General features: G+C 40.7%; 1 protein-coding gene across 1 annotated transcript; it reads right to left on the reverse strand.

The window, feature by feature from the left end:
* Positions 1 to 24,341: 24,341 nt before the first annotated feature.
* LOC125889206 (protocadherin-16-like) lies at positions 24,342 to 116,897 on the reverse strand. The gene is made up of 21 exons (XM_049576991.1): positions 116,516 to 116,897; positions 108,881 to 110,701; positions 48,486 to 48,674; positions 47,534 to 47,765; positions 47,103 to 47,339; positions 45,657 to 46,685; positions 44,579 to 44,766; positions 44,399 to 44,495; positions 43,684 to 43,841; positions 41,461 to 42,307; positions 33,504 to 33,743; positions 32,479 to 32,604; positions 32,118 to 32,327; positions 31,136 to 32,002; positions 30,929 to 31,042; positions 30,634 to 30,845; positions 30,158 to 30,309; positions 29,333 to 29,463; positions 28,766 to 29,052; positions 28,508 to 28,649; positions 24,342 to 28,002 (listed from the first exon to the last, which is right to left on the reverse strand). The coding sequence occupies exons 2-21, from the start codon at positions 110,678 to 110,680 to the stop codon at positions 25,412 to 25,414; spliced, it is 9,849 nt and encodes a 3,282-aa protein (XP_049432948.1). The 5' UTR covers positions 110,681 to 110,701; positions 116,516 to 116,897; the 3' UTR covers positions 24,342 to 25,411.
* Between the last annotated feature and the right edge of the window lie 892 nt (positions 116,898 to 117,789).

Consider the following 117,789-nt stretch of genomic DNA (forward strand, 5'->3'; position numbering starts at 1 on the left):
AGGTTTGACAATTGGCTAGAGTCTCACTTCCAGCACCTCAGCAGAGGCTTTCCAGGGAAGGTGTGACTCCTGGTAAAAGCTTAATCACATCCACCTATCCACATTTATTGAAGCACTGCCATTGCTGTCTGCCAATTCAAGTGTGTTTTCAAAAGCTGTGTCACACTTTTGAGAGATTTACACCATTCAACAACATCAAAAGCATTAACATTTCAGGCCAGCTCTCCTCTAATGTAGGGCTTTTTAACTACATCAGGACATCTGCCAAGGATAAGTGTTCAGACCCTCCTGAATTTTTCTGCCCTGCTTCCTGAACAGAAAGCATGCATACTACATGTGACTATAGAGGATAAGAATAAGCATATTGTCTTATCACCTGAAACATCAGCTATGTGGGTTTGAAATGCTTTTTTAATCTCTATTGTTCAAATAGGCATTGCACAATATGTAAATGCAGTAAGATTTTTTATTTATATTTTTTATAATCTGTTTAATTCCACTGAGGGGAAAAAGGTAAAATATGCTTAATGCATCTTTGTCTTCCATGACTAATTGCCATGCTTATTTTATGCACTTCTGCACACCAATGCTAAATAAAGCCATCAACTAAAGTCTTACTGCATTTACTCAGAAAAAATACCAACATCACAGCAAATATCAACACAAGTTGCAGAGACAGTCCCTCACAGTGGTATATCTGACCTCTTTTATTCTTCTCTTAATCACATGGGACATGATTCCTCTGGCATGCAGTAAGTGGAACAGCACCTGTAGGCGTCTTGTCCTCTAAATCACAGCAACAGGCGAGATGTGATAAAGCAGATGTGGAGCTGAGCAACGTGTGTTGATTGAGATCTGTTTTCACTCTCTGTCATCATCAGCTCAGACCTCTGAGTCCCTTCAACCTGGTACCCTTTCCAAAGCCCTACACACCAAACACTAACTCTGCCACTTTTTAAGGTACAAGCTGCCTTACAGATGTGCTGGGTTAGTTAATGGCTCAACTACAGACCCTATCTGCTCTGCATGAATAGCTAAAGTCCAACTTTTGCCAGGCTTCTACACTTTTTATGAGGTACAGTACATACTGACTGGTGTCTCACAGTGTTCAAAGTGATATGTAAATCTGTTTTAAATTAGGATTCTGAAGCCTGATGCATTTAGAAAGAATCTACTGCAGGGGAGATATTTGAAATTGTCGCTGGTACAATAACTGTAGTAAGCTTCTATATTGAATATTTTATACAGTAGCCTAACAACTTTGTATTTTATTCCCCATGAATACATCATCTTTGTCTGTGTACTCATGTTCCCTAAAAGCAGCAGCATGACTGGCAAAACAAATATGTACAAGTTCTTGTAGCAGTGCTTTGTAGCCTACTCTTAAATCCTGAATTGCATGTGTAATAAATGGTAAATGGACTTGCACTTTAGCACCTATCTAGTCTTCCGACCACTCAGTGTGCTTTTAAACAAAACATTCACCCATTCACACACACCACCGCACACTGGTGGCCAAGGCTACCATACAAGGTGTATCCTGCTGCTCAGTCTACCATCAGACAACCTGCTCCACCCTGGGCCACAGTGTGCAGGACAGTCATTTGAATAAGCCATTTTGTTTGTTTATTCTTCCTACACTGCACTTTTGGCATTGACAAAAACCAAGGCATAAATGAAAGAAATTAATTGGGTTTCTTTTTCTCTAGCTTCCCACACCATCCCATAATCTAAATTATTTTTCCTGGGGCAGCTGCAGTGCAACAGGTCATCCATTAGACAAATGATTCATGGTTTCATTCCTGGTTTCTCTGCATACCCTTGAGTAATGCACTGAACACCAAACTGCTCCTACTGAGCAAGCCTGCACCTTGTATTGCAGCATTATAACACCACTTGTGTGGGTGAAGAGGCATTGGGTTCATATGCTGCTGCCATGACATAAAAACGTGTAAGCACATATGTAGTGATGCTTAAACAGATTAAAAACATTCCAATGAAAAAAAATATAAATTTTGACTGTAAAATTACGTGTCATGAGTTAAACTTGGACAGAAAGAGCACTGTCAGCTCCTCTCTTCTTGTGGTATCATTGAGTGATGCACCATTCAACAGTATGTCCCCATTTCTGAAAATGTTTTTCCAAACAACTGTTAAATGTGACCAACAATGTGGGTTAGACAACTGTGGTCAGTTTAAACTGAAAATGTCTCTAGGGCGTGTTTTGATGCTCTTTGGAAGCATTAGGAGCTACGCAGTTTATTCAGTTTCAATTAAAAGTTTCTGAAAAGGTAGTAGGTGGAATTGGTGTCAAAAAGAGGTTTCTAACCCCTGGAAACGGTCAAAACCTTGCTAAAGGAAGAGCCTATGAAGTTTTTTTTTCCATGGACTTTAAGGGAAGAATCATGATTCACCTCCCACTCTGTGAATACTAAAGGATACTCTTTGAAGTTTTAAACCAGACTTGCAAATCAGAGCACCACTTTCTCATTAATACAATCCAAAGGAGGACCAATGAGGCCCTTAACAACTGTAGGAAGTTCAACCCTAACTCTGCACACCTCAAATCCCCAATCAGTTTATACTACACTCACGTTGCGCCTAGACTGACTTACCTTTTCACATTATACTGTTACACTGGGTCTACTTTCAAAGCAACAGGGATCACAATCAAGTTTTAAAAAAGGATTTTCAATTTGATCGCCCTCACACTTAACATGAATGGTATGATTAAGAGCTAAATAAAAAAAGGTGAGGACAGACCAAGAATTGAAGAGGAGCAGAAAGGGGTGAAGACTGCATTGCAGAGTCCAGCAATACAGTGTTCATGGGGTGTTGATATTCATTTGAACTCCTGTGCCAACAGAGAAAGACAGTTTGTCTTGCAAATAATGGGAAAACAGCCCAACCAGCACACAGAGAAGGTAATTACAAAAAAGAAATCAAATAAGGAATTAGCTATTAAATATGAAAAAAAGTATTCTCTTTTAAAGCTACAGCATTATGACCAATCTTGAAATTGATCCCATGATGGTCAGATATAGCTGACTATGCAGACTACAATATTTTGCATGGTCAAAGTTCATGCAGACCCCTCTACCATCAGCCTGTTTCCAGCTCAGCCAATATCCTTAATATCAAGATATTTTCAAGTCAGCCATCATGAAATCTTTATTCCTGTTTAATGTTTAATTAACAGAACATTATGTTACATTATTTATAATTTTATTACATTGTTTGCCCACATATGCCTTTAATCTGTATCTTGCAGCATCTGGGTCTTGGGTGGAACAGTACCAATACACTGGACTCCTTTATAGTCTTGCCAAAGAAACATCATGATAATCAGACCTGACCCACCCTTTAATATGTATAGTAGGTAGGAGCCATCTCACATGTAGTGTACAACATGAAATCCTACCAGTCTCCTGTAAAACTGAAGTTGGCTGTTGGGAGTTTGAAAATATATTGTAAGGATGGGAAATGTGTCGTGTTCAGTCACAAACTAATTTTGTGTAAGATAATAGTTGAAGATAGCCACATTTCTTTCTTAATGTTAATGTTTCAGGTGCAGAATCATATTCCACTTTCCCTAAAGTACACAGTAGCTTTTGGCAATATTTTCTTGAAGTAATTACATTTGATATGGATAGCCCAATGTCGATAAACCCACTACAGTGTGTCAGGAAAGAATTTAGTTAGTACAAAAGTGTAAAAAGCAGTCTGAAGATATTTAGCTTGGGTTAATCTTAGGGTTTGTTATAAAATGGGATCAGGGTTAGGGTAACAGTTACAGGTTTGGGTCAGCCTAAGGTGTAGAAATGCTCTAAATTGTAAAGTGTTTGGCCACACCACAAGTGGCACAGATGTTGGAAGCTGTGTGACACATATACTTGCTGGTGCAGTTGCTACCATTGGTCATGGCTAGTTTCGATCATGACAAAATGAATAGAATAAAAGCTCTGTTGGAATCGATTCTCTTGTGACAGAGTAAGGTTATGTACAATTGGATGTTGCTACACAACTGAACGCAGAAAAATGTTCTACTGTCATACTGTCATTCTTTTTTTCCTTCATTTTGAACCTGCCTGCCAAGAGCAGTTCAGGTCTGTACAACACATAAAAAGGTCCATAGAAATGGAATGAATAGAAAGGACATTGTACTGTGTTGCTGAGGTCACTTTACTAGTACAAAAGAAAATGGCAACTGGCGTTAGTTGTTATGGTGGCAACACACGTCAATGGGGCTGTAAAATGTGTCACAGTCACTAGTTTAAGATCTCAGTTTTGGCTTATTCTTACACCTATTTTGCTTATTAAAAAGAGCAATACAACCAAACACCAATACAAGTTTCTCTCTTTTATAGAACCAAGACTAACCTTAGCTTTACTGCCTTGTTGTCTCATCGTAAAACTCACTTTTTTCAAACTCAACAGAAACATACTAAAACTTACCAAAACTGTCTGTTAGTCTTGTTAGCCATTTAGTTATTCAGTCCACTATTCCAATAATTACCACCTCTGGTTTGGTTGCAATAAACTCTTAATTCATCAAGTTAGATGTAAAAATATGTTGATCTGCATGCTGTTAATGCGCTGTCTCTGCCTGTCAGCTGTCCACTGACCAGCGAAGGTTAAAATAGTTAGAGTAATATTTTTGAATCAACAGATGTTTATTTGAAAATGTACTACTCCACTGCTTGTTGTGTCATTACTGCAAAACCTAGTCTCTGCGCGTTTGCAATTTGCAGAAAGTCAGTTTGTTTATACCAAAGTTTACATGGACGTTAGCTACATTGTTACAGTGGTTGCAGTGGCAATGGTAATGGTCAGAGTTGGGTAAGGGTTACTTTAAAAGTAATCAAAGTACTTTACTGCATTACTTTTTTAAAAAGTAACCAGTTACTTTACTGCATTACTGCATTATCAGTAAAGTAACTCAATTACTTTTAAAGTACTTCCAACGTTACTCCCTGAGAAAAGTAACTCAAGCACTTTTAAAGTACTTTTGAGTATTCTACATTTCCTATTGGGCAATGGACCACAGGGCGCTAAGCCTACATTTTTTGTCTCCAAAATTAAAGTTATGGACCACTTGCCCTTCACTGAGATCCAATTCTCCCTTCACAGCCATCACTTTGACCAGTAGAAACACACAACAATCTGCTGCCGTAGACAACTGTATGACAACAACACCCCAGCGTTTTTAATGTTTCCTCTAGGGATGTTACCACACAGAGTAAAAGGGGGAAATGATGGTGTGAAACAGCAGAGGCACCTTGTCAACCCGCTGAGTTAACGTTATTGTCATTAGCATCAAGCTAGCAAACAATGGCACATCCTCACAGTCGGACATAAAATAATAACAAAAACAAATAGTGGTGGGGCTTTTACTCACCACAACTGCAGAGGCTCCCAGCTTCATTTGAAACAAACTACATTATAGACGGTCCGTTATGTATTAATCCCTCTGTGTGTTTATATATTTACTTTTTATCCGCACCCGTTGTCTTTATAAAGTTAATATATCGTGCCGTCAGTTCAAACTCAACACTTCCTGAATTTCTTTCAGATTAAAAGCCCCTTATAACCTTGCCTGAGAGAATCCCTCCATTTGCTAAATAGGCTTTTGTTCTGAAACATTTGTAGGAACTTGGTTGTGGAGGATACAGTAGCATGAATGTTTACTTATGGTGCTTCAAATGTAGCTCCTGCCATCTGCTGACGTTTTTTGGTGACAACAACAACATTTCGGCTGGCATGTGAACAGATTCAAATAATAGTAAAAGTAATAAAAATAGGACAATAATAACCCGATGACATCACGCATGTCGTGAAAGACGACCAGGGATAATTGGTGAGTACCATTGTGTAAGTGTGTCATGTCTGTCGGCCAAGTCACGGCATGATATTATGACTCCACAATCATGTAATGTGACATAGTGACCTTCAGAACGGGCAGAAAAGTTGTGTAGTGTGTACCGGACATAATGCAAGTCCTGAGTCTGAACTGTCTGTCAGCGAGTCCTCCTCCACCGTAGACAATGGCAGCATCTCTTCTACCACGTAGCGAGCCACAAGCTTCATGGCTTCTTTCGGACCGATAGGTTTAATGTTATCTCCATTATTAGAACCAAAAGACAGCCATTGCTGTTTCGGAGCTGAAGGACCAGCGTTCTACAAGTAACGGAAGTAACTGATGGCTTGTTTGAAAATGTACTCAAGTATTTGATTACTCAAACAGCAAACTAACGCGTTAGGTTACTCGTTACTGCAAAAAGTAATCAAAGTACTGTAACGCGTTACAAAGTAACGCGTTAGAGTGCTTTGAGTGTTTTGATTACTTTTTGATTACTTTTTGTAACACGTTATACCCAACTCTGGTAATGGTACACACAAAAATGTTTGCAGCTCTGACCATTCTGCTACGCTGATTTGAGAGGGAATGTCTGTTGTACTCTCACTATGTTTCTAGGGTGTGAGCAATGGCTCAACTACTTTCTCTCTGTAGGTTAACAGTCATGTTGGTCCTTGCTGTTATTTTCATCAGTTTTGTTGTATTGATGCATTGATGCTGTCACTCTGTCATCCTCTCTTTGGCTGCTTGCATATGATGACAAGGCTTTATTGATCTATTAACACTGGATCTGATGTAGTGTTAGAATACTTCCTTTGCAGTTAGCTCTAGCCAACATTTTCCACTAACTATTTCTTTTGTTTCAGTTAATAAGCAAAAATAGGCAAGCAGAAAGGTTTCTGTGTCTCAATTTAAGGATACTATGATAGCAAGAATTGTTTATAATGAGTGCACATTAGGGGTTGAAGAGATGGACACTATGAGCTTTAATGATACCAGCTGTCATATCACACTATAATAGACAAACACTCACATAAATTAAAATGTTAAACATTATCCATATGCATAGGCATTATGTGTGAGATTAAACTTCAGTCCTCCCTTGGGTTTTTTTTCTTACAACACCAAAGTCTATTTTAATGTAGGGGACTCTAAGGACCAAGCAGGCAATTTCGGAGGATATCAATGACATTCTTGCCTGAGTTTAAAGTTTCAAACTTAATAGTTTCCTATGAGCAGTAAAAAGTTTTGCAATTATGAGCCATAACTTTTATGAGATGCTGAGCGTGTTACTTCAAGATCCAAGCAGACCCTGCACAGTGAACAGCTTATGATGACGAGAGAAAATCTCCATAACATCAATATTTTTGAAGTGAATTGCAGTGTAAAACACATAATCGTCCACACGCTGTAGACACTATCTATTTAGATGGGGAATCAAAGTGAAAGCAGATGGGACTGTAGGCTTAAATACTTTCCACTTGAAGTAGACCGCTCTTGTTCAGAGCTCTCTCAGTAGCTGGGCTTGTTCCAGACACCCGGCTGGAGAAGTGAAGTTCAAACTTCTTGGCTCCCACCACTCTCACCACACTGTCACTGAGTAGAGCATTAATTTACGACAGAAGTCCTACTGGACTGAAGGAACCAAGGGCAGAGATGAAGAGTGGCACCCAAGATTTCAGACACAACAGTGTATTGTTATGGGTATTGAACTATTGCTGCCATGATGTATACATATGTACAGGTATAAAGCTGCACCAACTGAAAATAAAATAAAAACACTTTCCATAAACACCTTAAGAGGTATATGTTTTTTTTCACATGCCTCCATGGAAAACAGACATTGATTTTTTGATTGATCGGGGTCCACGTTTAACAACAGCAAAACTATATCAAAAAATCTGTTTACCAAGTCACATAGCTTGTATAGTATAATCTAAGTCTCATTCATCCAATCATATGCTCATTACTTCATAAACACATGCATTTTCACAACAAATCAAACCAAATCTGGCTCTGAAGAGACTTTCAGTTCAATTTTAAATAGTTATGTTCTAGCGAACATGTATGTGTTTGGAAAGTACTTGGATTGTAATGCACATGTTTGTGAGAGTTTGGAAATTGATGTTTTGGTATAATTTTGCTGTTGTTAAACTTGGTCCCGAATCAGTCAGTTTCTTCACCATTTTCTGTGGAGGCATTTGAGAAAAATAAAGTAACACAGCATGACAAACTGATTTAAAAATGGTCATTTTGTGGATGAAGTATTCCTTTAATACCCACAGAGCTAAAGAGTGTAAACTGAGACATATTAAGGCCTATACATTCTATGGTGTATGTTGCTGTATACATGTATGCAAGATTTGATTTCCTGGGGCATCAGTAGCTTAGTGGTAGAGCAGGCGCCCCATGTACAAGGCTGTTGCCGCAGCGGCCCAGGTTCGACTCCAGCCTGTGGCCCTTTGCTACATGTCACTCCCTCTCTCTCTCCCCCCTTCACACTTGTCTATCCTATCAAATAAAGGCTAAGAATGCCCCAAAAATATCTTTAAAAAAAAAGATTTGATTTTCTGACTTTATGCAAATAATAATTTAAAATTAAGTTATATCATATACTGTAGAGCTTTTGTTTATCGTAGATAAGGCTCTTTATGTCCACACAGGTGTTTCACTTATTCTAGCTAATTCGACATCTGCTCAGTTTAAAGAAAAGTTGAGCTATGCATGGAATTATAATTTATAAGAAATGTATTTTAAATAAAAAAAAAAAATAAAGTTACACTTATTTAGCTTATGTTTAGAATGAAGTTATTTAAATGACAAAAGGAGTTGTCCTGCCTCCTAAGGGAGATGTCAGTACAGCACAGTCAGCAAACACATAGCTACTTACAAATGAGGTGTTATCAGCCAAAATAAGTCAAAACACCCATTGAGGGGTCCCAAGGGTATGTAGGGTCTTTGATACTGTAATCTCTGTCACTTCCTCCAGAACATGCATTGAGCTAGAAGGGGCAGTTTTGCACTCACTTGTCCTACTGAATTTCACACTTCCAGGTGATGGAAGTGCTATTACTAGAAACCCCCCCAAATTAGAATGAAAACAGGTAGCATGTTGCCTCAGCTGTGCCTTTTATTTTTTTCCTCAGTATTCACTGACTCACATACACACTCACATTCGCTGTCTTTTAAGTTGGACTCTTTTTTAACTGATTTTTCACATTAAGGCAAGAGGTTATGTTTTCGGTGTTTCTCCATTAAATGCGCAACACTCAAGTATCGTATACTTTGACCTTTAACAAGCCACTTGCAGATAATTGAGGTGCACAAAGCATGTGGTACGTGACTGTATAATGGAAACTGGAGAGGCTCTTTCACGCTTGTCTGTGATACCCACATGTAAACAGCTATCAGAAAAAAGAACATAGTTCCTGACCCAACCACCTAGTGAGAGTGCAGAGTGAAGTGCAGTCTGTGTCGGGTAAAATGAGACAAAAATTGTTTATAGCAGAAAATGAAGGCTAATTTAGCCAGAAAAGCTCCCAAAATGGCTTGTGATTTGCTTTGCCTCTCTCTTAGGTGGCTAACTTTATTTTTCGTCTGCTAGATCACCATGTTAATGATGATAATGATGATTTAAAATATGTATAAAAATAATACATATTCCCTATATATGTTGTACAGCATACACTGTATCATAACCAATCTCTTACATTTACTGTCTGATTTATATTGTTTCAATGATGTTTAATTATTCAGCTACTTGTTTTATAAGAGTTGTGGCTTCCAGTGCCTTTTGTGAGACCACTGACAAATAACCAGCAGCATGGTGGTCATAAAAACTTCCCATGTTCCCATATGGTGACAAAATGCTGCAGAAGGCTCAGACCAGTTTCCATTTTAAACATTAAAAACCCATCCTCATTTTCCAGTGTCATTAGCAGTCACCAAGCAGCCATATTGCCTTCTTTCAGCGGTCTATTAACTGAATCTAAGTTTTTAATATTTTCTGATGCTGTATTTTTCACAGCAGATGTTTTAACTTGTCATGGCAGGCAAAGCACAGGTGGAAGGAATTTAGTTAACAATGCCTCAGATCCATCAGTAAACCAAGCCAGTGAGCCAGCATGCACCATACCAGGACCTAAATGGAGTGCAGCCATTTTTAATGCAATCAATTATAGCTGTGTCGTTCCTGCTATGACATGCCTAAAAATCTGCCCTGAAAATAGTCTATTAAGGTTTGTTAATCACTGAAACAAGGAAGTAAATGGAAGTCAAAGAGGAAATGTGAAAAACCCAATTTATCATGTGATATAGTTGCAAGTGAAGAAGACATAAAAGCAATGTGTAATTCTCAGTAAGCACTCTGCGTTCAAAGCTTGTGCAAAATTGGCCAAATACAAAAGTACTTTGCTATACATCAACAGGAGGGATTCTAAAAGTGCAATATCAATATGCGATTGACCATACAGTGACAGCTGTGTTAGACTTTTTATTTGTATTGGTGTTAACATATGGGTTTGAGTGGAATAAAATTGGATGAGGGAGCTCATAGAGCAGTGGTTTTCAGTGCTGTCCTCAGGGTGTAGAGCACTGCTTGTTTTATATAACAAAAGGTTGTCAACTGCAGTTACTTGCATTCACCTGGCATCCAAGCTGTAGCTCAGTTCTTGTTTAGAATGAAAACCAAAAAAGCTTTGTTTCCCGGGACCAGAAGGATAGAGAAACCACTACTTAAAAATTTCCTCTGTTTCTCAGCTGAGAAAGATTCCAGGAGTCTTTGTGCAGTTGTATATTAAAAGTGAAATGTGGAAAGTTAAATGGACTTTTTTTCAACTGAAATATTTTTAGCTGCACTTTTGGTGTGTACTGAATAAAAATGATAATGACAATATGGGACATTTAAGAGCTTTAGCTGAGAAAGGCACACTAATCACTAAGTCCTTCCTGACTGTGCACCTTTGTGCTAACATCCCCATTCAAAGTTAGCAATTTCACCACCCTTCATTGAGCTGTGAGGATAGTGAGCCTTACAAAAAAAAAAAAAAAAAAAAAAAAAAAAAAAAACTTGGCAGCTAAGCACTGCCATATGTTCTCCATTCACCGTGTGCACCATAATAAATCCTCAAAGCGGTGGAGAGTGTGTGTATTTGATATAAACATCATCGGGGATCATCATAAATTATTGTTGCCCGTTTGGCTGCAACTTCATTATTGTACCCCACATTTTTCCCACAGCCAAGTATCATATGCAAATGAGAGAAAGTGTGCATCGACTGATGAGGTTAAGTATGTCAGTCCACTGTTCAAACCTCAAGGCTGGCAGCTTGTTTGGTGGAACTGTGCTGGAATCATTCCGGCTCAAAGGAAACACAAACACAGCCGTGCTTTACTGTGCTCGATGCCATCAACACAGAGCAGAAAGACAATTATTAAAAGCCAGACCTAAAAGGCAATGGGTTAAAACAAAGATACAGAAATCTGTTTATCAGTCTGCTAGTCTGGTTTAAATCCAAATTGCCTGGAAGTCCCTTTAAGGCCTGGGTGTATTTTGATGTCAGGGGGTTAATTAGCTTCAGGGATTAGATATTTCTTTATGTTCTTAATCAGGTGGCCGAGTGGAAAATGTTTGGCCTGAAATAACTGTTTGCCAGTGGAGCCAGGCATGGGAACTTTTTTTTTTTTTTATAAACTTATAAAAGTTACTAAGCCTTTTGCCTGCAACAAGCCCATTAATATTTGTTTTATTATTAGGCTATATATAGGCCTATTTCCCAGTCTGTTTTAAGGGTTATCAGTCATAGATGGATGAATCTGTCAACAGCAAAAGTTCATCATTTATTGGGATCAGAACACATAATACTACAAGAGGCCAGAGGCTGACTGAGTGATTTTCATGAGTGTGGAACGTTTGCACTGGCCCGTGAAATAGCAGTCGGAGCTGTCATGATCATATCAAAGAGGCAAAACTAAACATGGTAAAGTTTTAGCTGGTTATCAGTGGAAGTCTGAGGGCAGCATGCTTGTCTACAACGTAATCTGAAGTCTGTTGTTAATGTAAGACACAGTTATAGTTAGTAAGGATTTTAAAAGTCTACTAGTTTGTTACTAGCCATAACTATCTATCTGAGTTTAAGGTGTTTTCATATTCATTGCCCTGAAATGTACAAAATTTGATATACATATTTGTTTTGTTTTTTTTGTTTAGTTTTGTTTTTTTTGCTGTCAGTACTTGATAAACATGAATACAAGGTACTGGGACATTAATTCAATTATTTTCTGAAGTAAAACTTGTACAGTCTGATAGTTAAATAACAAGAGTGATGAAAATGACTCATGGCTTCTTCTGGTCTTCTTACTTGGCCTGTCAGTGCATGTTTTCATAGTCCTAGATTTATGTCCCTTAGATGCATAGTTCTGGAAGGTAGAGATGTCTGTTAAAGCAGGTGTTGAGTGCTGAGTTCCTCAGTTACAACAGTTGGACTTCAGTGATGGTTTATCAGACCACATATGTCTGGAAAGTATGTTTATATGCCACGATGAGTCCACTTTTCCCCTGGATACTTTCTAATCCTCCTCCGTCAACACCTGTACTCTACAGGAGATGCACATTGGCTGATCATTACATTGGAAAACTATTGAGCTTTCAGTATATTCAGTGTTTTTTTTTCTCTGAAACTGCCTGCGGCTATTTTATAGCAGAGGTATACTAACCAGTGTTTCTCCCCATGCTTCTATGATTCGCTAAGAGCAAGGGAGTTGGAATCTGTTTGCATTCAGTCAATCAATCTGAGTCTCCAATGGATTTGCCCAACACAGAGCCAGATCCCCATAGAAATAATGAACTAAGAAAATAATCCTAACTCTCTCTAACAAAGTAACGTCAACATGGTATGTTCTCAAGCTATAAAAATAGGATAATAAAACAATTTTTCAAAAATCTTATGCAATGTTGCGAGGCTAAAGATTTGATGAAAAAATGTGGTTTATTATTTGGTCTGACTTTTTTCTACTTGGGTCTGGATAGAAATGCACATAGAGAGGAGACAGTGATACTACTGCTTCTTCTTTTACCAAACCTTAACCAAGGCCAGTTCGATCTTTCAGAAATCTTACCAAAACATAACTGTCATTCTGGCCTTCAGCAGAAGTTTGGCTCTTTCCAATAATAAACCTAATGCTTAAAAATGTCTTAAAGATTATTTTGAATTGGGTATCTATATAGTTCTTTCCCTAATCATAATTCAGTTTTGTCAGAGCCGAGCACGCTTCATCTTTCTAATCAAATTTGATGTCTCCAATAATGGAGAATTGATTTCGATCACTTGATCCTCTCAATAACTTCTTCTTCATGTTTGAAGCATGATCATACATAACAAGTGCTACGTGTTTACAAGTTAAGGGTCAGGAGGTACAGTAGTTTGATGCTAGTGCATATGGAATAATAGCAGCGTCTCCACTCATCACTAAGTTTCTTTGGCTTGGGGAGTATGTAGGTGCACTATGAGTTTCTCCTAGACATGTTCATGCACCAACAATTACACTTTTGCATCTGTAACTGTTCTAAAGTGGATAACAAGGAGTCATGGTACTTTGCTTGGATACTCTGAACCAATACTGTACATAAATACTTTTAGCCATGTACTCTGCTGCTGTACAGTATAGTGAAATAGGAAAAGGGGCTTTTGTTTTGACAGAATCAGTTAAGGGCACAGTGGGTCTCCTAAGTCTCTACAAGAAATTTCCCAACACAGAATCAGTGGTGGGAAACACTTCGTCATCAGTGCAGCAGCACACTGCTGTAAGTCATTATACTGTACAACCACAAAGCTCTCCATTTTCATTCATGCCATAATATTTTGGCCCATCAGACTGACAGACTGCTGCATCTTTTGCCCAAATTGCTGTAATTACAACTGTTGTCATTACAAACTCAGATTAGTTGTCAGCCTTAATAGCTCTTCATAAAAGTCTTTAAAACAGTGACATCATCATCATTTTTATTTATTACAGTATTTTTCAGACAAGATCCCATGTCATTTGTAGCCTCCTCTTAACAGAACAAAGGGAATACTAACCTGGCATAAAGAAACATCCTCATCAACAATCAAAGAGGGAAACATATGTTAGTTGTAAAATTATGCTAAAATTATGTTAATTGTGTTGCTGTCAAATAAATTAAGGGGAATGTGTTTGTTTGTTTTTTGTTTTGATTTTTTTTCAGGGAATGCACTTTGCAACTTATAATTTTTTTGCTATCTAACGTTATTATTGTTTTCCAGTTGCAACAATGGCTTTAAAGATATGGGTCAGAAATTTCATTGTTACATTAAAGCACCAACTCCAGTTACATGCACAAAATTCAGAGCTGTTGTAACCTCTACAAACAAGCTAAAAGAGTGAAGAATATATCCACATTTGTCAAACAATAAATGCCTCATACATAATTTATTGAATTCCTATCTCATTGTCTGTCTCCTCCACAAACCACGATACACAATAACTGCAACAAATCATGGAGGCAGAATGGAATTAAGCCATAGACTGCATTGCAGTATACTGTATGCTTCTGCAGCAGGCCTACAAAACAATGCCTGATGAAAATGAATTAACAATGAAGGACAAATTCAAATGCAGTAATTTAATCACGGCGAGTTTAAGACAAAAGTTAAAAAGGGGCGAAACAAATCAAAACAAAGTAAAGCCTGAAACACAAGCAGATGGCCTAGTAATGGGAAGCAGGTTGGGCTGGTTGCTAAGTGACAAGGGCTAAGATGAGGGTCCATAGTTTTGGCCGCGGTTTTGCAGGAAAAACACTTCTCCTCCCTAGTCTGAGCCACCCTCTTTCCCCATAGTGCTGTGGTTCTGACGCTGGCGGGGCAGGACAGGAGGCAGGCCTGGCCAAATGAGAAACAGACCCCCTTCACCCCAGTATTGCCTATTTCTCCCTGTGGCTTTTTTGTTTTCAAAGAAAAAAAGAACGCTCTCCAAAAATAGATTTGGGGCTCGCGTGCCAATGGGTTTTGAAACCGTTTTTTTCCATTCCCTCTAGTCACGCAAGTAGCCTGGCAAGACCTTGAAGAGAGAGCAGGGGAAAAAACAGAACTCGTAAGAGACAAGAGGATCGGAGGGGGGGAAAAAAGTCTCTCTGGAGTGTTTGGAGAAAGGATTGTGGTAAGCTGAGGATGGAGCATCCCTGGAGCCTGGCCCTCTGCTGAGGGGAACAAGGAGCAGAGACTTCCGTGCAAGCTGCAGGTATGAGGGGTTTATGGGTAATCCAAGCATGAGCAGAGAGACCTCTCTCTGGTCTGGCCTCATTTTAACTGGACGGTAGCCTGGGTTTCTCCAGAGAAGAGTTTGATCCTTACCAAAGGGCCTGCAGACAAAGCAGCTCACACCCGAATGCGAAGATTCCCATTCCTTATGTCCATAAGCCCGTATCCTTTACTGTGATTCACTTCACAAGTGACTGATCTCTGCAGCCGGTATTCATCTTTTTATCTGTCACATCATATACTATGTCATCAAAATGAGATCACTGGGTAGATTATAAAAAAGAGAGACATTATCTTGCCCTGGTTAACTACCTTTGAAGGTCTGCCTATTTTGGTAGCTTCATTATAGAATGTGCTTTTGAACGTAAGACAGTGAGAAGGACCAATGGCACAAGCTCTTCTGCAGAAGCCATGTTAAAACCATTATATCCTCCAGTCGTTATAGTCATTATGCCTTCAGGGCTACATGAGCCCTCTACTGCTAGAGAGCATGGAAGTTCTCTGGAACATCTGAGTAAGGGTTAATTTTTTGGCTACCTTTAATGTCAGGTAGGCATGCTGCCTGAAACCCTCAGTCCTCTGACAAGATGTAAAAATATGGTCCCCACCCTGTGCCCCAGGGCCTTTTTAAATGAGGAGCTTCACAGAGAGGTTTCTCTAGAATTCCTGTCAACACTTCACACATACAGGTTTGAGTGTAGATTCCCTTTCACATTATATATACTTTTCTTTATTGAAAATGATGTAAGTTGAAAAATTTAAGTCCAGTAATTATGCTGATGGTTTGACCTTCAGTGTAGCTGTTCTACTTACAGTACAGAATGTGAAGAAAATGTAACTGGACAAGCAAATGTGTTGTTATCTCTCCTTCAAGGTTTTTATATAACTTAAGCACAAAATGATTCTGATAGATACATGTGCAATGCATTGATGGGTTTATTGGATATATTTTTTTTGTTTTCCCTCCTTTACTATATAAACAAACTCTTACATTTCAAACGTCTTCAAATGCTTTCCCCAACATTTTTATTTATTTCTCTTCATATTTTCAACTAAGAACACAGGGCAATGCTGCAAGACTGAAAAGGCCAAAAACCACTTCTGTACATACATTATATCACACATTACTGGCCATTTGTAATGAAAGGTACACATTAGATTCTGTTCATTAGCTGTCCACTGAAAATCAACCAAACCTAATGTGACTGCAGGTCTTTTTTAATGCAGACAGCCAATTCCTCAAAATAGACAATTAACATTGTAGTGTTGATCAAAAGATTGCCATCTTTCAGGTTGATATAAAAGTCTAATCTGTTGCACTCTTGGTAACCAGTTGAGTAGTAGTTCAGTAAGATTAAAAAAAAAAAAAACGTACTTGTCAAGAGTAATTTTTCACTGTTAAAAGAATCTACCATAATTTTGGTAGAACTACATCACTGAACCCATTTTCAGGTGTAATTTTCAGATTAAAATCAGGCTCTTGTGTCTTGATATTAAAATTACTTACTTGGTCATTTAATGGACTGAGTTTCTAATTCATCATGCATGTAATAGCCAGACCATCATGTCAAGGTCACAGATTTCTGGAGAAATTCAAGCTCCAATTCCAGACTACGCCAAAACTTATCATGTTCTGATTAGCCATAAATTTATATAAGCATGTATATATACTACATGGTGAAGTGCATTACAAAGACCCAAACACATCAAAACAACACTAAGTAACTAGTGGCGATGAAGGTCAATCCCATTTGCCTGTGTTTTGTTGAAGTTGAACTTGAATATACCACAAAAACTACAGCCAACAGCCAACTAGCACGTACGCTCCGTGCCTGAATGATCGTAAAAACTCTCCATACCAGCAGGCAGCTGCAGTCTGTATTCATCATTCAAAAAGGAAAACCAGAAGACCAAAAGGACAAATTCAAGATGTTAGTTAGCCAGTTAGCACATTAACAAAAAAAAAAAAAAAAACAATGTTGAAAGAACAAATTCTATTAACTGTGTGCTTGCAAACAATAACAGGAATAATTACCAATTGTTTTTAAAGAGCTCAATGGATAAAAAGTAATCATACATAATATAATAAGTTTGGTTTGATCTCACACCTCTTGATTTGATTTGTTGTTTGCTTTCCTGACTTGCGTTCCTCTTCTCCTGCACTGAGCTGAACTGCCAATTAGAGTGATTACATTCACCGATGGGCTCCGCCATCTTTGATGCCAATCGAAAGTGCAGATTTGCTGAAAAAAAAACACAGACAGGGCTGTCACAACACAAAAACTAGGGTGACAGGTGCCTACCAATGGCCTCAAATCAACCAAAAGCCAATTGTTGGCTTGGTGTGTCGGTCCTCTACAACTTGCACCCATTATGACACACACTGTTAACAATCTATCAAACTGTGAGTTAGAATACAACTGTAGAATAAAATTTAAAATGAAAAAACAAATAAATTTCCAAATATTAAATACATTTTACAGAGGTTCTGTTACTAATTAATGTTATGCAAAAGGTCATTAGTTACAAACACTGCAATCCTCTTCAGACATTCACTCCTTTTTTTAAAGACATATTTTTGAAACTTGCCTATGGAAAATAAAACACTATCAGATGTTTTGTTACCATCAGAAAAGGTAACTGTGTAATTATGCTACTTATGCAGCTTTTTGCCTAAACATAATTCGACTGAAACAAGCAGTGCCCAAATCACGAAGCAACAAAATGCTTCACAGATACAGCTGTCTGTAAAAAGCATGATGCTATTGAAGCGGTAATAACTCATTCTGTTATTGTGTTACGAGAAAAAGAGAGCATTGCATCTATTCAGAAGGGTGCTATTCTGCTAACAAAGGCAAATCACTCAACAAAGCATGAAATTAGTTGATTAGCAAATTCTTTGATCAAAGTGTGGAACTGATCAATTTTAATAACAACACTTTTGTTCTCCAGCAGGTTTAAGGATTTCAAAGGCGGGATGCTTCCTCTGTGAAAAAAGCAGCTTTAAGCATGAACAGCATGAACACATAGCTAATGATCGCACTGCAACAGAATACAAATGAGTGTGCTTTCCAAGTTCGAAAGGGAAGTCATGGCATTTGTCAGCCTTAGTGTTATTCTCATATTGTTGTCCATCATGGCTATTAGTATAGATATGGTAAATGTGAACAGCAAGGACAAAACAATTAGAACAAGGGGCACTAGCATCTTACAGCTTTCCAAATAAAAAAATGGAGCAGAAGTAGAAGTTCAAAACTATTTTCTTTTGACAGAAAGTTAACACAAAATGTAGTCCCCTGGAAATCCATGTACAGAAGCTTTTATAGAAAACTACATACAGACTTATTCATGTACACATGCTGATTTATTTACATCAGTGTGAGGCTATGGTTCACTTTTGATATAGCTTGTGTGCATGCTACAGAAGTATTAGCTAGTTTCCAAACTGAAAACCAAAATGACACCGTAGACACCCTTCAGTTTTCCTAGACTTCACATTCAATAAAGAGAGGATCCAGTTGTGTTAGTCTCTCCAGTTTTCTGCAATTTAGGATATGACTTAATTAACATTAAAGGGACAGTGCACTTTAAAATAAAAAAAATAAAAAACATTTTTCCTCTTACCTGTGGTGCTATTTATCAATCTACATTGTTTTGGTGTGATCTGAGTGTTGGAGATATCAGTGGTAAAGATGTCTGCTTTCTCTTGAATATAATGCAACTAGATGGGACTCAGCTTGTTGTGCATTTTAAAAGCAATGACTCTTTACGATATCATGACCTGGTTACTTATGAGAAGTTTCATAAAAGAACTATTTATTTTCTATCAAACTTAACCAGCCAATTGAATCACAGCACTGAATGAAGTGTGCATCTACTGCTAGCTCACCTAGCACCACAGCGCTAGCTAATGTTAGCTCAGAGGACCATTGATGTTCACATCTCCAGCTGTCACAGACACGAGCCTCCTGCCTATGAGCGCATGTCTGATTCCCTCTGCATATATACTAGCCTGAGTGTCAGACTGAAGCTCCCAGAACCTTCAGTCTGACATGACTTCCATTGAAGGTGATTTACAAGGGGGAGGGAATTTGATTTTTTCCCTAACCAATCAGTAGAGATCAACGACTCACCCAGAATCTGACGTCATTAGTATCCATGCCTCAGGGGTGCCGAAAACAAGCGAGCATTGCCCGTTTCAAATGTCTCTGTTGTCGTGCACGCCCAGCTGCATCACCGTTAAATCCAGTTTAGCAGCTTCCTTAATTTGGTCCTCCATTAACGCGAGTAGTGGTGAAATACCTCGCTAGCATCGTTAATGTGGTCTGTAGGATCTGTAGCGGTTGCCATTGTTGCTATCCTCACCAGTTACCCACCGGCGTACAGCTTGACATCGGTGTGGCGCTGATTGGCTAATCGCTAGACCCCCGGCGTTCATTGGTCCGTCCATTGTTTGGACGAGATAAATCACGAATTCATTGAAGTATGCCAGACCAGTAATGCAAGCCTACTCAGTTGAGTGGCCGGGGTCTATGGTCTGGAACCAGGCTATGGGTATACAGTTGTCGGGTGTAGTTTGTTAGAGAGAAAATAGTTCCTACAGGAAACTGCTCACAACAAGGTCTGCAGATTATCTTGAGTATCCTGGTCATAATTTCTATAAAAGAGACATTGCTGTTGAGTTTTTCAAATGTATTCATTTGGTGCTCTGAGCACCACAAGTCGAGTGACATCTAGTTCTAGTACATTCAAGAGAAGGCAGACGTCTCTACGGACAATATCTCTAACACTCAGCAACTCAGACCAGAACAATCTGGATTGATAAATAGCACTACAGGTAAGAGGAAAAATAATGTAGTTTTGATTTGGGGATAAACTGTCCCTTGAAACTTGTTAGAGTCCACGTTTCTCAAACTTCAACAATGGGCATGATGAGTAGGCTTACAATATTATCATGACCAACAGTCATAATGAAAAAAAAAATATGTGAATGACATCCAGCTAAACAAATACATATAGTTAAGTGGTTATCAGGAAACAGCATGCTAAGAGAAAAAAAACTGAAAGATCAAGGATTTTCAGTATCATAAAAATATGACAGCATTGACAGCTCTATAGGAGACACAGATTTTAAAGCAGTATGTCAGTGAAAGGAAAAGGGCACCCTGGCACTGAAGATTGCATGTTAACAGAGCAGCCTCCTGCGTATTCACTTTGCGTTGACGGGAAAATGATAGATTTCATTTGGTTTACGCAGAGCCTTTAATTTAAGCTTTGAGTAATGACTTGGCTTTTGCCCTCTTACTCATATCATCTGAGTTCTGTTGTGTATATACTGGCCCCTGATCCAAGGTGCTCGGTTTGGGTCACAGCATTCATCTCATAACCTGAGTCTGCTATGACACTCAAGTTGAGTGTATCATCAACAGGCTGTCCAACTCAGCCAGCTCCGCCCATATTTCCAGTCCACGGACAAAAAATACACACACGAATTCACCCCTGTGTGCGTGTGTGTGTGTAATTGCTCAGAATACCGCAGGGTTTAGGTTTCAGCTCCATAACCAGTCAGAGGCGGGCCTTGGAGCCGACAAACAGCACTCGTCCAGTTTCAGCTCTGTTTCATCAGGCAGCGGGAGTGTTGTCTTGCCTCGGGCAATATAAGAGTGATGCAATGAGTTCTCATGACAGGTTGGGTGGGGATTTTAAAAAATAACACTGTTTAGAAACATTGTTGACATGCATTAATTCTAACGTGAAAAAGTTCAAAAGAGCTCTGACAAATACATTTCTTGATATAAAAGTTGAGTATGTTACAACGCTTGAACCTTCTGGCGTTCGATGAAAAGTACATTGGGGTGATCATAGTTTAGTGTTTTTTATGTATTTGTTACATCACCGTATCATTTGAGAGCCATCAAATTTTAAACATAGAGATTTTATGTACAATATAAAACATTCTAGTAATACTAAACTCTGATTGTAGACAAATTTCTCAACTTTGCTTTACTTCACCTTGTTCTTACGTGTTATATGATCTGGGGAAAAGACATTTAGGGCAGTTAGCAGAAACAGCAACATAGACCAGCATTTCTAAAGCAGCAAAACAAGGATAACTGCAGAGACGATAAAAAAGAAGTAATAACAGTTTAAGATTTATTGGGAGAACATTAGCGGCATACGCCTAAAGATCAAAATGTGAGATTTGACCTGGGATTTGGTGTGGTCAGTTTAATATGATGAATGACTTCTAAGCTGCAAAACATATTGTGAACGAGATCTTTTGGCAAAATGGATGAATGGGCGTTAGAACACTAAAGCAGGATGGAAATAACTCTGGCTCCATTTGAATGTGGTGCTAATTTGAATAAACAAGGAATGGAATAAGGTTCATGTGAGAATTTCATCAGAGGCAACTTAAGGTTTCTTTATGTTATCCAGTGTGTTTTATTTCAAAGTCTTGTGTTTTGCCTTCATGTGTGTTGGAAAAGCTTCACTAAGAGCATTAACAGGACAGAAGGGAATGTGTCAAGGTTTTTGTTCATTGTTGTTCATGCCTGCTTTTTGTAGAAATGAGGGCATCTGTAAAGCCATTACTTCAAATAACTTCTGGTATTGTGATTTTGTTACATCAAATATGCCTATCAAGTTCTAAATAACACTTAATGGCTATCATTAAATCAAATATTGTTAATTTGAAATACATTTGCTTAGGACTGAGACAATACTGGGACTCAACTGGGCTGTTTGCCCACATCTGTCCACTTATCCTATTGCCCCTGGGACAAAAGGGAGTTTGAGTTGCAGAGTTTATACAAAGTCTTAGCTTGAGGTTACAGGGTAGTGACTTTAGATGTATTTAGATTTTGGAGGTCCGGGATGCCAGAAAATACAATTGAGCCTTCTGCAGGTGCCTAAATCAACAAAATATCTGATCTGGCCACCTAACTTCCAAACTCTCACGGTATGTCATGTGCTTTGCAAAATGTCACGTCACCACCTGCTTGTTAGACATATTGAATTTAAAACAGTGGTTGTCAATTCAACATCATACAGCTCTAAATACATCTATGGATTAACCGCACATAATGACTATCATCATATGTTTCATTTTCATACCATTTTTCTGAGCTGGTAAAGATGTGACAAAGGCGACAATTTGTTCACATAAGTACTTTAATCAGGCACTTTTTGCTCAAAAAGACTTCTCCGGATGAGCCTGGAATATGTGTGAGCATTTGGAGGAATTTCTCTTCTATGGCACCATCATATGCCCAGTTTGGACAAACATGAAATGTAAGTGGCAGGTAACACTGTTCAGTACAAAACAAAACAAACAACAAGGTACCTTCTATCAAATAGGTAGTGTTCATGTATATTTGGCCAAGGTCAGAATAGCATCCTTGTAAATAATTTACCAAGCTTCTCTGTTTCTTAAGTCTACCTATATAATAAATAAAAATACTGCAGAACGTTAGAATTAATTAAGATAATGTTAACAAGGGTCTAAAACTGGGGATTAAGCAAACAAAATACTTATATAACAATTTGAAGGAGAGAGGAATCTACATTTAGGCCATAGCAGGACTCTACTGCTCTAGTTATTAATGCAAATGTATACATTATTTCATTTTGTAAAGGCTGGCAACAAACACAATTATGATCATGAACGTATTTATGGCATAGGCATCTGTGTTAAAGTATTTTGTGAAATATGGCTGAACATGTACCTGACATGAATTTGCTCTCATTAACTAGGAAACATTCTCTGGTGGTGTTTGAACATTCATAAAAATACATTTTTACTTCCATCACACTGTATGTAACATTTGTTAGTATCACTTTTAATCCATATACTATTCTTTATAGTGCTAGGGTACAAATGTGGTCCAAAAGAACATTCATTACAGCTTCTCCGTAAATCTATACAAAAAATCAGGACAAAAATGAGAAAAACCTACTGCAAATTTCAGTGTCAGGATGGCACTGATTTAGAGCTTAAAGGCTATCTTTGGTATTTTTCAATCTGAGCCCTATTTCCCCATGTGTATGTGTGTGTATGATTCATAGGTACAACTTGTTTTAAAATTGTTTCAGTATTGAGGGAGGCGGATGCAGCCGGCAGCCACGAAACAAGCTAAAACAGTAGATATGGGGGCAAATGCGTCTCGTATAAGTTTGCGCATTAAAAGTGCTTTTTTTCACCACTGAGCGGTTCAGATCGCCAGTGCTATCTCTGTAAATAGCATACTAAGCATTTCCCTTACCCTTCACTTCCTCTGGGCTGTGTGTGAGATGTCATCTCGCGAGAGCTTTGCTTGTTGCCTGAAGAAAACAGAGGAACCATGCTGAGCGCCGCTCAGAGTGGCGCTGGTTGTCCCAGAGTACAGTTGAGAGTTTTACTGCATCGGTATCATGGCTGCATATTTACCTGATTTCAAGAATGAAGATGAACCCTTTTATTACAATGGCCGCCCGTACTTATTTGAGCCTGAGTATACGGACGAGGAGCTCCTACAAATTGAAGAGCAGACGAGGACAGCGAGAGAGGGACAATGAGCAGACGAGGGTGAAGCAGCGGCTGCATGAACGCGAATCTCTGAGGACTGGTGGTGCTCCTGTGGTTGCTGTGACTCCATGCCCACAGTGGAAGAATGTCTGTGTTGCAACGAGTGGGACCTGTTGCCCAGTATTCATGATCTCGATGTGTCCTGGGATGATACAGAAACTACCAAACGCTGTGAAACTACGTTAGAGGATTTCCCCCCTCTGATCAACAGGACAGTGCTGGATGCCTTTTTTTTTTTTTTTTTTTTTTTTTTTTACCTTTTTTCCTCAATAAATTGGAGGCGGCCAAAACCACAGGGACCAAATGGTCAACTATCCATCAAGTAAGTATAACTAATATGTCTTTATGCATGTAATTCTGATACCTAGAATTGTCTCCGAGACGCACATTTACTGCAAGCAAAGCTCTCGTGAGATGATGTCACACACAGCCCAGAGGAAGTGAAGGGTAAGGGAAATGCTTAGTATTTTACAGAGATAGCCCTGGTGATCTGAACTGGTCAGTGGCGAAAAAAGCACTTTTAATGCACAAACTTATACGGGACACATTTGCCCCCATATCTACCGTTTTAGCTCATTTCGCGACTGCAGGTTGCATCCACCTCCCTCAATACTGAACCAATTTTAAAACGAGTTGTACCTATGAATCATACGCAAACATACACATGGGGAAATAGGGCCCAGGTTGAAAAATACTGAAGTTATCCTTTAAGTAATGTTTTTCTGATATTTTACTGAGGAACAATAGATGAGTAGAAAAATGACCAGAACCTGCTTGCATTCTCTGACATGATTAGGTTGCTGATGGAGCAAACAGTTTTACATTTACCACGTAGCTGCTCAACGTTCTCCCTCACATGAAGTATTTTCACAATGCAAAATGAAAGCAGTAAGGCTCATTGTGAGAAATTAAAGCCAGGGCACCTGAAGGACAGGATCATTGGATGTCAGGTTTCATTTTCTTTTACAGAAAATGAAGGGACGTATGTTGAGGACTAAGACAACTTTTCAGCATTTCACATTCATGGTAACCTTTTGATGTGAGATCAAACACTGGAACCGTAGAAAATCCGATCACACAATAGTCTATTCTGACTGATGTTTCATTTGTTCAAGCAAGGACATCTCTTCCTCTATAAATATTTACAATAGCCAGTTACAAAAAACCCAATTCATAAAGCATTGATGAAGAGCTTCATTTAAAACCACAAGGTTAAGAATCATGAGAGATAAAACCAACTTACAGTACAAACAAGTATACAGTACAAACTACAAATATACAAATATAGAAATATATTCTGAGGTTTTAGCAACCTTTTGACACATTAATGCCATTTCTTGTCAGAAACCACATGTAAATATAAAAATATAGACAATGCTTTTGTACAAAATATTGACATCATGTATGAATCTCCATTCAAATGTGCAAATTAACACTGATCAACAGAAGAATGAGGAGTTTCTTTCACACAAGCATAAACAAAAAAAAAAAGTTTTAGTCCATTTTGGCCTGTTAGTCATGTAGTTTAATTTTTCTTCAGTAAGCACCACAACTTCAGTTATTTGGACTTCTTAGTGTGACCATGTGTACTCTTGAGAAAGAGAACAGCATTTACTCATTTCAGGTTGCAGCCCCTGTGGTCATACAGTAGAACAAGTCTGGGACAGCAATGACTCAGTCTTTATTCACCCTTAAAAAATGTGTCTTTAAAATTTAAATCCTCAGCTCTGCCTCCTCACTGTGCTCTAAATTGTGTTCAGTTGTGCTGATCATCGATGCGGAGGGGCCCTGTGAGACACTGAAGGGTGTGATTGCAGGAGAACGTGCTGCCAGTGGTGAGAGAGATGGGGAGAAACTTGGAGACATGGCAACGGAGGAGATGGATCCCTCTGCGCTGAGAGGGGATCTTCGCAAAGAAGCCAAGTGGGGGAAAGTCCTCCCCACGGCAGGCTTTGGAGGTACAGTTTTGGCCCCAGGGTGGGCCACAGAGGTTATGAGAGGTGGGGGGTCAATTCTTGACTCTGCCTTTGCTTTGTGATGAAACGACCTGCGAGGATGTGGAGGAGCTGTTTCATCTTTTAAACGTGCTATTTCAGTAAAGACATTAGCTAAAGGTTGGAACTGGGGACACCAGTTTAGCAGGTAGTCCCAGTTATAGCTGCCCCTCAGCTCCTCATCACTGGCCACGATGGCTGTCAAGGAGCCATCGACTGCAGGCTTTCCATCCTCTGGGAAAGTATAATCTTTAGGGTGGGAGATACTAAGTCCCCTTCCCACACCCACATACCCACCCCCTTCATCCCTGTAGACTGGCACCTGGCCAGCTAATAAAGTACTATTCAGACTGCCCAGTTTCTTCCCTTTGAACCAATCTATTGAAGGCTCACAGGACACATCTGATAGCTGATCTGCATCCTGCTGGATTCCAGAATCCGGACCTCGGGCAGAGATGCGCTCCTGCATGGAGGATGAGATACTTGACACTCTGGGGTATTCATTGATCATTCTGATCTCATCATCCTCTGCTGCTTCTGCCTCCGCAGAGCCACGTCCACTGGAGTGGGAAGGATCCAAGGATCCTCCACGAGTGTATGGACCCCCACTGCTGCCACTCTGATCAGCTGTGTATCCAGGAAGAGCCTGATGGTAAATCATTTCACTTGCTGCTATCTTTGATTCGTCAAACTTGTGCAGCATGGTACCTGATGCCGGTGTCCGTCCATGTGCATTTCGGTCCCTCTTCTGCCGTCTTAATTTAACAAGAAAGAGTGCCACAGCAATTATTATTAGTATGACTATAGTCCCAAGTGAAACTGCAATGACGCTGATAAGAAGCATATTCATGTCATTAGTGAGACCAAAAGATGTACGGGTCACGTCTACAGTAACTTTGGCCACTGCTACACGCGACATCTCCAGAGGGCTGTGAGCAGTCACGTCCAGTGTCATTAGACGCAACTCTCTTTTAGAGCGACTCACATGTCTACTGTTGCTGTCCATCTTTAAGAAAATCGCTCCTGTTGATTTATTGACTTCAAAATAAGGCGAACTGTCTGCTAGGGAGTAGAGGACAATGCCATCCACGCCTCCGTCCTCATCTCTGGCTTGGACTTTGCCAATGATCTGACCTTTCTTTGCTCCCTCAGGCACTTCAAATGAGAACTCTGAGGAGGTGAAAACAGGATCATATTCATCCTCCCCTGTAACATAAACCTGCACTGTTACAGTAGCAGAATAGTTGCCAGCATCCATGGCAACAGCCACAAAATGGAAGGAGTTAACCCTCTCAAAGTCAAAAGTAGAGCGAGTCCGTACTTCTCCTGAAGTTTGGTTCATGAAGAAGGCCTCTCTTACCTCTTTAGAGTTGTCTAACATGAAGTACCTCAATTGTCCAAAAACCCCTCTGTCATGGTCAATTGCATGCAGCATGGTGACTAAGGCATTCTGGGGTTGGTTTTCCCTGATGCTCGCAGTTATGAGTTTGAGGGGAAAGAAGGGCCGGTTATCGTTGATGTCCTTCACCTCAATACTAACTGGGGCCAAAGCGTAGTGCCCTAGACCATCAGTAGCCTGGACAACAATCATATGGGACCACTGTCTCTCACTGTGTAGAGATCTCTGCAGCCTCAAGGCTCCAGTCCACCGGTCCACTTGGAAAAGGTCTGTCTCGTCCCCTGAGCTTATGGAGTATTGCACTTCTCCATTGGGAGCAGAGTCTGGATCTGTGGCAGATAGATGCAAGATTTCTGTCCCTGCTGCTGCACCCTCACTCAGTACTACACTGTACTCTGCTCTGCTGAAAGCTGGAGGGTTGTCATTGGCATCTGTAACACTGATGAGGATGGGCACACTAGAGCTACGCTGAGGGATTCCACGATCCGATACCACAACAGTCAGGTTATAACTTGGCACTGATTCAAAGTCCAGCTCCTCCACCAGGATCAGGCTGCCAACTGTCTGGAAACCCTGTCCCTCCAAGAATCGCACGCTGCTCTCAATCTGGAAGGCATTACCTGAGTTGCCACTGGCAATGGCAAAATCAAAACCACAGTTGTCCCGAGACAGGTCTCCATCCACAGCTTCTAAGGTCAGAACAGTTGATCCAGGAAGCCCATCTTCACTGACAGTGGCTCTGTACTCTGACTGGTGGAAGATGGGGGCGTTGTCATTGACATCAGACACTTGTACCTGCACAGTGGCAACTGATGAAAGGGATGGAGTGCCCTGATCCCGCACCTCAATTATCACCAGGATGGAGGGGTTCTTAAAGTCAAACTCTGTTTTTTGGTTGACAAACAGAGTACCTGTAAGATTAAAAAGAATGTGGTCAAAAAATCAGCAGCTTTATTTAAATTGTCTCTTCAGAGCTCATCATATTAATTATCAAAACTGTTCATTACACAGGGTAGTTTGCTATAAAAATAACAATGAATGACTCAAATAAATAATTGAGCTATAATTACATTTTGTAAAGACAGTCGCAGGTTTAAAGGGAACATTATTTGAGGCAAAGGAATTGCATTTTACAATAGGAGACAGAATAGCTTGGGGCAAAAAGAGGTCTCTTTTATAATACGCTTATTTTTAGATGCTATCTCAAGCAAAACATCGGAGGCAAATAACATTAAATCTGGCTTTCAATGATTTTAATGAACAAAATGATTAAATATTTTGCAATGTCTGTGGCAAATATGTCCAAACCTCAAATGTGTATCCAAGGAGAGCCATAGGGGATCATGTTTTTATGAAGGTTAATTAAGTGGAACTCTGGTTAGAAAACAACCATAAATGTGCACACATTAACCTTACCATTGCTTGGGTCAATGTAGAAGACGCCTCTAGTTGATGACATTACTCTGTAGGTAATCTTCCCGTTGTCCCCGGAGTCACGGTCAGTGGCTGTTACTGTGATGACTGCACTGCCTGCTGGGAGGTGCTCTGATACAGTCACCTGATGAGAAACACAGTACAAATATAGGTATATCCATATAAATACTTAATATGCTAAAACTCAAAAAGGTGTTGGTAGACGTAGGTGTTAAGACAGGTGTGTGAAGGTAGCTGCACCTGATACAAGTCTTGTGTAAAGGTGGGGGCATTATCGTTCACATCATCCACCAGCACAGTAATGTTGGCTTCGCTTTGATGCTTGGAGTCGGATGAGCGGACGGTCAGAGTGTACCACGTCCTTTCCTCATAGTCCAGAGGGCCAGTCAGAGACACCCCTCCTCCATAACGATGAATCCCGAACATGCCTTGGCTGTTTGTATCCAGGTATAGTGTGTAGGAGAGGGCTGGCCCTGAGTCTACGTCATTTCCTGTTACTTGGGTGATGACTGTGCCGATCAAAGTATCTATATAATAATAAGGTGGAGAGGCAGAAGAAAAAAATAGGTTGCAGCTGAAAGGAAGCACAAAGGCTTTCAGTAAAAAAAAATCTTTATTAAGAAATATCCTGTTCTGGAAAGCCTTGATCTAACAGACAGGAAATGAACAGAGGAACTTGGCAATAGTTTGTTTCGTAATAGGGTCAGACTTTTCTTACTGAGCCCTGCTGAGCGAGCTGCCAGGGAGTGTGATGGGAGGCTTTATGATAAGATCACTGCACTGACTTCCACTGTGAAGCTGACTTACCCTCAGGCACTCGGATCTCCTGATGCACAGGAATCATGGGACTGTTGTCATTGAGGTCGATGATGATCACAGTGAGGGTGGCAGAGCCAGCCAGTCGTGGGGTTCCTCGGTCTGTTGCTGTAACAACAAGCCTGGTGCCACATAATGAATGTCAGTGTCTGAACTTTAAACTTTTATGAACTTGGTTGTGTAATGTTTCACCCCCCACCAAGATCAACCTCTTTTTGCTTCAGACTGAGCATTGCTGCAAAAGATTTTTTTATATGTTTTATATATTTTTTACAGTAAATAGAGCCCACTTGTTTTGTTGTTGTACAAATCTGGAATTCATGAGTTCTTATTTTCAACTTTAAACGTGACTGCAAATCAAATTAAAAAATCAATAAAACAAAACTTCTTCACAATGTGATTTTAAAATAACATCTGCCAGGCAAACATGATTTCTTTATAGCTTTGATAACTTTTTATAACTTTGCTGCATGACCATCAGCTTATTTGCATTTTCTCCCAAATCCTCTCTTCTCTCTCCATAACTGAAAACATTTTCTGAGCAGCCCTTGTTAAAAGATGACCAAATGCAGTAATGTAAACTGATCTACGCCTTTAAAAAAAAAAAAAAAAGACTTGGCTATTTTTAATGGAAATGTGCACAAAAATAGCTTTATCATTAAAACAATAACGTTATAACAAAGTTATTTGAGAAGGGATGGACATTATCATAGTAACAAACATTAAACAAGTGTGCGTCAAGGGCAGAGATGAGCTGAGGGGAATTACATGGCAGGATGTGAAAACACACAAAGAGAAAAAAAGGGCAAAACTCACTTTGTCTGTGTCCAGATCTCTCTGTCCATTATGGCTGCAGTGGTGATGCTGCCAGTCAGCGGGTCTATCTTAAACAAACCACTCATGGATGATGACCTGATAGAGTAGGTCACTTGACCATTTTGACCCTGGTCCAGATCATCTGCAGCCACCTGAGGAAATGACCAACCCATTTTGGAAAGGAAAATACAGAAATATTTGCAACAGCTGTTTTAGTGTAACATGAACTAGTGAGCAATATTGGACTTGGAAGTCAAGAGTTAATAAAAATGGGCTATATGGACCTGGCTTCATGGCACAAATGTTTCTATAGTATATTCAGTTGGGACAATGAGAACACATGCAACTGAACAGAGTAATTTCTCTACACTGCTGAAACTATCCAGATTTCTAAAGCACGAGTTCTTTTTTTTCTACAACTTCACACTTTAAAAACAGCCAACCATAATAAATATGTGAGGGACAGGCTACTGCACCTGAATAATGGGAAAATCGTAGCCTTGTGCCTCCCTAATGTAGGCTACATAGTTCTGGAGTTGGAAGCGTGGCAAGTTGTCATTGACGTCCTGCAGGATTAAGTTGACAGCCATGTAGGAGCTGGAGGATGCAGTCTCAGCTTTCACCACAAGGCGGAGTTTCGGGGTCTCCTCAAAGTCTAGTTCTTCAGATTTCTGGACCCATATTTCACCTAGATCACAAAAACAACATTGAGTCACACTGTGGATTTGGAAAACATTGTTTTAGAGAGTATGCTGCCATTTCTGCACTTACCCGTAATGGGGTTTATTCCAAAGGATTGCATTCTGTTTCCACTGAAAATACTGTAGCTGATACCAGTTTGAGAGCCATCGGGGTACTGGGCCTGAGTCTGTGTTACTACAGTGCCTATAGGATGAAAAACATATTTGGTTGAAACCTTTTACTTCTATTTACTATAGATACACAAATATCCAAATAAAAGATTTAATATTAATAAACCTTTAGCAGCATTCTCCTGAAGACTGACATCTCGAGCTGTGCGAGAGAAGCGAATCCCCCTGTAGCTCTGTTCCCTAATATAAATGATAACAACCCCAAGGGAAGACTGAGCTGGGTTGCCCTGGTCCATGGCCTGAACTATCAAAGTCCTCTGGCTTTGGGTCAGAGTCTGCAGCTTCTCTGTGGCCTGGATATCTCCTGTCAGCGAGTTGATGGTGAAGCCCCTCACGGGGTTGGCGAAACGATAAAACACAGAGCCATTAGCCCCAAAGTCTTTGTCCTCTGCCCTCATGGTAGCCAGCACTCGGCGGCTGGACACGCTGCTGGCAGAGATGTTCACAATAAGTGGGTCCTGAACGAAGAAGGGTGCATTGTCGTTCACATCCTGAATGTAGACAGTCACCTGAGCAGTGGAGTTACGTGGGTTTGCAGGGGAGGAGTCAGTGGCACAGACCTCAAAGGTGTAAGAGGCAGTTCTCTCTCTGTCTAGGGGTGCTGCTGTGATGATGCGGCCTGTGTTCTGGTCTATGATGAACATGCTCTGGGTGCCACGGCTCAGAAAGTACAGCACCTGACTGTTAGGGCCCTGGTCCAGATCAATGGCTTTCACCTCCAGGACCAGTGAGCCAATGGGAACATCTTCCGAAACATCCGCAGTGTAGCTGCTACTCTGAAACTGGGGGCTGTGATCGTTGATGTCCAGAATGGTCACCTCCACCGTAGCGGTGCCGCTGAGGGGAGGATGGCCCTGGTCCTGAGCTGTGACCGTTATTGTGTACCCAGCCCTCTTCTCCCGATCCAGAGGCCTTGAGGTGGACAACACACCTGACTTTTTGTCCAGGCGGAAGTCTCCCGATGGATCTCCAGCTGCAAGAAAAGCAAGGGCAAATTGTTATAAACAGTCATCAAAGTTATTAAAATGAACAAAATGCAAAATCATGGGAGCTGAATAGAACTGAAACACAACAAATTGCCAAATCACCTGTAATTTTGTAGTTTAATTCCCCACTATCTCCTGCATCCTGGTCAGTGGCTCTCAGGGTAAACAGAGGCAATGCCTCCAGGTTTTCAGGCACCTCTATGCTGTAGTACAGACGGCCAAAGAAAGGAGCATTGTCATTCTCATCAAGCAGTCTGATCCTCACTGTGGCTTTGGCATAGTTGGGGGGAAGGCCTTCATCTTTTGCATAAACTGTCAAAACATAAAAAAAACCCACAAGACGAAATTAATTGTGATCTTAAAGAGATGGTTCACAAAGTAATGCTTAATATTATGTATGTAAGAGCAGTGGTCTTAGGGCAGGTTTCATCTACGATGGTGTAGGACAGTCAGAGGGCAGTACCTGTCACTGTGTAGTACTCCTGGAGCTCCCTGTCCAGCGATTTAGTGGTTGTTATTACACCTGTCACTGGGTTGATGCTGAAACCCTTCTCTGAGATACCACCATATGTCACCTGCCCATTGGTTCCTACACAGAAACACACAGTGACTATCCTTTAATTTAAAAATGGATTGCAAAAAATATAAACCAATAACAAATGTCACCAAAGCTCACAAAGTTAATTCCTATGACCTGGAAATATTTGACAAAAAACAACAGTATTTAGAGGGTATTTGGATTTCACTTGTTAACAGTTTGTGTATGTATTTGTTTGTTTGTCATTAGTTTTGCTGTCTAAGCGTTTGGCAGTGATGACCCTCCCTCAGGTGTCTGGATGCCAGATTGCGTGCTAACAGAAAGAAGTCTGGCAACCTCACCTGTTTACTTCACTAATTGCTTTTGGAGAGAAAGTTTATAATCCTTCTGTTTTATGTGCTTCTGACTAAGTCTGAGGGAATGCGCCCTCTCTGTAGCCCAACCCCCGCCCTACTGAGTCCACAATTAAAAACAACTGTTAATGTCTGTAATGTGGACACATACTCAGCACATGAAGGCTGAGAGGAATTACAGGCCTTTTTTATTGTTTTAAGTGCTGAAGCAGCACAATTTGTATCTATTTTTAAAAAATCCACACACAAGTACATACAGCATGATTTAAGTAATTTGGAGTTAAAAAGCTGTCTACGTGTCTTGGTTAAAATGCGGCTCAATTTGGTTGAAAAGACGTTTAGGTTACATGTAACTACATATAATCAGCATTTCCATGATTATATTTCAACATGTAGTTAGGACCTTTTTCACATCAAAATATAGTTACTCAAATAATGTTGAAACTATGGTTATGTGTAACTTAGATGTCTGAAACATTAATTTTCCCACCAGCCAGTTTTAGCCTAGTAGTCCCTGTGAACACATGGTTGCTTAAAAATTAGAATTGCCTGCACCAAAGCTGTAGTAACTAAGTCAGTGCACACTGTATGTCTCACCTTGGTCCAGATCAGAGGCAGACACTGTCAACACAGTAGTTCCTGGAGGCTGGTTCTCAGAGATCTGGGCTTCGTACAGGCTCTCCTCAAACCAGGGCACCTCATCATTAACATCAATCACGTGAACACACAGCAGCTGGCTGGACGAGTGCTGGGGTATCCCATGATCCTCAGCGGTTATTGTGAGGTTAAAGACGTCCTGCTCCTCACGGTCCAGAGGTTTGAAAATAGACAGAGAGCCTGCAGAGAGATGAATCAGAGGTGAAATTTGAGGAGAGATTTCCTGTATGTGTGTGCATGTGTGTCTGTGTGTGGGTGTACTTTATTACAGCCTGTTTTGCAGAGGCACTTACACACGACAACTACTTTATAAAAGCGTGCTATCAAAGGCAGTAAAACATGCCACTGTCCATGGTTGTGTGTAGTCAATGGATTTAAAGCAAGTGTGAAAAGTTGCCGTGTGAGGGCCAAATCATAGTTAATCTCCTCCACACACACAGCCTTGCCTACCTGAGTGCTACCACCACCACTGCTGTAACAGCCCAACAGTCTGGCCACAGTTTACGAGATTTTCCATTGGAGAATGCCGCAGCCATCGAGAGAGAAGCAGTAAACACACGCTCTAGACACGCAACAGCCAGGCCTGCCGTGCTCCGTAGAAATTAGGGGCACCCTTGCCTTTTCATTATCCTGCCCTAAGAGGGTAGAGCTTGCATTGATTCAATTTCAATTTCATGCTTTAAAATGAGCTGCAACTGTTAAAGAAAGAGGGCCAGGGCTGTTTGGTTTTAACTTTTTTGTGCATGTTTTTGCTTTGTATCTTGCTAGGACTGAGATAAGTTGCCCCTAAGCCTTTAATCTGGTAGGAGTTACAGGCTGGAATATTTTCACCAAATTTGACTCCTCTGTGATCCTGCCATATCCCTGGTCACTGATAACACATGGGCAGAAAAGAAGACGGTGGGAACCAGGGGAAAGTTTTTTTTTGTTTTGGATGTTTTCAATTCCAACATCTTAAGCCTATGTGAGGTTTGTGGCGCCAACACTTTGGACTGCAGTGTGAGGGTTAGTTAAGGTTGCTCAGACAACAAACACATTTTTCTTTTCTTATATGTACAGGTCATTTATCAAAATTGGATGTGTTAATCCCTGAATGGTGCTGTCTTCTGTAAAGAAGCAAATCACTATATCACAAGGGTACTCTCCCTCTGCTCCAAAAGTGAAATTAATGACCTCCCTTCTGACAATGACTGATGAGAATGTGTCTTACTCTGTGACTTTATATATTCCTAATAATAGCTTGATAGTCCTCTCTATTGTGGAAGACTGTGAGTAAAAGTAATGAAAACAGAGTGTGCAGAGATGGTACCAGGTCTCCAGTCACTGACCCCAAAACGGGAGCAAACCAGGTGCTCTGAGGATTAACTCTGTCAGTATTCTAACAAATATCCAGTGTGCATGAAAACACTTCAAGATGAGCCCACATACTGGGCTGAAGCAGAAGTGGCATGCATGACAGACGCTGAATGTTTCCATCCCCAGGCTGCTTTAGGGGGCATCCCGGTTGGCGACTTGAAGGGAAAGGCGGAGCCAATGTTGACACGTGTCTCAAACACCACAACAAAGGCCACAGGACCAAATAGCCCAAGGTCAACTTTGACTAAGTGACAGAGTCTCACGCAAGCACACAAACACATATGTGCAGGCCTACACACACACACACACACACACACACACACACACACGCACACACACACACGTGCATACACATAAACACGCGTAACTGATCCTTTCTCTAATGGTTCCCAGAAGCCCAGGCAGGAGGTTCTTTGGTCTTTCATGGGAATAGATCCACAATAACAGATGATGGTTTGTGTGTGTGTGTGTGTGTGTGTGTGTGTGTGTGTGTGTTCAATATCTGGCAGGCTGCTCTGTCTGTCTGGCCTCCAACTGAGAGAAATAAGTCATGAAAGGTGAAGCAAGAGTTGTGCGGCGCTAAGATGCAAGCAGAGTATTACGAGAGTTTGTGTGTGTTTATGTAGGGAGAGATTTCGTAATTGGGGTGGGGTGGTGGTGTGGAAGCACATGGAAAGGTGAGCACACATGCAATGCCAAGTGAAATTTAAAGGTGGCACAAATGCGAAAAAAATACCATAAAAAGATCCAAACAGATGAAGATCTGCTTGTCTGCTTAAACTGAAAATATTTTAAAATGAGCAAGGGGTTTGCAAGACACAGTAATTCTAAAGAACTGGAGTTCCCTACAGGGGCTGGAAATACAAAGATAGAAGACTAAAGAGTTGCAAATGAATAGTTGCAGTTCCATTAAAGGGCCAGTGTGTAAAATGGGTGAAAACAGTGACATCAGTGGTCAAATTCTAGATTGCAGGGCTCACTCGCTGACCCCTCCCGTCGGGTAAATGACGGTGGCCTCGTAGGGACAAAAAGCCTTGCGCACAAGTTTTTCAGGAGTAGGTCTATCTAGCGACGAGGTGAATGTTTATTTAGAAATGTAAGCCATGTTACCATATTGTAATGAATCACTCACGAGCAGGAGACCAGAGGAGCATTCGGGAAAAAGGCCCGTTTATTTGAGCACTCCAGAAACTCCGGTAACACTCCAGGGGGTAAAAGACTCCGTCCCAAACTCTGACTCTTCTAGCGTAACAGACACACTTCATAACTTTACACATACAGTACAGGCCAAAAGTTTGGACACACCTTCTCATTCAATGTGTTTTCTTTATTTTCATGACTATTTACATTGTAGATTCTCACTGAAGGCATCAAAACTATGAATGAACACATGTGGAGTTATGTACTTAACAAAAAAGGTGAAATAACTGAAAACATGTTTTATATTCTAGTTTCTTCAAAATAGCCACCCTTTGCTCTGATTACTGCTTTGCACACTCTTGGCATTCTCTCCATGAGCTTCAAGAGGTAGTCACCTGAAATGGTTTTCCAACAGTCTTGAAGGAGTTCCCAGAGGTGTTTAGCACTTGTTGGCCCCTTTGCCTTCACTCTGCGGTCCAGCTCACCCCAAACCATCTCCATTGGGTTCAGGTCCGGTGACTGTGGAGGCCAGGTCATCTGCCGCAGCACTCCATCACTCTCCTTCTTGGTCAAATAGCCCTTTCACAGCCTGGAGGTGTGTTTGGGGTCATTGTCCTGTTGAAAAATAAATGATCGTCCAACTAAACGCAAACCGGATGGGATGGCATGTCGCTGCAGGATGCTGTGGTAGCCATGCTGGTTCAGTGTGCCTTCAATTTTGAATAAATCCCCAACAGTGTCACCAGCAAAACACCCCCACACCATCACACCTCCTCCTCCATGCTTCACAGTGGGAACCAGGCATGTGGAATCCATCCGTTCACCTTTTCTGCGTCTCACAAATACATGGCGGTTGGAACCAAAGATCTCAAATTTGGACTCATCAGACCAAAGCACAGATTTCCACTGGTCTAATGTCCATTCCTTGTGTTTCTTGGCCCAAACAAATCTCTTCTGCTTGTTGCCTCTCCTTAGCAGTGGTTTCCTAGCAGCTATTTGACCATGAAGGCCTGATTCGCGCAGTCTCCTCTTAACAGTTGTTCTAGAGATGGGTCTGCTGCTAGAACTCTGTGTGGCATTCATCTGGTCTCTGATCTGAGCTGCTGTTAACTTGCCATTTCTGAGGCTGGTGACTCGGATGAACTTATCCTCAGAAGCAGAGGTGACTCTTGGTCTTCCTTTCCTGGGTCGGTCCTCATGTGTGCCAGTTTCGTTGTAGCGCTTGATGGTTTTTGCGACTCCACTTGGGGACACATTTAAAGTTTTTGCAATTTTCCGGACTGACTGACCTTCATTTCTTAAAGTAATGATGGCCACTCGTTTTTCTTTAGTTAGCTGATTGGTTCTTGTCACAATATGAATTTTAACAGTTGTCCAATAGGGCTGTCGGCTGTGTATTAACCTGACTTCTGCACAACGCAACTGATGGTCCCAACCCCATTGATAAAGCAAGAAATTCCACTAATTACCCTGATAAGGCACACCTGTGAAGTGGAAACCATTTCAGGTGACTACCTCTTGAAGCTCATGGAGAGAATGCCAAGAGTGTGCAAAGCAGTAATCAGAGCAAAGGGTGGCTATTTTGAAGAAACTAGAATATGAAACATGTTTTCAGTTATTTCACCTTTTTTTGTTAAGTACATAACTCCACATGTGTTCATTCATAGTTTTGATGCCTTCAGTGAGAATCTACAATGTAAATAGTCATGAAAATAAAGAAAACGCATTGAATGAGAAGGTGTGTCCAAACTTTTGGCCTGTACTGTATACTCGTTTACCATACCCAGTGGGGACCCCCTCCCCTCTCTGCTCCACCAACCTCCAGCCCGCACACTGACTGACAGCGTAGCCAGTAAACAGAGCTCAGCTGTTTATTTAGCCTAACAATATCTCCGGACTATAGTAGCTGCAATGGACGACTTTGAATGCAATTTTGAAGAGTTTCTTGTAGGGGACACAGACCCAGAGCCATACCTGTTTGAGCCGGAGCATACAGATGAGGAACTCCATGTGTTTGATGCTGAGCGGGCGAGAAGAGAGGCTGAATGCACAGAATGGGATTCGGTGCTACTGCTACCATTGCTGGGGAGATATATCATCAGGAGGAAAAGTGCCGCAGAGAGTGCATCACAAGGAGTGAAGTTGCGTCTTCTTTTCCTCGCAGACGACAGTTCGGGTTCATTCTCTCCTGTTGCGTGGTAAGTGTGGTCCATTCGCAAACTTTATAACTAAAAAAACTTTTCACTACTCTCTATCGACGAACTACTAACACTCTGCTGTTTCCTCCTCCTTCTTCCTTCCTTCCGCTGTCTTCGTTGGTTCATTTATACACGCGAAACGTGTTCTCTGGCTGACTGGATTGTCCGCTCGGGTTGCCTTACATAGATGGCGGCGCAAGATGGCGACCTCTCTAAAGCAAGGCCCTTGCTATATATATATACAGTACAGGCCAAAAGTTTGGACACACCTTCTCATTCAATGCGTTTTCTTTATTTTCATGACTATTTACATTGTAGATTCTCACTGAAGGCATCAAAACTATGAATGAACACATGTGAAGTTATGTACTTAACAAAAAAAGGTGAAATAACTGAAAACATGTTTTATATTCTAGTTTCTTCAGAATAACCACTCTTTGCTCTGATTACTGCTTTGCACACTCTTGGCATTCTCTCCATGAGCTTCAAGAGGTAGTCACCTGAAATGGTTTCCACTTCACAGGTGTGCCTTATCAGGGTTAATTAGTGGAATTTCTTGCTTTATCAATGGGGTTGGGACCATCAGTTGTGTTGTGCAGAAGTCAGGTTAATACACAGCCGACAGCCCTATTGGACAACTGTTAAAATTCATATTATGGCAAGAACCAATCAGCTAACTAAAGAAAAACGAGTGGCCATCATTACTTTAAGAAATGAAGGTCAGTCAGTCCGGAAAATTGCAAAAACTTTAAATGTGTCCCCAAGTGGAGTCGCAAAAACCATCAAGCGCTACAACGAAACTGGCACACATGAGGACCGACCCAGGAAAGGAAGACCAAGAGTCACCTCTGCTTCTGAGGATAAGTTCATCTGAGTCACCAGCCTCAGAAATCGCAAGTTAACAGCAGCTCAGATCAGAGACCAGATGAATGCCACACAGAGTTCTAGCAGCAGACCCATCTCTAGAACAACTGTTAAGAGGAGACTGCGCGAATCAGGCCTTCATGGTCAAATAGCTGCTAGGAAACCACTGCTAAGGAGAGGCAACAAGCAGAAGAGATTTGTTTGGGCCAAGAAACACAAGGAATGGACATTAGACCAGTGGAAATCTGTGCTTTGGTCTGATGAGTCCAAATTTGAGATCTTTGGTTCCAACCGCGTGTCTTTGTGAGGCAGAAAAGGTGAACGGATGGATTCTACATGCCTGGTTCCCACTGTGAAGCATGGAGGAGGAGGTGTGATGGTGTGGGGGTGTTTTGCTGGTGACACTGTTGGGGATTTATTCAAAATTGAAGGCACACTGAACCAGCATGGCTACCACAGCATCCTGCAGCGACATGCCATCCCATCCGGTTTGCGTTTAGTTGGACGATCATTTATTTTTCAACAGGACAATGACCCCAAACACACCTCCAGGCTGTGTAAGGGCTATTTGATCAAGAAGGAGAGTGATGGAGTGCTGCGGCAGATGACCTGGCCTCCACAGTCACCGGACCTGAACCCAATCGAGATGGTTTGGGGTGAGCTGGACCGCAGAGTGAAGGCAAAGGGGCCAACAAGTGCTAAACACCTCTGGGAACTCCTTCAAGACTGTTGGAAAACCATTTCAGGTGACTACCTCTTGAAGCTCATGGAGAGAATGCCAAGAGTGTGCAAAGCAGTAATCAGAGCAAAGGGTGGCTATTTTGAAGAAACTAGAATATAAAACATGTTTTCAGTTATTTCACCTTTTTTGTTAAGTACATAACTCCACATGTGTTCATTCATAGTTTTGATGCCTTCAGTGAGAATCTACAATGTAAATAGTCATGAAAATAAAGAAAACGCATTGAATGAGAAGGTGTGTCCAAACTTTTGGCCTGTACTGTATATATATATATATATATATATATATATATATATATATATATATATAAAAGCATAGTTATAAGGCTACGAAAACCAAACGAATTTTATTTTATAGCGATTATACACTTGTACATATTAATGGGTAGAATATTCAGATTCAGATTCAAATTGACAATAAACCATGCCAAATATTACACACTGGCCCTTTAAAATTTAAAAGAAAAACAGGGGACAAGGAAAAACATTCTGGAGGTTGAAATTAAACATAACGTTGTGTTGTATCTAAATACTATGAAGGCGTTTTAGGGTGGAGGGGGAGGGGGGTAATGTATGAGGGGAAAAAAATTTGAATTTTTGAAATTAAAGAAGTAAATTTACATGCAAAAAAATCATCACACCATAGACGCCAATGGTAAACAGGGAATACCAGCAAACGTTGAGACATTGGATGACTGTTGTTTCAATGACCAATCAAGACATCCCATTATGGTTAAAAAAATAGTTTCAAAATGAAGGTTGTGTCAACGTCAAGGACGGGGAACATCGAAATATGACGTTATCTTTATTGGGTCTATTCAGTTAATCTGCTAAACTTTATCTACACAGTGTGCATTCAGCAGCTTTATACAATTATTTGTCGACTAAGTCTGAAAATAACAGGCCAAGGCTGACTCACACGGGACACAAACCCCGGTCTCCTAGGTCAAAGTCCTGTGCTTGTCCCATTGATCTACAACAACTTCCTCCCCACATGGATTCTGCCACTCTTTATACTATGTCACCTGACTTTCTTCCAGAATGCCCTGAAGGCAATCCTCTCTCACATACGCGCAAAGACAGGTTGGATAAACCCCTTTGGCTCTAGAATATGCAAGTTTTTTCTCCCATTAGTGAGGGTTTTTTTCTCATAAATTAACCACTTTAATCTCAGAAATTTGTCTCAGAATATTATTCACTCCCATGGCTCCATTTCTTTTAACCCATAATGGCCCTTATACAGCGTTGTATAATGCATCTTGGAGAGGGAAATTTGCCTATCCAGAATATCATTTTCTTCTAAACACTTCTGTCAGATGTATGACTTATACAACACTATCATCAGACAAATCATGGTTGATTCTGCAGTACCCAAAATTAAGTTTTATAAAATGTATAAATGTATTGCAATGCTACTGCAATATTTGTGTATAAAAAAAGCAAACATTACTTGTTGTTTTTCAATAACATGCAAACTGGTATCAGGCATGTCACCTGTGCAACTAACCCATCTACAACCCAGACCTCCACGCCCTCCATTTGTGCCTTGCAACATGAAGCAAACATCACCTTCTGTATTGGCACTGGGCTGGACTTACCCGTGTTGGGGTTGAGGCTGAATGTTCCTCCAGTGTTGCCTGACTGAATGTTGTAGGTCACTCTGCCATTCTCCCCTTGGTCTGCATCTCTGGCCATGACATACAGCACCACAAAGCCCACCGGCTGGTCCTCCATCACACTGACAGCTGTTGGCGAGCTGAACACCGGTGGATTGTCGTTCTCATCGGTTACATACACCCTTGCTGTGACTGAACCCCAGCGACTCTGGGTGGCATCAAGGGCAGAGTCTGTTGCCTTGACAACCAGTATCAGGTTGGAGGTGACTTCATGGTCCAACTCCTGAGCCAAGGAGAGAACCCCAGTGGAAGGGTTGAGGGTTAGTAGGCCAGGAGTGTTTGGCCACTGATGGAGAATGGAGTACTTCAGCTCGCTGTTGGGCCCACTGCCATCCTTATCTGTTGCCTGGAAAGTATAGACAGAGGAGCCAGCCTCCATGCTCTCAGAGATGACAATGGTGATGGGGTCCTCAGGGAACTGAGGGGCGTGGTCATTGCTGTCCTCTATGTCAATGTCCAGATGGACCAGGGTGCTGCTAGGAGGGGCCTGAGAGAGGTCATCTACTTCAATCTGCAGAGTGTAGCGTGCGTCTCGTTCATAGTCAAGAGGACGAGCCAGGTACACGTCTCCAGTCAGACGGTCCACCACAAAGGTCCCATCCCGGGCTGTGCCCCCGACCACTGTGTAGGTTACCTCCCCTTCCTCTTGACTTTCTCTGTCACGAAGGCGGACTGAGCCAACAACAGAGCCAGGCTTGGCCTCCTCCACAGAGTTGAAGGATATGGAGAATGAATTGGTCTTAGAAGTAGGTCTGTTGGTGCTGAGAACCTGTAATAAAGAACACTGTATGAGTATTTGTAGACAGAGCAATGCAAACTTACATGCCCAGTGGCAACTCAAGTTAACAATGTCAAATAATAAAGAATGGAAATATTTCATAGATTTTGGGCAAAGCAAAAACAGATTTGGTCCGCTGTATGTGTTCACTGGGAACAAATGAAATCGGTTACAAGAGGTTTTTATAGACTTGAATAACACGCCTCCTAACCTTAATCACACTTAATCTGGTACTCATGTCGCTGCCAGGAAAAATAATAGATGATAAAAGTAACTCAATCAGAGGGGGAAATGCTAAGATGGTTTGAATTTAGCACTGGGACACACTCCTTTACTGTGTATAGCTTTACACTTGCTTTGATGAGAAATGTCTTCAAAGACTACAGCATTATTACATCTCTCCTTTGTATGAAAAGAGCACCATAAGTAACACACATGACACACTGTTTTAATAAAACACACAGCTGTAAACGGGGGAGGGAGAGGGAGAGGCTGTGCTGATCAAATTTTCAGCAGCATCACTGACGTTCACTGCGTTTTGCAGGCTGAAGGGGTGATCTAGATACTCAGCATCCTACAGCACAGTTCCCACAGTAAGTAGGCACTCCAAAAAATATGCCGTGTTTGTTGTGAAATCATACATGACAAGCTGTAAATTGGTTCCACATTAGATGGAAAAGGAGTGTTCCAGAAATAAATTGGTATAGTCCCATCCTATCATCGATGGATTTAGAAAATCAGTCTGAAAAGATGATTAAAGGAAATTATAGAAATGCGTCAGCGGGCAAGAACAACACTGCACTGTTTAATCCAATTAACTAATAATTATGACTTTCTTTTTTTGTTGTTGGAAAGGAGGAAAAACTGAACTGGCACTTAATGGAGCTGTTTATATGGCAACTCTATTTTCCTGGAACCTATAAATCTACGTTCCCTTCCAGGGTTCTTCCATTGTGTCCATTCTCTGTTCTATATTAAATATTAACTGAATTACCTTCAATGCTGTATTTTACGTGAGTGTATAGCCCTGCCGCTTATTGCGGGCTACTGTATTAAAAAAGTGTTGAAGTCATTGAGTATGACCTCGATCAGAGCAGTCTACAGCTGGCCCTCATCACAAGCCAGCTGGGAGTATTTGATTCAGACCCACTTTTCCATTTCAGATAGAAATTTCCCTTTTGAAAAGTCACAGGGGAAGAAAAGGGAGGGGATGGGAGGGAAGCTTGTCAGAAGTGCGGCTGATATGTCTGCAGCTAGTCTGAGGGGCCCAGAGACATGGATCCTCTCAGCCCCAAGTCTATTCTTTGATATGAAAAAGGTGAGTAGTGAGGGTGTTTGTGCTGGCTGAGCTCCAATGAAAGTCTGACCTGAATGGTGAGGGAGCAGGAGGTGCTGCGAGGGGGCAGTCCTCTGTCAGTAGCTGTCACCGTCAGAGTGTACTCAGCCCGCTCCGAGTGGCTGAGAGGAGATGATGAGCGCAGCTCCCCAGTGTTTGGGTTCAAAGAGAAACGCTCAGCCCTGGGACCTTGGAGAGAAAGAGAGTCCAGACTTTAACTGGATGTGATATACATGGAGGAACAAAATACACAAACCTAGCAAGGCAGTTGTGGCATTTTGTCAGCATAAAAACATTTTCAGACATAAGTGATAGATGTTGCCTATTGACTCAACCATGGTGTCATATGTTTACAGTATTTACACGCATGAATACGAATAATAATCTATGTGATCTATGTAGTACTTTTTCTAAACACAGTTACAAAGTGCTTTGCACTAAAACAACACTAATATAGTGATAACACAAGACTGGAAAATGGATAAATAAACAAAAAAGCTCAACATAAATCCACAAACAACAACAAAAAAATCTTACAATAATAAACTTATACTGTGGCCCTGGGTGGCAAATGGCCCTTCAAGGTGTTCTATATGTATGGCTCTCTTCATCCATTATCACACATCACTGAGTACCAATACTTTTTAAAAAACAGAAAATGAACTGCACCTACATACATTAAATAAATCCTTCAATAATTATTTTGCACAGATGAGTACTTTCTTAACTTCCTGCAAGTACTATACCTGACAAAGAGTAGAATATGGTTCCGTTTTCCCCTTCATCTGGGTCTTTGGCTTGCAGTGTGGCCAAGAAAACCCCAGATGACTGACCTTCTGTCACCTATGAGTTAAAAAAAAAGATGTCACAGACGTAATAGAACTTTAATTTTCTGCCTGCCTGTGTTTGTGGTCTTATGGCATCACCTGTATGATGAGACTTTTGCCCGACTGGCTATGGGTGAAAGAGGGGTGATTATCATTGTCATCCAGGACAGTGATGAAGGCTGTGCCTGAGGCACTACGAGGGGGTGAACCTCCATCTTGGACCACCACCACCAGCTGGTAACTAGACTGCTGCTCTCTGTCCAGAGTGGTCCTTGTACTGATCTCACCTGGGGAGAGAAGGGGGTGGATAAGATAGATTTTATGCAGAGGCAGTAGTCCAGGGCACTGGAATAACGATGAGAGACTCAAGAGCCAGCAGGCTTTGATCAATGACACACAAGTAATGGACATGCACAGTGTGCAGATGTACGTGTACATGTGCATGCACACAAATAGAGGAATTTTGGAAGGTTGGCAGATGCTGTACAGGCTCATAACTCAGCCAGATACTAATCACAAATCAGACTCTTGAGTCTCCACCCACAGACTAACAGGCTCAGCAGGCCAATTAGAGGCCTGCAAGATGCTTAGTGCTACTGTCACCATCATCTGACTAATTTATGACAGTGGGGAAGAGGCAACTCTAGTCTCTCATCTTTTAAAGATGACTGGGTGAGTTAACTAAACACTGATAAAGTTTTTTTTTTCCTGAAATAAAAAAATGATTTTTGTTTACACAAAATTTTTCTGATGGAATCACAACAGCTTGTTTTTCACACTGATGTGTATTCAATATTCAATTTAGCTTTTGTTCAATTTACAGAAAAAAAATAATAAATGCACAACTGTAAACAAAAACTGAGCCTTTTTTTTATTTTTGGGTCAGGAATGCTCTTCTAAAGACCACATAATCTAGATGACATCCAAAATTCATCAAATAATAGCATTGCAGCCTTTCTTCTCTTCTTCTCTTGTTAGCTCTCCTGTCAACAGCAGTTTTATTAAGCATAACAGTTTTTTTTCCCTCATACCTGCTCTGTTCTTTAGACATCTTTGCATAAATGTACAGATTGCTTTGGTTTCCTGATCAACAAAGCCTAGGCGATCACAATTTTAACACTCCGATCCAATAGACGGCTTCTGGTATTTATGTTCGTACATGACATTTTCTATTCACCTGTGTGGGAGTTTATCTGGAAGTGGCGATCAGTGTGCAGAAAGCGGTAGCTGAGGCGTCCGTTGGGGCCACTGTCTCGGTCTGAGGCTGACACGTGACCAAAGCCTGTTCCTGCAGGCAGGTTTTCTCTCACAGCCATAAAGACCCTCTCTTGTGTGAGCCGGGGAGAGTTGTCATTCTCATCAGTCACAGATATCCGCACTGTGGCACTGCCCGTTTTCTTCAACTGTCCATGACCTTGGCTGGCCAGCACTGTTAAAAGATACATGTCCTTAACTTCTCTATCCATGGCACTTTTCACAAACAGCCAGCCACTGTCTGCTGCAATGCCAAACCCTGCAGCATCTCCATCTGGACGCAAGTGATACGCCAGGGGGCTGAAATGACCTGAGCCAGGGGTTTCTCTGTTCAAAGCCCTGACCTGCAGGAAGCGTGTGTTTATTGGAGTCCCTTCTTTTAACTCCACACGGTAGGTGAGAGTATCAAACACAGGTCCCTGGTCATTCTCTGCTTGGACATGAACCACAAGCACAAAAGTGGCGCTAAGCTGGGGTACTCCACTATCCTTGGCAATCACCTGAAGGTCATAACGAGGGGCATTCTCATAGTTGAGGCTCCCTACCAATCGAATCTCACCACTGCTGCGTTCTATGCTGAAAGTCCTCTGAATTACACTTGGTGAGAAAAGATCAAAGGTAAGTTGTCCATTGACTCCAGAGTCTCTGTCCTCAGCTTGGACCCGATAAACCACTGTGCCCATTTCTGTATGCTCTGGCACCAGCAAGGACTCAGAAGACGAGGGTAGAAAAACAGGTGGGTTATCATTGATGTCTGCAATGGTAATGTGGACACGGGTCTGGCCAAAGGCAGGGGGGTTGCCACTGCGGGCCTGCACCTCCAAATCAATAGCTGACTGCGCTTCATGATCCAGGGGCAGACTGGTCCTTAAGGCCCCAGTGTCAGGATCCACTGTAAAGTATCCTGCAGGGTCCCCAGAGCTGATGGTGTAGGAGATATCTCTAGAGGTGCCTAGAAAGGGAGAAAGATGACAAAAACCAGAGACACGTCACTGTGGCTCAAGAGGCTGCGCTAAAAGCACTGAAGTAACCGTATACTCCAAAGATGTAATTTTTCAACTTTCATGACTGTAATAGAGTTCTAAAAACTCAGAAAATGGATATATAAACAAAGTTGTGAAATGGAATTTCTGATTGATGTTATTTCAGAGTTAGGTGTATATAGTGGCCCAACGCCTATTTGTACAAGTGGTGCAGGGAGCAGAAATGAAACTCCTTTTAGTATGATCGAGTGTGACTGATAAATGGATATTGACCAGTTCAATATGGACTGTGGGACTCAAAATTGTGTGATTGAGTGTTTGAGAGTGAGTGGGTGAGCGAGCAAGCGAGTGACAAAGAAGAGAGGGCATGTGTTTGTACACCCCACCTGTCTTACTGCTTGCCTGGACGATGCCTACGACTGTCCCCCGCATGGCATCCTCTGATACCGTAAAATAGTACTGTGTCTGTTCAAACATGGGCGGCGCCACCAGCCCCGCCACCACACTAATGTTGACTCTGGCGTTGACGAGAGCAACCAGACCACCGCCATCCTGAGCAGAGATTTGAATGGGAATGACAGAGTTTGCCTTCCCATAGACAGACCGAGAGAGGGAGATCACACCTAAAAAAAATAGTTGTAGACAAGGTTCAAACAGGCTATTTTTACATCACACAACATTGTAAACCATGCAACATAATAATGCAATGAAAGTGCAGGAAGAAATTGCAGGATAAAAGTCTTCAGCTTACTAAGTAATTGAAATTATATAAATAAAGTTAAATGTATATAGGAACTAGCAAAGTACTTGTGCCAACCTGTGTCTTTGTTGAGCGTAAAGTAAGGGGAGGCCCCTCCAGGTACTGTTTTGTATGTAATTCTTCCATTCTCGCCTGAGTCTGGGTCATAGGCCGTCACTCTGACAACAGATGTCCCAGGGGCACTCTGCGTGCTCAAACTGACAGCATAGTTGACTGGGTAGAAGGCGGGTCTGTTATCATTAATGTCGACCAGATCTACCTTCACATAGGCGACTGAGCTCAGTCCACCCTGCAGAGGAAACAAAAAGCTCCTTTGTTATACCTTCACTTACATTAAATCATGAACAGAAGAAAACACACCTGAAAGCGGGATTTAGGCCACATTAATGGCGCAAGTAGACCACATTAATGGTCAAAGTAAGTAAAAGTAAAAACCAGCAGTAAACCCTGTTAAAATTTCAATGTATAGCCGTAGCCTCTAAAATATAGTCCCAGCAGGTTTGTGCAGGGATACAGATTGATAGTTTCCCTTGGGAAAGAGCAATATGTCATGACCCGTAGAGGGTGAGAGGGCCCGCCGCAACTGAACAATCTGTTTCATAGGCTTTTCATTTGCAGAAAACACAGTGCAGGCTTTTCATTTGGACCAGGTGGCAAAAACGAGGGAGGCGGCAGTCCAACTTGTTAAAATATTACTGCCTGACAGTTGAGGCATTTCTCCGTCTGATTGCTTTAACATGGCTGCAGTAATTTTCTTTCATTTTAAACCTTTTATTTGTTAAGTATTATGTGGCATAAAGTGAACAGGATATACTCTTTTGCGTAAGCCTGCCATGGAGAGCCATTCAAGATTTTGTTTTTTACTTGGCTGCTCATATCAAAGTTTTTCTGCACAGTTGGCCATGTCTTTGGTCTCCTGTCTATGAGAAGCACGGCTGCTGTGTTTATGGGATTACTCTGTGGCTCGATGGATTCATATTAAGCATGATTTCAAAACGCTGTGGCTCACCCCATCCACTGCAGTAACAGTAAAGTCAAAGCTCGCCACCCCTTGATCTCTGTCTAGTGCAGCACTAGTGCAGATCTGGCCAGTCTCCTTGCCAATGGTGAACTGCGAGGGAACAGTGCTGGTAATGCCAGAGCCAAGGGAGTAGGTAACAGAGCCAAAAGAACCGCCGTCTGCATCCATCGCAGTCACCTACAAAGAAGAAAACATGCTATTGGTTAAACATTCCAACATTGTGCATTAAAATTAAAATTTATTAAGTTGGACGGAAAATATCCTACTGGATAAACTCAGCAGTTTCCATACTCATTAATAATACTACTCTAAAGCCACAGCAGATCAAATCTAAATTCTATTAGAGGGATGTAAGAGTGATGGCAATCCACAAACTGAAACAAGAGCACCATACCAGGTGGCTTTTGAAAGCATCTTTGGACCTGGTCTTTGTTGTTTATCTGAGTCTGAGCATGAGCCAAACAGGTCCTTTGGCAGAAAGGGGCTCTGAGGGAATGAAGTAGGGTGGCGGGAAGGAAGATGACTTCTACAGGCTCTGGGAGGGCTGCCAGCAGGGAAAACTGCCTGCTTCAGGAGTGGCGTCTGTCGGCAAAGGACAGTGACAGGGACGGCTGGGGAACAGTGGGATACCACACAGTATGCTTCAGTGCAGCGCATTATACCCTAATGTAATGTCCCACTTGCGGTCTGGTTTTAATAATGCCGCACATTTACAGAGGGCTGGAACCGCTGGAGCTATAAAAGCTGCTCACAAGCTATCAGCCGGGGAGCCGACTCAATTACTACAGAATCTCCCAAGACAGCAAAAGGCAAATAGACCAATCAGATTGGGCCCCTAGGTACCAGCAGTATAATTGTTTGCAAGTGTTGGCTCTAGATCGCAGTTTGCAAGAGATTATAGTAGGGTTAAACCTCACAAGTTGATTAGAATTCTTCTTCCGTCCATCTTATATAAATGGATCTTTTTAGGAAAACACTAATTGGATGAGAGAGAGCGAAAAAAAGTTTGGTTTATGCTCTGGTGCTCCAACACTCAGCAGCAGGGAGCCTCCTCTGTGTAAGATGGAGTAGTCATCAGGAACATAGCCAAGAAAAATAAGGCAAGCCATGCTTATCATCAAAAGCTGACTTTTTTTTAAAGATGGCATTGGTATGAGTGTGAGTAGATGGAAATCATTCATTCAAGGCGATGAAGGTTTGGCTGCGGTAATTCAGGCTCCATCTCTTTCCTGAGCAGATGGCAGACGGGGGACTCAGCAGAGAGCATGCCCCACACTCTTGACTGTAACTCCTAACAGAGGGTGAGTAGTGTGTAGGAGTGAGGGAGTTGTAAAGCTGGCAGAGACGCAAGCCAAAGAGAAGAATAATAAACCACATGAGGAAAGGGGAAACCAAGAGCAATACAAGAAAGCTACTCCATCTTTTAACGCACAGAGGCTGCAGCTTACTGTAATATTTTAGCATTTTGCAGCGGGACAAGTTATTTATAACAACCCCACAGCTTTATATGCTTGTTTTCTTCACAGTTGTGTGATGTGTCAGCTGGAGGGAAAGTTGAAGGAGTATTTTAACAATACCTGCATCTTAAAAAAAAACTTTAAAAAGCTAGCAGATAAGCTCCAAACATCTCCAAACAGATCTGTAGGAAAATATTTTCCCCCTTGTGAATGACCCATTCGTGGCAGGCATTGAATATGCGTGCTATTTGAGGAGACTCTATGTTGCTTTCTGTTTTAGCCACAACCATCCATAAAAACTTTTTTTTTTTATAAAGTAATCCCACATACAGTTCATAAAAAAATCCAATGTAAAAAGTCTGCATTTTCATTATGATACAAAAACTTGACAAATGAAAGAAAAAAGATGAAGAAAGAAGGGAAGAGAAGGAAGAAAATTAAAGTTATTTTTGGTGGGGTGAGAGTTGGATCTCTTTCCACTCTATGAATCTATAATGATACACAGTAAAACTTATTGGTGTGTTCAAACTTAACACACAATTCACATTGAATTGAGGGTTCCCTGTGCGTTCGAAAACTTACAACTGGAGCAAGTACATTGGCACAATGTGTGCTACAGAGATATTAAGCTTTTCTGTTAAGAACAAATTCAGAAGAGAGAGTGATGTGTACGCCATGAAATTAATTTACATGAGAAGGATCCAGTGCTTTAATAGTTTCACTTCTCCCAGTGCTCCAATACTACACAAAAGGGTGAGGACATTTGGAGCCATATGTGGTTTGAAAACCTGAGAACAATATGTTCCACGAGTTACGTGTACGGCTGTATTGCAGGGAATGTACTGTAAGATAATAAACCACACAATCACATTTGCATAAATCCTAACCACTGTAAGTAGAGTGCCTGCAGCAATCAGTCTGTTTTGGAATCTGCAGAGACTGCAATTTCAATTCCACTCTCATTTCTAAGTTAATAGCAGCATATCAGTGTCATCTTGCTGGAACGCAGAGAGTTGACTGTCCAGGAGATTATAATTTTTCAGCCACATATATGAAATAACATGAGGCCAGATGCAAATGAAAAACGAGCAGGACAATTAGGCAAACCCCAAACCATGAACCCTGAGAGACAAGGATAACCTAACAAAGTGTGGCTGAAAGTATAAATCAATAAAAAGCAAGTATTAATCTCAACAGATTCTAAACTAAACAAGATTCCCACAAAACCTTAAATAAAATAAAGACTGAAACTTGTTCTGAATGTAATGCAATTCAGCATTAAAACAATCCATTATTTATCTCAATATACTGAAGAGAAACTTGTTCATTTCCCTGTCAAATGTTCTTCATTTTATTTTAAAGAAATAGTGTATAAGATTTAAGGGAATTTAATGACATCTAGTGGTGAGAACTGCAGATTGCAACCAACTGAAACTTCATTCATTCATTCATCTTCTAACCGCTTCATCCTCTTGAGGGTCGCGGGGGGGCTGGAGCCTATCCCAGCTGACATCGGGCGAGAGGCAGGGTACACCCTGGACAGGTTGCCAGACTATCGCAGGGCTGACACATAGAGACAGACAACCATTCACGCTCACATTCACACCTACGGACAATTTAGAGTTACCAATTAACCTAGTCCCCAATCTGCATGTCTTTGGACTGTGGGAGAGGGGCACAGAAGGGCTCCCACGCCCGGGATCGAACCGGCAACCCTCTTGCTGTGAGGCGAGAGTGCTAACCACCACACCACCGTGCCGCCCCCAACTGAAACTTCCCACAGTTAAATTCTGTAAGTGTTTATTGTTCAGCAGGATTTAACCAGGAGCTGAATTATCCGCAGAGGTCCCTTCTTTTCCAAAACAAATAGACCAGGTGATTAAGACCTGTAAATGCAGGAGAGAAAGCAATTTCACCGTACAAATAAGTATTCCTCCAATGCTATTTGGTATGTCAGAGACGGGCCACTAGCCCAGCCCGTGCTAATCTGTGCTAACCTTTTTTCTTGGATAACTCAAAATCCAGCTGTTCAAGAAGTTTATACTGGGACTCCAATTGTCTACAGAGGTCTTTTCCTCTCCAAAACAAACAGACCCGGTGATTTTAACTGTTAAAAAACATAATGCCTAATGCAGTTTAATGTTAAATAAATTAGTGATTTTCCGATGCTCTTGTCACAGAGGAGCTGCTAACTACAGCGGCTGATGCAAAAATGCAAAAATGCGAACAGTCCTATCTAGAGCCAGTATTTGATTTGATTTGTCTGTTCTGGGCTACTGTAACATAGTGGCACAACATGACGATCTCCATGGACATGGGCCCGCTTCCTAAACATCTCATTTTAAGGTAATGAAAACATAATGATTCTTATTTTCAGGTGATTATACACCAAGGAAAGCATACATATTACATTATATTCCATTCCTCTCAATATATCCCCAAAATCCTACACATTGGACCTTTAAAATTTTTTACTACCAGTCTCAATATGCACTCAAACTATCTCCTCTACATGGGTATACTGTAGATTTTGTGGAAAAGGAAATATTTATAGCCAAGATAGTCATTTAAAGATGCGCCAGTCAGAAGTAGGAATTCTCTGCCCTGCAGGGGGGGAAAAAAATACCACTCACTACTTTGTCGAATCTATCTTGACATGGATACAAGGGGCCTCTCTTTCTGTTTCCCACTGACTTTTTACTTTCTCTATTGCAATGTATAGGTATTACGCAAAGTCTCTATTTCTATTGGATTAAAAGTTCAAAAGCAGGAGTAATCTTAGATCATCAGCGGCAGCCAGCACTATTCTCCTTACACTCCATGTGTGTGAGTGAGGCATGATGGGAGCTGTCTTATCAGCAGGGGAAAGGCAACGTTTGGCCGAGTCCTTAGTAAAACAAGCTGGGGGAATCCAAAGATAACTGGGGCACTTGTGGTTCTCCCATCAGATTCCAGAAGCCTTCCAGAGGAGACTTTCTGACTGACTGACTGTCCAATCAAGAGAACAGGATTCACAGGAGAGAACATGCCTTTGTATGTTTATGTATAATATGTTCAAATGGAATAATAATCCTGAGGCTTTTGGATGCTCCAAAGTGTTTTGGCCCATGTCCTCACTCTGTGGTCTGAGAGAGTGCCAGGCCTGGAAAAGAACAAGCCCTGGATTTAGGTGCTTTCTATTTTTAGAGTTGAATTTCCCAAAAGGCCAATTACAATTCTCATACATGATTGTCCACTGTGGCTTTCTAGTCCTTGTTCTTATGTTTTTGTGGATAACAAAAGCGCACGTACGTCAGCGGGACCTTACTTGCCCAAGCTACTGTCCCTCTATCTGTCTTCATTGTGCAGCCATGCAAAAAATCTCCACTGTGGAAAGACCTAGTGCAAAAACCTGTGAGTAAATGAATGATGTAGAGCCGAAACCATTGAGGCCAACACGGGGTGAAATGAAGGCGATGTAGTTTTTAATCATGCTCCCCGTATTTTTGAGTGCCCAGTCAAACAAATCTGTCTCACGTAGTCCTTAGTGAAACCAGCCAATCAGGACTGCACCTCTGCCAATCCAAATAGGCCACAAATGACGGAGTGCACATGTAAATGTTTGCCAACTGGGAAATTATCACACACATCAATCAAACTCTGCATACACACGTCCTTTGAGTGTACCTTAGATGGGTAAGCAAAGACACCGACGTACAAACACTGGGGATAAAGTCATCGCTCATTACAGTGTTGTGATGCGTGTAGAGCAGAAGAGCGAGACCATTTTCATTTTGCACTCTGATTACACCAAAATCTTCCTTGTATCCACCAGGAAGTCTCTGCAAACAAACTAAGCTCAGATAAGTATGAAGCAGTGGCTACTGTGACTTTGGCCCAAATTTAACTCGGCAACTTTGTGGCAGAAACAAATGTTCAGAAAATACTGGAAGACATTTCTAAATGTGTTAAAACTCAAATTTATGATTGCGTCTACTTTAATCTCAGTTGGGGAGTGCTGTTACTTTAAGCACCATATGTGACAAATTGGCCATGCAACTGAGATGGGTTTAAAGCAATGCTTAAATTACAGAGATCGATGTCAATGTTAAATAAGAACAAGTTTCCATCCTTAGGGATCTAGAACAAAGAGGACTTTATTTAATAAGCTGTGGAGACTTATTAAAGGCAAAGGAACTGTGCACTCCATCTACTATTGATTTTATCTGCCATCTTTAGAGTTTAAACTATTTTCAACTCCAGTAATGCCCCAATTTAAATCAATCTAATCCCAGTCTGACTCAGTCTAATTTTTACAGCAACATCAGCAGTCACAAAAGTGAGAACTTTACAGAATTTATTTAATAATACCAAATTATCAATATGATACATAATTTTAATGGTAGTTTCACAGACATAACCAATTAAGCCTGTTAAAGCAGGACTCCCACAAGAGCAATTACATGCAGCCTGTGATAGATTGATGGAGTGACATAGAGATCATTAAGACGGTAAAGGCAAAGAGGAAAGCGTAGGCTCAAAGAAATCAAAAGAGTGGGCGAGTTGCAGAAATCTGGACTGAGAGTTGCTTTGAGCTTTCACAGCTGGTGTGAAGCCGTGCACACTCCTCTCCCTCTATTGTCCTGGCATCACTTCTGAGGATAGCAGAGATGAGGAGAGCGAGGTCGAGGCTTCCTAAAGGCCTCTTTCACTATTCGCTCAAGTAGCAGATAGGCAGGTTGGAGACTTTGTGACATGTCCACCACCACACCAAAGAACCAGACAGAGACCACATCGACGCGGTGGAAGGAAGAAGCCCACACACTGTTGACGAATATATCAAAACTCTAAACATTTGCTGCACAGTATTGTCTGGATTCCGACCAACCATATGTGAAAGATTTTGGTGGTAACTCAGGAGACAAAAAGCTGAAATCTTTGCCGCATAGTTTGAGACATGTGTAAGGTCTACAAAATGGTGACATTAAATACTACCAAACTGTGGCCTGTGATTTCTGGCTTCTTTGTATAAATGTGATAAAAGTAATGCAATTTCAAAAGACATCCAGCTGCAAAACACTGAGAAATGTTCAAGAATCTTCCCAGCTACCCTGTTGTGTTCCTCAGATCATCTACATACTGTGTGTACAGAGCAGGTTTACATAGTATGAGAAAGCTAGAACAGATACAGTGGTTGTCCTAACACAATACCTGGCTGGGAGACTGTGCTATGCCAAAATCTACTAAAGGCATATTAATGGCTGTGAGGTGATGTATAAAAAGATCTTGCGGTTATTATTTTTGGAAAGGGTTGTACTTTCCCATGTATTCCTCCAATTTCTGTTAATTTCCATATTTATTTTTTTTAAAAGTTAAAAACAGAGCTTTGCCTGTATAAAGAAGGGGCTGCTTGCATTGCAAATTAACATTTTCATTAGTTACATGCTAGGTTAATTTTGGAAATGAAAGTCTGCCATGAAGGTGGGGCTCTGTATGTTAAAACTGTGGTTTAAATAAAAGTTTTGTGACACTAGAGGAAGCACATGAGTTGATTTGTCTATTTCATGGCAATCTGTTTGATAGATTTTGATATTCTTGTCTACAAATAGAATCTTTGGCTTGAATGTAATGCAGCAGGAAAGGTCAGGGGGTCATCAAAAATAAGGATTCCCCCTGTAGGGACCAGAGTGAATTTAATGGAATTCCAGTCACTTTATCATGTGCCAGCGTTGGAGAAAGCAAATGGGGACCTAAAGGAAGCGCAAAATAGGCCATAGGGGTCATGTGACCACCAAATTTTGAGGGAATGGATGGACTGGAATGCCAGCATGCTTCAATCTCATTGCTTTTGGGGGGAAAAGATCATTTTGGTCAGGAGCAAATTTTTTGTGTGGCCAGCCAAATAAATGCTTTTCACAGGAAACGCTCAAATACAGCAATTGAAGCGTGACTCCTTTGAATGGAAATTTTACAACAGCTCTCAATTAGCCTTTGCATAATTTCTGTTATAAAAGCCTCAGCAACGTTACACTGGCATTGGCACAGCAAAATACTCTTCATAATTACAGACCAAACAGTCATGTAGAGTTTTATTCATTATTAGCAATTCAAATTTACAAAACCTCCTTCGGTATCCCTGCATGACTTCACATGAACAATCCATTCCAGATTTGTCAAGTACTTTCTCCATCCAGATGTCCATTAAAATACATCTGCTGTATTGGGGTATCCCTGTGAAACATCATATAACTGTCAAGGTCAGTAACCATCTTAATCACACTGATTTCTCGAAAAATATACAGTTATGTGCTAGTTGCCAAATCATATCATCCAGAACTGTCCTTTCACTATGGAAATGAGTTCCAACTGTCCTTGCCGGGCTAATGATTCAACCAGACTAGAACTGTAAATGAACACTAACAAAATCCATTACACATTACACATGCTAAAGGATAAACATGACAACAGATAATATTTTACAGTAAATTTTCCGGAATTATGTGTTCTTGACATAATTCAGTTGCCCAGTCTAAGCAACTTTTGGCTGCCTCTGTAAAAACTCAACAACTTTTTTTTGACTGGTCTGCAGCAGGAGAGCAGCATTTTGCCAAGCTTATGGCCCCAGCAGGTCCTACTGTCCTAGTTTTTTCGAACGGGATTGTCTCAGCTCAGGACATAAAAGAAACTACTTTCAGACTGAGGAGACAAAAAAGTATTGATTTCTAAATCAACAATGGTTCCATGAACTGCAGCTTTTCATCTTCCTCTATGCAGTGCACTGACATAAATGTGAATGACTTGGGTGAAGGGCGGCAGGTTAGTATGGTGTAAGGTCCACATATCTGGCAGAGGAACAGAGAGGAGGTAATATAGCAGGCAGGAATATAATCACACTTGGTGCTGGAGTGCAGACATGGGACAGGATAAGGTTTCTGTCTCTTTCCTTTCCTCTCACACATCACTCACCATAACTACTACACTGCTGGAAAAAAGTGAGTCAAAACATGGTGACAGAGTTTCTGTGCGTGAAGCGGGTATAAGGTCAGTGTGTTGATGAATTAAATGTGATAGAAAATGCAATTTAAGAACATCAAGCCAGAATGCTACCAATTGTTTATCTCACCAAAGACAGTTTTGGAAGGTCCACCTCTTAAAATTAAGGCTTGTTCAATAAACTGGCTATTTTTAGTTCTCTCTAGCCAAATTTGATTAAATTGTTAATTAAACTGTTTACTTCTGAGAATTACTGTTCTCTTTTATAGACCATATCACAATGTTTGTTTACAATATCATCCGAGTAGAAATGTAAAATGCTGAGCAAACGCTGGCTCAATTGGTTAGTTTTCAGCCACCTGATAAAAGGCCTACCATACATATATATACATATATATATGTATATATATATATATATATATATATATATATATATATATATATGTATATATATATATATATATATATATATATATATGTATATATATATATACATATATATATATATACATACACACATATATATATATATATATATATATACACAATATATATATATGTGTGTGTGTATGTGTGTGTGTGTGTGTGTATATATATATATATATCTATATATATATACACATATATACATATATATATATACAGTACAGGCCAAAAGTTTGGACACACCTTCTCATTCAATGCGTTTTCTTTATTTTCATGACTATTTACATTGTAGATTCTCACTGAAGGCATCAAAACTATGAATGAACACATGTGGAGTTATGTACTTAAAAAAAGGTGAAATAACTGAAAACATGTTTTATATTCTAGTTTCTTCAAAATAGCCACCCTTTGCTCTGATTACTGCTTTGCACACTCTTGGCATTCTCTCCATGAGCTTCAAGAGGTAGTCACCTGAAATGGTTTCCACTTCACAGGTGTGCCTTATCAGGGTTAATTAGTGGAATTTCTTGCTTTATCAATGGGGTTGGGACCATCAGTTGTGTTGTGCAGAAGTCAGGTTAATACACAGCCGACAGCCCTATTGGACAGCTGTTAAAATTCATATTATGGCAAGAACCAATCAGCTAACTAAAGAAAAACGAGTGGCCATCATTACTTTAAGAAATGAAGGTCAGTCAGTCCGGAAAATTGCAAAAACTTTAAATGTGTCCCCAAGTGGAGTCGCAAAAACCATCAAGCGCTACAACAAAACTGGCACACGTGAGGACCGACCCAGGAAAGGAAGACCAAGAGTCACCTCTGCTTCTGAGGATAAGTTCATCCGAGTCACCAGCCTCAGAAATCACAAGTTAACAGCAGCTCAGATCAGAGACCAGATGAATGCCACACAGAGTTCTAGCAGACCCATCTCTAGAACAACTGTTAAGAGGAGACTGCGAATCAGGCCTTCATGGTCAAATAGCTGCTAGGAAACCACTGCTAAGGAGAGGCAACAAGCAGAAGAGATTTGTTTGGGCCAAGAAACACAAGGAATGGACATTAGACCAGTGGAAATCTGTGCTTTGGTCTGATGAGTCCAAATTTGAGATCTTTGGTTCCAACCGCCATGTCTTTGTGAGACGCAGAAAGGTGAACGGATGGATTCCACATGCCTGGTTCCCACTGTGAAGCATGGAGGAGGAGGTGTGATGGTGTGGGGGTGTTTTGCTGGTGACACTGTTGGGGATTTATTCAAAATTGAAGGCACACTGAACCAGCATGGCTACCACAGCATCCTGCAGCGACATGCCATCCCATCCGGTTTGCGTTTCGTTGGACGATCATTTATTTTTCAACAGGACAATGACCCCAAACACACCTCCAGGCTGTGTAAGGGCTATTTGACCAAGAAGGAGAGTGATGGAGTGCTGCGGCAGATGACCTGGCCTCCACAGTCACCGGACCTGAACCCAATGGAGATGGTTTGGGGTGAGCTGGACCGCAGAGTGAAGGCAAAGGGGCCAACAAGTGCTAAACACCTCTGGGAACTCCTTCAAGACTGTTGGAAAACCATTTCAGGTGACTACCTCTTGAAGCTCATGGAGAGAATGCCAAGAGTGTGCAAAGCAGTAATCAGAGCAAAGGGTGGCTATTTTGAAGAAACTAGAATATAAAACATGTTTTCAGTTATTTCACCTTTTTTTGTTAAGTACATAACTCCACATGTGTTCATTCATAGTTTTGATGCCTTCAGTGAGAATCTACAATGTAAATAGTCATGAAAATAAAGAAAACGCATTGAATGAGAAGGTGTGTCCAAACTTTTGGCCTGTACTGTATATTACCGTACAGCTCTTTCTGTCTGGGAACTGAAGCAGATATCTCAAACCACCAGACTCTACTGACAACAGTCATTTAAAAACATGGGAGTTGCTGGTCTTCTGCTGCCTCGATCACTTAGTATGTAAGGTACAGTAGTGAAAATATTCCAAATATAGTGTACAATTGAACTGATATTGTTTTTTTGGGGGGTGGCTAAAATACATTTTGCCGCAGTCCCTGTCCACAACAGTACATTGCTTAGCTTCTTTGCTGGTAGATTTGGTTTTGGCAGAGCATCATAGTACATACAATAAGCTCAGCTGGAACGTCAGGTAGATTGGACCATTGTGTTAAACTACATATCCGTAAATGTCAGTTACAGCTGAAAATGACAACAGAAATAAACAAGTTTGCGGATTTCACATCTCTACGTAACTCAAAACAATTGACAGCTGTCTACCTGGAAGTGTAAGTGTGACGTCACAGTGATACGGTCCATTAAGATAATACATGCCATGACATTGTGGCAGGATTAAGAACTTGAAATTTTCCCATTATAGTGCTTAATTCTGTTGATAAGAATAGGACACTGTCTAAGAGAGCTGTGTGGTGGTTAAGTGCTGTGTCTCCATGATTCCTGGTACATCCCTATTTTTATTGCCTGTAATCCACTCTGAAGGCAAATGTCTGTAAAAATAGCTTGTTGTATGACAAACAAGGGAAATACATGAAATGAACACCGACTGCTGTTGCTCTCAAACAGTTACACCTCTCTTGACTAATAATGTCAAGAACTCTACATATTAAGTGGCATCACAGTTTCCAACACAATTCTGGTGGTGGTGTTTCAAAGCTCAATCCCTAATCAAGTCATGGTTCGGCATTCATTATCATAAATTTGCCCAAATGATCCTCCAGTAAACAAGCACCATGTCAGTGGGTCTACAGTATATGTAGTGTAAATAAAGACAGAATCTAACAGCATAAGAAATGTTGAGTCTTCAGAACAAAAAAATACCTTCATTTTTAAGTAGAGTTCAGACTTGCCTCAAGATGTTTCTGAACCTGTCGGGGTTCACTACACATTTTTGAACTCTCATAATATGTAAAATATAATGCAGACACTCTTTGTAGTTTGCAATTTAAGAGTTGTGACAAACTTCAGTTGTTGGAAGTTAGGTGGCCTGCATTTTTTCTTACTTTCATTAGACTTTCCTCTAATGCTGAAGCATCTGTATTTCATCTAGACCTTGCATCTGGAAGTGATTAAGCATCAAACCATTTAAGGAGAAAAGCCTTCCAGAAAAGGCAAAATGAACAGAGAGGAGAGATATTGTGCAGCTGAAGAAAAAAGGTAGCACTACTAGAACCAAATGGAGTGGAAGCTGCATTCAAGACCAGACGTGCAATACTACTTTTTAAAGTTTTCAAATTATTTAGGTTAATCAGGTACAATTTACTGCAATAATGGTGACAAATCCCCATTGAGGGCAGTAGTGAAGTAGAGCAGAAATACGTTTGCATCTGCTCTATGAAAATATAAAGGTGCTACTGTTTGTCTACAGTCAGGTCCTGGGTCACCAAGAAGGAATGTGAACACCTTGAAAACAACTTTAAGGTATTCATAATTGCCCTCTGTTGTGTACTACCACAGTCATATTTGATATAATCCATGATCCCAACAGGTAAACCAGGAGAATTTGATTTGTAGCTCTTATTGAAAATATCCTGAAGAAAAAAAAAAGAAAAACATTTGTAATCAAATTTTGAAAAGCACATGGGTGGAAAGGTTAGCAGGGGGTCCCAGGAAAGGCCCGCATGCCAGACGTGTTGCTGACCTTGGTGTAGGTTCACAGCTGGGGAGGACTGTGCCATAACGTGCGGAATTTGCCACCGCTGACAAACCCTTTCGCACATGATATCTGGAATAATTCTCAACGATGGTTTTACTTTGAATAGAAAAATAAATATGACAAAAACTCCACTGGATGTGTACGCATACTGGTGTGTGTGGCGTTAACCCTAGGCCACCTGGAAAGACAAAGGCAGCTCAGTAACCCATCTGAGAGGCTCCTGCTGAAAACATTAGCCTGTTTATTTTCAAAAGGGCAAATGGGAGAAACAAACCTGCCACTATTTTCTTACGCATGCTGACCACTTATTATCCAATGGAAAGAAAATAAAGAGAAAATTGCTCATTTAAGCTATGTGCACTGAAGAAAATCGTTTTGAATGGCAATGTCATAACAAGATGTGGAGGTTGGAGGATTTAAAAAAAACAAGTGATTTGGAGGAGCCTGCCTTTAATTTCAGTTGAATATTTCAAATGGATATTACATTGTGCCATTAGTTTCCTTGCATGTAGAATTCTAGCTCAATTGGAAAATTACACACCTCACTTAATTTCAAAGGACACAGTGCTGATAAGTTGCTCATTTATGCTAAAATAATGCATGCAAATGCACAAAGATGCAGTAAAAATGCAGCATTTTCCAATCTGGCATGACAACACATAATGATCTATTCTCATTTGATTCCACTTCAGTGCACACTACTGAGGGCCACAGCACACCTCTAAAGTAACCTCCAATAAACACAAACCGCCACAAAAGCCACTGGTAAAGCCAGTTAACAGCCTCAAAGCCTCTGAGACCTGCCCAATCCAGTGTGGGAGGTGAACTGATGCTAGAAGCTTGCTAAGTAGATCAACTCTCACGAGACATCTACCAGGGGACGTGACCCCGCGTCAGATACCCATGGAGCCGGGCCTGTTGGGTTCTAGCTTGGCTCCGTTTCAGCAAGTCATCCCTTTCACAGCCATCCAATAGCTGTGCTGAGCTCTAGTCTGCTGAGGCAGGCCAGGCGGTGGATCCCAGGGTCTGGGTAGGTGGGAGGGGAGCTAATATGAACCATACACAGCATGTGGGGGTGCAGGAGCACTGATGTGGGCTAGGCTAATGCTACAGCTGCCTGCAGTGGGTGGGAGAATGCCCACTGAGCATGGCATGCACAAACACAGTGCAGATGCAGTATCAGAGCAAGATTGGACCCTGGTTCCCAAAGATCCATGAGCCTGTTTGTTGAGATGGATGGAGAGATTCAACGCTGGAGTTTGTCCCCTCTTCTCTGTGAGCCACATTGACGGGATGGGCTGCTAAATTCCTGTGATCAGGCTGTCTTTCAGTAAATTCATGATCACACACTGCATTCATCAATATAGAATCAGTGGATTCATAGCTGCCTAAACCCTCTAGGAGACAGTTAACTCTTCATCTTTGACATGGATTCAGACTCTCCAATAGAGACATTCAAAGCAAGTACCATGCAACCACACGCTAATTTTATCTTTCGGTGGTCAACTCAAAGCAGCGCATAAAATCTCTCATAATGAATAACACACTGGAGACATCAGATTTGAAATGCCTTGTCTGCATTGATAGCTTGGCTGATCATAAAGCAGATCTTTCTTTTCTGCTTTAATATTCCTTCAATGAGGATTTAAATTTGAATGAGAAACTCTCCTCTTCACACAGAATCACATACAGATGCTGACTATGCAACATATATGAATACTGATACAGACACACATACAGATGTAGACACAAATACACAAGCTGTGTTCACTTTGTGTGCATTTACAGTATTGTCCCTGAGGCACAGCTGAGGTCAGCAGTCAGAAGAAAAATGGGGTGGATTGGTTAAGTTTCCCAGCGCAGCAGAGGGAGCCAGATCTGTGGTGTGGCAGGGGACTCGAGTCTGCAGCTTTTCCTATACAGGATCAGTAGGGCCCTAGTGCAATACCAAAATTTCATCTCTCAACTTCATCTTTCAGAGGAAAGTACATGGAAAAAGCACTGCATGAGAGTCAGGTCCAGAAAACACTGACATTTTAGGTAGATGATTTTATAGCAGACATTTAGAAGTCATCCAGCATGAAGGACATGTTTATTGACGGTCGTACTGCCATTGTAATTTAATTCTAGCTTGCTGAAAAACAGTAATTAAAACAGACAGTTTGGAAAGCATAGGCAGAGTATTGTGTCACTGTGTGCAGTTGCTTATGCTGAGTGTCTAGACCTGTCCAGTCTCATAGGAGGATCACACAAATAAACTCCAATGGAAAGATGTTCTGTATTTGCAGCAAGCCAAGCATGAGGAATTTTTAACACACAATAAAGGTTTCTAAATTGCATTTTTTGTGTTTATAACACGTCACACTTTACTGCGTCACATCCTTTCAGTGATAGTATAACACAGAAAAGGTTCGTACTTGAAATATCCTGACAGAGCCACTAACTTCAATGTGCAAAAAGTAAATAAATCAATAGATCATCAGCACTGTGCTCACATGTTCTCTTAATGCATTGGGTAGCGGCTCCACTATGTGACAGTTCACATCATTACTCAGTTTTCTCACCCCAGGCAGTGGCTGTTTCCCATAATGATGAAGTTGACAGACTTTCCTGCAGTAATGTTGCTTGGAGACAATTAAATTGGACCATAATTTTGCTGCCATGTGGGACCAGCATTTCATTTAATACCAACCTTTCAGCCATTTTCCTGTGAGACTCAAAGCTTCACTGTAACCCTGTCAGTGGTTTGATCCTGTTTTCAGTGAAATAAAGGCAATTTATTTACACAGTTAAAGAGTTAATAGCCTAATGTTCAGTTGCTTTATTAAAATAGATGACATCCCAACCCAGCTTATTTATTAATTTCAGTTGACTGACGTAGTTTAAATCAATTAAAAAAATAAGGACTACGTAACTAGTGTATTTTTAGGTTTCAAGGTATCTCTAACATGTCCTAAAGTTTTCTGACAACATGACAGACTCTCTGAATTTCATCTGAAGTTTAAGCATAATACTGTAAGCCTACTGATCAGATAAAAAAGTGTATTTACTGAATGTGCTTATATATTTGATGGATGGTACAACTCAGTTTGCAACTTAAGAACTTGAATGTGAGTACCATTCACTGTTGCTACACTGAACACCACTTGTTTTACTGCATGTGAAATAACTGAACTTAATCAAAAATTCAAATTGTGAACTATGAACGTGACCTAGTTTATTCTCATCAGTGTGAACTGAACTTTGAGCTAGCTCTTGTAAAGTGTGAATGTGCAAACCACTGGAAGGGAGTTATTCAAGCCCACCTGCAGCAGCCACAGCTTTACTGCGCTACTCTTGTAGTAATGTAATCCGTCATGAGAGAGAAGAACTGAATCACTCTCTGATGTCGCCTTCGTGTCGAGGAAACAGAGAGGGGGGTTGGGGGTGAGTCAGGGCATTAGGGTCATGAAGGCCTACTGGAATCATACACATAAACACACCCTGTCACTGACTGATAAACACTGCAAACAAATGAAGACTGCCCAGGCAGGGTTCTGGCTTGCACACGGTTTCTCCAGTAAAGTCTATTTAACTGTCAGCCCAGTCCTGAAAGAAGTCATCCTTGGTTCAGACGTGGGTTGGACACGTAACATATTCTGGCATTGGAGGCGGTCTGGAGAGCAGAGTGTCTGTTTGGATCTCTTTCTTTTGTTTCACCGAGTCACATAATTGCAAGTCAACACAGATTCATCCTGAGCAGACAGAGAATCATGTACAGATAGACAAATGAATGCACACACACACGATATGTACTGTAACTTTCCAAACAGTTCTCTGCCAACAACAAACAACAGCTGCTCTTCACATAAAACTCTGGCTCTGTCACATGGAGATGGATAGAGATACTGGCGCTCTGTCATTGTTACACCTTTCATCTTGTTTTCAAACTTGCTGGAAAATGTGATAATGAGATTTTCCATACTTCCACATGTAAAACTACGTCACCTCCTACACTGGAACCCTTTCTGTTATGATAGAGCCCTTTTCCTATTTAACATGCTCAATATCGTTACTATGTGATATTTGTATGTTTACCATCTGAGATGTTCACGCTGATTCATGAGCAGCTTTTTTTTCCCAGACAAATTCTTTTGAAAGCAAAGCAATAGGCGGGTTTCATTTCCTCACAGGGATATTTATTTAGTTTTCAGCAAAATATTTAGGTGATAGAGTAATTATATTTTATCTTGTATACATGTCCAGTCCCCTCCTTCATGTGATTCATTTCAAACAATCCCTTCTGAGTATACATAAGGTAGTCAGTGAGCACTTCAGTTGTTTCTCAGAGCAAAAGGGACTTCCACAGTAAACATGTCCTCTAAAAGATTACACTCACGCAAGTTCCTAAAAGGAACACACACAAGTCTGAATCAAACACATTTCATCTATTTGAAAGATAAAAACCTATTTGGGTTACACAAAAAGTGAGCTTTGGCCAGGACTTCCCCATGATGATCCCCATGGTGTACTCATACACACCTCAAATTTACCTCACACACTACCCAAGAGCACTTAACCACAAGCCTGAGTCTGACCAGTGATTACATTTCCTGCTTTTTGCTGAGCAATGAGACTTACATAGGATGGGTTTGTTATCATCAAGTGTCTGGACATATGCTTCAGTATTAATTGCTTGTCCAGCTGTGCAAGAGAATGCCTTCTGTGTGCATTTGGTGTAGAGACACCCAGTGATGAAATTCAAAAAGTTTTCCACTCTGTCAGTAAAAGCAAATCATAGGTTTAAATGTATATTGGAATTGTTGTTGGTTTTTAGGATTGCTAGAGAACAATATTAAAGGGTTGATTCATCCAAATCCAATAAACATAGACTATTTTACCATTTAACATTAGTGGTGTCAACATTTTTTGCTGAAAACATCCTTTTACCCAATGTAAAGACAATCTGAAAAACTAACTGAATACCTTGGATATTGTTTCTTGAAAGACGTGTGGCTATTGTGTTTGTCGAATGTCATTTCTTTTCATTTAATTTTGTGTAAATTGGCGCTTTATTGTGTTCACTGCTGCTTGATCTTGATGGAAAAGCTCTTCCAATGTTATTAGATTATGCACTCCTTTTTTAGTTATGGCTTGAATCTATAAAATACATTTCCATAACCTACATTTAATCTTTTTCGTTATATTTTACTCTGACTAGATCCCTCCATCAATTGCTGTTTTGTTGTGGTAATAGCTTCTGCTAGGGTCTCCCAAAGCAAATTAGTCCCAGGTTAGGGGCCATATTGAGAACGACTTAAAGACCATGTGGCTGAAACGGCTTAATCGAGTCACCCCAATCCTTGACGGACCCCTGGCTACAAAAACTGACTGTGTTCCATTAAAATTCTCCAAATAAATGTGGATATTATTAATAAACCTGCAATGCAGACATTGTATGGAGGGAGCAGTAGATTGCGCATGTGAAGGCATGCAGAGGCCACACCTGACAGATTTGTTATGCCTTTACTATGCCTTACTATTCCAATGTGTATATTCTGATAAAGGCTTTATTTAGTTTTCACTAAAAATAAGGGAAGGGTTCCTTTCCAAATGTAACAATGTAGGCTACTATAACAGACTTTCTTTGTTGACAAAAAATGAAACACACTAAGAGTGGATCCCCTCTTTCTTTTTCTTTTAGGCATTGAATGAAATGGATTCTCTGTTTGTTAGAGCCAAGGCTTTAATCAGCTCAGTGTGACATGAGTGTGAAATGAATAGGAAACCTGTTCTGGATGTTTTCTTGCCCTCTATACAATGCATGCTGGAATAGACTACAGGCTCTATGACACTGAAGTGGAGAGTATAGATAATGAATGAATGAATGAATGAATGAATGAATGAATGAAAATGATAAAACACATTGTATAAACCACCTATAGTGAAACTCCTACTAATTTCTCCGAAAGTCTTGTATGAATTTCACATTTCCTTTTTGTGTCCTGATATCATGACAGTGGTTAAAGCTAACACCACATCTTTTCTGTGTGTTCAGACATCTCAGAAATTTGCTAGAGTTGTAGGCAAGCTGTTAGCTCTATGTTGTGCTGTGCACTGCTGGTGTTGTTTGTTTGTCATGTACAACAGCATTTGAAGAAAAGACAAAATTCAAGAGACTGAAACAGACTGAATTTCCAGTCTTGAGAGGTCTCAAGAATCAACCCCACCCCACCTATACACACAATACTTGATCATGTTTGTCAAGCAGTTTCAAGCAGTTCAGGCATCTGTGTGTGTGTGTGATTTACACAGAAAGGGGTACGAAGCACACCTAATCTAATCCAATCAAGCAGAAAGTTCTGGCAAACATGTGACATCTTAGGTCACAGGTCAGCCAAATGTCCAGCTGCCCTCTGTGACCTTCGGCCCGGCAACCATCTATTCCGCCTTTCATCTAGTAGACAGCCACCCGCCTCTTGTGTCAGGGAGGCACATGAGGTTCTGTCTTCATCAATAACCATGACATTGTGGCAGACAAGTGAATTATGACACAGGAAAAAGGAAAGGTAATGTAAATCACATATAAATTGGCACCTAACATCCCTCTTGAGTCTTTTGTGTTTTTCCATGATCCAAGTAAATGTTGTTCTGACTTTGTAATTAAAGGCTGCTCTGATGTTCTGAGGTATGATATTACAGGGCATCTCAGACCAGCAAATGATCTTCAAATAAGCCACAAGCTGTAACCCACTTATTAAACAAGCAAGTGTAGCCAAAAGACAACATTTTGCCTAATGCTTTAATATGTTACGCTACAATTCTGCAGCATTCACGACCTGTCATTTAGATGTTGGAGTCAATGCTTCATTGGCTTTGCTGAAACCTCATTCCCAGCTGTCCTCTGTGTTTCATTTTGTCTTAATTTTATGGCTACTTGCTCTATGAGTGATGAAAACGCTAGAACAAGCCGAAAACACTGAACTCAGCTAAACTAACTCCAGGAACACAGCAGTGAAGCATCATCATTATAATTGGATGCACACATCATAGGCATAGAAGAGGTGAATGGGTCATCATCCATCATCTCCTTATCTGTAGACACATTCAACAAGTTCAATGTAAACTTTTGCTGTTAGTTTGGTTATGGTAGGACAATGTTCCAGCAAAACATATGTAATGGTGCTATGGTTAATCTCAAATCTTCTCGTGTGAGAGCAGATAACAGGTTGCCAGCACAGCTTCATCATCGTCAGTTTCGTGTGAATACCATACTCTGAGGAATCCCTCATCATCAGCTGTATCGCTGGAAGCCAGAAGATGTGTCTGCTGATGTCAGTGTCTCTTTTACTCCTCACTCATTTGATCCACAGGAGCATACCGGATGCTTCTATCTCCAATAATGCTGATACAACTCAGATTCTTGAGTCAAAGCTCTTTTTTTTTCTTTGAACACGTATGTAAAACTGCTACTTTTATACGACTGAATGGATAGCATTTTTCATGCAAATGATGAGACAAACCAGTGCTCTCAAAATCATTGCAATCCATACACCGCAGAGCTATCAAACTAAACTGACAGCTCAATTAAGCTTTAAATGAAAAACATTCACACTTATGAGGCAATAACTCCATAAATATGATAAATTCATTCATTTTTAATTAGTCCTTGACCTAAGCTTATTGATCAAAAATCAGTTTATAAGGTGTATTTTAATTTGATTTGAAGTCTTAATGCCAACAGCTATAAATAAATTAGATTTCAGTAGAGCTTTGCATATTCCCTGCCACACAACGCTGCGCTTTACCTCCAATTAACTCACAAATACAGCATATGAATTTTTCTTCTAAATTTTTAAATCAAGGACTTGCTGTCATGCATTAGTAATGCATGAAATGTGCAGTTGTGAGATGCAAAGTAATATGCCCTCCTTATCCTGATACATATCTTCTTTAATACCACAGATAAGCAGGAGAACATTCAATCTTTCTTTTGAAAAAATATTCTGTTTATAAAGAATTTGCAAACTCAAATTCAGAAAGTTAATTCATGCTTCACTGACATGCACCTTTTGTGGAATAACCCAATTACATGAGTAATAATGTGACTATACAATAAAATGACTGTTACATCCAACTGGTAGTGGTCCTATGTGTGGTTGAGAAACCCATTAGTCTACATTAGTTCTTGTGTCTTGCAAATGCTTTTGTTCAGTTGAAAAAATATTCATAGTCATGCATATTAGTCTTTCAACCATGCCCATAATAGTAACAAATTAGCCCATTAAAGCAGTGTTAGAGGACATTACACAGGAACTGAATGGGTTAATGTATCATATTCTGCTGGTAGACCCTGGGCACTAACCTCTGTGACTCTCTGTTGGGCGCTTTGACTCAAGACCCCTGTGACAATGGCGGAAATAAATCAAAGTTTGATTCCTGAGGAAAGATTTATCGGAAGGAGTGGAATGTGTCACAGGGGTGTAAGGCGTGCCTGACCTAACAGACACAACAACAGTCAAAGGTCACCGTTTCTCTTCCTTGTCTGTAAGACTGGGGAAGGAAGAAGATGGCAGGGTTGTTATGGTGCTGTCAATGAAGCTCCACAAAGTAGGACGAAAGACTTTAAATCAGTCGTGAACTACAGGAGGCCGTTTTAAAGAGCAGCAAAAGCCAACTGTGAACTGCAAGATATAAATGTTTACTTTGATAGCCAGAAATCATATAAACTTTTTTAATCCTTTAAACTAAGATGCAAACTATTCCAGCTTTCTTTGGATGGGGCACTAGGTTGCTGTTATCTAATGAGGCAGTTTGGTATTTTGCTCGCATTTAATCTGTCACGTCTCATAGGTGGCAGACTGTCCATACGCAAACCAGACTTTGATTTGTGAAAATGTGGGCTTTTGAGTAAAGGGGATGTGACTTGTCTCTAGCAGCCTCTTTGATAAGTTGTATTTTTACAGCTTGAAAACATTTTCCGTAGCCCTTTCAGTTCTTCATGGGTCTACTGAAACACACCAAGGGGCGAACTATGTTCAAATGTGTTTCTCCTTATAGGTATGTGCTCTTGCTTTCTAAACTGACTGCAGATTAATCCTCATATGGTCTTTGTATTAGAGGCAGAAATCTGAACAGATTCTCTCTGCACCTGTTACATGAAAAATGGCCAAAGCATGTAAAAGGCTGCTTTGTACTTCTGAAGAGCCTATTCCTGATATAAAACTGTCAGTATATTTTAAGCCTGATGTTAGTGCAGAAGCTGAGGCGTATCCTCATTTGGAGATAACAGCAGTTGCAGTGATATTTCAGTATAGGCATGAAGGAGAGGTCATGAAAGCAGTAGAGCAGATAGACAGGAAGGACATAGACCTTGACCAGATCAAAGAGAGTAGGTTGTATAATGACTAATAATGGGGGCTACTAGGCGATTCAAGTCCTGTAGGGAGGATAAGCTGTCCAAATGACACATGCACCCGTGTCTTACGTTTCTGGTGCCTTTCTGTAATGGGAGAAGAGCCAAGACGAACACAGTGAGGCTGCCCAGGGGTCACTGGTTTCATGGATAGTGGATGAGCTGCTGTGAGTGGCAGAGCAACTCTAAGCTACCCAGACAAAGAGAGAAGTGCTGAAAGATTAACTAAATAAACAACCCAATGAAAATAAACAGCAGAGGGAGATTTTGCTTGAGATGAAAAGAAAATAAGAGAGATGTTTTTCTATATGTGACACGACAGAAGAGGGTCATTCAAGTCATTCTTTCGCCAGCCAGTTTAAAAAGGAGCATTATTTTTCATTTGGTATGTCTCTGTTTGCAGCGCTGAGTGATGCATTTAAAACTGAAACTAAGCATGTCCAACTGCTCTAGAGGGGCAGATGTCGTTTTAAGGAGAAGATAAACGTGACCCAGTTAAGAATAACAATAGGAGAGCTACTGCCAGGGTTCCTTCACATTTAGCCATGAATTTTCAAAACTTTTCTATAACTTGAAACTCATGATATTTTATCCCATTTTCATGGCTTTATTTAAGTAGTTTAAGGCCTATATAACATACATATATATACATTATTAAACATGCACATCCCAGGCATTTGCAGATAAGCAAAGCACTTGCTAACTTTACTGGCTCATTGGACATTCCGCTGCCAACTAGCTGCATATGCCAATATACCTGACTGCCAAATATGGGTACCTTGCAAAAATGATCATGACAAGGTATTCTTAGGTTTGTCTGTAAATAACCAACCTGTCAATAGCAGACCCTTTGATCTAGGCTGAGACTTAGTTGGAGACAATGGTCTGATGCTACTACTCTATGATTGTACTGCACCAGCCTCCCACTCAAGCTAACTAAAGCTATCCATCAGTAGTAACTGTCACTAACATCATTTTACCATTTAACACACTGACAGTGAATATTCAGTTTCTTATGTGCCCCGGATCTCACTGTGAAAGCCTTGGATAACCCGTAACACAACCGCTTTTTGGCCTTTTCCTGCTCCTCTTAAGATATCAGTGCCTTTCTTTCCCCAAAAGGAGATGGTGTCTTGGCAATGACACAGTGCTGTTCTGGTCTGTGTTTATCATGTGACACTAGTGATCCTTCAACAGTCACGCAGCTCAGCACTAGCTTTTAAATAAGTAACACAAAGAATGCGTTTTGCATAACTTTAGACATTTTGTGATTTTTATGAACATATTTTAAACAATAGCCATATATTCAGAACTTTTCCAAAACATTATGTTAATTCTAAACCATTTGCAAGCCTGGAAAACAGTTTTTCTAATTTCATTACTTTTCCAGGAATTTCATGACTGTGGAAACCCTGAACTATGCAGGAGAAACAGACGGAGCACACAGCACCCCTGTGGTGCTGATTAAGCCTGTCCTTCATTAAAACATCACAGCTAATTCCTGAGATAGATCACAGAGTAGTCTGGGATATTAAAGCTTCAGTGTTGGTGCCATCCATTATTGTACTTCCTGATTTGGTGTTCAGTAGGAAATCATCAAATTTGGGATGTGGCATGGAAAACCTCTACAGTTCTCTCAAACAGTAGACCCTAAGACTGATATAAGCATCTTGCTCACATGGCAGGGTAGCAAATTTATGGTTTAAACTCTATTATGGTTTTAAAACTGCTGATGTCTACTCTTTATTGGAAGCACTGGGATTGGAAAATGAGACCACATTAAAGAACACCAACAACACTCAAGATAATACATATCCATTACGTGACCGCATGCTTATAGTTTCAGTCTGAGGTTCTCTTCTGAAAATTAAAGTGAATCTTTGTGTTGATGTATCTGTTCTGTTGTATTGGTTTGGGTCTAAACACACAGCCTGCAAACTGATCTGAGATCTCCCATTGTAAAGTACCTCCATTCAATCTTAAGAAAACAGAAATGTTAACTTACATCTGCCAGTCATACTTGTCTGAAAGTGTAAAAGGGTGCATTGTACAATGAGGCCAGGAGCAAATTTAGTTCCCTTTTACAAAGAAAGGAAACGGGGAAAAAAACTGTGAGGAAAAGTGGGGAAAAGTAAAGCCAAAGTCTGAGAAAAAAAACACTCTTAATCCTCCAACCCCCTGTTCCCAGTTTCCTCTGAGGTTGGGGCCTTCCAGGGCTCATTCAGCAACAACTATACAATGTTTTCCTTCCCTTTAACAGATTACATCAGCACACTAGAGTCTATTCCCCTCAACTACAAACAGTTGCTGTATCTAACAAAAGTGTCTTTAACTGCGGCTGCTGTGAGGGGCCCTGGTTTTCACAGATCAGCATGATGGCAGAGACATAGGGGAGAACACACAGGTCATTGCAAAGAGCTACTAAAATAGGCATTATCTACATGCATGTATTGCAGATGCATCGGAAATTCTCAACTGTGAAACCCTGAATCCACTAATCCAGCAGGACCACATACAAGGCTTGCAAACATTTCAATAAATGCCTGAATGTGGGGTAATGAGGGATTAGTTGTGGATTTCATAAAGAAACCCAAGGCTATGTGGGCTGTTTTAGTGTTAATAGCAGAAAAGAAAAATGGTACAAAGAAAACATATTGTAATCCAAAAAGCCAATGGGAAACTGGGACTGTGGATTATTGGCAAGTCATGGGATCTCTCGAACTTTGCTTCACCAGTATAATTTAAGCTCATTTGATGGGTTAAAGATTCAGGTGTCACATGATAGATTCTTTGGAGGGGAAACTGGCTCTGTGTGTAGCGAAACGATAAGCAGATCAACCACTCCTCAAAGGGATTACATCTAATTTCAGAGGGCAAAGGCTCAGAGAGGGGAACTAGTAAAACGGAGAATACCAGCTGCACAGCCAAAGTTGGACCGTATGTATGAAGTTATGTATGAAAAAGATCTGTTGCTACTCTCCCCTAGAGCTGCAACAATTAGTCGATTATCGCTTAGTCCATCACCAGACAATTAATCACCAAATATTTTGATAATCGATTAATAGTTTCAGTCATTTTTCAAGCAAAACTGTCGAACAATTACTGGCTCCGGCTTCCTTAATGTTAGACTTGCTGCTTTTCTTTGTTAATTTTGATAGTGAATGAAGAATCTTTGGGTTTTGGACTGTTGGTTGGACAAAAGAAAGAGTTTGATGATGGCTCTGGCAAACTGTAATGAGCATTTTTTTTAATTGACATTCTAGACAATTAATCAATTAATTGTTAAAATAAGCATCAGATTATTTAATAATGAAAATAACTGTTAGTTGCGACCCTACTCTCCTCTGAGACATATCAGTGCCATAATGTACAAAGTCAGAGGACATTAGCCTTTTGATACAAAAGGTCTGAATAAAAGTCCAATGTGGTCACCACCTGTGGTGCAGTACCAAGTTTCTGCCCAGCATGATAAAATAGGCAGATTTTACTCGTTTAGTGTAAGATAAAATATGCAATAAAGAAATGTTCTGAAAAATTCAAATTGGGCCTCAATCTCCAATCTGTCTATTCATGGGTGAAAACCCTCATACCAGCAGCTTTTCATTCCTATGACTTTCATTTCCAATGCTGATTCTGAAATGAGAAAGTGCAAATGATGACCCAAAAATATCAACTCTGAGCAAAAGCTTCAATCAACGATCAATAATTAATGAGAAATGATATCAGCATCAGTTTGCACCATGTGCACATAATAATTCACTGTGCCAACAAGCTGTTAAAGTGCTAGTGGATGATGATTACTGCCTTTTCTTTTAGCCCCATTAAGCGGTTTTGTGGGGAAACATTTATGCCTTTGCCAAACACTCGCTTTGGAGATCAAAGTCTCAGTTTTAGAGATATTTCACTTTTTGTTCTACACGCTGTGTGGCCTTTTGGTTAAAAGGTTTAAAGGACAATACTGTTAGAAAACAATCTTCACACATTTGAAGTCTTCGGCCTTATTATTATGAACTGACTTAAGACCTTTTGGCTGACCAGAGACTTACTTTTCTTTTGTAAGCTTTTCTTTGTTTGATATTTTACCGCCTTTTGAGGTAGATTTTTTTCCTTTTTTTTTTTTTTTTTTTTTTTTTTTTAAATAAAGACAGGATTATTTGTACATTCCAGAAAATCTTTACTGGCAGAATGAAGTTCTCCACATAGTGCAGCCTGGTACCCAGTAAGAACACCTAAGACCTCATTAGTAATTAATGCTGAAGTTAACAAAGGACAGATACCGGAGAGCTGTTTAAATCTAGTTCTAAACAATATTTTATAATCTCAATTTTATACTTTTTCGGCTGCTTTCATCATTCATGGTCTCTTAGATCACTGTCACTCCAGAGACAATGACAAGGCGGGTGGAGGGGTGGCTTTAAGCTTTCCCAGACCCAATCTCAGCCGAGCACTATGTGTTTATGAGGTGCTTTTGAAACGTGATGTGTCACACACCGGCTGTGAAAACATGTTAGGCGGCCATTCCATTGGCCCTAATGAGAATATTAGCAATGAACACGGAGCAGTGAGGAAATGTGCTGAAGGAGCATGCAGAGTGTGTGGCCTGTTATCACTCTTGCCTCTCTAGATATAACAGCCTATCAGAGAGGGTGATACCAGACATGTCTTAAAGAGGACACTGTTTGCTTTTGTAATTATGCTGTTAAGCATATCTCCTATATCTGTGAATGCATTACTGAGCTCAGTGATGTGGCAACAAACTCAGCATAGACAAGAAAAAAAAGTAGGCCATCCTCACTTGTAAGCATGGCGTGATAATTCATTAGGTCAGAGCCGACCTTGAACTCCATTAAGAGCACAGAAGTGCAGTGATGGTGCCTTTCATGAATTTGTGGGTAAATTCCATGACAGAAGGACCCTTCAGGATTCAGCAAGGGCAAAGTAAGTTACATTTTGCCTGGTCATTCCTCAGGAGTGGGTTGATGGTACCATTTAAAACTGATTTGAAGTCAGGTTTGCAAAGTAGGCACATGCCTCTCCGTCAGCTCCACTAAATTTTTGCTAAATTTATACTTGTGTCTATTTTGCAAGTGTTGGTGGTGGTTTTTATGGTTGGTGTTGGACGGTGGTGGCATGCGATTGCACGTCACTTATCAAGGAAATCAACTCAATAGTCTGTAAACTCTCCTCTCCTGCTACTCTGCTGGCTGGCCAGGTTAAGATTTTCAAATGTGAATATGAGTTAACATCAAAGACAGGATGGAGAAGATGGGCAACAGCTACAATCCCGACCACATGGACAAGCAAGACCACCTCTGCGCCCATCTCTGCATCCATATCTAAATCAGAGGCACCGTGGGCAGCATTGAATAATCACTGGTTGCGATCCTGATCGCGTGGATCTTTCTGCCGAACCAGCATTCTGCTAGCCATTGTGCAAGCATTGGATAAACCAGACGGCCTTCATGCCTGCATCAGTTTACATGGGGATATCAGAAACTTTAATATCCTTTGTTACACTGAAACTTGACTAAATCCTGAAATGCTGGACAGCACCATTCAACCAGGTGACTTTTCTTCTTGAATGCCAGTGTGACAGGGCAAAGAACTATGGCGAGAGAAGGGGAGGAGGCATGTGCTTTACAGCGAATAAGAAGTGGTGTGACGGTGGGAGTGTGAGGAGCTGTGCTGTTCTTGCTTGCCCTGCGCCACAAAGGAAATTCGTACTCTGGATCACTGCTGTGTGCAATTCAGCGCAGTCACTGCAAGTGTTTGGGAAGAGCGACTATGTAGCCATCTTGTTGAGGTCAAAAAATATAAATGAAAAAAGAAAATAAAATAAATGACTGACTGATTGAAGAGATGTAATATGATGAATCATCTTTAAATAGGGAAACTGGTATTGTATATTTTATATTATCTAAGTTCATAGTTGATGTTTAAACAGCAGGTGGGGAAGCTGACCCTAAGTCAGCCTTGAAAAGTGACTTCAACACGAAGCATAACTATCTTTCACATCTTATAAACAGTACAATATGGTCTATCCTGGATACATATCAGACACACAGTAGGTACATGGATTTATTTAAGGGTCTTGTAAATCAGACAGTCTCAAGAGGATTATGTCAGTAATAACAGATAGATAGAGTTTACATTTAACAGCAATATTTAGGTTTGCTCTATTTAGAATTCAGTGACTAAGGCACATTAGCTGTGACTATCGTTTATCTTTTAGTGACTCTTACACATCAATGAGAAGAAACTGTTTTATATCCACTTTGATCTTGTAAATTCATATCATGTTGTCTTAAGCTCTGCTCAGATGTGATTATTTTCATAAAGGGAAGCAGGAGGATAACATAATCATTGCAGAACATATCCATGATTTAATCCTGTCAAAGTCTTCAGTTAGGCCTACTTTTATGAATATGGCTCAAGCAAGAGGAAATCTGGACATTGGCTTTGTTATTTTACCTACTTAGTTAACTTCATCTAAATCTGAAATTAACATTCACGCTTATTCAGGTGGAGATCTATCTTCTTCTGTTTGCTGTCTGAGTCGGAGCTCACTTAGTGAGAGACCATATTCCACTTTTTTTTAACGTATATCATACTTGAGATGGGAAAGCCTATCCCAGATTAACATATAAACCATATCACGTTGGAACATAAGGGCTGTGGGATAGACCTAAGGGTGCCTCTAAGAACACTACACCTGCAACCTGTTGTTGTCTCTTACCATTCACCCCTCTTACAACCCACTTTGTGTTTTCCTGGAGTGTATTTAATGGTTAAAATGTCTTCAGATCATTAAAACATTTTCATTTTGTGGAGTCACACTCATCAATGTCACACCTGGGTCAGAGCTGTTTTAAAGCAAACATGTATGTATCAATACATCTCTGTGCAATGACCCACCTACCACAGCAGGGACACTAGCTTACTGGGAAGCTAAGGGTAGCTACAAGTTGGGATAATATCTATAGGTGTCAAGTATATAACCTCAAGCTATGATGCTAAATCCCTCCAGATTCTGGACCCATTTGTTGCTAATATGTTTTCCGGTGGGAATATGTGATGATAAATGCTTTTCCTCTAACTGACATTTTTATGATGAACATTTGAAACAGCAGGTCATTGCTGGGCTGTACGTGCTGTTCCCACCCCAAGTGTGGTGTGAGTTAAAAATGACCACCGGGGGAATAAAGCATATTCACTACTCCCATCTTGATAGTGTTGGACACAGAATGTAGAGTTCCTGTAGTAAAAAAACTATTTTCACACCTTGTGCGGAAACAAAATCTACAAAAAAGGGTTTAAGCTGAGCTACGATCTGTCATTGTCTGGTCTCACAGAAACCAGTGAGCTGTTGAGCTCTTCAAAGCAGTGCAGTATATGGTTAAATAGCCACCACATATTATTTCAATGAACTTCAACTCATACTTCGAACAAAAACATGTCTCTTGAGAATCATACACATATAACATTACAGGATAGTTTCCGAATTAGTTAAATAGCATTTGCACAATATATTAAAATTAATGCAAATGATGATAAATATAAGAAAAGACTGCTGTGCTCTGGTGATCTTGTTAAAAACCACCAGGCATGACCCCGGAACCACACATTTTCTGACCATATGTTCTTGTAAGAGTTTCCCCCACAACAGACCCCTTTACTCTGAGGGATTAGGACCTTTCCTATGACACAGGCCTGCTGGAGGGAGACCAAAGAAGGAATAAAGACCCACCAATCTAATCAAAGGGGAAAGTAAAAATTATTCCTGTTTTTATGATGAATTATTTTAAAGTCAAATAAAGAGGACAAAACAATGGATGCAAGATGTTGATTTTCCTACATATTGTTAGAATTTTTCACTCTCTGAGTATCCACTTATATAAGGTAAGAGGTTTGTATGTGTTTTTCTTCACCAGCACTGGATACATGCTCAACACTTTTCCTCCATCACATTTCAAATACCTCACACACACACACACACACACACACACACACACACACACACACATCTTATGAGATGCTCTTGCACTCAAAAAACTAGAAATTCGCTTGTATGGGCAAGCTGCCCAGGAACTCTGGTTGTAGTACTATGAGGCGAGAAGATCATTTGTCTTTCGGCTGTTGTTCACCTCCCTTGAGAGGGAGGCCCAACTATAAGTAGCTTGGGACTCAACACCAGTCCAAAATGAAGATTGTCAAAACTTCACAAAATAGCCCAAATGAATTCAAGAGGGAGCTCTAACTCATTTATTTATCAGTGACTACAAAGCAGTAAAGGCTTTGCTCCATCGCTTGCTGTTACTTGAGTCTCTCCTTTTCTTCTTAAAGAATCAATAATGAAATAAAACATTCAATACAGTATTATGAAAATGGAAATTTAAGCTGTGAAGAGATGTCCACTGAACTGACCAAGCCAAAATCTCTTTCTCAGAGCTTGTGAAGTCACTGTTCCAGATGCAGTCAAAAGCTCAGAGATTTCCAGATCTTTGTAAGCCAAGGTGAAATCTGAAACCATGACCGCTTGTGGGGGGAGAACAATAACAAAAGGCCTCCGCAGAAAAGCATTGAGAAGAAAGAGGCAGTTTTCATGCTTTACCAAATTTCAGATGAGATTTGAAAACATCAAAGAAGAACTTAAAACATAATATGCATATGTATTAGGAGGCCTGTTAAGACTCTCGGACACAGTAGTAAGAAAGTATTCTTTAGAGTGTCACTTATCTAAGCTTTGTATTTGTGAACCCAAGTGGCAAGGGAAGTTTAATTTAAGTCAAGATTTCTATGATTTTGTATTGGCTGCTCTGTATTGTTTTCTCTGTATTTTTAGTTTTGCCAGTTGTTTGTGTTTGGTTTGTTTTCCCTTACAATGTCAATGAAAGATGATCACAAAAGTGCAGTGTAAAAGAAAACTGTCATCCAAGTCAATTCTATCAACGATGCAATGGAGGGTGTGACAATCCTGCATTACTACTACAACAACAACAACAACAACAACAACAACAACAACTACTACTACTACTACTACTACTACTACTAACAATGATAATAATAATAATAATAATAATAATATCAACCTGTATAGAAGATAGTTCTCCAGACATGACACTACTCAGATTTGTAACCATTGCTTGATCTGATGCCTGAGGACTTAACTGTACCACTGCTCTATAATAAGGTTTCCTTTGATATAGTAGTTGTCCTGTTAGATGGTCTATTTGGTGCACAAGAGTCAGTCTGTCTTCTACTGGCTGCAGACTCAAAGCACACAACTGTCTCTGACACATCTTCATCAACATGATGAGTGGGTGAGCTATTGGGAATATTTAGCCACTGTCAGTAAGTGTTAGCAGTGACTGAAACATGAGGCTGTGGAGACAGACTGACAGGTGTGGGCCTTAGCAGTCAGCATATGTGTGTGGGGGCTAGTTGAAAAAGTTATATTGGTATGACTGTTTGAGACACACACTGAACTATATAATTTATATAAGATTAATTATATAAGATTAATTACTTTAATCTATTTTTTTAAACAAATTTACTTTATTTGACAATTTATTGCAGCGATTGCTCAAGCTTTCAGGATGTGTAATGTTTTCATTTTTTTGGTTGACTAATTCAACAAAAACACAGATTGGTTGTCAAGGGAACAGGTATGCAGTATTGTTATTCTAACATCTTAGTTGGCAGTCACATCTTGGTCTGCTTTGACTGATCCTGCTGAGATAATAGGAAGAAGTCTTTGATTTGAGGTAATTCCAGGTAATAGTTTCCAGAGAGTCATTCAGCACTGAGGAATGCAAACTAATCTGGTCACATTGGTTCTGCTGAACCTCTCAGAAGACCCCGCAGGGTCGTCACCCTCATAATACCAGCCCACATTTACATCCCTCTTCAATAGAAAGTTAAAGGAGCAGGAATGAAAGGAGGATGGAAAGAAGGAGGGGCTCACACATCATCAAGTGAACCATAGCTACTCTTCACATGTGCAATGAATGCATTGAACTGTGCCATAATCTGCAGGTGTGAGCTGCTGGCTGGCAAAATGGAAATGAAGGTTAAATCAACGGACAGCATTTTTGCTATAGAGTGAAAAGATGATTGTGGAAGTGAAAAGATTCTGCTACCAGTGCGTCACAACTGGCTACTTTTGCACAAATACCATGTTAAATTCTACCTCCTTTTTATGATCCTGAAGTGAACTGCTATTGTTTGAAATTGTGCCACTGCAAAGAGAAGGGAAGACAACATCTCAGCTGCCAGGGGCCTTCTGTAGTGGTCTAAGCCAACAAATTAAGAACGCCTGGCATACTTTGTGAAATCCTGTTAAGGATACTGTTGATGGGCAGGGACTTTGTCACTCCACAGACAATGGCTTCACTCTCTGCTCCCGGGTCATTTTCATTAATTAAGCAACGTGGCGCTCAAAAGCTAATCCAATCACACAGCAATCTTTTCTCACGGTTCCAGGCCTGGCTTCTGGATGACTTTGGTGGACCTGCTGCTTGACACCACAAGCGACACAACAATGTGCATTGCAAAACAGAGGAGGGACAGAGGATGGGGATCTGGAAAGAGGAGAGGCAGCAACAGAAATAACAAACCACCCATACATAAACCAACAAAGCAGAGGCTCAACAGCCACCTAAATTCACTGCACTATGTCAAGATTTTATTTAATGCCCTACGGCAGTGACTCTGGACAAAGGATGAAAGAACAAATACCTCCTTTCATGTTTTTCTCTGAAATAACCACTATATGTTGAGAGCAGGTGTTATGAGTCACTGGATTCACAGATACTGTGTGTTATGTTGAAAAGAACATCTTTTAAAGGTAAAATCAGTTTTATTGTAGCATCTTGACCTCTCTTCCCCTCTGTTTCTGGTAGAGTCATTTGGACATCAAGGCATCCCTTTGGGTCTGTCAATTTGTTTGCCATCTTCTCTTTCAGCACAGTTACTTCCTCTGCACAGAACAAATGCTCTGTGTATGGCCTTGCTTAAGCCACTGTGATCTTTGAAAGGGTTCCCAAATGGTCATCTAATTAAAAATCCACAACCAATTATAACACATCAATACAATTTATCACTTTTTTGACTCTATTTAAGCACAAAGTTATATGATCACTGATTAGTGAAATTTGAGAAGTAAAGTGGGTGGGTTGGTCTAGACGCCACATCTGATTTCGGCCACTGAAAAATTCGCCTCCTTGATCCTCATTTTCCCTATAGCAGTTCAGATCTAAATGCCAATGCTTCAGTACTTTTTCAAGTGTTTGTTCTAAACACTTAAGATAAAAACACAAAAAAACAAAGATTGTGCCTGGCATTAAACTGCAAGTTATAAATTAATATCTTTTGTCAGTTTTTTTTTTTTTTTTTTTTGCATGTCAAAGCTGAGGCAAAATCTAGTCTCCATGGTTATTGGCTTACGGACTCTTGTCTGTCAGCCTTTTAGCGGTTTCTCTTTTTGAAGCCCATGCTTCAATCCTCTGCTTGATGTTATGTGCCAATAGACCATACACTGCTAACAGTTTGACATATCCCTTCAGACAAAGAGCCGCAGGCCTCCTCGGACTAATGGATATAACAGATCACACCAGACCCAGATGAAAATACAAAAGTTGAACTGGAGAGAGCAACAGAGGTGGAAGACTTGGGGAGAGACCCCTCTCGTGTTGTATTTCTTCTTGTTCCCGTTTGGAGCAACCTAATTTGATTGAGGATTCTGGAGCACAGTTTTGAGTAGTGAGTATGTATTTGATTTATTTGTGTTTCAGGTCCTGTAGAGTTGCTGAGCCTACTGTTGGCCATCCACTGACTCCTGACCTTACCCATCCTTATGATTTGAAAACAGATAAGTGTATCTATATCTTGCTACTCAAAAGATAGCTTTGGCAGTGAATCCTATGAGGTGTTCCATGAAAAAAATAGTTCATCTCATACTGAGGTTTGTGAATGATTCAATGAAAAATAAGAGACTCCCCAGCTCACTCTATGAAACAAACCTTTGCTAATACTGTGTCTAAAAAAGGGAAAAGAAGAAACCTACCCTGCAAGTTACAGACCCAATGCTCTTCTAAATTGTGATCAAAAGGTAACAGATGAAGTCCTGGCCACAAAATTGGGTATTTCATATCTCAAAAAGTGTACATCCTGATTAGACCAGATTTATCCCGGGTAGATTTTTTTATTTAGTAACGTCAGTTTGCTTTTAAGTACACTATATTCAGTTCATGAAAAGGACACGCGCTGCCATCTTATCTCTGAACGCCCAAAAGGCATTTGATCAGATCGCATGGTCTTTCATGTTTGAGACACGATATGTGTTTGGGATAAACTTTATACAGTGGATCAAAAATAATTTACTCCAACCAAGTATCTCATGTTCTCACTAATACAGACAAATCCCAACCTTTTGACTTGCATCATGGTGCAAGGCAAAGCTTTCCCTTTCCTCCCCTTCTTTTTGATATTGTTTTAGAACCTCTTGCAAAATGAATCTGGTGTCAACCAGGTATCCATGCTGTAAAATTTGGTAGTAATGAAAGCCTTGTGATTTTTTTATTTGTCAGGATATAGCAATTAATTAGGAAAAAAGTGAATTTATGCCTATTATGAACAACTTGATCCTTGAATTTTTTTTTTTTTTTAAATCTGTCATTTAAATTAGTTACCACCCACTTTACTTACCTCGGATCTAAGATTTTCAGAAACCCCAAACATTTACTGAAATTGAATTTCTTGGACATAATAGACAAATTAATGGGTTACATCAGGAACTGGAGGTTGCTTGCCCTCTCAACAAATGGTAGTATCAGTGCTATAAAAAATGGTTGCACTTCCAAGGTTCTTGTACCTGTTTCAAAACTTTTCTATCTGTTTATCATTGTTTTTCTTTAAATGGCTGGATTCAGCTATCCAATCGTTTGTGTGGGCAAATAAATCCCCTCACATTTTTAAACCCACTTACAGAAGAATGTGAACAAATGGCCTCAACCCTCCTGTATTTGGGCATTATTATTGGGCAGCAAAGGGGAGGGCTTTCGCTTTCTGGCAATGGGGTTCCCCTGGCCCCTGGTGATAACTGGTCAGCTGTCTTCCCACTTTGGTTTAAGACTGAATCCATGTCAGTCTCTGGGACCTCTCTTCCAGTGCTACTCATTTCCAGTGCACAGCCTCCCTACAAATTACTGGGTCACAACTACATCCTCAGAAACCCTTCCTCATCCTCTTAAAATTTTTAAACAAAATAAAAAATGTTTTTGACTGCCAAATGTCTCAGTACACACCCCTGCAGCATACAATCACTTGTTCAAACCAGCGCTGGTGGATGGAGAGTTTATAGACTGGTGGGAGAGGGGACCTTGCTGCATTGGAGAACCTTCCATGGCTTACACATTTGCCTCATTTCTTCAGATCAAAGCTAAATATAATCTCCCTCAACCACATTTTTATCGCTACCTTCAAATCGGGCATTTCCTACACATGTGTATCCCTGAATTCACAATTTAATCAATGAGTCACATTTTTATGATTTACTTCTCTCACAGCTTAACATTCGATCTCCTGCTTTGTCACTGTTTTTATGGTGCCAGTGTATGCCAGTCATCTCAGGAAGGCTTGGGCTGAGGAACTGGGTGTTCCAGTATCAGATGAATTGTGGGAAGAGGGTTTATCCAGTATAAAGAGCTGCTCTATTAATTCCAAATACAGAGTAATTTAATATAAAGTCTTACATAGACTGCATTACTCTAAAACTAATCTCTCAAGACAGATTCTGCAATTTACATTGTAGAATCTGTCGGCAGCCCTGTGTGAAAGATAACTACAGAGGAAGAAAAGGGCATTAGCGGCAACGTTTTTACTGCCATTAAGTTCAAGTTGCAGGTAGGAGTGTAACACTGGGGCCACCACCGAAAGTGAAGGGGATGAGCAATCCCCGAGGCCCCTGCACTTCCGTTAGTTGAAAGTGCCCCCAGAGGTAAAGGAAGAAAAAATTTATTTATTTATTTATTTATTTTACCCATGGATTTCCAGATTGCTCTAAAACTAAACTAGGTATGAGATTTGTATCAGTCTCTACTATGTGTGACAAATGTGGTACTGCCAAAGGATACACTCATGCTGGTACTGTCTGGTATTAGGTCATTTCTGGTGTGACATATTAAATCGGTTTTCCAAGCAATTTAAATGAACATTTAGCCACTATGTGGTTGCTCTGAAAGGACAACTTTCTGAGGGTGTGGAAGCCGTTTCTGGCACTGCTTGATGAGGTTTTACTATGTAACTCATGAGCTTTGCTGCCATCTTTCATTTTTATTCTGTGCAAATTCTGCTTTATACTGTACACTGATATTCCGGCAGTCCCCCACCCGTATGTGTTTTCCTTTGCTCCTTTTTGTTGTTGTTTGTTTGCTTGTTTTATTTTTCTTGTTTTGTTTTTCTTCATTCATTTTTTTTTTTTAACAGACAGCTTTGGACTGGAGATCTAGACAATGACCCCTGTTGTTTTTTCTGTTATTTTCTGTAAATGGTGCCAGGTCTATTCTGTCTATTGTGTCTGTTTTGTTTTAATTGTATTACTGTGAAAAAAAAAAGTAAAAAAAATAAATAACATACTAAAAAAAACACATTTTCATGCCTTTGAATTATATCTGAATTATGCCTAAATGTATATTTTGCCACTGATAGAAAAACCTGTCTTTCCTACTGTGTCCTTTTCCCACATTCTAGACATCATCCTAAGCATTTCAAAAAATCAATTGAAAACAGCTGCCAGTAACACGCTGCTGCACTGACTTCACTTCAAACTGTAGTGGTAAGTAACAATGTTCAAAATAACAAATTTTAAACCGTGTCCAATAAACTTTACAGGAAATGTTATGAAGAAATCGATCAATTATAAGAAATTTTGGTTCTGATGACAGCAGTGATGACAGATGCATTTGTTTATAATCAGGGGAACAACTGCAGGATTAAGCCGAGGGACCCCGGCAGACCAAATCAATGAGGGGAGATCTACCATCCAACGCCCCTATTTTTACAACTGTCGGCTTCAGATTAGTGTAGCTGACAGATGACATACGGGTGTTAATGGAATTCATGCTAAAGCTGGCGACGTGTGCCACTCTCTCCTTGGCCCGGTCATGGATACTCCCACCTGGGCATTGTGTAATCCTGGGCTGAGACAGCTGCCTGGAGAAACCACCTAGCCAACCCAAACCAGTCGGCCACTGGAGGTGTGCATGATTGCCCACAACACTTTCTCATTTGCTGCTTGAAGAGGAGGGGGAAAAAACAAAACATGGGAACTATTGAATTTCATAGCATGGGTAGTGTGGGATTGGGTGGACCTTCACTTCAGAACCAAACAAATCCTCATTCATGCCAACAACTAAAATCACATTCTCTGGTTTCACATGGTATAGATTCAATGCCTTGGCAAGGAATGTGGGACGTCCCTGATCTTTTGTTGAGAACAAATTGCACAGCCTAATTCTCTCTAGTGAAGCTTTGCCTGTTGTCTCATCCAAGAAAATGTTAAGTTTATTGTTATAAATGGATTCTTAATTTTTCCCACAAAAGAAAATCTGCTTCTACATCTGATGAGCTCAAACAAGCCTGAAGGGTAATTGAGCTTCGGGACAGGGAGGGAAACTCCAGTGGGGTGAAATATGAGAAACTTCACAAAGCACAACTGAAATCAATTACAAATGATACCACAGAAATTGTGTGCTGGAGATATATTATATCTTACCCACAGTAAATGCACCACCCATCAGTCAGACTGTATTCTTCCAGTCTGCCTGGTGCATCCTGCAGATAAGGATAACACTATGCAAACCTTACTGCAGCTCAGTGTGTTAAAAAGGTAAAGGGAGACTGATAGGCTGGCACAGACAATGCATAATTATAGGCTGGAAACTAGGCATATTTTAACTTGTTGCAAGGATACAGCAAAACGATGGAGCAAAAAAGTATCATGCAGAGTAACAGGAGGAATGTGCAAAAGTTTAGACGGCAGCATCCCCTCATTTGGCTACTGGCACTCCAGGGCAATCTTGGAAAAATATTGTTCTCTAGTCTAGCCAAATCTCAGCAGACTACTGGACTAACTCAATGTGACATCTACTTCTAATGCAAAAAAGCAGGGCCCACCCTCAATACACAAAACTAAAGACCTCTTTCTCAGACAAACACACACATACACATAATGTCTAAAGACAAGGAGAGCAAGCCCACTGTTCACTGAGCCACTAGAGACTCTGCAGGAACACAGAGGTGAGGGGGCTACAGACCTTCCCTTCTCTGTTACGTCCCAGAGGAGTCCGGCGCTACTTCCATTTCACAAACAACCTAAGGACCGTCATGCAGGATGCGGGAAGTGGAGGAGCCATGTCGAGGGCCAGCTTACAAAACAGAGAAACAGATACAAGCCTGAGTCTGGCAAGAGACCAGGTTTATATTCGAGTGTGTGACCCCTAACAAGAGGAAAAGGGAGAAAAGCTCTTAGTAGGATGGTAACCCTGAAAATGGAGATGTCATGTTGAATGGCAGTTGCTGTCCATTAATGGTGAGCCTACACAACAGAACTCACAAGGTTGTGCTTCCTTTGGGCTTTAGTGAACTCTTGAATTAAATCTGAATTTCATTAACAATCTTTCTCACATGCAATATTGGAAAAAGCACCTGCCCAGTACAATTTTATTGCATTATTACTGCCAATTCCCAAATTCAGAATAAAAAAATACAGTATTTATGATTACTTGTACCTTGTATTTATCCACTCCCAATTACATTTAACCCCCCACTCCCACCAATTATTTTTAGTTATGTAGTGTCAGTTAACAAAACAATAAATGACAAAGACAGATATGCATTTAAAATGTATTCTGCCATGAGCTATTCTTTAAAGTGCAGAGACCCCTGCAATAATCAAGCAGCCAGTGCCTATAGCTCAGTCTCAAAGGGCTCAGGAGATACAAGGGAGTTATGTGATACCCAATCAGAATGGAGCCATAACACATATGCTTGTAGAGAAAGATGAGAAGCAGCTGCTTACTGCTGGCAACTTGCAGGGCCTCACTTCACCCTGGTAAAACCACTCACAGTTATGTAAATGAGAAAACAAAGAGGACCAGAAAGGTCAATCAATTTCTGCAGCATAAAGTGCTGGTCAGGTTCCTAACCTTTTCAAAGTTTTCAGTGCAAACATAGCCATTTCCGGTGAAAGGTATACAAGAAATGGAAACAATTCCCCTAGTATGACGATCAGCATTTTTAACTGTAACCTAAGCATTTGCCTTCAGATAAACAGTAAAAGGCTGATATATGGCTATAACCTTTTTAGAAATGAAGAAGTCAATTTTCTGTCCCCTCCAGTTCTCTCTGTGTTTAATTTTGTACAATGCAGGTGTTGCCTTAACACATCTTTATGTTATTACTGTGACATGTCATTTGAAAGCATAAATTACATTTGATGCAGCAGCTCAATGAGGCTTCCCAGGGATTACTGTTAGCCTTGTTAGAAAGGATGAGGAGATTTAGTTGTGATTACTTTGTGTCTGTTTTGCTTTCCAGTGTGAACAATTATATAAAAAACTACTGATTAAACAGGATCCCAGCATTTTCAGATTCATCTGCCCTTAAATATGTATAACTTTAAGTCAGCTTGAATCTCGCCTTCAGTTTGCTGACATGCTCTGAATGCATCAATCCAATAAAGTTATCTGAAATACAATATTACAAGGCAGTACACTAAATGAAAATAACAAAAACTCAGCATATAAATATCTCCAGAATTAGTCTGTTTTGCTTCAGTGTAGTCTCACATTGTGGCTCTGTAAGGGGGTACTCTTTAACCCTGCAGCCCTCATTTCTCCACAGGAGACATTCAATAATGCTGAAGAAACTGTGAGTCAGTTTGTGTTTCCATCAGCTGTGATTTTCAAGATTGTCCCCCTCTTGGTTGCTTTCGTCTTTCCTTTTTTTGTCTCTCCCTCCCTTTTGGTATCCCTATATTATCATTTTCAGTGTGTAACTTCATCTCATCACAAGCCACAAGTGAATGGAGCAAAAGACTCGTTCACTTTTCGTCTGACTCATTTTAACTGGCTTTATTTAGACACCTCTCATTTCCTTTTCGCTGTCTAGTAAGGGCAGACATCCTGCATCCCATAATCCCATGATGCAGCCCTTCAATGACCTTCATGAGGAGACGCACCGCAGCTTTAACCGCATGCCTGATACTCAGGGCGAGAGTGCGGAGGCTGTATGCTCTTAGACTGCTTTTCATCTGTTTAGACAGACAGTTAATATTACCTTTTATCCCAGGTCTTACTCCTTAAAGTTGAGCGGATATGATTTGTTTTATGTGTGGGAGATAGCTGAAGGCTGTCCTGTCCTTCTGTGACCTGCTGTGCTGCTACTATCTGTCCACCAGCTCAAGACAATTTGAACTGAAAAGCATGGAACCAGTTAGCCAGTGTAGGTAAATATGGCTGCACTATGTGATGACTTTGGGAGGAATTCATGAAAAGGGAAATACGGTCTACTCTTTTAAAGGAATACATATGGTGCATATAATCTGGCAACAATCATTTACATTGCATGCACACAGCACCTACTTTCCCTGTTTGCATTGGAGTTTATGCAATCTGCTGCTCATTTTCTACATCAAACCCAAACACACTGTGGTGACCATCTCATAAAACATGAAAGAAGAACCAATTAAAACCAGTCTGTTGCATATGAATGAAATCAACACATTTAACCATCTTCCCACTGTTATCTTAAGAGTAATGAGCAGGCAGCAAGTTTAAAGAGAGACAATGTGTTTCATTTAATGTTTGGAGTTCATCTTGAAATAAATGGGGGAAATTCTGAATTGATTTCCTTATTTCCCCGTTTGTCCAAAAAGCAATTATGCACAAGTGAAGTTTAAACTGGTATTTTCCATTTTAAAAGAACATCATGCCTCTCTGCGTTTACACTCCCTTTCACATTTCATTGCAGCACATGACAGTGGCTGATGGATTGGGCTTTTGGTGGCTGAAACTGCTCACGGGGAGATTGCTACCAGATGAAAAGGTCTTAGAGTGCAAACGGGGCGGTTTTGAATAAAGCTATAACTCTACCCTCTCCCTGGAGTGTTATCACGGACCACACTAAATAAAGAACACCGGTGTGACATGAACAGAAATGAAACTTAATTTGCTCCAAATGGTCCGATAATGAGAATTTTTAATAAAAAACACTGAATATTGGATAAAAGTCTTCTCCTTGTTTGCCTAAAGCAACATATTTTGTGGTACTGAAAGTATTTTGTGGTTACCCATTTTTAAAGACAATTGAAAAATTAACTGTAAGCTCTGCAAAAATGGTTTTCAGCACAGCTGGTTGTTGGGTGAGTTTGTAGCTGGATGAAAAAGCATTTTACATAACTTCAGTTGTGGGTTTTTACTCCCATTTGGCTCACCTGTGGTAGAAACTTGTTCTTGTGAGGTATACTGAGTACAACAAAAATATATATTCACCAAATAACAAAGATATTTTTGTCTTGGCAAAAAGACAGACAGAGTTGGAGAAGCAAGTGTAATACTGGAATTTGTGCATTCAATTTGGATTCATTAGCTTCATAGGATGGCTGGCACCACCTTTGTTTACTTATACATAAACAAAACATACAATACCACATCTAAATTTCTAATCTATTCAATTATACTTTAAAACAGTGCTTCTGCACAGTGGTGGATCTTCATGTAAGTCCTGTAAGCAACACAGGTAGCTGCCCCCATCCCCCGACAAACTTTTTTTTTTTACATTAAAAAAAAATCGAACGTAAAGGAAATGGTGGAGAGGAGTGTATATGGAGAGCATTAGAGTAAGAATTTGCACGTACCACATTCTCTCAATGTTTGTTATTTATTATTGTTGTTTGTTAGCCAAGTTGTTTATGTGAAGAAAATCTTGAAGGGATAAAACTGTCCCTTCAAAGACACAACATATACAAAATAATATGCATTTTACATCAGTGCTTCAACAGCAACAACTATGTCCTGTAGCGCACCACTGAAGTAAGTAGGAAATGCAATCGCAATAATGTTAGACTGTAATGTTGTAGTTCTTTGGTAACAAAAGGAAGACTCAACTTACAAATTCCTGATATAGAATAACTGAGCACTGTAACCATTCAGAAAATTTCAAACCTCTGTGGCTTTGGAAAGTATAGGTTTTAAATCTTGGCCATCTAATTATATTGTATGTGCTTGCTTTACGAGGGGAAGATACAAAAAAGAAAAAAAAACAGCAACAATTAAATATGCTGCCTATTTGTTCCTGTTTTATGCACACTTCTTTTACTGTGAAGTGACAAAGAAGCATAATACTCTTCATAAGACATGACTAACACTATCCAGATGTTCTTTTTTTCAATTGAGGGAAAATGTGTGTGTACAGTCCCCTTAATCTGCTTAATATGTAAAATTTCAAACAGTTATGAAAATATTTTTCCTCTGAATATCCTCCAGATGAGCGATCATGTTGAGCTGTCTAGTTCTCTTCCCTTCTTTGTCTGTCAATATTTCCCAGATGACAGTAGACTTCCTGATAGATCAGACTCAGTTGTTTTCATATGTAGAACGAAGGCAATTTTACTTACATGAAGCATGAACATAGTTTAGAAACATGCAATCCTTTGCTCCCTCAGAGATCTGATAAGCTGTGTAAAGATGACATCAATTGTAAATCATAAAGATCATAAGTCTTGATTAGATTAGATTTTTCAAACAAATAAACGTAATTGTTAGATGCATCACCTAGATTTTCAGATTGTCTATGACATTTTCATTTTCAGTAGCCATCTATCCCACTGGAAAGCACTGGATGACAAGAAGTGATGGTAAACCTGTGGAATTTCACTCTCAGGTCAGTGACTTCCTGCCAGGTTCATGTCTGCTCTGCCAGCCCCCAACTTGCTGTGATTGATGTGACCAACACTGCAGCATGCAGTCATATTGCCAGGGCAGTTCAAATGTTAGGCTTCTGACTCAGTAGCAACCAGCTCCCACACTGAGTGAGTAACTTTGCTAAATCAATAGAACCATCCCAGCAGTCGCAAACATGGAAAAAAAACCCTGCAGGTCTGATGAGACACCTGGCTGAGAGCTCTTCGCTCTGAAGCAAGAGGGTTTGCCCTGTCATCCTGAGAGGGGAGCAGCGCTTTGTTGCCTTTCAAAGTCTCAGATGCCTGGCCCCTCCACGACCAGACAGAAAGAGCGAGAGTCGGCCTGGCGCTGGAGCCTTGGCAGTCAGAAAGATCTGTGGTGTGGCCCCTCCTTTTCACTGGGCTGGGATAAGCCAGGGAGTGTGGCGCCTCTGAGGTTAGTGGGCTGCCTCATCGAGACACCAGCTCCATCATGGACCTATTTTTATTCCATTTTCTCGCTCTCTTTTTTTTTCTTCTCCCCTACTCAGACCTCTTTTGCTCTTTTTTTGTCAACTCTCCACTTTTGCCTTCTCTGTCTATCTCTTTACCGCTGTCCTCTTCTTCCATAGTGTTGAGATGTGTTTCAGCCTGTGTGCATGACAGAGGAAAATGAAAAAACCTACACGGCTTGGTTTCTGGTTTGGATCCCAATATTCACTTGTTTTTTTCCCCTACTTTCTTTCTTGCTGTATTTATTTAACGCAGACACTTGCCAAGATGGCAAGAGCTCCCTGTCACTGGTTTGGCAGTATCCATACAGTGTATATATTCGAAGTGCTTTAACCCTTATGCACAAAAGCTATTTATCTGTATCTACAACAGAGCCATTGTAAACCATGTTTGTCTACCTCAAACTTTGATTTAATCTCAATATGTAACCTCTTCCACAGAGTTGTACTGAGAAGCATAATTAACATTCAGGTTGCTATCTTCCTCACACTGGGCCAAGAATAAAAAAGAAAAGAAAGCTCTGAGAAAGATTGACCAGTCTTTGTTGGTATTCTAATGCCCTAAATGTCAGGATTGTACTTTTGAGGGAAAGGATCACTGTATTTAACCAGCTAATCCAACATGTTGAGTCAATTCACGTACAATGTAGTTATGCTGGCAAGTTAGCAGGGGGTCCTCAGCTTTCAGGAAAGGAGTTTACCATCATAAAGCAGCTGTCCCACATCAACAGTCCCTACAGACACAGACAGTGCCGTGTTTGTGCCATAAGCCATTCTATACAAGCACATTGTGGTAACTCCTCCGGCATTTTCTAACAGCCTGGCAACAGCGAGCTCACAGAGTGAAAAGGGTCTAGACTGGTCTTCTAAAGAGACCATCGCTTCACATTAACACTCCGGGTTAAAAGAAACATTGCAACAAGGATATTGATGTACTTGTAAATAAAACCTTAATTAGGACAGGTTACCAGAACTCTAGATTGGAACAAACAGTAACTACAGTATGTTTTGTTAGTAGTTTGAGGGTGAAAATGGGCATGACCACAATTATCAAGGACCCAAACACCACTTAAAGTCTGGAACTATTTATATTTTTTCAGCACTTGCAGCAAAGTTTTTTTTTTTTAATAAAAGGCGAAGACAGAGTCAGGAGGTCCTTGGCAAGAGATAAAGGAATTATTTGATTTATTTAGAACCAATCTGCTTTCCTCTCAGCATCACCCATCACTCTGCTAACAACCATAGCTAAATGAGCTCTGTATCTCAAAAAAGGAGTTTCACACAAAGTATTCTATGAGCTGTCCTGGCTGAGCTGAATTCATTTGAATAATTTACTTTGCAGAATAGCATGAATATGGGGAAATGGTTGATCCATCAATCTAGCCTGACACTCGGCTTTAGAAAAACACTGTTTCCCTTCTGTTCTTTGTTTTTGTATATCTAATGAGCTAAGAAATAGAAAACAAAGGTAGTGCGTTATATAATAAAGTTTTTTTGGTGAGCCTGGAAAGGATTTGAAAACCCTGAATTAGTTTGGTGCTGTATGAGCAAGCAATTTCCTCTCTCTCATCCACAGAGCACACCACTGCCACGGTGTTCATTTCCACTAGCTTCCTTCAGTGCCCACATCTGAAGATTCCCGGGCTTAAGCAGGGATTGGAAACCAACCTAGTGTCCAGCATGAACACAACTATGTAGGCATATCATGCCACTCTTTCCAGTCAGAGTACTCTGACGTCACACCGTTAATCCCTTTCACCATACCACCCAAGCCTTGGGGAGACCACACCAAATCCTGCACTCACCCCTTTGAGCAGAGGAGTGAGTACCACTGGGATCAAATTAATGAGGCTTATTAAATACTGTAAACCAGTAATGAACTTCACAGAAGGCAAAGCACTAAGAGCTGCACCAGCAAAGGAGAGGTCATATCAAACTACCACAGTTGTTTGCCAGTGAAGTTAGTTAGCTCATGAAAGAAAAACTCTCCCCCTACAAACTCAAAAAACCTTATGACTCATAAGCAGAAAATCTCCAGGAGAAAAGGAAGGCTGTGTCCAAAAGGACAACTTTACTTCTTAACAAAAATTAAGTCTCAACTAACCCTTTCAGCCCACTCGCTACAAAATGACACATACTTGATCTTACATGCTTCTGTACTTGAGTTGTGTAATCATTCAGTCTGAAGAGGTCATACCCCAGCAACACTTATACAGTAGTAGACAGAACAACTTTATTGTTATACCAACATAAGTCTGCTTATGGCCTTCAGAGTGATCCAATGATTTTCTGTATACTACAAGCTTTGCTGGAGTTTGACTTCTTAAGACTTTTTCCCTTCTCTGTGCATGTTGGAAGTAGGTGGAAGTAAATCTCTATTCTGCTTCTACAATAATCAATCAAGTCAGCAATTTTTATAATAATGCTGTAATGCTGTGCAAAGTTTTCAAATCTATCAGCAACTCATTAACATGCAATTCTTGTGTGACATTAACAAAGACTTATGGAGACTTAATTGGCCTGTAATGGTTACACAACTCAAGAGAGATTTGAGAGTCTGCTAATTGACTTATACTGTACTAGAAACCACTGGCTGCTTTGATCATGAGAGACAATGCATTGAGACATCTAAGTTTATAGAATCCACTGGATGTCTGAACTGATACGGAAAATACATCCAAAATGGCCACCAAAACTGTGCAGTATCTGTAGTTACAAAGCCTAAACTTGAAAACATGTTAGTATGGTCATTTGCACCACTGTCAGCAAACACAGAAGAATTTATGAGACAATAACTCACTCACTTTGAGGAGAGGACTGACCCACTTCAATATGGTTTATAATAAATCAGCTGAGTGTTTAAAAAGTGGTGATTTCAACAAAGCACTGGTGCTCCAAATAGTAGCAATGCTTCTACAGAGTAGAGGAACCTCTCTAGAAAATAACAAATGACCTAAGTGGTTAAAATGGTCTACAAAGCCCTGGAAGTTGCGACTCCAACTCTGTAGCACTCGCCACAGCTACACAAAATATCCACTGGGACAGTTTTTGTAAGTACTTCTTTCCTCTTATACTTATTCCCATAATGATGGCCTGTGACCTAAAGGAGATCATTCCTCATTTCCCTTCAGGCAAAGCCCAAGCCAAACCAGGATGTGGACAAGTGCAGGACTCCCCCACTGGCCTAAGCCTTCCACAACATAAAAAACAGCAAGCTGAGTGCATTGTTGCACTGGGTGAATGAAAATTTTGCTCACTCATTAGCACTTAGTTAGCCCATCTGCCCCTACTGGCCACTGGAGACACAGCAACACCTACAGACAGCTCACTGAATTTAGACTGTTGAGTTGTCTTCTCTCTGCCAAAGTGTGTAGGGTGCCTTGTATCAACATAACCTAATTTCCTTTAGTAAACTTCCATCTTTAAGTACTTGTCCTGTCATATAATATCATTACCAGGCCAATTTTATGATTTCAACTCAATCATAAGCACATACACTGAAGATTTAGGTAAATTAAGTCAAGAATTGCTTTCAGGTCCCGCCAATCTCTAGGTATAGATCTGCCGTGATTGAAGCATTGTCTCTCGTATGTCCAGGCCAAAAATCTTTTCAGCTTGTGTGCCTTGGCCTCATCTTGATGCATCCCTTCTCCTACTACTAAAACACTGGCCAAATCCTGCAGCTTTGTCCTACCTTCCCTGGGAAAAGACTGGGAAAAGAACACACTGGCACACAAACTGCTGCACAATTCATCTCACTCTTCCTCTTACAAAACACAATATTTCTTTATACTTTGCAGTCATTTTTAATGACTGCAAAATATAAATAATTTTAATGCATCTCGCAGATACTATGTAGTTATGTAATTGCTTCAGCTTCAACAGGGGGAAAAATTCTAAAGCTGCTAGGAAACTTTTCACTTTGCTTCGCCAAATACCCAGACAATATAAATCACTACTTGCTACTTTATAACCTAAATTCATGAGCATCAGTAAACGGTGCAGTCCTATTAATTCTTGGAATTGGTTAACATGTTGCAGCATCATTGGAGATTCTAGTGTTGTGCTTGCTGAATTTCATAAAAGAAAATATTTTCCCTAATACGCAATAAATCTATCACTGCAAGTCATGGAGTGAAGATTTCCTGTCAGTAACCAGACCCAACACCAGAATTTAATTTTGAAAAAGAGGGTGACACTCAAAGAAGGGAGCACTCCTCCTTTATGTAACCACATGTTGTTAATCAGACTAACGAGACATATTTTAACATTTTAGCTATTTTACCAAAATGTAGATTTAAGGCAAGTGCATCCTCTTTTCTCAAACAGACTCCCATCAGTTCCATGAAAGCTCTCCTTGAGTGTTTAATTGATGCCACTGTGACAACATGGGCTTTGTCCAGTCGGAGATAACAGATTTGTGTTTGTTTCTTCACATGGCCAAACTGTGGGAGATAAGGGTCGAATGTTAGCAACAGTCTCGCAGCTCCAGGCAACAGTGGGATGTAGGTGTGGGATAAGTCTGTTTCTGAAGGGAAGTGTTTTTTAGACTGATAGCTCTTCCCTCCCAAGTGAAAAAAGAAGGGCATATTGAATCTAATCACGCTGGCACTTCATTAGGATGCCCCAGATCTGTTATCAGAACCCAGGAGAGCTGAGAGGGAAGTCCCTGCAGCGAGACAAAAAGCATGGACAAAGACGTCTGAGCAGAGCTGGAGTTTGGGAGAGAGGAGGCCTTGTGAACTCTCCCCCATGTCTGTGCTCCATGACAGATGCAGAGGCCCAGCCACTGACAACATGCAAGGGTGGGGGGGTGCAGAGGGTGAACATGTTGAATAAACATATTCAGTCCTCTGCTAGCCCCCTGAATCCCCCTCCAAATGAAAACCTCAGTTGATATACAATATAGATTCATCTGATAGCTCAGTTTATACTCTGTGTTTATACACCAGGATAAATGTACCTCCACCAGCCAAGAGATCGTGATGTTTCTATCTCCAAACAAACATCCTAAGACCCTGCTACATGTTCCCCAGACCTCTAGAATGTGTTGATAATGTCGTGCGATAGCTGAGGCAGCAGGACAGTCCAAAGAGAAACAGCAATGAACTCTGGAAAAAAGGACAGCTTAACTCTTAACAGTCCAGTGCCTTTAAAAAACAAAGTCTGAATGTGTTTCTACCAACTTTGAAGTAGCTGAGTTTTCAAGGTTTCATGAGTTCACCTCTCCACGACTCATTTAGGGACCGTCCTAGCTCGTAAATACACCACCACAATTATAATGGAAAAACAGCACTTGGAATGATGATTTGCCCGTGAAATAGATGGGGTTTCTTGTTTACGCCTCCCTCGTTTCCCAATATTGCCATGGTAACAAACCACCACTTGAGCTTCATCTACACGCCACTTACGCGCACACACTGCATGAGGTAAATCGCCTCCTCTTCCCTCTCAGCATCTGCTTTCTGTCTCAATCTTCCTCCTTCCGCATTCCCCATTTGTTTCAATCATTTCCCACTTTCTTGATTTAGTATTTCAAAAGAGTGCAGGTCAGAGTACTGTCCTTTTATCTGCTCTGTTTTTCATTCAGCATCTTCATGGCTTAGTTTTTCTTTACTCGTTTGCCCAATTTTATAATCTCAAAACTCTATGCAGAATAAACAGCTGCAGGTCAGCTATGTAGAGATAGGTCAATATGGTCACGTGAAATGTCATTATCACATTACTGTATTATTTTAGAGCTTTAAATCACGAGAAATCAAATATAAACTAAGCTGGTTTTACTAAAAAATGTTTTTTTCTAAATGGCTCTCTTGTATCTCTCCTGCACAAATAACTCTCTGCAGAGCATGTTAGAGCTAACCCCAGTACCGCAACAGTGGTGGTGCCCTTCCCCCAGCTCTTTAGCAAAAACATTCACCATACTTCTATGTGTATGCGTGTTAGTGTGATGAATAAAGAGCGGAAGCAACAGGGCATAGGGTGACTTCACACTTAAACAGCCTGTTTACAAGTCATTTACAGAACTGCAGGAGGGAGAGAGGCTCGGAGGAGGTTTCCGAAGAAAGCCCTCCTTTCAGAAATACACAAGTGGACTAAAATGAGGCAATGCAAAACTTCCACTGACTCTACCCTCTGAAATGTGGTTACTTAAAGGACAAAACCCTGCCCCTTGTTATGGCAGAAAGCTTACATGAGCCAAAGACTTCAGTGCAGTTCATTTCATATTGAGGGGGGCGATAGTTCAAAGATGATTCCACGGTAGTGAGAGAAAAAAAATGGCATAGATATCACTAAGCCTATTAGAGTGTGGAATTAGTATGCTTGAGGTAAAAAAACAAAAAACAAAAAAAAAAAAAAACATTGCAAGGAAAGCCCATAAATAAAAACTGGTGCAGTAGCAGCGATGACAGGAATGGTGACAGGGGAAGAGCGCTGACTGAAACTAGCTGAGATTTAAAGCCAGAAAAGGAATCTAATTATTTTCTCATCCTTCCCCTGCATGGTCACGATACTCTGTACATTAATGTTTAGTAAAGAGGTGATTGCCAAAGCATTGTGACAGTGCATACAACTTCTCAAACTAAAGCTGCAGCACTCAAAATACACAGCAATATAAATAAAATACCTCATCCTTGCATATGGGTAGAGTTAGGATGTTTAAAGGCAGACATTTGAATTTTTTTTAAGACACTCCAATGAGTGACATTTCTAATGCAGCAGAGAGAACCACCACATGCATTATTAGATGCTCAAAATGCTGAGGGTTACATTTTAGGGATGCACTGGAATCATAATGTAAAATTAGAAAATCATACACGTACTGTAGCAGCTTTTACATTAAATCACGACCATGAAATGAGCATTTCTGCACAAGGGTATTATCTACCCTGTAGCACAGTACGTAAGATGCTCTATATCTCAACCATCTCATCAAACATTCTGTTTGCTTAGGAGACCACACGTCTACTGTACAGTATGTAGCCCAGGAGACTATTCAGATGTTGTCAAAATCAACTTAAAACATCACTCAATGGCTCCCCCTGGGTTGAAAACAGCATTTATTTTTGATCAAAGCTTTTGTTATACTTGTGATGATGAAACTGCCTGTGCCTTGTATTCACAGTGTGGACAGTCTGTCAGGAGACTATGATCGTCAAAGCATTAGACCAATAGGCCTGTGATTGAAAGTGTGAGGAAGACAGTTCAGTCCACTTTAGTATGTATGAACTGGGAAAATGTCAGCAAAAATGTGACTTGAGTAATTCTAGCCCCTGCCTCTAAACCTAAATGCCCTTAAGATAAAACCTGCTCAGTGACCACCAGTAGAAGACTGTAGGTGTACTCGAAAGCTGTGAATGGGACGCAGGAAGGAAACAAAACAATCATGGAGCTATTTGTTGACTTTTCCTAAATTACTTAAGAGTTAAAAAGGCAAACTACTTAGTTCAAGGCAGATCTTTGAATGAGCTCATGTTATTGCAGCATGCCGTGAGTTCGCATACAAAAGGCAAATTGCTACATTAATCACCATATCCGCTGTCTGGGCTAATCAGGTCCTGTAAGCAATAAGTTGTTGATAGTAAAAATTGGCAGCAGGTGACTCTTTAGTTCTCTCCAGGCATCAAACCAAAGATCTGCAAACCAAGATCATTCACATCTGCACACCCCCAAAGACAGTAAGATTGCATGCGAGTATCACCGCCAACCACATTAGACTAAGGTCGCACTAAAGCCCCCGCAAAACTATGAGGCAAAAAAATAACCCTCTGAAAGCATTCTGTTTCTAGAGCAGCAGTGACACAGGTGATTAAAAAGGTTACTTAGTTGTAAAAAAAAAAATCGCAGATGGATTCAGAGGAGATGATAGAATATGATGCAGCACATTACAGAAATGGCACTGGGATTTGAGGCTTTTGTAGTTGCATCAGGGATCTGATAGAATATATTATGCATCACTTCCAGGGATCCTCTATAAAGACACAGCCAGGTTTGACTGGAGACGGCTTCTGAAACCAGATGTCTGGATGCCTTCAGCTCTGGCGATGATGAATTGGCTTGTTGAAAGCATCAACAACTTGTTTCTCCATTATCCCAGCTACTGCACCGGCTTCTTGTCTGCATCGATTTGAGTGGTGAGTTAACCTTGCCCAGGCTGCTGCAGACAATACATACTTTTTATGGGCACTTAACCATGAAGTATTTTTTCATTCATCCTATGAGGTTGAAAGAGAGCCTCTGTACAGTGTCCACATGCCACTCACAGTAAAAACCCAAAAATGTAAGGTCAATACATTTCACTTCACATTCCAAGGTGCTGCAACTCAATATGGTTCTGCCCCGATTGGATCAGACTGGCTGCATGTCTAGCTTTCAACCTATGCTGGGAGGGAACGGTGGTGGAGAGCACTGATGTGCCTCACTTTAGTTTGGCCATGGGCAGCCAAAATCATACATGGTTCATAACTTTCCCTGTTCTGACTCTCCTGCCTTGATGCTTTGGATCTCACAAGACATATTTGTGAAGCAATCTAGGAGGAACCCAGGGCACTGATTAGAGAATTTCTTCCACCCTTAAACCCCGTCTACACCAAGACACGGATATACACACACAACCCATGCCCTGGCTTTTTGTTCGCCTTTCCTGATACCACATCACACATCTTGAGCCCTGCACTCCTGCATACCAGCTCTACCTAATTACAGCAGAGAGTCCCACTGCTCCCCATACTGCCTCAAGGCTCCTCACAGCACCAGGCTATACACAACAATCTAAACAAAGATTTGGCCTTTCAACACGCTGATTTAAAAGAAGCAGCACACCACTCTCAACATAAACTCTGCAGCACCAGACCAAATTAGCCTTATTGATGAGGTACGCAACCCTGTGGTAATTAGTTCCCCCGCTAAATCTTTAAATCACCTCCTAGCACTCAGAGGAAGGCAGCGTTAAGCTAAGCAGTTGTCTCCTTATTACAACTAATCTGCAGGGTGAATGCATTACCTTAGAATAGATAAGGCATAACAGATGTCCTCTCTTATAACAAGAGGGGCGTTTCTCGTAGATGCAGCAAAGGCTTCAAGATATGCAACTAGCAGTGTGAGGGTGGACCACCATGGAGCATCAGTACACACAGACTGGGAGTCTGGTTGGAGCAGGCCCGGGTGCCTCTCTGTCTGAAGCCAAGACAGACAACGTTGGCTAACCGCAATGTAAAAGTGGAGCATCTCTCCCCACAACCCTCATTCTCTATGTGGTTTGTCACTCGCTCCTATGTGCTTTCTTTTACTTCTGTCTTACAGAGATTGAAAAATTACCTACTCACTTGGATAGAATCAGACACCAGTACCAGAAAAGGTTAATATTGTTAATACATGACTACCATCAATTGATTGGTAAAATTGCTGTTGATACATTTTCTTTTAAACACTTTATTCATTAAACAGCTTATCAATCCAACACTATTAGGGCTGGGTATCATTTTGATAAGTGTAATATGTAAATAATAAATACCTTAATTTGAAGGCTATAGCTATGTTTTCAAGAAAACCCTTTTTTCATGTAAGAAAATAACTTCTTGCATGAAAAAAGTATGAAGCGTCTCAAATATTAAATGCTGTCTTAAGATAGGCAACCATACAAAAACTTTGCTGAATAAACAAGCTGATACACTGTGCCTGGTCATATTTCAGTCAGTACAGAGAAAGTATTGAGGTCAAATGCCCAGCCCTCAGCACTAATTTGGTCCACGTACAGAGCTTTCATATTGTCATTACTGTTAACAAGCATCTACAAAACATCCTGCTCTGATGTTGTCAGTGTAGGTCCCACATTTTCCTGACCACACAGAGAGATAGCCTTGGCTTTGGAATCTTTTCCTCTAGAATTGTTTGTATTTTTCATGTTTCCCCCTGCTTTACCACCTCTTTCTCTTTTTACTCACCTATTTCTCATATAGGGAGCTGAGGTATTGACTAATCCCTACGCTCAGCCACCTTCACAGTCCTAATCAGACCTGGTCGTAAACCAAAACTGATCTAATTGAGAGCAGAAATAAGATGATCTGACCACACGCCCTGTAACTGAATGCTCTACTCTTTCCATGAGCTTGTTGGGCTCAGTAACATTCTTCTCAATCGTTATTTCAACTGGCAGTCAGTGCAGCAGCAAGGCTGGAGCAAAAGGGGGGGCTGAGGTTGCTGGCAGACTAAAGCGATGCATTCTTTGTAACAGTCAAGTTCTGGATATGGAGACAATTTGCTCAGTGGTTAAGATATTTTGGGGCTGTGTATATATAGTGCATGCTTTTCTAGGAAGAGGCAGTTTTGTCATGAATGTAAAATACAACATACTGATGACTACCTGCCATTATAGTACCTGCACTTCATCATCACACCGAAAAATTATTTGTTGCCATTTGTTTGGGATCTAGTTTCCTGGTTACTGATTTTTGTTACCTGGCAAGCTGTCACTCAGCGTCTGCTTTCCAGTCTGGTGGCTTCTGATGGACAGCAGGGGACTGGATGGATGATTTAGCACAGATTTGCTTTGGAAGAGAATGAATATCATGAGCAGATGATGCTTCCTGATGCCCAGCTTGTTTAGCAGTGCCAACTGCCTTGCACATGTGCAGGGGGACCACGGCCTGTGAGAACAGAAGGCCTGGCAGCCCTTATCACAGCAAGCCTCTCAGTCTACTACCCCCTTCCCATTGAGTCGTCTCAAAGGAGGAGGGAGGCAAAGTGAATAATTGTCTCTATTTACGAAGGTCAAGCAAAAGTGCTCCACTTGAGCCTGAGCGCAACGCTGTGACACAACGTGACTGTGAAGGCACACACACCTGCAGTCTGACTTCACTCTGTTGGTAATTTACACCCATTTCTTTCTTGCATCACCAAATTAGATAAGCCTGGGTCCGGTCTGACTGAGACCCACAAGAGAGTGTGTTAGCGTCACTCCAGGGAGGCCTGAGCGTCTCTAGGCAGGCAGATGTTTTGCTCTCACCTGCTCCGATTCACTTGTCGCCACTCCAGAGGGATACAGGGGGAAGTGAAGAAGTGTAATTGGATCACAGAGGGGATGCAGCAGTGTGGGAAAAGGAAGTGGGAAGAGATAAGAAGTCTGGATGGACAAGGAGAAAGAGTAAAGAGAGACAAACGGAGACAAAGAGACAGGAAGAGTGAAGGAGATCCCACCCCTAAGAGTCAAAGAAGGGATCAACAGCTGGATCCAGCTGCTGAGTTGGAGCTTTGTCACAGCTGCCAGAGGCTGACTGTCCCTCTAGAGACTCTCAACTGTTTGCTTTCTCCCTCTATGGCTCTCCTTTCACCACACTCACACCCTTTCATAGAAACTTGGGAGCAGTGCCGAGAGGTCTGCCTCACCTGCAGCAGACAGTCTGGCCCGACAGACTGTACTAATGAAATTTCTTGTCCCTTGAGAAAGCCATATAAGCCCATCTTCCTTCCTTGCCAGATGTGGGCAGGAAACCCCTCCAGCAGACTTTCATCTCTTACACTCCGCGTGGCTACATCACAGCCTGTACTGACCCTTCACAGTCACCCTGAGGGCCTGTAAACACTGCTTGCTTTACCACTCAGCACCAATTTAACATACAGCTACTAACGAAGAATTTTGATTCTGTGTCTTTCATAACATCACTGGCTGGTTGCACCTGTATGACACAGCAGCTATCTGTTAAATTCCAAAAGCTTGAACAGGTACAAAAATATGAACTGTCTAAAATATAAAGTATTTATGCATAATAATGGAGGTACTATCCCAAAGCAAACTTCTATCAGATATGCTAATGCTGAAACAGTACATTTTGATAAATAAAACACCCTTTAAGTTATTTATCAAGCAAAATGCCAAACATTCTCGGGTTCTGGAGAAGCTTCTGAAATGGGAGGATTTGCTGCTTTATTCCATTATTTCAATTAAATATCTTTGGACTGTTGGTTGGACAACATTTACACATTTAAGATTTCACCTTAGGCTCTGGAAAAGTGTTAAGGACATACGGAATTCACTTACTTTCTGACTTCTCTACTGATGAACAAAAGAACTAAAACAAATTCAGCATTTGCACCACAGTAGTCCTTCTATTCTGTTTCACAGCTTGGTGTTCAAACACCCACAGCTTTGGTTTCCGACTAATGAACAGTATTTCCTCCCAGCTTCTGTATTCAAGCATATAATATTAAAAGTTTTACCACAGCTTTCTCCTCTTCCTGTACTGGTAGAAAGAGAGAAGCGGTGGATTTGATGATGGACGTCTGAGCACAATAAAATGCGCTCGGCTGTCTCAAGCACAGCAACTTTGACCCGAACACCCACGCTCTATCCAGATGTACATCAGTGTTTATGTTCGCTTCAGTGCCCCTGCTAGGCCCAGGAGTAATTGTTCAAGGAAGTATTACATTTGCGAACACATTAAGTAGCACATCCAGTTTCCTGCAATTTTACCAGTCCCTGAAAATACTGTTACACCGCAGAGCCACAGCGAAGCTTGCTAGTTAGCAAGAGGAAAAAGAAACAGAGGAGAGCAAAAGCAGAGTCAGCTTGCCTCAAGCTAAACCAATCTCATGGGAAGACAGGCCAGTCTGGTATTAAAACAGACAAGTGAACATTTCGTTTGACACAAACCATCCCCAAAAAAATGTCTGGTGAGAACTGATGACATGGTTTGTGTACCAAAATATCAGTCTGAAACTGCCAATTTCATTCATCACTATAGTTGGTCTCATTTGGATACCCTGGAAAAGCTGTACTTGAGAAGTTAGCAAAGGTCATTACAAAGAGAAAATGTGGCAATGCAAAGGGAGTGTAGAGCAGTCAGGTGTCCCTTTGAGTCACCAAATCACTGCACTTTACATGGCTGTTTTGCAGAGCCTTTGTTTGGGTGAAAGTAAAATTAAGAAAAATTTAAGCACTACACTAAGACAGATAAAAAATGTGGTCAGCATGTAACATTTGAAGCCTAAACAGACAGGAGAGACATTTTGTGAAGAAGCAGAGCATTATGAAGCATAAAGCCCCAAACTCACCTGAGCACTATGGTGGTACACACCCATAAATGTTCTCAGCACAAAAATAACAGGAACATCAGAAAATACAGACAGGGGGCAGAGTCTCTTCAGATAGAAAACCCACAACACACTTCTAATAAGGGATACTAGTGTGTGTCTTTACCTTGTTTTTAGAATAATCCTGCATAGTATATCTTTAAATAAACCAGCTGACAACAACCTTATTTCTGCCTTAAATCCCAATTGCGACTTGCTCTCATCAACTTTAACAATTTACTGTCACAGAGTAACTTCTTAAATATTTTTTTCATTTTTTAACATGAAGGAATGAGTCAATTCAACAAGAAATGTGAAGCAGGCACTGTTGTACACACAAGAAAATAAAGGCAGAGATTGTGAAAAGCTTGATGTACTTCAACAGCGCAGGCTTTCCAAAGTTCACTGAGGAAGCTAGAACAAAAGCAACTCTTGCAATTAAACAGTGAACAACAGATCTTTATCCTAACTGTGGTGCAGAGAGCATTATGAATTTCTCAAGTAGGAAAATTATTACACCACATAACACATTTTTTTTTCATCAGGTACAGCTCAAAGACCCCATGGCTGAAGGTGTTATTAGCACCTGCCTTTCGTCACCAGTATGTGGTCACTATAGTACAAAAAAAATGGAAATCAAGAGACTAGTATGAAAGAAATACATTCTTTCAATCATTCACACTTTCTCTCCAGGGCAATTATGAGTATTCTTTTTTCCCCATAGACTGGTTGCTTTTATGTTGGCAGGAATAGAGAAGTGATTCAGAGTGCCACTTCACTGAGGTGTCTCTTTCAACTAGGCTGCCTTTCAAAGAATTCAGTGAAATAACGAATATGTTTGAGTGGCACTATATGTTACACTGCTTAAAAAGCCTCTGCATCTGTAGTTATCTAAAGTAAAAACTAGTGGGCTTTTAGTATTGTTGCACACAAGAAATCGTAGCCAAAGCATAACAATCCTACACAATATGGCCAATGTTTTTTCAAGAGAAGTGAGGTGTTTAGTCAAAAAGCTGCCAAGACATCACTAAGACAGGAAGCAATTTGGGCGGTAAAGGAACTGATAGATGCAAAAGTTTGTTTTTACAGCTTCAAGAAAGAAAAAAAGGCAAAAATGTTTGCTCCTTCACTCATAGCGATCACTGTTCATCTTATATTGCTAAGGGGGCTACAGTGATGACAAGCGGTCCATTCTGTCATGAACATGGGGGAGGCTCGTTTAAAAATTAGGCCTGGCCTATCTTCACACCCAGCTAATGAGAAATGAAGTGAGATCAGATAAGAATTTGGAGAGGGACAGACCAACAGACAGACGAGGAAGCCCCCCTGCTCATGTCACCTCCGCCAGTCATGCCAGCGCTTGTCAGGGCTCATTTCCCCCTCAGCTGCCTGGAGACCCCCTCTTGCCTTTCTACTGGAGCCAGAACGACCCCCAAAACAGACAGAGGGACAATTCTTTGCAGAGACACACTCCAAACCAACCAAAAACCACAATGGTATGAGGTGTAAATTATTCCCCATAGCGACATTCTGACGTAACAACTGGAAAGCTTCATTACTTCATAAGTGAAATAACACACAGAAGAGTGAATGGCAAATAACTCTCAAAGCCAAGACAACCAGACTTTGCTTTTCTGAATTTGGAGATATTAAGGCTGGCTGATGTGCCTCATTATCCCTTATGACATCTTGTATTAGTCTCCTTCTTCCATGTTGGGAATCAAAAGCATCTATGCTCAATGACCTAATTAAATGACCTTAAGGTAATGATTTTCCCTTTTCCATTATTCTGAGAAGACTTCACACATTTGGAATAAAGCATACACTGGCAGAGTACAGTGTAACAGTACCTCTTGTGTGAATGCATGCTTGCAAGCCACAGTGTAAAACTGAGACATAAAATGGTTAAAGAGAACATCATTCTCCATATAAATGGATCAAATAGATGAATCCAAAAAGTATAGCAAGCTATTTTGGTATTGTGGTTCCTTCATGGCATCAGATCTGTGGTGTAACAGTTATATTTGACTTCTACACCATCCAGAAAACTTGCAAAATTGGACACAGTTTGAAAACTAATAATGGAGAAAGGAATTAGTAACGGCTCATGAAACACATTGCACAATGCAGCTCACGGTTTTTAAAATGTTGTTTTTCATGTCGTATTTGATTTCCTCCCTCAAAGATGACCTATTTTCTTTGCAGTAGATCTTGCATATTGAATTACAAGACTGATTGCTGTTAATGGGCTTAAGTCCTTATTTTTAGTTATCTTTTCCCCCAACACATCTAATTTTAAAGTCACCCATAAACCAAATGATGTATAGCAGAAAGTGACAAAATATCACAGGCACAGCACCATGGAGCCAGACTACATTAGAATAATCATGAACTGCTGTGCTGGTGACCTGCGGAGCAAAGAAAATCAAGCCACTTCAAACGATTGAATTAATGATCACAATACCCATATTGTAATGGTTTTTTTTGGACAGAATTGTGTATGGAAAAAGGGGGACATTGGGAATTTCATCTGCAGAGCAAAAAAAGGCAGTCATCAGATGTCTTGCTGAGATGTTTGGATGTAGAGCTGGCACCCTGAGTAAGAGCAGTCTGTTCTCACATGGCCCGCCAAACACACGTCTGCAGCATCCAGGCAGGCCTGAGAGAGGCCAGCGAGCAGTGGCTTTAAAGAACTACTTCATACTTGGACCCCGTGAGGCTACTGATCAAACATGTCATACTCTGAGAGCTGATTGAGAGCAGGTAAGTAATGCTTTTGGAGGCAATGCAGGGGAAAGACAAAACTCTGACCATCTCTAGTTTGAAAAAAAACCCTTTCCAGATATTTTCATAGAACATGAACTTCCACCCACATTGGAAAGAGTGATTGTAGAGCTTTACAGTTCTCCAAAACATACATTTTTTAATTATTCTTTGGTTCAGTTTCCAAATTCTATAATCAATTTCAGCACATTCCCCTTTCTCCTTATCCTTGTGGTCCCTGTGATTTATAATTAGGGGACCTCCCACAAGAAGCCCTCGTAGCTTCTATTTCTGCATTCAGGCCAGGAGTCGCGGTAAGGCCTGCGTCTCCCTTCACCCCTCCCTCTCCCAAGGCCAAACCCTGGGCCAAGATCCCGTCTGCTAAGCCCTCTGTCTGGACTGCACTCTGTATCCAACTCCTTGATCCATGCAATACTCCAGCAGACACTTGTGAAATTCAATTTGCATGAAAGTCTATACATGTAAAAAGAGAAAAAAAAGCTTTCTGACTTCAGGAAATACTTGAATTATTTAAATAATTGAAGAGCTGTCTTTTCGTAAGTCCTGTCTCTTTAATAAGATCGCCAAAAACAACTTGAGAAACAATATGTTTTAATGACACAGGACTGCAGTCTCTGTCGCAGTGCTGTAATTTGTCCTAACTTTAATTCATCTTGTCGTCTATAGCCATTTTTTCTCACGCTCAACTAGCCTAATTAAGGTGCCTTTTGAGAGTGAATTGACATTTATTTCTTTGGATAAAGCCCTGAATTTGTCTCTGCCTGTGAATATGTGAAAACCCCCTTTGTGCCTGGGCTGACAGAGGACTTTACACTGCCTCTGTTACCCTGGAAACCTTTTGAGAGGTGAAGGGGAGGACAGCCAAAGAGGAGATCATCTTGGCCTAAAATCGCAGGTAAATCCTCACTTAGGCAGTCCAAATTAAACAGCTTTACTTTTAAAAAATAACTTTTCATAGAGGAATGAAAGGAATCAGCAAAGTCTGACAAATTTCTCCTCTATTTATTTAATAAATTTTCATTTGTTAAGCACTTCACTATTGCCCCCAAGTTGAGTTCAGACTCTCACATGAACTCAGCGTTGAAGTGTGGGAGTTTGTTTACAAAATCAATCAATTTACAAATTTTAATGAAATAAATCTGCAAAAAAATGTCTTACCTCAAGAATGCAGGTCCCTGGAGCTGTGTTCTCCTTGATGGACACATTGTAGAAGTTTCTCTCAAAGACAGGCTCATTGTCATTTATATCCTGAAGAACAATGTTTACCACAGCAGTGGATGACAGGGGTGGTTTCCCTCCATCTGTGGCCACCACAGTTATACTTGGATTGGGGTTCTTTTCATAATCCAGCTGGGACAGAGTGGTGATAATCCCTGTAACGGAGTCTATACTGAACCAGTTGGAGTAAGCACCTTGGTCTTGCAGGATGCTGTAGTTAATGTCCCCATTGGGCCCCTGGTCTTTGTCTCTAGCTGTCACCTGTAAGACAAAGCTCCCTGGAAACACCACTTCAGGGATCACCTGCCTGTACACTGGCTGGTCAAACAGAGGAGGGTTGTCATTGATGTCAGTCACTTGGATGATAAAGGAGGACTCGGCCCTGAGAGGAGGAGTGCCCGAGTCTGTTGCCATCACCCTCAGCTCGTAGGTGTCTCTCTCCTCCCGGTCCAGAATCTGGTCTACACAGATCAGATAGATGATACTATCCTTAGTGGTCAGGGCAAACTTTCCATCTCCTCCCTCGAGCGACACATTGACATTGGCATACTCTCCATAGTCTGGGTCAGTGACTGAGATCCTGGCTACATACTGGCCTGGCTGCGCACCCTCTGAGATTCTGGGAGATCCGTCCTCGCTGAGAAAAATAATGGTCATGGTGGGCTGGTTGTCATTGTAGTCTCTGACGTGGATGGTGACAAAGGCATTGGTCACCTCCGGATGGGTTGCGTTGTCTTGTGCCTGGACCACCAGCTCATGGACTCTCCTCATCTCAAAGTCCAGCGGCTTGTTGAGAGTGATGATGCCGCTGCGAGAGTCAATGACAAAGTAGCGATCTGGGTCGCTTTGTCTCCTGTTGATTTCATACACCACCATCCCGTTGTCTCCTTCATCAGCATCTGTGGCAAACACCTGCAGGATATTGCTTCCTGGCTGGAGGTTCTCTGATATTATAGCATGGTAGCGACTCTGGTTGAAAATGGGAGCGTTGTCATTAATGTCCTGTACAGTAATATCTAATGTCATTTGATCAGTCCTTTTGGGGGAACCACCATCAAAGGCTTCCAGAGATAATGTGTAGGTGGATCTTTTTTCTCTGTCTAGGATGGCATTGACTACCAAGTCCAGATAAAGAACCTCATTGCTTCCCCTCCTGGTCTCCAAGGTGAATGCCTGGCCAACATTTCCATCCTTGATAAGGTAACCCTGTGTTGCAAGCTGGCCTTTATCAGCATCAAAAGCTGGCTCAAGAGGGAACTTGGTGCCAATAGCTGTCTGCTCCGGGATTTTAAACGTGGCATGTTTTCTAGGGAACGTCGGGGCATGATCATTTATGTCATTCACCTTGATGGTCACCTCCACGGTCACACCGGTCATGGTGACTGCTATGAAATTGTATCTATCCCTCAGTTCCCTGTCCAGAACTTTGGCGGTTTTAATAATGCCTGTGCTCTCATCTATGTCCAAATCACTACCCACACCTGTGCCCTCATGGTCAGAGATGAAGTACAGGGACGCTGTGATGCCAGGAGGGAGTCCCGCACTTATGTCCCCTACTATTGTGCCTGCTGGCTGTTCCTCATCTAGCTGTAGCTCAAGGGTCCCCAGGACCACTGGTGAATGGACTGTTACAAGCTCCAAGGCCACATACATCATTAGCACTATCCTTCTGTTCCACCAACCCTCACGGTGCGAAGGGTCCATTATAGACTTCCCAAAACCCTTGGCAGCTGTCTTCATTTTGGCTCCTTCTTTTTAAACCTGGAGACACACAAAGAGGAAAAGCTTAGCAATGTCTAAACCCGACAACAGCAGAAACTAAGAAAAGATGTATTATTTCTGCATTGAAATACAGAGTAAGTTAGTTTAAGAAAAATAAGTATACGCCTTAAACACTTCCCCATATGTTTTATGGGCTCTGTTCCAACCACAGCACATACAATACACCCTGCACATAACATTTTCCTACACTTCTTCGTTCACCTAATAAGTCAACACCTTGTTCCCCTTACATACCAGAAAGCTCTCTATTGCTAAAGAAACATCAAAGCCACAGGCCGCATCATACTACCTCAGACAGGGAGTCGTTTGCTGTGGCTATTCAACTTGAATTAAAAGGATGGAGGAATTGCTACCCAGTGTGTTCACCATAGCAGCACTACGCTCTCGTCAAAGTCCTGGATTTAATATTTATGTGTGCTACCACATTTAGCTCTCATAAAGTGAGCAGTTTGGAAAAACTCATCCGAGAACCATTTAAAATATATAACTCTCCCCATGCAAACACATCTATCTTTCAATACTTCAGAGAATCAAATTCAGGAATCAAGAGTTAAATCAAGAGGGTATTAAAATATTGATATTTAAAAGTAGCAGGGTGTTAGAATCCCTTGCATAAACAATCGGCCAACTCTGGCAATGGACCCACACCACTGCATTGAATCTTTAATTGAGACTGAAAGACACATTGAAGCAATGTGGATATTATTCAACAAGACTGTCACCATCTGTAGAATAATCCAAAACCACCAAATGTCTGGCACACAGAAAATTATTGTGTCTTTTTCATTAAATAAAGAGAGCAGCTTCCAATTGTCTGTGGTTCTGTCTAAACTTGTGTAATTCATAACTACTTTGACTTGTCTGAAAAGTAAACCTAACTTTAATCCTGAGGAAATACATACATAAGCATATTATACTGTATTAAATTTTGAGGAATTTGGTATCTATTGAAAGCTCTTCAAGGCTCCCCCCAGTGGTTTAACTGATACATGCAGGGAAACATTCACAAAACATCTGTGTATCTGTGTGTGTGTGTGTGTGTGTGTGTGTGTGTGTGTGTGCACTAAATGCCTCCCATGTGTCCTGAAACGCGGTGTGGTGATCTGTTTCAGCCAAAGTGGTGACAGTGTGTTTGAGTGACAGAGCAGTACAGCAGAGTTGAAGGGCTCCATGCAGTCTACCTCTCTCCCTTTTTCTGGCTCTGCAGCATTGTAATTGAGGGCTGCTGGAAGTTGGCCATAAGCACACAAGATCGTGGGGCTAATTTCAGTCTGCCGTGATTCGGGGCCCACAACACCGAAGATGCTAACTTTAATGTCAATAACTGGTTTGAATTCATTTCAGTGTGAGTAGTGAGAAACCACAGGGCATTACTTGTTGTGAAATTTTACATTAAATCAGTGCTGTTATCACATTTCTAGTTTATTTAAATGAACAGTTTTGGAATAAAAGTGATCTCTGGATCAATTTGCTGCGTTCACTTTTAATTCTTACGTTTAACGAGGATTATAAAAATTGCAAATGACAGGACCTTAAAAGCAAGCATTACAAATTCACTATTACATACTTTGGGTTGCTTTGTGAGTGCTGTTCTTGGCTAAAACATAAGCACATCCACGACAGCCTGAAAGTCTTGACAGCACTTGAACTTTAAAGTCTCAGTATTGATTTACTTTACTGCAACACTGGGGATGCACTTTTACAAAGCTTTCTCCAAAGCACAAACGATAGCTTTTCAAGGCCAGAATCTTTGTCCAAATGCCACAACTGAAATAATGCACTCTCTGGTTGAGCTACAGTGGAGGACCTCTGCAGAGCAGAGCAGCCTAATGGATATAGCAGACACAGTCGGGTAGGCTAATTGCACAATACCAGGCTAAGAGGGACATATGGTTTTAAAAGATTCAGTAAGTTAAAAAGAAATTTCTGCACTTTAAAGCTAAAAAGTTGACCAAATATATGACAAAAACTGTCACCCAACCACCCAGGCCTCCATTACTGAGAGTTTCATGTTTGAAAGTTAGTGGCAAGTTAGCAGTCAGGATATAAAAGGTAACAACCTATTCGTGCATAGGGTTTCAGGGAAAGCAGTCCGGAAAAAAACAATTCAAAATAGCTGCTGATGGTAAAAAGCTGTTGCATTTAGTAAGCCAATCCCATTGTGGCTTGGATTCAGATGTTTTTCTTGCATCATTGTCCTAGATCATGGAGAGTCCCTCCTGCTGTTAGTTAAAGAACAGTGAAGAGTTTTGTTGAGATGATGCAACTGCTTAAGTATTAACCCCCATGTACCTGCAGCAACGTTTTTAAAATATTTTATTTGCACATTGCAATAGCTTCATTGAGATGCACATGTGTGTAACACGGCATGTACATCTCATTGTTAGCAATAACTATAGCATTGACCCACTTTCTTTTGAATCCTCTAAACCACGTCAACCAACCGAATCCAAGGTTTCTAGGATTTACATTCAGAATGAAACCTCTGTTTGAATACAGTCAGTATCATTCTGGGCACTTTGCTAGCATGACTGGAATCAGCATCAAAATCCCTGGCAGCAGTGAATGCTGGGCCAATCAGGACTGCATTTCTACCTCTCCACTGTGGTCTAGATTACATTTGGCATAACGTGTCAGATATTCATTTTTCATGATGCTGAAAATTATTTTGCTTATTTATTTTTCATTTTTCAAATCTGAGGAGTACTTTTTGTCTTTCTTCCACTACAAGATCAAGACAAGCAGGCCTTTGGTTTGGCAAAACCTAAAATAGACAATACATCTGAACAAACACTGCTGCCTTCCTCCATGAGCCAATACCCACATTACACAGAAGAATGCCAAACCTCTCATGAAAAGTTAAGATGATATTTAACCATGTAGTAAAAGATACTGTTAAACATCATTGTTAATATACTGGATTTGCCACAGATCAAACTGGCCAAGTCATATCATTTCATCTGTGAAGACATATCCTGGGGTTACTGAATAATCACCAAATACTTATCTTAAACTAATATCTTAAACTACAATCATACACAATATTTGAGATAGTCTCTTGTGAATTAAACAAGATGTTTCTGATCTAACCAGAATATCTAATCTAAATGGATGCAACCCAAATACTGATTAAAATTTATCACAATTCATCAGAAGCATGATTCCAAATACAGCACTTCAGCTGCTATGTTTTAATTAACACAACCAAAACCATTTTCATCACCAGGCCAAGAGGGACAACTGTAGTGACAGACTATGTGAAACGAGCTTCTAATTCCATGTCATGATTCCAGTTAACTCAAAGAAAACTTTTGAGGTTTCGAGAACATGCCAGGCTGCCTGAGGCTCAATGGAGCCATAATGAAAACCACAGACAGAACTGCAGATTGACTGGACATGAGGATGACAGGCTTAGCACAAAGCAAACTAAAAAGCCCTGAATGTTTGCCAGGCTATTGCTTCTCACAAGTGCAGCCTTTCTGTGCCCTGCATTAGCCTTTGAAACGTCAGTCCCTCGGCATGAAAAAAGGCCAGGGAAAGCCATCACAAGCCTCAAATACACATGCACTTCCTGGCCATAACAAGCATGGTATTTGGAAAACACGCGGCTACTTTTTAAATGATGAACTGAAGGTTCTGAGGGTCCGTGACAAGAAGGATGATCTCTTTCCCACAGCAAGAGCAGCATGAGTTGGTTCAGCTGTTTGTGTAAGATGTTCTGGATAAAAAAAACACACACCTTATGTCTTTGAAGATGACACCATCTGATATTGCGTTGGTGGTACTAGTGGTTGCATCATTAAAAACACATGTGCATCGAGTTACAGTAGCAGGGGTGCAAGGAGAGTTTGGACATGATTACTAAAACTAAGGTCAAAGTTCACCTCATACGTGGACAGGCACATAAATATTTCTTAACAGGTGGGATTTAAAACATTTTAGGGTTTTTTGCTTTCAGCATTAATGTAGATACTTTATTCTAGATGACAGAGTCTGGTCACTAATGAGAAAAACTCCAGAGGTGACAGCCTTCTGGGACGACATCCTCAAATGCCATGGTTGATGTATACTTGACTTATATACTGATGACGACACTGCAAGAAGATGAGTAAAAACCGCAGTGACTGCAGCCAGGCAATTTTCAGAAATGTGAGGCAGCAGGAAACTTTCTGGGTGGTGTTGGTGTGGCCGTCCTGGGAGAAACATATCTTGTGTTTTTCATTCCTTTTTAGGAGTCTGGAACACTAGCTTCATCAATAGCATATGCAAGCTACAAAGACAAGACTAGTGAAATGATTACTTCATGCACTGCACCAAGGGTTTATGACATAATCCTTGGATTGTAATAAAAGCTGTGGAGGTCCAAATTTTGGTGGTTTTATCCATCAGTGCCACATTTTGTTTGTTTTCTCTGAGTTTTAATTTACAACCCAACCCAGTCTTAAAAGTGGCACACATTAGAATCATGCTCCAAACACATTCATCTACAGATAGAATGATGGCCATTATCACAAAAGTTAAAAAAAAAAATGCCCCAAAACTGAGAATATGGATAGATACACGTAGACATGGGTGGATGGATGAAAAGCACTGATAGGTAAATTAAAAAAAAAATTGCATGAATACTGTTAGGGTCTGGTCAGTTACTCTTGTGTTGTTATAATAGGTATTCAATGACTGGAAGCAACAATGAAAGTGGGCATTTCCTAACTTTACAGTTATAGATGTTGCATTCAAATTAAACCAAAAGCAGGACTCCGCCGTCCTCCTCAAACTGATGGGCTGGTGGGGAGTAAAAAGGAGAGAGGAGGAGCCTGCACTCCTTGTGTGAAGTCAAAAAAAGGCTGCATAATTACGCAGCTGCACCATGGCAACCATCACACTCACAACTAAAGTGCACGGTGATGGAACCCAGTGGAGACTTAATTAATTTATTAATTGAGGGAAAGGAACACCTATTCACGGTCAATGAACACAAGTCTGCCAACACAATAACTGTGTAGACATGTGGGTAATCGTTTGGTATGTGTTCCACTGAAGGAAGAGGGAGGCACAAAGGCTCAGCGGCAGCACTCGCAGGACAATGAAATAACTCCATAGGTTGACCAATTTGGGAGGAATGTCTCAGAGGAGTTTAAAAAAAGTGCAACCTGACGTGCTGTTAAAATATTTGGCTGCGCTTCAAAGTATGCGCGCAGGCTGGGCTTGTACTGTGCAGTGACAAAAATCAATGCAGATTCGTGTTTCATGAATAGTTAAAAAAAAAAAAAAAACACGTCGTGCCAGACCTTAAATATCTTTTATGAATGGTTTTGCACGGAAAAGATTAAGAACGAACGCTTTGAAGTAACACACCATACGGTATGATACTATGATATTGCAGAGATAGTCTTCTATAAGAGCATTTATTTGGGTCTGTTTCTTTAATTCAACTCTGCAAAGAAAACTGAAATAAGTGGCTCTTAAAAGTAGCTATATACGCCAGGTTGCAACATTGAATACAAAAGGACTGTATGTCCATTACCGCTATATAAAGGTCTGAGCATGAAAGAGCTGGAAAGCGGTCTGCAAAAGTAGCCAGCGTCGTAAGTCATGTATGAGTTTTACATAAGCGTCCACTAGAAAGTATCCACTGCTGGCAGGGGATCAGCGAGTGAGTTGTAAAGTGTGGTAAACACCAAAGAGGAGAAAGAAAAAGTGTGATTATGGATGAACTGAGCTGATGGACAACTTCATCGCCTCAGGTTACTTATGGAGTGAGGAGATCTGTGACATGCTGTGATGGATACTCACATTCATCTGTTGCTCTGCTGTGTTCGAGAATAGACAAGCCGAGTTTCAGGGTATCCAGATTCTTCTCAGTACTCCCTTATGAAGTCCAAAGTGAAAGTTATATCCATCTCAGGACCTGTATCCTTTGCCAGTGATTGTAGAGATTCCTCCTCGTTACACACAATTAGTTTCTTTGCTAAATCCTTATTTAGTTCTTTGCGAGGTCTTCCCAGACGAAAAGTCAAACTTTCCTGTCGTCCTCTTCTAGTAGACGTTATCAACTTGACGGTATCCACTGTCTGGTCGCAGGCACACTGCTGCAGCACGCCGACTGAAACCAAACAGTGGAGGGCAGAGCGGTGGACGTCCCTCTCCAAATTTAATTTATGCAACACGTGACGAAGTGCAACCTCCTGCTCCTCTCTTCTTTAGTGCTGCTGCTGCTGCTGCTGCTGTGGCTGCCACAAGGAGCCACACCGACTGCAGAGAGGCAGGCCAGGTTATTGCTGAACTTTGGTGCCACCATCCTATGCAAAAGGGAAGTGTAAATCAGTAACATTACATGCAGTGTTCAATAGCTGCTACATGGGTTTAAATAATCTGGAATGATGAGATAAAGTTTGAAAACCCTCAAATTTGACCAAAAGTTTGGATAGCCTAAGTGTGCTGTTGCAATATGCATACAGTGTGGCAGCTCTGAAATGTTTAGCATCACATACAGTATTTTTATCTGGGAAAACAGTTACAATATGTACATTTTTGTTTTTAAAATGATATTTTCTTTTGTATGGTGGCACTGAGCTTCAATAAATCGACATTCCACAATACACAACATTTCACAAACCACCAGATCATCTTTATGTGTTGTGAAATGTCGTTGAACTTTATGAAATGTCATGTTTTCTGAAATGTCCCTGTGTTTTGACCCTCAGAGCCATCATACTGTTGGAATAACTAAGAATACAGCAACATATAGACTCATTTTGACATTATGAGATTGAAGATGAATTTCAAAATCACAATTTGTCACTGTTAGGGATAACTTGTACTAGATATAGGTGAAAATCATAGTGAAAATCTTCAAAGATATACATTTATCATATTCATTTGCCTGGTACCATAGCGCAGCTCACCTTAAATCCACCTACACCTTGACAAAACAACTCAAGCATCATAAGGAAGTCTAGCTATCACACAGACAGCTTTTTTCCTTCAGATGTTGGAAGTCAAGAAACCTCCTGTGGGTATTTTTCATCTAAGTCTAGAGAAGAAACAATGCCCTTAACGTTTCCTCA

Source organism: Epinephelus fuscoguttatus, linkage group LG5, assembly GCF_011397635.1.
Source record: "Epinephelus fuscoguttatus linkage group LG5, E.fuscoguttatus.final_Chr_v1".
Classification (NCBI taxonomy): Eukaryota; Metazoa; Chordata; class Actinopteri; order Perciformes; family Serranidae; genus Epinephelus; species Epinephelus fuscoguttatus.

What these genes read in the sequence shown, in the direction of transcription:
- LOC125889206 (XM_049576991.1), bottom strand. Translation starts at nt 110,680, where the DNA reads ATGAAGACAGCTGCCAAGGGTTTTGGGAAGTCTATAATGGACCCTTCG. An exon ending in TCAGGAGAATGCTGCTAAAG is followed by an intron (nt 31,043 to 31,135) that starts GTTTATTAATAT and finishes TTCATCCTATAG; the next exon opens with GCACTGTAGTAACACAGACT. An exon ending in ACGATTTTCCCATTATTCAG is followed by an intron (nt 30,310 to 30,633) that starts GTGCAGTAGCCT and finishes TCATTTCCTCAG; the next exon opens with GTGGCTGCAGATGATCTGGA.